The sequence below is a fragment of the Nuphar pumila genome, chromosome 3 (assembly GCF_984573655.1).
Source record: "Nuphar pumila chromosome 3, dmNupPumi1.hap1.1, whole genome shotgun sequence".
NCBI lineage: Eukaryota > Viridiplantae > Streptophyta > Magnoliopsida > Nymphaeales > Nymphaeaceae > Nuphar > Nuphar pumila.
Window position 1 is genome coordinate 157,863 of NC_143251.1, and position 144,179 is coordinate 302,041.

At 37.9% G+C, this 144,179-nt stretch overlaps 1 protein-coding gene across 2 annotated transcripts; it reads left to right on the forward strand.

Annotated features, from left to right (window-relative positions):
- The first annotated feature begins 4,394 nt into the window (after positions 1-4,394).
- LOC149841556 (FAD/NAD(P)-binding oxidoreductase family protein) lies at positions 4,395-119,668 on the forward strand. 2 transcript variants are annotated; one of them, XM_089998525.1, is made up of 17 exons: positions 4,396-4,676; positions 4,757-4,957; positions 5,435-5,596; positions 49,851-50,030; positions 50,191-50,248; positions 57,593-57,643; positions 60,331-60,413; positions 84,335-84,422; positions 84,718-84,762; positions 84,878-84,952; positions 85,094-85,162; positions 85,875-85,990; positions 98,506-98,618; positions 100,730-100,809; positions 118,131-118,251; positions 119,016-119,082; positions 119,171-119,668. In XM_089998525.1, exons 1-17 carry the CDS (start codon positions 4,561-4,563, stop codon positions 119,310-119,312), a joined length of 1,767 nt encoding a protein of 588 aa, XP_089854651.1. In that variant the 5' UTR covers positions 4,396-4,560; the 3' UTR covers positions 119,313-119,668. The 2 variants fall into 2 exon arrangements, 1 of the variants encoding a protein (XP_089854651.1); XR_016430718.1 differs by lacking the exon at positions 100,730-100,809 and having other exon boundaries at positions 4,395-4,676.
- The last annotated feature ends 24,511 nt before the right edge of the window (positions 119,669-144,179 follow it).

Genomic DNA, 144,179 nt, shown 5'->3' on the forward strand with positions numbered 1-144,179 from the left:
TACTGCAACTTACGAATCATCCATCGGATCTCAGATGATAGAAATATCGCCTCTCTAAGTTGCTCTCGAATCTCAATAGCGATTTCACACTTTGAAAAATAAGCTTTGGTTTTCTATTTTTTTGACAGGGTTCCCGTAGCCAAAATAATTTGATTTTTTTACAAGGAGTCACTAACAAATCCACGAGCCAACTTAAAAAAAAAACAGTTTTTTTTTATGAAGATTTATCTATGAAATAATATAACTTTTGAGTATTCAGGGTTGAAACACATGGATATTCGATAAAACATCAAAATCCTTAATTTATACATGAAAATAATGAAAAAAACAAGGAAATAACACAACAAAATTGGATACGAAGCCACTGCAACTTATGGATTGTCAATTGGATCTCGGATGACAGAAATATTGCCTCTGCAAGTTGCGCCTGAATCTCAATAACGATTTCACGATTTGAAAAATAAGGTTCGGTTTTCTATTTTTTTGACAGAGTTTCCAAAACCAAAATAATCTGATTTTTTTACAAGGAGTCACCGACAAATCCTTGAGCCAACCCTAAAAAAATCAATTTTTTTTTATGATGATTTACCCATGAAATAATATGATTTTTGAGTGCCCGGGGTTGAAACACATGGATATTCGATCTCATCTTTTATTCATCAAAACATAAAAATTATTATTCTAAACTATTCTAATGGATTAAAAATATTAAATAAACCATGGAGCAACATTAGATTATGTTCTTGAATTCAATTTAGGGTTCTTGAGGGTGGATCATGCTTGAAATCCATAAACAAGACTCGATAATGATGAAATTCATGGTAAAAAGCATAAAAAAAACAATAAAACATGAAAGAAAGTATAAAATCTCACCTTGGATGGTTGCACCTGCAAGGGAGGAAGGAGGGCTGCTGGAGAGAGAGAGAAAGCAAGAAATAATGAGAGGAAAAAGCCTTAGGGTTCGACCTCTCCTTTTGACCCCCTTTTATAGATTTTCAAAATCCAATTTTAGAAAGAAAGAAACTTTCCTAATTGATTTTCGAATAAACACATGGGGGACAAATTTTTGTAAGATTCCTAACCTAAATGGACTCTAACTAATTGTTAATTAACACCTAATTAAACCCTAGAAAGACCAAATGTGGCGCCACCTAGTATGGCCCATATTTGTTTTTTGAAATTTTGATTTTGAAAGCTTTAAATACAAAGTTAAAAATCCAAGTGAGAATATAAATTTTAAAATCAATTTTGAACATCCTAAACTTCTAACCTAGTTAGGACACTGACAAAACCCTAAATGATCTTTGACCTTTTCCAAATGTGGCGCCACCTAGAGTGGACCCCACTTGGTTTTTCAAAAACATTTTTAAAACTTGAAAATGAAAGGTTTTCAAAAGAGGTTCAAAATTGGAATAAAAATTGAAAGTTTTTAAACCAAATAGAGTTCTAACTGGATCGAAACTCTTCCAGACATGGTGCCAACTGAGTGGGCTCCACATCAGAGTTTTGAAAAAGTTGAAATAAAGACTGAAAATGGTTTTAAAATAGAGTTAAAATCGACAGATGAAAATCTGAGGTTTTGAAAATAGAGTCCTGAGCGGAATAAAACTCTGGACCATAGTCCTGAACCAATTAAAACTCTGAGATTTAGTTTTTTTAAAAGCCGACTAAATAAGCTTTTGAAATATTTTATCAAAACTGATGAAAATAAGTCAGAAAATACAGTCAGGGTTAAAGTCCTAACTCAACCGAAACTCTGAAATAGAGTCCTGAATCAACTGGAACTCTGCAAAATGGCTAATTTTTGAAAAACAAGTGAAAAAAATAGAAACAGAGGTAGAAACAATAATCATGATAGAGTTCTGATTGCATTAAGACTCTGAGACAGAGTCCTGATCGAACTAAAATTCTAAATTCTTGGTATTTTTTGGAAAACAGATGAAAGAATTTTTTAAAATCAGTGGAAATGACAACAAGCAGTGAAATTGAAGAGTTTTGGTCCAACTAGAATTCTGGGGACAGAGTCCTAATTTGACTAGAACTCTCCGAATTTTGAACAAACAATAAGATTTTGAAGCTTTTCGCAAAGTAGGTGAGAACAAGATGAAAACTGAAACCAGAATTAGAGTCGTGATTCAACTGGGACTCTGAAACAAAGTCTTAATTTGACTAAAACTTCTAAAGTTTTGGGTTTTCTGAGAAAACAAATAAGAGAGTTTTAGAAAACAGGTGAAAATAAGATAGAAATTGAAGTCTGGTTCAGAGTCGATCTGATTAGGACTCTAAAAAAGAGTCCTAATTCGACTAGAACTTTAAGGAATTTTTTTTTCGGGAAGCAAATGATGAGGTTTTAAAAGGACTTTTGAAAACAAGTAGAAATGAAACAAGAAAATGAAACCAGGATAGAGTCTTGATTCGATTAAGATTCTATGATAGAGTCAAAAAATTTTGAAACTCTGTGATAAAATTGTACCAATTTTGAAATTTGGTTTTTTAAAAGATAAATAAAGAGATTTTTGAAAGATTCTCTCAAAATTGATGTCAGGATCAGAGTCCTGATCCAGTTGGGACTCTTTGATTAGAGTCATGGTTCAACTAAAACTCCGAGTTTTTTACTTCTTTCAAAAGATTTTAGAAGATTTCCTAAAAAATAGGTGAAAACAACAACAAAAGATAGAGTCCTAATCCGACTGAAACTTCGAAGAAGAGTCCTAATCCGATTGAAACTATGAAATTTTGTGTCAAAATAAAAGATTTTAAAAGGTTTTCTAAAAAATATGTAGAAATAGCAATAACACATAGAGTCCTGATTTGACTGGGATTCTGAAAAAGAGTCCTAATTCAGCTAAGAGTCTGAAATTTTGGCTCTTTTGAAAGTCAAATGAGAAGGTTTTCGAAAACAAGTGAGAAACAGGGTAAAGGATAAAATCGAGATAGAGTCCGCCTCAATATCTAATGGATAAAGCTTCACATTATACAATTCAAACGCTTTGTCTCTATCTTTATTATTCTCAATCTTCGTTATATTTTGGTATATTTCATAAACTCATATAGATGAGTCTGGTCGATAACTTTTGTAATAGTCATCCCATTAAACGACAGATGATTTCTTGTTTGACGAGCTTTTATTGATTGCTAACATGCACAACACATAAATTTAACCATATCATTATATGTTACAATCGCCTCCCAAAGTATATAACAATACAAATTATCCCATTCATTAAACAATCACCAACATTACAAATCATCGCAATATTTGGCTTCGTAAGTAAACATCGTTGTAAGATTTAGCAAACTTAAGTACAAATCGCTACTACTTTAAATGTATAAATCGTTGTTGCTTCAAACTTACAAATCGTTGTAGAAATCTCAACCTTTATAAGTACATATCATTGTAACGTTTGTGCTTCATACGTAAACATTGATATACGATTCATCAAACTTAAGTGCAAATCGTAGTAATTTCATTAAATCGTTACTGCTTCAAACATATAAATCATTGTTGCTTCATAAGAAGAAATCGTACTAACTATTTTTCGACACCCAAAAGTTGGATATGTACAAATCGATTTGTTTCAGTATGAAAATAAGTGTTATTTAACATGAATAGTACAACCACTTTTAAGATTTAACATTCAGATTTACAAATCAATTTGTTTGCATAATGAAACCTTACACGGATCTCACAAAAATGATACGAGTTTTGGTAATTCGATAGTGGAGGAGAAACACCCAGAGGTAGATGCAACTGATGGTGGCAACGATGCTGTCACTATGCAGACGATGACAAAGGATGCTCCAAGGACAATAGATGACGACAAATGGTGCTCTCACAGCAGCAAACAATGAGAAATGTTGCTCCGGCAGCAACATACGACTGAAAAGGGTGCTCCGACGGTAGCAGACAACAACAAAAGGTGTTCCGATGACAACATATGACGACAAATGGTGCATCGTCAAAAAGATCTTCTGTTACAACAGATGGTGCAAAAGTTTACAGTTTAGGGTGAAAACAAAATGTTTGAACTTTTAAGAGTTAACATCATCCTCGACATTCTGGAAAGAGGACATTTTTGTCATTTTTTCGAATCATCGTTTCACTTTTCTAGATGAAAGTCATTTTTGTCATTTTTTTTAACTGTCGTTTAGTGGTGGAAAAGAGTACTTAACTTTTTGCAATCACACCGGACTCGCTAAGTGATGCTGACACAATGGGATACGATCCCCACCTGCTTATATAAATGGCGCTCATTCGGACCCGAACACACACACACTGTTTCCGGGGGGTGGGGAACATATAACCTGCACGGGTCTTCGGGGGAGAACACACAACCCCCTCTCCCAAGAGTTGGTTTTGAGTAAAATTAGGCTTCTTAAAAACTCGATTTCACCCCTTCTCATCCACACAAGGTCTAAACATTAAAACGAGATCTTCAACGCTGAGACCCTTGATGTATTATGCAGAATGCGGTAGCCGGTAGGACGAGCGAGTTCGCCGGGAGAAGTAGGGTTGTAATGAAACCCTAAACTCTCTCTCTCTCTCTCTCGTGCTGCGGGATGTGGAAGAAAAGGGCAATCGTGTCGACTGTACCCCATTTAAATGCTAGTCGATCATCGATCTTCACAATACACACCGATGCCAAACTTCAAGGCACTCACTTTCTCACTCAAAGGTTGGCTCCGCAATCTGTATCCGTGGAGCCTTATCTCATTGTTCCCGGGCCCTTCTCATCTCATCCGATGTTCTCAACAGGAAATGGGATGCCCTGGTCATAGGTGGAGGGCACAACGGTCTGACTGCTGCTGCTTACCTCGCCAAATCGGGCCTGAAAGTGGCCGTCCTTGAGAGACGCCATGTCCTTGGAGGAGCTGCCGTAACCGAGGAGCTTATCCCTGGTTTCAAGTTTTCTCGATGCAGTTACCTACAAAGCCTGCTCCGCCCTTGCATCATCCGGTCAGTACAATCTCACGCTTCGCTGCTCTTTTCCGTGCCCAAATAAACCGTGGGCTAACCAGTAATCGGCATCATCTCTCGGTCCTATTTCCTGGCTCTTCATCACTGTTAACGCGTTCACTATATAGCTAATCGTTCTTGCAATTTTTCTAGAGGAACTTGTTATTATCCTTTTACCTGGACAAATTTCTCCATTTTCTCATTCCTAGCGTTGACAGGTGATCCAATCATCCGCCCATTACTCGTTCTTGGACAGTTGTTCTCTTGAGTGTAGGTCCCTAAAGCGTTGCATCGTTTGCTTTGTGTATTTCTACATCTTATCTGTCTGCAGATTAGGTATATCGCGGTCTTTAAGTAGAGCCTTGTACCGTTTTCAATCCTTGGAAGATGTCATGGTTGCTGGTCCAGCACCCTGTGTCTCATGTCTCATAGTATTTCTTGATTGATTTAACTGTTTACCACGTTGATTTTGTCTAGGGAGCTCGAGTTGCCAAGACATGGCTTAAAGCTGTTGAAAAGGAATCCATCATCATTCACTCCTTGTTTGGATGGACGCTATCTTCTTCTAGGACCTGATGAAACATTGAATTATGCAGAAATCTCAAAATTCTCGAGACGTGATGCTATTGCCTACCCAAGGTACCGATTGTAGATCAAATGTAGTACGGTTTTACATTGAGTTCCTTCATCTTCTTTCTCAAGTTACGCTTGGTGCACATCTTGAAAAGCTCAAATTTTAGCCCATCAATGATGATATTTTGGTGACAGATTTGATCAAGTGTTTACATTCTTGTGAACAAAGTTCAGGTAAAATTTGACTCTTTTGATCCACATAAAGAGCACACACTGATTCTCATAGAAACTTTTAGTTAAGCTATCTGTTTGAGAGCAAAATAGAGGATTAATCCTTACGAAAATGCAAAATCTGGTGATATGCCTTCTGATTGTGGGATATTTTGCTCAATCACCATTCAACTTTGGGCTGTCAACGACCATAATCTCACCCTGCCTTGCTTTTCTTATTAACCTAATAACTCAAATTAGATGTTTCAAATGTTTTTTTTTTTAATTTCATGAAGTACATCCAAGTCAACCTACTAAAGTCACTCACAAATAAAGCCCTTAGGAAAGTAAATTGATCATTTGAAAATAAAGTATAAACAAAATACTTTTTAGATTGTTTTAGTTGGAGGGAAACACAACTACCAACAATTGAAGAAGTTTAAAAATCTAATGATCATTCTAAATTGGGCACGATCCATATCTGGCTCCTGATTATGAGACTCGTACTCCTCTTAGTCATGAAGGAGACATGTAACTGTCTTCTTGCTTTGAAGAAAATCAAATAATTTTGCTGAAAGCTTTGACACTAAGTTTTCTTTTTAGCTTTCACTGAGATAAACAGTGATGTGATTGAACCTTATTTGAATCCAAGGGATATTAATCTTTACTGTTTATTGAGGAAATAGGAGTACCATTATTCAGTCTATGAAGATATCCCAACTTCCTCCTTTGATGAGCCTTGTCTTTATGCACATGTCCATACTAAAACATGACGTGAGTAAAAGCATAGAAATGCTTTATTGGTGTGCGAAATATTTAAAAAGAATTATAAGGCTCCTTGTTTGCAACCAAAGTAACTTATGCTAGAGGTATATTTTTGACACTTACCATGGGGTTGTAATTGTAAAATATGCTACTTGACCACACACACACACACACACACACATACGCGCACACACACACACACACAAAAAGAAGCAAAAGGAGTTTACCAACACAATGTGATTTGTCCTTCCTTGTTTAGAAGCCTTTTGAAAAAGGGTTATATTTTGAAAAGGTGTTATATGTTGAAGACTAAAGAGGCATGAGTTATTCATTGATTGTGTGAAGTGGACTTTTGAGACTAATAGTGAGTCATAAGGAAATTACATTTTTCACAAGAATGACAGAATATGGAACCCTTTGCCATTTTTTGGAGTTGTGTGATTTTATGACACTATGTTGGACGAAGCGAACTTTGATCTTCTTGAAGTAATTCGAGTATAAGTTTTCCAAAGTTTTATGGCTTGTATCAAGTAGAAAAGAGGCTTGGCAAGTCAGCATATCGTTTGAAGTTCCCCCCTACTGCGTTGGTTCACCCGGTTGAAACCATTTCGAGGAGATCCCCCTACGAGTGAGTTTGATGCCCTTGATGAGAGCGTGCCCGCATGGAGCGATTCAGGCACAAGTTCTTGATTGCATGGGATGAAAGCGGGCCCAAATAAGCAACTTGGATGTGGGAGGATACATTGCGGAAGTTTTTGCACTTTTCCCCTTGTTGGCAAGTAGATGGGAAGGGTGGTAGAACTGATGCAACCCAAGGAGACTCACCCACGCCCCAGGCATGAACACACCCACACTGAGCTAGGCGCTCGGTGCACAAGTCCTTTAGGCATAACTTTTGGTTTGTTTAGTCTTTTTAATTTATGGCATTTGAATTTGAGTTGATTGTTGGAATAAGATCAGAGGCCCAACTTGTGGTGACCCGGATCTCGTTAGGGCAACTCTCTCTATATAAGCAACTTATGAGAGAGCCCAAGTTTATGAACTTAATTCTTAAGTTTTTTTAGTATCTCTTCTCTCTCTCCTCCTCCCAAGGGGACGCCCCCCTCTCTCTCTTTCCCTTTCTCTCTCTCATTCTTTCTTTTTCCTCTTTCCCCCCTCTTGCCTTTGTCTTCTACCCCTTGTCCTTTCTTTCCCTTCTCTCTCTCTCTCTCTCTCTCTTTCCACCTCTCACCCTTTCTTTCCTTTCCAGTCACTTAAGTCGCTTGCCTTGGGCCTTCCCCCCATTGCATTGACGTGAAGCCCTTTGTTTTGGGCGTGAACCACACACACTCTCTCTCTCTCCCTCTCTTTCACACCCCTTTCTCTCTCACCTCTCTCTCTCATTCCCTCCCAGGGGTGGCGTAGAGGTTGTGGTGCCCTCACGTAGTGGCCGTAAACCTCTAGAAGCTCCACAACCCATATCGAGAGTACTGGAGCCGGTCCTTGGTCACTGCAGCCTTTCTTTATGTTTTGGAAGACCAGATCTGTCCCAACAACATGTTAGAGCCTTCCATACCTTGTAGCAGATGTCCAAGGGCATATTTGAAGGCCTAGTAGACTCCCAAGGGTCTGCTTAGATCGTTGGAGGTCTTGTCACTCTACCAGGGAATCAATAAGCCTCCCGAGGGTTCCTCCACGTCTGTTGAACGTACTTGAAGCATATTCCCCCTTGCTGCTATTCCTTCCATTGTGGGTGACGTTCATAGGTCATCCCCTATGTGTTGAGACCCTCCCTACTACTGTACCAGCCTCCCGTGCACATTTGAGAGGCTTTGAGACCCGAACGTGCGGTGGATGTCCTGCAACCGTCGAGTTCTAGCTCGGGTGACATGATCACGCAAATATATGTCGAATTTTGATGTAGAGAACATGGGCCACACCAAGTGTTGTCCCAAGAAAATCCCTTCAACCTTAAGAGAACCTGACAAACCACCAAACGCCTGCTTTACTTCATCAAGAATGTATCCCACAAGAAAGGGCAAGATAGGGAATCCACATTCAAGATAACCAAACTATAGCTAATAAGTACAACACAACAACATTAGAAAGCTATAAGGACAAAAAGTTCATCCCTAACCCAATCTCTACTAGAATGCATTCCGTTCCTTCTGTAATAAATGCATCAAGACTTATAACATTCTACATTGTCATTAAAGGCAGGGAAAGAAGGTCAAGTTTGGATAAGTTGATCCAATCATCACATAGTTCAGGAAAGAATCAACATCAAAGAGTTCAGTTGGTTGCTTAAAATAATGATCATGTAGTTGGAAAATATGTTGTTCGTCTAGACATGATGTAGCCAACCAAGAGATATGGCTATCAGGGTTACTAGGGAAAGGGTGAGTAGAATAGAGAAGCAAGTAGTAGAATTCTCGTAAGGCTGCCAAGGAATGTGCTTAGAGAAGATTGTCTGTAGATATTTAAAATGAAATGCAGTGAGCTATTAAGTAAAAACCACATTGAAATTGCAATTCAGGATCAGCAAGGACCTGATGAGGTTGAATTTGTATTAGGATATGAATTTTGACCAGGTCATTATAAAGTTCAAGTTTAAACTTTTGGAGTCCAAAACGACATCCTCTAGACTTTTGTTCAAAATATTAATTAAACTAGAGGATCTTAGCTTTTTAACACGCTAAAAATCTGGTCAATATGATATCAGAGTAGGAAGTTATGATGAAAACAATGTAACTTGTTAAATGAAAATCCTTTTTTTAGGTAGGTCCCACTTTGAGTGCATTTTGATCACTAAAACGATTGAATTTGGTTTTGCACTTAAAAGATGAATTAAAGTTGAGGATTTAGCTTTCCAAAACACCAAACAGTGTCTCAATCTGACATCTGGATATAAAGTTATGGCTAAAATAAGTTACTATATCATAATGGATCTGAAGTATGACCCGATTTAAACATAAAGATATGAAATTCCATTATCCAATCCGTAGAAAACCTGTAGAAACCCCATCCACACATGCCATTTGGATAGAAACCACCCAAAAGTTTATCTTTGTCTCCTTAGAGCCTAAAAAAATGAATATTCTTAAATCCTATCCTACCCAAAGTAGTACCCTTCTTGGATGAGTCTTATCTTTCATAAGGATAATAACATATCCATATCGGTTAGATTTAAACCTAAAAATTCTTAGATCCATTTCCCATTATAGAATTCCTATAAATAGGGGTAGCCCCCTATAGTCTTGGGAATTCAAAAATTTGGAAATAACATACCTGAGTGCTGGTCCTGTCGAAGAAGCCTACTCAAGCCCTGTCTGCACTCTATCTTGAAGCCATTGAAAAACCCTCGTACCTACGAAAAGGTATTGACGGACTAAAAAGAGCGAAAAAGAATAAAATGGACCCTCGAGTATGAAAAAAAGTACTTTCCAAATCTTTAGTTTGTTTATTTTGATTTTATTTAATATTTTGATTTGCCATTGCGGTTGAAGGGAAAATTTTATAGGACGACTATTAGACCCGCTTTACTATATGGTACGGAATGTTGGGCTGCCAAGAGACATCATATTCAAAAAATGAGTGTAGCTGAGATGCGGATGCTTAGATGGATGTGTGGAAATACAATAAAAGATAAGATTCGGAATGAAGAGATACGTAAGAAGGTAGGTGTTGCACCCATTGAAAATAAGATGCGAGAGAATCGTTTACGATGGTTTGGACATATTCGGCGAAGGCCTAATGATGCTCCAGTTAGAAGGTTGGAGAAATGGGAAAATATATTAGTTAAAAGAGGTCGGGGTAGGCCTAGGAAGACTTGGATGGAGATGATAGGAAAGGATATGAATGCTTTGAACCTCACCGAGGACATGGCGTTGGATAGAAATGATTGGAGGAAAAGGATTCATGTGGAAGACCCAAAATGAATTTCTTTTTTGGTTCATATCGCTGACCCCAATTGTTTTGGGATGAAGGCGTAGTTGTTGTTGTTGTTGTTGTTTAATATTTTGATTGGTGCTTATACACATTTGATTTTTATTTACATACTTGAATACACGACGGTGCGATTCGAGCTATGGAGATCAGACAACTTGTCTAAACATTTGATTTTTATTTGCATACTTGAATACACGACGGTGTGATTCGAGCTATGGAGATCAGACAACTTGTTTAAACTTTACCTTTCCTCCAAGCAAAGGACGATTAAGACTCGTATACAACATCTCCACATATATCAAAAGGGATTTCACAAAATCTGGGTAAGTGAAACCTTTCCCAACTTACAATTTTTTATCATCAGGAACTTGAGATCACAAAAGGCGATAGGATTGCAATATTGAAAATGATTGAGGATCCACATTGGCCTGTAAAAGAGGACCCTCTATCGTCATCATCATTTACAGTAAATATAAAAATAGACACCAAGGCCAACCTCTGATTCATACACATCCAATGCCCTTAGGGCTGTTTCAGGTTCTTAATGGAAACTCCAGAATAAGTGAATTGAACCCAAGTTCCATTTTATCAAGAGTATGGAGCTTCACCTCAAATTTGTTAAATGGAGTGAAGAATTGATTCAAAGGTTTGAAATTGAAACTTAGATTTTTGAATCTAACTTAGAATTGGAAATAGATCTGGAAGAAGAGACTTGAAATTCCAAGTCTTGGAATAATCAGAGACTTGAAAATAAATCGTGAATTTTGAAGAAATGAAGAAAAGGGGAGATTTGAAACTGGGATAGAATTTTTGAAGTGAAAATGAATTTTCAAAGTTATAATGAACTTTGAATTTGGTTTTGAATCTAGATTTCGAATTTTGAGATGAAATTTTGAAAGGGAATTGAATTTTCAAAGTTAGAATGGACTTTGAATTTGGATTGATTTTCAGGAATCGATTTTGAAAAAGAAAATTTTGAGTTCAGAACCTAAAAATAGGAATTGAATTTGAATTTAGATTTGAGAAATAGATTTGAAATTGGCTTTGGAAATGAGAGTTGGAAATGAAACTGGATTTGAAATCTGGAATGGAATTTTGATCTGAAATCTGGAATACTAAATGAAATTTGATCCAAAGACTGGAATCCAAGATGAAGTTGAATCCGAAATCTAGAATTCTAAATGGAATTGAATCCAAAGTCTGGAATCCAAGATGGAATTGAATCCGGAATCTGGAATCCTAAATGGAATTGGATCCGAAGTCTGGAATCCAAGATGGACTTGAATCTGGAATCCTAAATGGAATTGGATTCGAAGTCTGGAATCCAAGATGGACTTGGATTTGAAAATCTGAATCCAAGGTGGGTTTGGATTCGAAGTCTGGAATCCAAGATGGACTTGGATTTTGAAAATCCTAAATGGGATTTTGAAGATGGACTTGGATTTTGAAAATCCAAATGGGATTTTGAAAATCCAAATGGGATTTTGAAGATGGATCTGAGTTTTAGAAATCCAGATGAAACTCAGAATTGGATCTGAGAAATCCTGAATCGATTTTAAAATAAAAAAAGGAGGAATTTTAAGAAAAATCAATTTTCGGAGTGAATACTAATTTTTAAAGTCCGATTTAGGATTTAAAACTTAGAATTTTGGAATTTTGAGAAATAAAAAATAAATCTTAAATTCAGACTTGAATTCTGAAATCAGAAGATGATCTGGAAGATTTGGGAACCTGAAGTGAAGAATAAAGAATAAAACTTGATTTTAAAACTGGCATTTTTAAAATCAGGTGATGAATCTTGGAATTTCAAAGCTTGAATTGAACTTTGAAATTGGATTTTGAATCGGAATATAGAAGTGAATTCGAATTTTCAAAGTCAAATGGGACTTTGAAATTGAATTTTGAAATAAGATAGAAAGATGAATTGAAATAGAAATTGAATATTGGTTTGAGAAATGAAGAAGATATTTAGAAATATATCTCAAAATTACTTGGATTTTGAAAAAGAATTTTGAAAATATGATGTAATTTTATCCTAAATGATGAAATGAATTAAAGAATTTGAAATTGGATTTGAAAAACATATTTCATTCTTTAAGTGAATTGAAATAAGATTGAAGATATAATACATTTCTGACTATAGTCATAAAATGTATTATATAATAATCATATTTAAATTCAAATGAAGAATAAAACACATTTTTGGTGCCTTTATAGAGTTTAAAATGAAATTAACTTTCAATATATACTGACTATGACCATTGATATATATTTTGAGTTAATTTTAAGTTAAACTCTGATAAAGGAGGAAAATATTTAGAAAAATATGATGATTTTTTGAAAAAGATCCAATGTGGATCTAATATTATTCCATAAAAGATGAAAATCATAAGTTTTGTTCATACCTTGACTCTGGCCATTGATGCAAATCGTCAACTTAGGGTTTAATCACTTCTTATTAGAATGGTGCACGTGCCATTCGTGTTCCCATCCGTGACTTTTTGAAATAAAAGAGAAAATGAAACAAACAATTTATGATATTTGTATGCTCATACATTCTAATCTAAGAGCTGAAAAGTAAAACTTCTCATTTATCTCTAACTATTTCAACTTTGAATGGGATTTGAAATTTAAATTACTAAACTAAGCAGGAGAATAACTTTTTCTACCTAATTCCTGCAAAATTCAAGTTAGTACAAGATGAAAGATATAGATGGAAGGAATTTGGCAAAATATATTATTGAATCCAAAATGTAATTGATAAAAGACTTATACATATATTTTATACTAATGAAAATGTAATGGAAATGGCAAAATATGACATTTTTAAGCTAATGAAGAAGAAATATCAGTGTATAGGTAATATCCCAAGATGATGATGAAGAATGGATGTGGAAATATATAAATGATATCCTAAGCTACTTAGGATATATATGCGATATATTTTCTAAATGAAAATGTGATGCTTGCAGTTGATGAGGGAATGGGTATGACTTATGCTCATATAAGGTTATTATTAAGGGAAAAGATGTAGATGCAGCTTATCCAAGGGCTGGACTGTTACTAGATAATATACATGGGCTATTATGACGGCACCAAGTGATTTCAACTAAATGCTGTGAAGGTGTTGATGCTACCGGGGATTGAAGCTGTATGAGTATGCTGGATTATGCTTGCTGTGTAAGGGTGAGATATGTGAGGATGCTGAGTGCCATGTGAATGAAACTGATAATATACAGCAGTACTGTGGTGTGAGATATATATGGACTGTTGTATGTGAAGATAGGCTAAGTGAATGCCCAGGAGACGAAGCAAGATGTTCTTTGATCCTTTGATCGACCGGGCTTTTGATCTATTGCCATTCAAACTTTTGATGATAAGAAGCATCTCTTTATTAAGCATTATAGTTCCCAGCCAAAATCTGGCACTAGGTGGTTCTCTGTTCAAATGAATCTAGAACGAAATTGAAAATTCACCGAACAAAGTAGTGCTCCCTATAAAGGTTATAGGCGTTGCCAAACCTGATTCTGAAATATATCCATTCGCACAAGAAGCAAGCAAACAGGGATATCATTCTCGACTGGATCATCCACAACTCTACACAAAGCTTTCCATACTGCGACTAACATCCTCAAAGGTGGATGTAGTTCCTGGAAAACTAGTGTTAGTTCTGTATCTTCTCATAAAACCAATGCCAAGCTCCAGTACCAAGCGACTGGTGTCACACATTCATTCAGTACAGGTTTGAGGATCCTGTTGGTAGGAACAAATCTGCACTGAGTCCCTCCATTCTGATAATCCGTTTCAAATTACACTCTAAGGGTTGGCATTATTACCACAGACTCTCTCTTGAGCAATCCTGTAGCTTTTCAAAAATAAAATTTCTAGAGATGCTAATAGCATAGGATATACAGAACAAGGTGACTAATGTAATGAATCTAAAAGGGAAACTAATAGAGAAAAGGAAACTTAAAACAGAAAAAAACCCGATTATGTTCAAAATGGGTTCTATGCTGAAGGCCTGGATCCTTTTCCTTGAATAGCCATTAAGATGTGATTTTGGAGAGTAGTTAGGGACTGAAATACCTTTTCACTTTGCTTTACAGATATCTTGAATTTCTTTTTAAAGTCAGGCTACTGAAGATAAATTCATCATTGTGGATGCCATTCTCATCACAATTCTGGCCATCTTCACCATGCTTATCACAGGCTTCACCTGGAAAAGATAGCTGTCTTCTTTTGACGGTGAGGCATGTTGGAAACAGGGGATATCATCTCCCATTAAGCAATTTCCACGACTTGCGTAACAATTTCTCCTGCTGTCACTATTGTAATTTAATGAAGAAGATGCAAATAGACCCTCAGATTGTGAAATCGCAGGATAAATCTGCAACTAGTGTAGCAGGATAAATCCTCCCTGAGAAATCAATCAATCAATCTGTATGGCTCTGATTGTGAAATCGCAGAAGACGATAAGAAGAATGAAGAAGGCAGATACAGAGAGTGAGTGTAGGGTTGCAGCGAATGGATGCTTGTTGAGGCAGAGTGGTGATGGAGTATAGTGAAATGCTGGAGCAAGTAAAAGAAGTTAAAGCAAATGCAGATGGTATAAGTTGAAGTATGCAGGTGTAAACTGGAGAATGCAGCGAAGGGAGTGTTGACGAATGGGGAACAAGAAATGCAAAATACGATGTTAGGCATTAAAGCATTAACACTCAACAAAATGATATGTCCAGATTGATGAATTGAACAAACAAAAAGAAAACACCCAGATCGTTAAACTGAAGATGATGATACGCCTAACTGCTGAACGATGACACCCAATGGAGAAAGGGATTTCAAATCATCAACAGGTGATGATTTAGAATTCTCCCCATGGCTCCAGAGATATGCTCACGATGAAACAAAAAAGCGTTTTTATAACAGATTAGAAACTAGTAAACCATATGCCGAATGTGGGTAATAAAACCGCAATGCTGAGCGGAAGTGAAAACAGAAGGAATTGATGTGTTTATGCTAGCCGATGAAGGATAAAAAAAAATAAAAAATAAAATAAAAAATAAAATAAAATGAACTCAACCAAAATGCTGGAAACAATACTAAGGTAATGGAAAATGGAAAATATAAGTTGCAACTCGATGAATAAGTGCATTCAAGCAAATTATCAAGGATTTAAACAGAAAATCAACCAAGAAGATGAAAATAATATGCGTGCACTTTGTTGTAGCCCCAAATGCAGTAAACATTAGAGGCAATGTTGTTGTAACAATGTACATCATTGAGGCTACGATAGGCAGATCAACGATACAGGATTGCATCCGAAAATAAAATAAGAAGAGGAGAAAAATCGTGAAGAAACATAGGAGATGTAACAAGGAAAATACAGAAAAACAAAAGAATGAGCTGCTTATTGCAGAGATTGGTCGGCTTCCTTCAGCCAAATGGGGAAAACCAAGGGAATAGGAAGGAGAAGAAGGAGATTGGGCGGCGAGCCAGGAGGGGTGAAGACGGATCCAAAATGGATGTGGTTCACCAAAAAAATGGATGTCTTCCCCTTCCTCGATGCTTTGTTTTTATAAGCCTCAGAAGGATCGAGAAGGGGCAGTTAGGTATCGATGGTTGAGGCTGATGGATGTCGATCGAATGGTGGATTGAGCGAGAGAGAGAGAGAAAGAGCTCGTGATCGGGAGAGGAAGAGGAAGAGGAAGGCAGGCGGTTGGCGATGGGCGGATGGAAGGTAAGAGCAGCCGATCGAAGGTCTTCCGCCCTTCGATCCCTTGCGCTTAGGAAAAATCCGTTGGGCATTTTCTCCACGGGTCCCTCCACTCTAGAAATTTACAAAACGATGTTTTTTTTTTTTAAAAAAAAAGTTGTTTAAAAAGTTGTTTTAGCAAAACAGATTTCAAAGGGTTTAAACTATATATATATATATATTTTGTATTTTCTTCTCCATTTTGATTTTTGTTCTTTTTCTTCATGTTTTCTATATATATATATTTTGTATATAAAATTCTAAAACTATGAGAAAATGAAGGATTTAAAACTATTTTTGCATTTTTTTTTTAAAATATTTACAAAAGAAGGGTTTTCTGAGAGTTTGAGTTTGAATTTTGAAAATTTCTTCAGAAAATGGGTTTTTGATCCAGTTTTTGAGGAAATATTCGAGTTTTGAACCTCGAACTGAGAAACAAAGAGTAAATGGATCCAAATGGATATCGGATGGACTGTCTGAGCCTTTCAAAAATTATTTTGATATTTTTGTAATTCAAATCTTGAAAAATTATCTAACGGGGCTCAGAATCGGATTTTGACACTGGATCTGGATCCTAAATCGAGTCAGACATAGAAAATGGATTTGATTTCAGTAAATTTGAGAAATAAACTGGAATTTTGAGTGAAAATGACTCGATTTACTCAAAAAATGGAGTCCAGAGGCAAAAAGGGAATATTTACACCATTTTGAAAAATTTGGGGTGTTCACACATACTCATGCCATCGTTCCACTCAAACAGGTCGGGTGGATTGCAGGTTCCAACATTGTAGTGCACATCTGTATGGTATTGCTCCATGTTGGAAATTATACAAATAAGATATTGATAGGTTGCACATAATACAATTTACATGGAAAACAATATACTGTATTACATACCTGTTCATGCGAAGAGCTTGGTTGTTTAGGGGTTGGTTGTTTCTTAGACATTTTCTTGCCAACCAATTCCAGTGCACTCTTTGTCCTCCGACGGCTGCGATCAGAGACATGTTTCCTTTTGATACCCTTCGCTAGGTGAATATTTCCATCATAATCTGCAACGTTTACTCCTGACTTGTCGAAGATGATGTTTACGCTTCGGCCAACTTCTCACAAGGGTCAGGAGAAGCGTGATTTTCACCTACGTTGTTCGATCCCATTTTCTTAGATTGGTCTTCACAAGCTGCAATAGGCTCATGGTAAATTAAGTGCACTTTTTTTAAGTAATTCCCTTGACACGTTTCTCATACATACATAGGCTTCTTCGCTTTTTGATGTCAAATCTGCAACATGCATAAGTGACTTAAATAGTTGTTGGTAGCAGGAGGCTATCTGACACTTCTCATCAACGCTAGATGGATTGACATTATTTGTATCTAGCAGTTCAATCTTTGCTTGTCTTGTCCATCTTCGCATTATATATGACTCAAGTATTTCTTGTATCTTGTCTTGATTAAATACCTTTAATGTATGACGACATAAAATACCTTTGAATTCGAACATTTTGCACGTACATTCAACTATTCTGTTGTCAATATTGTACGGAACATGTGCTTCTTGTCTTTTTGGATGCTCTTTGCCCTCCCATATAACATGGTATTTGTGCATATTCTCATATTGCATACGTCCTTCTATGTTGCAATTCATGACCCTTCTTTTTAGTCCATTCAAATACAGTTAGTGTATACAGATCTGCAGGTCGCGTCAATATTTTCATGTCCAAAGTTACAAGGCGGGTATTAAAGTATTTCACATCTTATTCAAGCTCATTCTGTCTAAGACCGTCTACAAATAATTCATACTGTTCCATGAAATGAAACATTGTTAAACATGAATACAAGGTTTTTTTTTTTTCAGTGTGGCATGCATAGATTCAACTCTTTGTGTGCTTATCATACCTGCACAAAAGTATTGTCTTCCAAATGTCAATGCCCACTTCTCTTTGTCTGCATAAAAATGTTGTAACCACACAATCTTCAAGGTCGTATATCTGAATCATTTGCTCCCCATCAGACATAAAGGCGACCTCGTCTATACTCTCAAGTACACACTGTCTAAACTTTTTATCAAACCTGTCTTCTGATTAAAAATGTGTCATATGTTCTTTGCTGCATTTCGAAAGATATGCCACAAACATAGGCGATGTGTATATGGCCATACATGAGACACTGCAGCTGCAATTACATGATCACCATATGTATGTACAACTCCAGGGTGCTTTCCATTCATTGCCTGTGTAAATACTCTGAACAACCACTTAAAGATTTTCTTGGTCTGGTCATACAAAAAAGCATCGCCTAATATGCAACTCCGTGAGTGATGGTTCACTCCGACAAACTGCGCAAATGACCACTGTTCCGTATTAATCTTCACTGTCGTATAAAAAACAAGCATATCATTGAAGCATTCATAATCTACTCTTGACTTTGAAATCTGCCCAAAACATATTCACAACATACCCATCTTCATCCAGTTGCATTGCACTAAAGAAACCAGGGTCAATGTTTGATTTTTTCTGTAGGTAATCAACCAAAGAACATATTCCTCCATTCTTTATATTTTCTGACCTCTTCCTTCTCAAGTGGTTTCTTAGCTTCATAGGTGTGAATGATACATTCTCGCAACCACCATTTACGTGCGCGCAGAAATTTTATGTCTTCTTTGGTGCAATGCTGACGGTATCAACTATTTCAGCAATTGCAACATGCGCTTCGGTTACTTTACGATGTGACCTTAATATAGGAGTCATAAATGAAGCGGCTAATTCATGGTTATGATCATTGATTAAAGTACGAATTACATATTTCCCATTCAGAAGTCTTCTTAACACCATTCTCGCTGGACAACCGCATCTTGAACCTAACTTTCTCTTTGCTGGATTTCCACTTGACTTTTTCCAACCTTGGTTATAACAAACATATGCCTTTCTCACCACGACACCCTGTGCATTTTTGGCCCAAGAATACCTTCTAACACTGAAGCCAAGTTTTAAGGCATAATCATTGTAAAATTTTTATGCAACTTTCTTGTTATTAAACTGCATTCCCTCTACGAGAACAGAGTCAAGTCTACTATCATGTAGACTTGAGGTGCCTGCACCTTTGTCAAGTGCACTGTCATGATCGTCTACCTCATTATCGACTTGTATTTCGTCTGCTGAAATATTCAAGTCAAGAGTGAATCCAATGCCTGCACCCTTATCATGTGCATCATTAGTGCACATATTCAATTCTTTAGGTGCGTCGATAGTACGAATGCCCATTACTCCATGACTTCTCAATGATTGAGATACGTCATCTTCACTCCAATTAGCTGATATGCTCAATACTGTCATGTGCAAAATATCAATTTGCGGTAGCCAACACATACATTTACTATGATTTATTCAAGATGCATATAACAACGACTACTGATTAGTTAAGCATAATAGCTTACAAATCGATATTAACAAACAACACCATATCTAACAAATCGATTCTCGAAAACACATAATATCTTACAAATCGATATACGACAATTCAACATAATATATTACAAATCGATATTAACAATCAAAACAATATCTCACAAATCGACAATTGAAAACGCATAATATCTTACAAATCGATATACGACAATTCAACATAATATATTACAAATCGATATTAACAAACAAAACAATATCTCACAAATCGACAATAGAAAACACATAATACCTTACAAATCGATATACGACAATTCAACATAATATATTACGGATCAATATTAACAAACAAAACAATATTTCACAAATTGTCACTATAAAATACATAATAGCTTACAAATTGATATACGACAATTCAGCATAATATTACAAATCGATATCAACAAACAAAACAATATTTTACAAATCGACACTAAGAAACACATAATATCTTACAAATCGATATACATGTTACTACAACCGCAATTTGTGTTACATTGCATATACTGAGTGAATGGACAATACCAGATGGGGTAGAGGCCCTTGCTCACATCTGTAACCAATCATTCTTGTCAACAGGTATCAACGTCTTACAAATGTCTTCAAGTTTTCAACCATTGAAACGATAAAATCTATCTGGAATAGCAAAACGCCTTAATGACACTCACGACGACATACGTTTTTCAACAATAGCACGATGACATGGAAAGGTACTCACGACGCTTTAATGGCACTTGTTGGAATGTTTGTGCTTCATTGCTTTTTTCCATATTGCCTAACGAAAATGAAGAAGAAGAAAAGACTGTAAAAAGAGATGGCTGGCAAACCTCCCTTTGACCAATGATCGAACCGATTGTTCGATTTATAGTTATCTCCACAAGGTAGGAACAAACCAGGAAAAGTTTTCTAACACAAGGCAGGAACGAGAAGACGACCATGTGTTGTAGCGTAAGCTAAAAACAAAGGTGGAACGTGCAAATCTATTTACGAGGAGCGGGAGGACATTTCCGTCCAACACATATCTATCTTACGAGAGGACATTTTCGTCAAAAGCATATCTACCTTTTTTATATGTTATTTTATTATAAAGTCATCGTGGGCAATATTGGCATATGAATTATCGCGGGTCCCAAGATATTCCTCCGTACACACAGGAACACACGAATTTGTGTTTTGGAGAGAACACACAACACCCTCTCCTCCTCAAGGATATTGGCTTTGTGCCTTGAACTCTCTTGGGAATTGAATCATCATAAGTGGACCCCTCACCAGTTGGTATTGTTAGCTCAATAAGTTTGACATTGAATATTGTCTGACCCATCAGTGGTAATAAAGGGATTTTGTCCAACCCTTGAAGCTTTGATGGGAGTGAGTTGTGGTAGCGCTTGTTTTGGGGGCATTACAAGTTGTGGTAGCGCACCACACTTTTTCTGTATGTTGACATCCAGCTGGTTGAGGTGTCAACCTATTTAACTTGACAACTAGTAGGTTGAGGTGTCAACTTGCTAACTTGCATCACATGCATGTTGACACAACTGGTTGAGGTGTCGACCTGTTTAACTTGCATTACATGCATGTTGACACCCAACTAGTTTAGGTGTCAACCTATTTAACTTGACACCCAGTTGGTGCTAAAATGTATTCAATTTCATCATTTTATGTATATATATAAAGATACATATACCTATATACTATGTATACATCTCTCTCTCTCTCTATATATATATATACTTTTTTCTCTTTATTACCCGAAAAGGGTATTTTTGTAATTTCCTATTTTACGCATATTCCATTTGGAATATGATTGTATTTATTTTATTATTTTATTTTTTCATTTTCTTTTCTTGTTTTTTTTTTCATTTTCGTGGTTTGTGCCACCTAGGTAGGCTCCCCAAAGAGTCGCTGGGGAGCCTCCAATGGTCACAAATGTGACCGTTGGGGGCTCCCAACGACTCCTTTGGGAGCCTTCTAGGTGGCTCCTTTAGTTGTGTATAAATAGGGGTCTTCCCCTTGTATTTTGTATGGCTTGAGAGTCTCAAGCGTCTCTCCTTTTATTCAATATATTCGTATTACATGCATTTATGCATGTTTGCATTATTTTACGCCTTTTGCGTATTTGTTCAAGTTTTCTTTGAGTGCCTTTGTGCACATCTTTTGTGAAGTATTTGTGAAGTATTAGTGCTTGTAGGCGGGTGGCGAGAAATGTGACTAAGGAGGTATTGGGTGAGTCTAAAGACGGTGCACCGCTAGGTAAGGATACATTATGGTGGAACGAGGATACCAAATTAGCTATTAAGGTTAAAAGAGAGTGTTATAGGAATCTAAGAGTCGTGATAATGAGAATTTGGAGAAGTATATGATAGCAAAAAAGGAAGCTAAAAAAGTAGTTCGAAACACGAGGGATAAGGTATATAAGGAGGTTTATGACAAGTTGGATACCAAAGAGGGCGAGAAGGATATTTATAGGCTTGCAAAAATGAGAGATAGGAAATCGAGGGATCTCGGTATGGTTAGATGTATCAAAGATGAAACACAAAGGGTTTTAGTCAAAGATGAAGAGATTAAGGAGAGATGACAAGATTATTTTGATAAGCTATTTAATGAAAGTCATGCTCAGGTTCTTGGAGACTTCTCCATTCCTTTTCATGAGATGAATTGTGACTTCATGCGCAAGATTCAAAAGAAAGAAATTGCAGAGGCTTTGAAGAAAATGAAATCAAGAAAGACAGTTGGCCCAGATGGTATACCTATCGAGGCTTGGAAATGCTTGGGAGAGAAAGGTTTAGAATGGTTGACAAATCTTTTTAATAAGATTTGACCGACAAATAAGATGCCTAATGAGTGGAGGAAGAGTACTTTGATGCCTATAAATAAGAATAAGAGTGATATACAAGATTGCACAAACTATCATGGTATAAAACTGATGAGTCATACTATGAAACTTTGGGAGAGGGTGATTGAGTCTAGGTTGAGGAAGGTTGTCATGATATCGGAGAATCAATTTGGTTTTATGCCTGAAAGATCAACTATGGAAGCTGTACATCTTCTTAGACAACTTATTGAGAGAAATAGAGAGAGGAACAAAGATTTGCATATGGTTTTTATTGATTTGGAGAAGGCATACGATAGAGTACCTAGGGACGTTCTCTGGTGGACAATGATGAAGAAAGGTGTTTCTCTCAAGTACATTAGTATAATTAAAGATATGTATGAAGGAGTAGTAACCAATATCCGCACTTGTGGAGGGGTGACAACCAATTTTCTTATAATGGTTGGGTTACTTCAAGGATCTGCTTTAAGCCCTTTCCTATTTGCTATAGTGATGAATGAGCTTACGAGATCAATTCAAGAAAATGTGCCGTGGTGTATGTTGTTTGCTGATGATATTGTTTTGATTGATGAGTCTAGAGCTGGGGTTAATGCTAAGTTAGAATTATGGAGACAGACATTGGAAGCAAGCGGTTTTAAGTTGAGTAAGAGTAAGACAGAATACATGGAATGTCAGTTTAATAAGCAACGAAGTAGTGATGGGAGTGTAGTGAAGCTTGGTGAGCAAGAAATACCGGTGGATGATTGTTTCAAATATTTGGGATCTATCATTCAAAAGTATGGAGAAATTGATGGAGATGTAAATCATAGGATAAAGGTTGGGTGGATGAAATGGAAAAGTGCAACTGGAGTGTTGTGCGATCGTAGAATGCCATTGCGGTTGAAGGAAAAGTTTTATAGGACGACTATTAGGCCCGCTTTACTATATGGTAATGAATGTTGGGCTGCCAAGAAACATCATATTCAAAAACTGAGTGTAGTTGAGATGCGTATGCTTAGATGGGTATGTGGAAATACAATAAAAGATAAGATTTAGAACGAGGAGATACGTAAGAAGGTAGGCGTTCCACCCATTGAAAATAAGATGAGAGACAATCGTTTACGGTGGTTTGGACATATTCGGCGAAGGCCTAATGATGCTCCAGTTAGAAGGATGGAGAAATGGGAAAATATATTAGTTTAAAAGAGGTCGGGGTAGGCCTAAGAAGACATGGATGGAGGTGATAAAAAAGGATATGAATGCTTTGAACCTCTCCGAGGACATGGCATTGGATAAAAATGATTGGAGGAGAAGGATTCATGTGGAAGACCCAGAATGATTTTCTTTTTTGGTTCATTTCGCCGACCCCAATTGTTTTGGGATGAAGGTGTAGTTGTTGTTGTTGTTGTATTAGTGCTTGTATGTGTATTGTCTCTTCCTAGACATTTTTACATGGTATAAGAGACAAGTTTGGAAAAAGAAGGGCGTGTGATCGAGCGCCTCGAAAAGTGTTCCTTCAAAGTTTTTGGTGATTGGTGTGAAAACTTATCTTCATCCAATATTTTGGGAGTCTTCCACAACAAGTAAGATTTAAAATCTTATTGCGGTAAATGATTTTTTATCTACTCTCTTCTCTCTAATGGGTGAAAAAGACGCATTTCTCTCTTGGCTTCAAGTTAAATGGCTCAAACTATCATGTTTGGGCCGGGAACATGGAAGCTCACATAAAAGGTAAAGGTCTTTGGGGATACGTTCTTGGTTCTATACCGGAACTCGAACCAAAGATTACTTCAGTTGAGAGGCGAAATCAAAATCCTCGAAGGAGAAGAAAGAAATAAAGCTCTTGAAGAATATTTCAAGAGACATGAGGAATGGGAAATGAAAAATTTCAAGATTCTTTATTGGATTTTTTCATCGGTTGAAACTAAAATCAATGCCAATATTATCAAGTTCAAGAAAGCATCAAAAGGTTGTCATTATCTTGAGAAAATGTACATGTCAAGAGACTTATCTCACAAGTACTTTCTCTAAAAAGGGCTTAAACCCTTCAACAAAATGAAATGTTCATAAGAGAATATTTTGCGGAATTGTCATCCATATGGGATGAACTCGCGATGCTTGAGCTTAAGTGGAGTGGAGAAGCTATTGAACTTAGGTACAAACAATTGAAAGATCATTTTTTCAATTTTTTGAATGGTCTTAGACCCGAGTTCGAGTAAATTCAGTCTTCTCTCCTCTCCTCTTTCGTTTTCCCCTCGCTTGGAGATGTCATTACTAAGCTAAGTGGGGAGGAAATTCGTATGAATTCTAGCAAATACAATTCGAGTGTTCTTACAACTTCATCTAATGAAGAAAGTGATGTCGTTAATGCTGTTTCAAGATCGAGAAACCATGTACGAGCTTATAAGCCTCCTCACTTCAAAAATTGAAATCAAGGATCAAGGAGGAAAAAGGGACTACAACAAACTTGTGTGCCATTTTTGTAAGGAACCAGGGCACGTCAAGCCTGTTTTCCCTAAATGGAAGAAGCTGCTTGCCATGGCCACCACTTCTCAAAAAGAAGAAAATATGACTTCCTCAAATGAGCCTCTTTCTCTTCATCAAATCGTGGAAGCACTTCAAACGCTTCTTAAGGGAGCTGTTTCTGGAGCAACTATATCTACCTCTCCTTGTCCTAGTAAGACCTCTTGGCTCTTAGATTTGGGTGCCTCCTTTCATATGTCCCCCAACATATGTTCTTTATCCGATTTTCTAAAACATTCATCACCATCTTTGTTTTATCTGCAGATGACACTTCTCTAGAAATTAAAGGCACTGAAAATTTTCAAGAAAAAAGGTTTTTTATTTCAAAAATCAGATTTATTCCAAAGCTAAATTTAAACTTGCTTTCTGTTTCTCAACTCTCGGACCATGGATGTGATGTAAAATTCTCATCTGATAAATGTTGGATACAGGATCGTCGGTTCGGGAAATTGATTGGGGAAAGCTCTAGAAAAGGAGATCTCTACTATGTGATTTTTCTTCAAATTCTAAAAGATTCTTTTTGTAATATGATGCATCACAAAGTCATTAATGTATGGCACAAACGACTTGGTCGCCCCAATGTCACAAAAGTTTTGTATATTCCTTTTGCCAAACATTTATGTAAGGAAAATTTTGTTTGTAATGATTGCACACTTGGAAAAATGAGAAGTTTGCTATATTATCAAAGATCCATGTTTACTACAAAACCTTTTGATCATTCATTCAGATGTTTGGGAACCGTCACCCCTTATTTCAAAGGGAGGGTTCTCCTATTATGTGATATTTGTAGATGATTTCTCTAGATTTACATGGATATATTTTCTCAAATATAAACATGAAGTTTTTACAACATTTAAGACTTATCATATGATGATTAAGAATCAATTTGATGCAAATCTAAAAATCTTTAGATCTAATTTTGGAGGAGAATATCTCTCAAATGATTTTAAAAGCTATCTTGAGAAATATGGGATAATTCATAAAAAATCATGTGTAAAACCCACGGTAATATATATATATATATACACATATATATATATATATCATTATCGGACCCGGGCCGGGTTCGGACCCGACCCGGGTCTAGACCCGACCCAGGCCCGTCCTCGTTTGGGTTTTAAAAAAACCCAACACAGGAGAAAGGGTTTTGAGAAAACCCTTTCCCCTGTGTGCCGCAACCACCCGCGCCACTCCTTTTCCCCCCTCCTCGACTAGATAAGGGAAACCCCTTGAGGGTTTCCCCGATTATCGCCCCCGCGAGCTCTTTAAGAGCATCGCAAGAAGGTAGGGGGGCATGCCTCCCCCTCGAGTCTCCTCCTCCTCGCGCCGACCATCCTCTCGTTCCCTGTTCACGACACCAACGCCAACGCCGACCGACGACGCCGACCACCGCCGTCGATCCTTCCCCAGGTACGCCTTTTTCTTCCTTCTCCTCCCCCGTCTTCTAATCCCTCTTCCTCTGTGTCCATCAGAGGGCTGATATGTGGCCTACGGGCCCCTGCCGTCTCCCTCTCTCTCTTGAAGTTGCCGGAGAGCCAATGGGGACCAGTGGCCCCTACGACACCCTCTCTTCCCAGTAGGCTATCGGATGACCGACGAGAGGTCGGCCGTCCCCCTGTCTCACCCTCCCGCTCCCTCTGTGCCATGCATTTCTTTTTCCCTTTTTGTCGCCGTGACTCTGTCAGGCAGGGGCCGAGGCCATTGCCATTGCCATTCGTCGTTTCTTCAGGCAGGGGCCGAGGCCCCTGCCATCCCTTGTTTCGTCAGGCAAGGGGCCGAGGCCCCTGCCGTTCTTTGTTCTATCAGGCAGGGGCCGAGGCTCCCTGCCATTTATTATTTTGTTAGGCAGGGGGCGAGACCCCTGCCATTCAGTGTTGACAAGCAGGGGCCGAGGTCCCTGCCACTTGTCGCTTTCGTGAGGCAAGGCCTAAGGCCCTTGCCATACGTTACTTTGTCAGGCAGGGGCTGAGGCCCCTGCCCTTCGCTTCTTTGTCAGGCAGGGGCCGAGGCCCCTGCCATTTGTTGTTTGGTCAGGAAGGGGCCGAGGTCCCCTGTTGCCTAAACCTACCCTTGTGGATCGACTGGGGTCGAGCCCCCGCCATCCTCGGTCCTTTTAAAAGGCCAACAGGGGTGATACCTTTGCTGCCTAGGCTTACTCGTTTGGTAGGGATCCTACCCATGCCTCCGTCGCACCATTAATTATATTAGCATAATTGAATATTTCACTCTTGCAGATTTACGCAACGGGTCTCGTTCGTGCTCCGCGGCCCGACCCTCGTATTATCTACACTCGTAGACGCATGCAGAGATACACAACATCCCAAGGTAGGGGAAAATCACATGAGGATTTTGTATGAATGAAATAAAATATAAGGATTCTGTGATAGAATAATTTATTTGGCATATATGCTTACCTATAGGATTACTTAACTAGTGATTGTCTGTCTTGCGTTTCCTCATTCTTATTCTTTTGAAATTACATGCTTGATGTATGCTGTATGAGTAGACTCATTTATAGAGAGATCCTATTACTGTATTTCTGTCCTTGCTCACTGTTGTAAGTTAATGTAGATGCCTTGCTGGTTGCCACCCTCAGGCAAGCCTTGTAGGGTGTGCAGGTGCACGTACCACATTTTGCCCTTTTTGGAAAGGTGCAAAATTGTGTACAAGCACTAAAAGTTCGAGAGGTGTTTCCTTGTGCAAAGCTGACTCCTCGAGAATGAATTCCTGCTTATAAAGCTTGTGATTTAGTATGCGTTGCTAGATGCAATTATTGGTACCCCGAGGCGGTTACTCGAAAGAAATATTTCGATCCACAGTGATCGCAGGACTTGTCTGAGACGTCCTGTTACTTAGTAATTGAGCATGCCAAGTATATTACTGTTCTATGTAATACTGTGATGGGTTATCCATCGAGAAACCCACGAATTTGCTATCGTAACCGGACCTCAAGACAGGTACGGTACAAATAGTACAAGAGGTCATTGAGTACCTCAAAGTGAACAATCAACACTTTATTGATATAAATAAAATAATGTCGGCCTCCATAAGCCAAATGCTCAAAGAGCAATACATGTCATGTATGGATTAAAAGAATCACATGACCTTATGTGTTGCCCTCTCATCGTAGTCGTGCCTCCAGGTAGGTACGACCGTACTTTTGGACAAGTACGTCTCTGGGTGTTACGATGTTTAAAAAATGAGGTTGTGGCAACCTCGAAGCGTGCATATAGCACAATGCTGAGATAACATAAAAGGTGATAACTCGCCTTCACAGGCAAGATGCTCGAGTGGGCCTAACAGACCAGAGCATGTATAATAAGGCGACGGTTAAGAAACCCCTGTCGTGCCCATTTGACCTTTACGGTTCATCAAGGGAGAGGATGGATGGTACAAAAACTCTGATGGACAGGTTGTTAACAACCACCCCACAGGCAAAAAACTCGGCTTCCTCAGTCATCGGAGTTAGGGGAATTGGGATTACCATAAATTATCCTAGGTGGTAACTCCTAGGTACTTCTGTAGAAGTTGGATGCATCCATGGGCCACAAATGCCTTTGGGGATTTACTTTCTTGGTCACTGACCGTCCCCTTAGGAGCGAACTCAGTCAGTCTTCCGGGTTAATGAAAACACCTCCATAATAAACCCCCGGATCGGACTCGACTGTTTTTACGTTTCACGTCTGTGCGTACCCACAGGCCAGTTAATATCAGAACTTAAGGAATATCTTTTTAAATAGCTGTAGATGATTGAGACTTATACTACTTGAAATGTTGTCGGTATACCTGTTTCAAACAATAACGCTTTGCATATGTTACACTTGCTAGAATAGATTATAATTGTACTTGTTGTTTTGATGTAATAAATTGTTTATCTCATGAATGTCCTGCTTTATTTTATTCTATATTACCTATTCGTACACCTACTGGTTTGTTATGAAACTGACCCATTTCATGGGTAGGTGATGAGTAAGACTTCACAAGCGGCCGATGGCATGGTGCAACATGGCTCAAGATTTCTCTTCTTTCTACTGGTGTCTTGGCTCTGAGTTTTGGAGATTTTCTTTAGATTATTGGACATTGGGAAAATGCTCATTTTGTAATAAACTGCAGAATTTATTAATGATCTATTGCTTTATTTTTTCAACTCCTTTAAGTAGTTGTTCATGTGAAATGATGGTTTTTCAGCTACCGTACCTAGGATTTGTTAACTTGTGCTCCTTTCTAAATGTCTTCCGCTGTCGCTTTTAAAAGTGAAAACTTTAAATCTTTGAAAAGTTTTTCGATAATGTTTTCGAAATCACAAGTTGAAATTTTGGGGCGTTACATCATGTCCCAAAACACACCGACAAAATAGTTTGGCCGAAAGGAAACATAGGCACATTATTGAAACAACCAGAACCCTGCGCATTTCCCAAAACATCCTGAAAAGATTTTGGGCTGAAGCGGCTCTTGTATTTGTTTATCTAATTAACCGCCTTTCATCCCAAAATTTGGATAAAATCTCGCCATTTGAAATTTTGTATAAAAGGAATCTTGATCATAGCAAGTTAAGGGTTTTGGATGCAAATGCTTTATTCTGACGGATAAAAATGATAAACTTTCTCCTAAAGCCATTCCATGTGCCTTCCTTGTGTATTCTGAGACCCAAAAAGGATTTCGATGCTACGGTGTCAAAAATGATAAATTATGTGTCTAGAAATGTAAGTTTTCTAGAAAATGTTAGTGGATTTGAAAATTCTGAATCTCATGAGAAAAATATGGATTATTCTTTTTTATTTGAACTTTTATCAAGAAATGATGTCATTAGTGATGATGAATTCACACCAAGTGAAAATAAAGTAGAAGAGAATAACCATCCTCCTCAGCCTTTCATCTTTCATGAGGCTGATGATCGAACTTCTAGAGAGCCTGTTGTATACAAATATAGAGACCAAAGCAGTTTTAAAAGTGCTATAGAAAAATATAGTGAGCCTAATGAGACAATAAGTTCTCAAAGAATTGAGAGAAATAGGAGACCTCCCTCTAGATCCATATCCTATGATTCCTTTTCTCCCAAACATAGAGTGTGCCTTAGCGCCATTCACTCATATGTTGAGCCCAAATTTTTTGAAGAAGCCCAAAAGATGAATGAATGGGTAGAAGCCATGGAAAATGAACTAAGGGCCCTTAGGAAAGCCAGAACATGGGAATTTCAGGATCTTCTTAAATGTAAGAAAGTATAGGATGTAGGTGAGATTTTAATATCAAAACCAAGAGTGATGGGACTCTTGAGAGATATAAGGCACGTCTAGTTGCTAAGGGATACAATCAAGAATATATGGTACACTATGATGAAACGTTTGCTCTAGTTGCTCGGATGGTTACCGTTAGATGTCTTATTACCATCGCTTTAATTAAAAAATGGAATATTGATCAAATGGACGTTAAAAATGCTTTTTTAAATGAGGATTTAAATGAAGAAGTTTATATGATTGCTCCTCCTACATGGATTGCCCTAATGGTAAGGTTTTCCGTTTACAAAAAACTTTTTATGGTCTAAAACAATCCCCCAAAGCTTGGTATGACCCATTTAACAGTTTAATGATAAAAAATGGATTTGTCTCATGCTATACTGACACTGCCTTATTTGTAAAGAAATCTGATGCAGGAATTGTAATCTTGCTTTTATATGTTGATGACATGTTAATCACAGGTGATGATATCAAGGGAATTAAAAAAATTAAGTCTGCACTAATTGAAAAATTTGAGATGTCAAACTTAGGTTTCTCACATATTTTTTGGGCATTGAAGCTGCTTTTTTCTTATAGAGGATATTTTTTATCCCAAACTAAGCTTGCTTGTGAGATAATTGACAGGTCATGCATTACTAATGACAAAATTTGTGAAACACCCGAGGTTGTGAGGTCCAAGATGAAAATAGATGATGGGGTTATTTTGGATAATCCTACTCCTTACAGACAACTAGACCTAATATATCTCATGCAGTGCACACTGCCAATCAATTCCAACATGCTCCTACGTCAGTGCACATGAGTGTAGTCCTTCGAATCATCAGATATATAAAAGGGACAGTAAATAAGGGAGTATTTCTTTCATCATCCTCTGATTTAAATTTAATTGCATATACTAACTCTGATTGGGGAGGTGACCCTAATAACCGTCACTCCACCACTGGTTTATGTATCTTTTTAGGTGAATCTTTGGTCTCTTGGAGGTGTAAAAAGCAACAGATGGTCTCCTTGTCTTCCACCGAAGCTGAGTATAGAGCCATGGCCTCCATAACCATGGAAATAGTATGGAATATAGATTCAACGTCTGCTAGAAGATATGGGAGTTCACATTCAAGAACCGACAAAGTTATGCTGTGACAATAAGAGTGCGATATACAATCATCGATCTTCCATATGTGACATCGCAATATCAACTAGCGGGTTTCTTCACTAAGGCGCTTTGCTTCCCTCAATTTCATTTTCTTTTGGGCAAACTTGCGGTTATCACACTGTAAGTTTGAGGGGGGGGTGTTAAAATGTATTCAATTTTGTCATATATATATATATTCGTGTGTGTCAGAAAAGAGCCTTCACACTGTCTTCTGCAAGAGAGAGAAAAGAAGAGATGTTGGGAGAAGAATCTGTAGGGAAAAAGACGTCAGATGGGCTGCGTCTCCCATTCAATGATTATATATTTAATGTACAATTCTAGGGTACGAAAATACCCTCTAATAAACTTTTAAAATACACTGTACAGAGATTGGATCTTGACCCGATCCGATACATGAATCGGTTCGGGTTTGGGTCTAAGACCCAACGACGACTTCTTTTCAACCTCCCTCAAGTTGTACATGGTCCTGGACCATAAACAACTTGTCTTTCAGAAACCAAAATTTGTCCTTTGTCAACCCTTTGGTGAAAATGTCAGCAACTTGTTCTTCAGTTCGCACAAACATGGGCTCAATCTCCTTTTCTTCAACCTTTTTCCTAATAAAGTGTTGATCTATCTCAATATGCTTTGCTCGACTATGGTGGATAGGATTGAAGGACATGTTGATGGCACTTTGATTGTCACACAATAACAGTGACCGAGCAATCGGTTCTCCCATTTCTGTTAGAAGATGTCTTATCCATGTAGCCTCAGCAGTGGCAGCAGCCATCAATCTGTATTCAGCCTCGGTGCTCGACCTAGCAACCACCTTTTGTTTTCTACTGCTCCAAGATACCAGGTTCGGTCCAATGAAGCTACAATAACCAGATACTGATCGTCGTTCATCTGGATCACCCGCCCAATCTGCATCAGCATAAATGATGGTCTCATGACCCCCGCCTGGATCTAATTCTCTTTTCTTATATACCAGGCCATCACCAACTGTACCTTTGAGATAACGAAGTATCCTTTTGACTGCCTCCATATGCGACGTATGAGGTTCATGCATAAACTGAGACACCTGATTAACCGAATACACTATGTCAGGTCTAGTAAAAGTCAAATATTGCAGCATGCCGACTATGCTACGATACTTAGTAGGATCTCCATATATATCTCCTTCTCTAGAACTCAGTTTCTGAGGAATGACACTTGGAGTTGCTAATGACTTACAATCTGTCATGCCTGCCTTGCTGAGAATGTCCAACGCTAAGTCACATGGGTGCGGGGATTCGACATTTCCAAAAACACGGGTGCGGGAGTGCGAAAAAATAATATATATATATATAAAGGGTCCGGGTTTCCCCGACGCGGGTCTTGGGCAAGGCCATTCTGTTTCGGGCAAGGCCTAATCAATACGACCACCAGCTATGCTCACGTCACTTTCTAGCAAAATAATTAACTGGCCGGGCAAGGCCTTCCCCTTAGCTGCCCGCCCTTTCCCCTCTAACCCACAAACCTCATTTCACCGCACCATCAATGGTCAAGTGTTCACATCATTTTTTTATTATAATGATTATAAAGAAGATCAAACCAAGACCCATTAATTTAATTTAAGTAGAATATCATTGTATCTCCTTGGTCAGGATGTAATTACTCGGGCTTTAAAATCACCAGTCAATATCTTATTAGTTTTGACTCGTGACCGTACCTCCTCCAGCCATCTTTTCTTCCTTTATATTTTTAGATTTTTTTAAAACATATAATAAGATATTGGGAGATTTTGTGTTTTGCGCTTTTTCCTTCTGGAAGTGGAGGGGAGACTAGTTGGGGGCAATTAGTTAGTGCATCACGTGAAGGAACTTTGGTTAGAGTCCCCAACCCTGGTTGGGTGCAACACTTGAGACATGTAAAGGGTTAGGGATAACGACGGTGGAGGGAAAGCGACTGCCACAGATGGATGTAGACAGGTCAAGACTCAAACCATACAGAGAGAGAGTGAAATATGTACTGGTGTTTAGGGTTAGAGAGAGAGAGAGAGGTTTTTGTTTTGATTTTTTTATTATTGCAATAGAAATTTAACGTGTAGGGTGTGATGTGATTTGAAGTAATAAGGGGCAGCAACGTTAGCTTTACTAATTTGTCCCAAAGGCCGAATGTTGGAAGCATGGGAAGCAACCAAGGATGAAAGGGGGAGATTGGTTGCGCATCAGAGACCAGGGCAGTAGCAGTGCAGGCACAACAGGGAGCTTTACAGGCGCAACAACAACAACCATGGCCGTGAATGATTCCCTTTAGGTTGGTGGCTTCAGAGGGGAGCTGTTTTCCGTTTGTGGTCTGGTTTGCTGACTTTTGATAAAAAGAAAAAGCAAGGTTTTTTGTGTATTTTCCTTAAGAAAAAAGTAATATTTTTCTTCTTTTTTTGGTGGTTTTAATGGAGGTGGGTGGTGGTGTTCTTGAGATGGTAGACAAGAGAAATGTTCGTGTTGGTGTTGATGGTGGTGGTTTTGAGGACGGGGAGAGAGGAGTTGGTGGTGAAGAGAGGGAAGGTATTAGTTCGGTGCCTCAAAAGTTGTCTCGCACCGACACGTTCCCCTTTAAGATGCCTCCCTTCTACCGTTGTGACAACAACCCCACCTTTTATAACAATGAGGGCAGGTCGAGCGATTTAGATGATGTCCCCGGTGGTGCAGTTGCAGCAGGAGCTACTGCAACAACGAATTTGCAACTTTTTCCTATTGCCTTCAAATCCCTGTGTATCAACTCTAAAACAACACCCCTTCCAAAACACACTTTGCACTTTTTTGGCACCTCTGATTTGTCTAAAGAATCACCCTTATACCATTTCATGGGGCAAAATTAAAAAAAAAAACAAAAAAATGGATCAAAATGACCTTGGGTGCGTTGACCACACCTAGGGTCGGGTTGACCGCACCGGGTTCCGCACCCGCTCCCGCACCTGCGCCGCATCGCGTCGACGCGGGTTCGGTAACTGTCTGGCCGAATCCCTATGACATATGTCTAACGTGTATTTATGTTGAGTAAGCGTAAGTGTATCATATCTTTTATCAACTTCCACCCCAAGGAAATACCGCAGCTCTCCCAAATCTTTCATTTTGAATATCTGATTTAGTAACTTCTTCACCTTCTCAATGTGATATTTGCAGTTTCCTGTGATGATGATGTCATCTACATATATCAATAAAAGAGCAGTGATGTCTTGTTCATTGTGAATGCATAACGAGTGATCAAGAAAGGATCGAGAGAAGCCATGCTTTTGTATCTCTAGTGAAAAACTGTCGAACTAGGAACGAGAAGCTTGTTTTAATTCATATTGTAACGACCCCGATTTTTTTTTAACAAGATGTGAAAATATTCCCAGAGATCTGGGGCCTTTACAGTTCCACTCACCGCTGGATAACCACACACCACAATAGAGCTTACACTTATCTTCCATACCAAAATCCAACCATTATTCATTTATTGAAAAATTGATAAACATGTCTAGAGACACTTACATAATGAATTATTTATAGTGCAACATCCATTAAATGAACCAAACAGGAAACAAAAGTAGAATCATGTTGTCCATCTGTGATTTATCTAGCAAGTGCGTGACACCCGTGACATTCCCAGACACCAGCTTCTTCACTGATTTCCTGCTCTTGAGAAAAACCATAAAAGAAGAGGTTCAGAAATCTGAAGAATTCTGCGTACAGATCCCTCTAATGAAAATAAGAGAGCATAAAGAACACATACAATTTTATGCAACTTTTCAGAGGAATGCAATTGTGACAATTTCCTAATCTTATTTATACATTCATACCACATCTATTAAGTATATAAGAACCTTAATCAACAACAGATATATCAATCTAAGTAAGCAAAGTATCCTACATGCATTTAAAAATTAGCCATCACCCATCCAACAACATTTATTATTTAAGAAAAGAAGTAAATTATGCATGTCCTAATGCATAAAAAGATTTTGTATGATTTATATGCAATGTATGAATACCATATTGTCTTCCATTTAAGTTCATATTTCTACATGCATGCCCTATTAAATGCATATAATTTAAGTTTCTTTTTTTAAATTTTTATCTCCCGCGGATACACCCAACGGGTAAAATCCCCGAGGTCAAGTTAGGTTCCAAGCGTAGCTTAGCACACAATTTGTATTTTCTTACTGGGTTCCAACTTAGCCCTTGACCGAATCATCTTCGGAACATTAGACCTCCACATCTAATGCCGAGGACACAAGAGACACCCCACGCCCACAAGTGCTACTTCCTTGGTACCATAACAATCACAGCTGTGACAAACACACCACCCCCAGGTAAAGTGACTGACTCTCCCTAAAACCATGGCCAGGAGAAGGAACCTCAATATCGGGTTCAGGGGACCAAATTTAAGCACACAGAGTTTTTGTATCCTCACATTCTCCCCAAGGTCGGATTTCTAAGATCTCCATTCTCCAGATGGAAGATTCCAGAACATAAGTTACACTGTTCTTATTTCTTAGATTTTTATTAAAGTCAATTATTTAAGTTTGCAACACTATATGAAAAAGTAAAGTGAAAACCTGCATCCTCCCTTGCGGGAACCCTTACGGGACTCCAGCCCGTGAGGACAACGGAAACAGTGTATTAGTGTGCCCTACCAACTTGTGTGGTTAAAGTGATGCAATTAAACATATAAGAAAACAACCAAGTCCACGACTCTCCAGGCCGGTGATGATCCATTAGGCCATCGATGCATCACACAACAAAACCAAAGTGATGTGTTATATAACATCAAACTATTGTGCCAAATGCATGTGCACCCATACAAAACAAGGCCAATCATAAGCATGTAATTTTCCACCTCCCATGCATTTTTGTCATGTGCATTTCCTACATCCATATACACGTATCCATGTCAAAACATACTCACATGCATTAATGTTGGCAGTTCGATTTATATCATCCCATAATCTTTGAGCAAGATTTTTTTTTGTCCTACAACTCAGCCCAGTATATTCATGTAGTCCACTAGAGTTGAATATGGAATCATACTGACTTATTTAGTCATAGGCATGTGGAAATTTCGTTCCAGTAGGTACATAGCTGAAAAACTCTACCATTCGTCCAAGTTTTAAAGTATACACATACGACCCCTACTACCAAACATATTTATTCATTTATTTATAGTTTTAGTTTGTCACATTTCTTTTCTTCATTTCGGCCACGTGGATAGTATTATTCAGATTTTTCCATGCAAGAGGTTCATTTCCAAAACCTCACATATATGATATAGCAACGAACATGATTCCGGAAGGATCAGAAACCGCAAATCCAAATCAGGAATTTACTGGGGTAGGCAGCCAAAAACCTCTAATTTCCATGGCACACACACCCTTAAAATGCAAGCTGGTTCATATACTATGCTAAAGAACTATATAACAGATGCATTATTGCCATTTGAAAATAGTATGAGACATAAAACCACCTGTCTAATTGAAAATAGTGTGGCATTAACGTGAATCCATACATTAGCATATCATATCTGAAGATGAATGGATTTTTTTGTGAATGCGAAGACTAAATTAAATTATTAAGCATGCACAGATGCTACATACGTAATTTGTCATAGAAAGTATAGACAAGTTCAAGCAGAAAGGGGCCGAAGACAACTCCATGCATGCTGGAAAATGAGTAAACATGTACAATCATTTTTACAGAACGGATATCCAAGGTTTATGTAAAATGACGATTACATCACAATGGTTGTCAGCAACTCATTCCAACAATATTCAAAACAATATCATGTGTGTCCATCAATGCCCAAAGGGACTTTTTTAACATGAATGCTATTTTAGGTTTTTGTTAGAGACTATCGGAAGGTTTGCTGTTTTGCATTTTTCAAGTAAATTTTGATTATTTTACCCCTGGAGATGAAAAAAAGAAGAAAGAAACTGTGTGTGTTCTAGTGAAGGTGTAGAGGAATTGGAGAATAGAAATGGTCCATGTAACAATGGCAAAGAAAAATGGTACATATCGTGACTCATGAGTATCAACAGTAAAATATATTTTTGTGCTGCAGTAGGAACTCAGATGAAACTCATATATGCAAAAACCATTAAAAGGGAAAGTAACATTATAACCACGGAAATTAATATGAGAAAGTGACAACAGATTCAAGGTAGCTTGGAAACAAACTCAAGAAATAGACAATTGCTAGTCTCAATCATGCGGACCTCACTAATTGAGTTGTGATCCCATCAGTCAATGTATGACATGGAAAGAAAAAAGACAAATTTTAGGATTGCCAATTTTTTCATTGGAAATAAGTTGCCTATTATTTTTATGTTCCTCCATGACAGGAATTTACTGGGGTAGGCAGAAATCAGGAACTCCATCTGGTTCCCAAGGATTTCATCCAAAGAAAAATAACATAAAATTGAACCAGGGTTCGATTTCTCAATCAGCTTCACAAGAGGGGACCCATACCTCTTACGGTGGTTTTTCGGTGGCCGGAGACAAATGTCGCAGAGGGGTGCAAACTGGTGACGCTCCTCCCAACTGTCGTGAAAGGAGATGCTCGAGGGGCCCTTGACACCTGCGGATGGTCAGAGATTCGCCGGTAATGGGGCTCCTTCCTCCGGCGTGCGCACACAGAGAGAGAGAGAGAGAGAGAGAGAGAGAGAGAGAGAGAGAGAGAGAGAGAGAGAGAGAGAGAGAGAGAGAGAGAGAGAGAGAGAGATTTTTGGGGAAACAAAGAGAGCGAGGGAGGGAACCAACTCGAGAACCCCCCTTTTGAAGGGGATAGCCGACAAGAAAATCGGGGCCGATTTTCTCGTCGTCGGTTGCGCTTCAAGCCCCTCCCTTTTCCCCCATGCGATTTCTGTTAGGTTTCTCTCTCAGAATCCGAACCCCTTCCTTGTTTTCCCCAGTTCAGAAATTATCGGGCAGCCCTTATCGGGTTGCCTTTTATGTGCTCGTTACACAGGCGCGACCCGGGTCTGAACCCGGGACCCGGTAACCGACCCCGAGTTGAGTCCACGCCTTACCCCTCTTATATGGATCCACAAGTTGGATCCAGATGGATCCAACTGTGGATCCTCATATTAAGTTTATATATATTTGTATTTATTTGTTTTAAATATTTATTATTAATATTTCTATTATTATTATTATTATTAGTATAAACGTAGGTAGTATCATTTATAACTAGATATCCCTTTATGGGTCCTAGATCCGAAATGTGGATCTCCGGCCCAAATTTGCATATTTGGTAATATTTCGTAATATAACAAAATTTATGAGCGAAAATTTTCGGTTTTTACACATATAGTGCCCTCTTCAACTTGCATACATACCGCTTGGCGTCTCGTTCCGCATACCCAGTGGGTTGTTCCATGTAGACTTCCTCTTTTAACTCCTCGTGTAAAAATGCATTTTTAACATCCGACTGGCTCAATGTCCATCCATGTTCATTGGCTAGACTCAACACAATGCGAACAGTTCCCATCTTCACTACAGGACTGAAGGTTTCATCAAAGTCTTGTCTTTGTTCTTGTGTGAATCCCTTGGCTACTAATCTGGCTTTGTATCTTTCGATGCTCCCATCTGGTTTATATTTTATCTTATATACCCATTTTGATCCGACGACATTTCTGTTTGGTGGTCTGGGCACAATCTCCCATGTCCCACATTCATGTAAGGCTTCCATTTCTTCATTCATTGCTTCGACCCATCTTCTAGAACTTGCAACTTGATAGGACATGAGAGGCTCATCCTCTTTACTTATGGATGTCAAAAATAACTGAAAATCCAATGAATTTTTTTTATAACTTACCCACCTGTCAAGCGGATGTCGAATCCGTGAGGATCTTCTGATATCCATCATCTGAGAAGCAGGGTCAGGAGGATCCAAACCTGTACAAGGGATGGATGAGGGCTTTTTCTCTCGTCGGGTGTATACAACGCCCTTATACCTTGTTGTCTCCAAGTCTTGAGTAACAATCTCTTCCGTTTGAACTTCACTTGCTGATTCTTCATGTATCTCCTTTTGACTGCAGTTTACTTGGCAGTCTTCCTTAGCACTGGAGAAGAGTTCTGAATTTAACCATGGATGGTATACCTCAATGCTAGGACTTGAATGAGTAACATGGAGGTTTGAATTAGGCGGCTGATCATCGAAGTTCATTTCATCAAAAACTACATCTCTCGATATTTTGACGCGCTTAGTCAAAGGATTATAGCACCTATATCCTTTGTAGTCTTCAGCATATCCCACAAACCTACACTTTAAGGCTTTATCTTGAAACTTATGTCTCAGTGAGCTTTCAATGTGAACATAGCAAATAGACCCAAACACACGTAATTCATGATAATCAGACTGTATGCCAAATAGAGAGAAATATGGTGACTTATTTTCTAAAATGGTCATTGGCAGTCGATTTATCACATGAACTGTGGAATGAAAAGCTTCGGTTCATAATGCTACAGGAAGATTGCTCCCGTGCATCATGCTCATTGCACTCTCAACAATATGACGATGCTTCCTCTAGCAATCCCATTTTGTTGAGGTGTATGTGGATAAGACACTCTTCTCTTTATCCCATTATGCTGAAGAAAATTAACAAAGTCACTCGAGGAGAATTCACCTCCTCCATCACACTGGAAATTGAGAATGTTGGTAGAGAAATGATTCTGAACAAAGGAATGAAATTTCCTAAACAATCCAAAAGCTTCTGATTTGTGTTTCATAAAAAATATCCAAGTATAGTGAGAGTAACTATCAATGAAAATAAGATAATATTTACTGCCAGAAAGAGAAGTAATTGGGGCAGGACCACATACATCAGAACATATGACCTCGAAGGGCCTTGAAGCTCTCTTATTAATAGAATTGAATGGCAAAACACGACTCTTACATAAATGGCAACTAGAACACTTCATATCAATGACTTCCGAACTCAAACTGGACTTAGGAATGAGATTATTTGAGACAAGTTTTTCAATAAAATGACGACCACAATGGCCGAGACGACTATGCCAAAGTCTTGGCTTATTACATTCAGAAATGACAAACACAAACTCAGAAGAAACAGGAAGTCGATGTTGGTGAGGCTTCAAGGATGAATAGTCAGACCGAACAGAGGAAGGATCTTCTTGAAAAATGTACATGTTGCCCCATCTTTTTCCTTTATCGAATGTCCTTGTGCGAAGATCCTTAACATAGACCGAAGAGGGAGTAAATTCAACTGAAGCATTAACATCATCAACAAGTTTTGAGACAGAAACAATGTTCTTCTGAATATTAGGAGCATGAATAACATTTGAAAGATTAAGAGAAGATTTTGACATGGATATAATGGCATTTCCAATATGTGAGATAAAATGATGAGAGCCATCTCCCGTGTAAAACCCGAAAATTTTATAAAATTTTGCAAATTGGGCCTGGATCCAAATTGCAGATTCAGGACCCATAAAGGGGTTTTCCGCATATATTACCTCGTAAATTTGATATGTACGTATAAGTACAATAATTTTAATTAATTAAATAATTCGAAGAATAATCATTCAATAGGGGTGCGTAGATGGGTATGGGATCCATATACCGGATCCATATATATATATTTATATATATCTATATATATATGTGTATAATCATAAATAAATAATATTAATATTGGTAATACTATAGAAATATGATATACATATATATTAAGTGGACTCGGGGATCCACAGTTGGACCCACATGGATCCGACTTGCGGATCCATATTGATGGGGGTTAAAAAAATTTATGTATAATGTTAAATTCGGAATTTTATAAATAATTAATATTAATTATAAGAAAATTTTGGAACAAGGGGGTCAGACCCACAGTTGGATCCAGCTAAGGATCCGTTACTATTGACGAACCGGGTCCATTTTGATAATGGACCCAGCGTCGCGGGTACAGGCTGGGACCCGGACCCGACCCTCTTGATTTTAAAAGGGGGAAGGTAGGTTTTATTAAGGCAACCCGATAAGGGTTGCCCGATACCTTCAGCCAACGTTAGGGTTCTGGGAGAACCCTAACCCCGATCGCAGAAACAGCAGGGGGGTTACGCAGGGCGTAACCGACCTCGCGCCCCTCGGCAAAGGGAGAGGGCTTGGGGCCGATAAAGGGGGGAGTGGAGAGGGGGTCTTGCCCCTCTTCACTCAACCTTTTCTCTCGGGCTCTCTCTCGTTTCCCCCGTCTCTCTCTCTGTCAGTGTGCATCTAAGAGGAGGAGGTCGCCGACGAGCAACCAGCAGCCATCAGCGACTGCAGCGAGCTCCCCGGTCACGGCAGCAGCAAGAAGCGACGCCAGTCGGTCCTGTTTCACGTCCCCAGCCTCCAATCACCGGAAGGATCGCCGGATAAGGTACGGTGCTCCTTGGAATCGGGGTGAGGAATCGAACATAGGTTCGATTCCATGTGGGGGTTTGAGTGTAGGATTTGGGGTTATGTCAACCCAAAACCTAAAACCCCAAATCTATGATTTGGGGGTTTCGGATTTTTCCTGATGAGGGGTTCGAACACGTGTGTGTGTGTGTGGAGGGGTTACCGTGAGTAACAAAACAAAAATTTTGTTTTTGTGGGTTTTATCTTTGTTATTTCGGCTGAATGGTTGCTGGAAATCCACCGTGAGGGGAGGATCTGGGGTTTAGGTGCTTGGGGAGCCCCAAACCGTGAACCTTTGGTAGTAAGGTGGTTGTGCTTTTACATACATATCTATTTCAAGTATGCCTTGTGTGGTTCGAAATTTCTTTTGGGGATTTTCGATTATAATGTAGGATCTGTTGGGATTTCTATGTAACTTTTATTTCCAGCCTGTTGTTATGCAAAAATCTATATCTCTTTAATGATTAATTCTCAATGTTTAGCATTTTTTTTTGTGAGTTTATTACTTTTCTGTATTTCAATATGCTGTATGTCATAGTGTGGAAAGGGCTAAAGATATTTATGCTTTTTTTGGGTTTTTGTATCAGATCCTTTGTTTTTTTTTTTTAGTATAAAACTTATCCTTCATTTTGTGCATACAGATTTGATACATTCTTGTTTAACATATCAAATTTAAAAAAGAAAATATTTGAATCTGTGTAATGTTCATCATTCAAAGATGATTGTTGTGATATTCTCTTTGTTGGAATGATGTAAATGACTGTTGGATGTGGGAGATATTTTCTGGAGGTTGATATTTTATGTAGGTAAGGGCGGGCTAAAAGATGAGATTAAATTTTAGAGTACAATGTAACATTGAGTCATAGACTTTGAAATTGGCAGCAGGTTTGTTGAAGCGTGCAATGTTGGAAGTCTTGATGGGTTAGGGGAACCCAGAACTCTTTTTAAGTGTTAATAGAAATAAGTCCGGTCCAGGTGTCGTGTGTGTGAATAAAGCAACAACTTGTTCTATATGTTTGGCTATCTTGTGGAATCGTCAGTCGCATGGTGTAATAGGTATACTGATATATATACACGAGGATAAATGTAAATGATAACATATGAAGACTGAGATCTGGATTGACATTTTCAAGATTTGGAAACCAAATTTAGTTACTAGGAAACCTCTCTAACTTGGATGCAGCAAGGATGTTGGTTGCCGACTTATGCATTTACAATATCATTAATTAGGGTTATTATAAGATGAGAATTCATTGGTAAATTTGAAGTTAAATCATGCTACAATGAGCAATTGTATTTGATGTTTGGTCTTATTGGACATGCACAGGAATGTTCCAATTCTAGGTATGAGGTATTTATGTGGCTGGTCCTATTTGGGAACTAGCAATGCTGTAATATTCCTTAAGTCGAGGAAATGGATCATACACTATAGAGGTAAGGCTACAACTACAAGGTTGCGACAGAGCTAGCAGCTGGGTTGGGATCAAAACATCTATTAACAGGATGTGTCTATGGCATATTTGTGGTGAGCCCAGAACTAAGGGACAATCACATGAATTAACCGCAACATTGAAGAGTGACTTTGGAGGGCTAGCATCCTTTTATCTGAAATTGGTGATGAATAAGCACATTACTTATGTGATGCAAATTGGTGCATCTAAATGGCAATGTCACTGTTGTGAAGAAGAAAATACCAATCAAGTCCATAGTGTTGATGTGTATATTTTTGTAAAGAAATTATAAGTCACTTTATGTACAGAAATTCTTTTATAAGTGTTCATTTGACTACAGTAGTCTTAATCAATGGCTTTATACTCAGTGTCAATATTAAAGAAAAACTATTATGCTTGCATTGCATTTTTGGCTGCTTGCAGTACTGTTTCCAACCATGCATCTCTTTCATAACAAATTAAGTAGTTGTAAAATACTCTCTTGGAACTTACTTGGAAGCATACCTCTTAGCACACTAAAGTCAAAGTTTTCAGAAATACTAGCTAATCGTGTTAGACCTGGCTCCTTGCATACAAGTGAATGAAAATGCTAATATGCTTAAACTTGATTTGTTATGCTCGATTTGGATATCGTTGTCTAGTTGTTTTCATGGGCATGAGCAATCATGAAACTAATGCTTTATTGCTTGAATCTACATGCATGGGTATTCACATGATATAATAAAATTAATCAAGGGATGACAACATATATTTTGGTATAAACATGTGAATCCTTGCACATGAATCTTTGAAACCATGCTTGTGAGTGTTGTTGTTTCATGTCCATGGTTATATTGGCATATATGGATGTGCATTGGGATACACTTGTCGTGGAGATTTATGTTTTCTCTTGACTGTTATGACTATGGTACGCATGAGTGTGAGCATGATTCAATTATTAGTAAGTCTTCTTGAACATGTACACTTGATTTATATGTGAAATGGTACATGTACACTCACACCCTTAAAGAAACCATGGATTGGTTAAGATCCATATGTGATGTAGGTAACACACACATATTGTAATTGCATATGAATGAATTATGACATGCATATGTTTGGGTTTATATTTGCATGAATATATATGCTTTTGGCATTTTGGCCAAGTGTTGTAAATGAGACACTACTTGGTTTTATTATGTGATGCACCGATGGCCTATGGGACCATCACCGGCCTGGAGAGCCGTGGGTTGGGTTTTCTTTTATATATGTTTTTAGATGCATCACTTAAACCACATAAGATGGTTTGCACTTTACTACACTGTTCTAGTGGTTTATGCGGGCTGGAGTCCCGAATGGGTCCCCGCAAGGGAGGATGCGGGTTTTCACTTTTCTTTTGCATATGGTGTTGCAAACTTAAAGAATGAACTTTAAATAAAAATAAAGAATATGAACAGTGTAATATACATTCTGGGATATCTCATCTGGAGTATGAGAATCTTGGATATCCGGTCTTGGGGAGACTGTGAGAATACAAAAACTCCGTGTGCGTTGTTGCCCCTGAACCCGATATTGAGGTTCTTCTCCTGGCCACGGTTTTAGGGAGAACCCGCCACTTTACCCGGGAGTGGTGTGTTAGTCACAACTGTGAGTTTATGGTACCAAGGAAGTTGCACTTGTGGGCGTGGGGTGTCCCTTGTGTCCCCGACATTAGATGTGGAGGTCTAATGTTCCGATGGATGGTGCTGTTTCCTGATATCGGTCGAGGGCTAAGTTGGAACCCAGTAATAAAATACAAATTGTGTGATAAGCTACCCTGGGAACCTACTTGACCTCAGGGTTTGTACCCGTTTGGTGTATCCGCAGGCCACGGTAATTAAAAAGAGGAACTTAAAGATGTGTGCATTTAATAGGGCATGTATATGGAAAGATGAAACTTAAATGAAAGATAACAGAAGAAATCATGCATTGCACATAATCATGCATTTTTCTGTTATGCATTAGATCCTACATGTTTGAATCATTCTTGATATCATTTGGTGGTAGCATATGACTTACTTTGTGAAATCATGCTGAAAGGTTTGATTTTTTTTAGTTATTGATCTATGACACTGTTTACTGTTCTTGACTGGTAAGTATATGCAATTATTGGTAGTTATGGATATTTAAATGTTGCAAATTTTATATCTGCACTCACTCAAATCACTGCATGAAATCTTATCCATGTTCTTTCTCTCACCTGGTTTCTTTAGAAGTAGCTGTGCTCAGAATTTCGGTTCTGACACCCTACTTTGTTGGTTTTTCACAGGATATGGTGAACAGTGAAGTTGGACATGCATCTGGGGATGGATGAGTTATACTTGGGCTTGTCGGCTTCAGTAGAGGACTTAGTGACTCTATCTTTTGTCTTTTAGTTCTTTTAATTTCTGCAATTGTTACTTTACTTTCAGTTGAAGAAAACCTTGTCTTTGAAATTTCTTACTCATTAATAAAAGAGTTTTGGTTGGTTGATATGGATGATACTTGCAACTTCGTTTGTGGTGGATGGGCTATCCAATGAAAAGTGGAACTGTGAGGACCCCAGATCTCTTGGAAGTTTTCCGCAACTCTTAGAAAAAAAAATTCCGCATTTTAAAAGGGTCTGGATTGGGGTCGTTACATCCCGTGACTATGCTATTCTTACCAACATAAGGAGTAAGAGTCAAGAGTTTACCCGCATCACCTGTGACATGGGTAGCTGCTCCGGAGTCGACGTACCAAATGCCTTTATCATTTTACTTCATGAAGCCTGCCAACGCTGCCAACAACAACTCTTTTACTTCTCCATCCTTCCTAGCTTCTGCTTGTGGACCTTTTCCTTTGTTTTGAGGGTTGAACCAACAGTTTGCTTTAATATGCCCTTTTTTATTGCATAGAAAACATGTGGGAATAGGCCTTTGTCCTTGTATATTGGGCGTTGGAAGTATACCACGTCCTCCAAAAGTATTTCTCGCTTGGCCTCCCTTTCCTCGAAAGGAACTTCCTCGACCTCTACCATAAGTCATTCCCGTGGCGAGCACATCTTGGGTTCCTGGATGTCCATGAAGATCTTCAGAAGATCCTTTCAGAGTCATTTCATATTGCAGCAATTTCGCGCGAAGATCTTCAAACTTCGGAAGCTCTGGTAAACATAATAAAGTTGTCATCATGACATGATACTCTGGTCCCAGCCCACTCAAGGTTTGTTGCACCTTATCCCTTTCACTGACGAGACACCCCACAATAGCTAGTTGATCCGTGATACCTTTTATTTTGTTCAGATATTCCATAATAGACATGGAGTCTTTCTTCATCATTTGAAATTTTCGCTTGAGAAACATGATCTTGCCTCAGATATCTGCGAATATGTTTGAACTAGCTTATCCCACAACTCTTTGGCCGAACAGTCATCAGGAATGGCTACAAGAACCTCCTGTGAGAGGGTTGAAGTGATATATACCACTAATGATTGATCCCTTTTCATCCAAGTGACATATTCGGGATTCTTGAGAAGAACAATAAATTGCGCCCCTTTATTGTCCGTTCTTTCCTGCGAAGTGAATTCTGGAGGAGGTGTGACTGATCCATCTAGATGACCAGAGAGATCCTGACTCTTTATAAATGGAATAATATGTCGCTTTCAGGTTAAAAAGTTTGTATTATTCAATTTTTTAGAGACTAATTGGCCAAGGAAATTGGAAGAAAGTCATGACTGTGGATGATGTGAATCCATTTGAATGCTTGTGAGAAGATTTTGGACAAAGAAAGTAATGTTTGGAATGGGGATATTTTGTTTAACTTTGATCAGAAATAGGAATGAAAACAAAAGATTAAAGGTATGACTTCAAAACTGTGTATAAGAAAAAGATGATATTCAAATAGGTATGAAAACAAAAGATTAAAAGCATGACTTCAGAACTGCGTATAGGAAAAGGTGAATCTGAAACGATGTTCAGATATGGAAGGTGAATGGAGAAAATAGACTTGGTTCGGCCTTGTTTAGATTGACGTGATGCAGATCATGTGAGAAAAAAATAAGACAGAACTCGGCTCAACTTTAGCGTGAAAACACAGAATGTATAAAATAACAACAATAATTTAATCAGAAACAAAGCAAGAAATTAAAAATGACAGTAGGATGAGTTTCAGATTCACGTTAGAATGACTTGACAGAAATAAGAGACTGTGTCGACAGATGGCCACGATGGGAGGTATTAGAAAAACTTGGAAGAGATAAAAAGGAGTAGAGGGACCTGTCGCCGAAGATGAGTCCTGCAGACTTCACGTTGTCGTCGAGGAGAGGGGGGTCGAGCAGACTGTCGACGAGGAGAAGAGGTCGACACTTCACGCTGATGGAGTCACGATGATGGAGCAGATTGTCGACGAGGGCTGGAAACGAGGAGACAAGGGCACACTTCACGCTGATAGAGCATACTGTCGATGGCTGGAAACGAGGAGACGAGGGTTGGAAACGAAGAATAGAGTACGAGATTTCACACCCAGAAATTACTGCTCTGATACCATGTCAGAAAAGAGCCTTCACGCTGTCTTATGCAAGAGAGAGAAAATAAGAGATGTTGGGAGAAGAATCTGTAGGACAAAAGACGTCAGATGGGCTGCGTCTCCCATTCAATGATTATATATTTAATGTATAATTCTAGGGTACAAAAATACCCTCTAATAAACTTTTAAAATACACTGTACAGAGATTGGATCTTGACCCGATCCGATACATGAATCGGGTCGGGTTTGGGTCCAAGACCCAACGACGACTTCTTTTCAGTGTGTGTATATATATATATATATATATATATAGAGAGAGAGAGAGAGAGAGAGAGACCCAACAACGACTTCTCTTTCTCTCTCTCTCTATATATATATATATCTTTTTTTCTCTTTATTACCGAAAAGGGTATTTTTGTAATTTCCTATTTTATGCATATTCCATTTGAAATATGATTGTATTTGTTTTTATTCTTTTATTTTTTCTTTTCTTGTTTCTTTTTTTCATTTTCGTGGTTTGTGCCACCTAGGTAGGCTCCCCAAAGAGTCGTTGGGGAGCCTCCAATGGTCACAAATGTGACCCTTGGGGGCTCCCAACGACTCCTTTGGGAGCCCTCTAGGTGGCTCCTTTAGTTGTGTATAAACAGGGGTCTTCCCCTTGTATTTTGTATGGCTTGAGAGTCTCAAGCTTCTCTCTTTTTATTCAATATATTTGTATTACATGCATTTGTGCATGTTTGCATTATTTTACGCCTTTTGCGTATTTGTTCAAGTGTTCTTTGAGTGCCTTTGTGCACATCTTTTGTGAAATATTAGTGCTTGTATGCGTATTGTCTCTTCGTAGACATTTTTACAACTGGTTGAGGTGTCAACTTTCTAACTTGCATCACATGCATATTGATAAACATCTGCCTGAGTTATCAACCTGTTAACTTGCACTACTTGCATGTTAATAACTTAATACCCAATTGGTTGAGGTGCCAATTTGTTATTTGGCCACTCAGCTAGTTGGGGTGTAAATTTTTTTATATTTGTTAGTAAATTTTTTTATTGTATATATTTTATTTTCGCTTTACAGCCATCTCTTATAATACTTAGACAAACAAGGACCTTAGTTTGACTTCAGAAAAATTAGTGTAACTAAATGAGGTATATTACATAAGTTCATTTTGTTATTCCTCTCTAATTGAAAAATCTTAAGCTAAAGTGGCCTAGATGTTTAATTGCAGTAGTTCACTCTTCGCATCTTTGTTATCTGTTTAGATCTGGTTAGGATGACATTTATGTGAACCTGACGACGTACTAATCATGTTTCATGAAAACCAATTGGTAGAGCCAAGCGGCCCAAGTCGAATAATATCTTGCTTTGGTTCTTTATATGAAAATTCGAAGTACTTGCAAAAGCGGGTGAACAAGATTTACAATCATAATACATACATCAAATTGTGTCTTGTGGAACAGGTTTGACAATGGTCAAACAACGATTGCCTTCAACAATAAGTTTTATGATAGTTTCTGCGGAACTATGTTGAAGTATTGCGAATTATACATAAAAATACACATCCCATGGTGGTGTTGTAATCCACTTTATGAACTGGCTTGCTACATTATGCAGCCAAAATATTTTTCAATGCTCCTGTGATCCAATAAGCAACCACTATGCTCTTTCTGGCTGCTATGTAGCAACTACTTGACCAAGTTTGATTGCAGCCCAATCAACAGAGGTTCCCTACTGTACTCTTGGGAAGGCAACATCTCTTTACTGGTGAGAACTTGTTAAAATTTAGTTTGATTTTTAATTTTAATATGAGGTTCCCATTTCTTTAGTCAATAAACAAATTTTCATGATGATGACAGGATCTCCCAAAAATTAAAAAAGCACTTTCTTAGAGCTATGTATCCTTTGTTCAAAAGAAGAGATATGTAAACAGCCAGAATCTTTTGCGGGGAATTTAGTTAATATATTGAAACAGGTCATGGACCAGAACCTCTGGGCCATGAATTAACAAAATTAAGTGTTTCATGGTCTGCAAATCTGGATATTTCATCATTAAGAAGACAAATATGCCTTTTTGTGCTTACATAATTTGGTTAATCTAAGTTGACTGCTATTACCTGCTTTTTTTTCCTAAATAGTTATTATAGTGCTTCTTGATAACCAGGTATGAGAAACAACTTCAGAAATTCTGTAGATTTATGGACTATCTTTTAGATTCAGCTCCTCCTGAACTGAGGCACGATCCATCATCCTTTGTTGGTCGTATGGTTGATAAGTTAGAAAAGTCATTATTTTGGTGCCGTTTTCTTCAGAAAGCTTTCATGTTGGGCCACAAAGATGCTGTGTAAGTGTTGTATGGCTTGACAAGGAAGCCATGATGCATTGTTACATATACATGACTGTTTTTTGCATTTGCAACTTTCCCTGTTATTGTTACAAAGAATTAGCTTTACACTATTTTCATGATATGTTTTGTTTTCATGATGATATTTTGCATTTGACAGGGACTTTGTGAACCTTCTAGTTTCCCCAGCCTCCAGAGTTCTACATAATTGGTTTGAGGTCACCACAATTCCGTTTAAAAAATAGTCTACTTGTTCTTGCAATATTCATGTAATATGTTATCCATTAATTGTTATTGTTGATAGATGTGGATTTCTACACAGAATTATCATCTTTCTTTATATCAGGGAAAATAATTGGGTAAAAATGAGCACACAAATATCAGGACGATCTCACCAATCAAAAAAGGTAAAACAACTAAAGAAGATTAAAAGAACTTTTGGATATTTAATACTCCTTTTCCAGTTCATTGTGTCTTTTCACCATTTTACAGTTTTGCATATATTCTTGCATCCAGTTTGTCAAGGGGAAGGGTTGGGGGTTGCTTCTCTTGAGGTCCTTCATTACTTTGGAAAGTATGTATAAAACTGTTCAATCTTTTCCTGAATAATGTGACAGTTGTATCTACTTGGTTCTTTTGTAACAAATGACATTCACAATAGTAGATGGTATTTGCAATATTTTCAGCAGCGGCACAGATACCAAGAATGAGAAGGGAAAATGGGAGGAGAAGAAGAAAGGGAGAAAGAAACAAATACATAACAAGAAAATTCTCAAGAAGGTTAAAAAACACTACTTAAAAACACACCTAAACTTATGCTCTGTTAATCATATCCATATTTCTGTTCATTCAATTTGGGTTAACACTAATCCAAGGTGAGGTTTGAGGATAAATTTCCTATTTTGCCCTTAAAGTTCCTTTTTCTTTTGTTAAGCTTCCCCAATTTACTATTCTTTCCCAGTGACCTAAAGAAAGACCTTTCTTCCTTAAGTTTTGTTCCTCTCTCATGATGCCCACAATACCTGATGTAAAAGGGAAGGAAGATCTCTCTCTCTCTCTCATGGTTTTCATTTCTAGTCTTTTTAAACCCTAAATTCATTATTCTTAGACACTGCACCTCATAGGCATGGAAACTGAGTTAGTCGTCCAACAGTTTGAGATCCAACAATGTGTCAAACCCTAACCTTGTCTCATGAAAAAGATGGTTTAATATCCTAGATTTGAATCTTCATATTTCAAAATATAGTTGGGTCTTGAATTGTAAGTTTTCCAAGTATGGATTTGTTTGGTCTCATATGAATAATAATAATGATTTATACTTTGATACAGCCCTTGAAGCCACAAAACACAGACCAGCCTTGCACCACCGAACATGACACCACCATCAATCTTTAGAGGAATGAATGATGAAGATTTTTGGAAAAGAGACAATGGATTAGTAGAAGATTGAAGAGTAAGGTCAGACTGAAGCAAAAGGAGATTTTGGTTAGTCAAAAAGCAGGTAGAAATAGATGCATCAAAGCAGAAGATTACAAAGGAGGAGATGACACTAGTATGCTGAATCTCATAACAATAGTTAATGAGTTTAAGACAAGTGATGGCAGTTGGGTATGCCAAAAGTGTGGAACATGGGACCCTTTATGGATGATACCATTTTTCAGATGTATTTTATTGAATATTGTAAGCTTGACAGTAACATAGGAAGGAAATGAAAACATAACATGAAACACACAATTAGCAGCACGATCTTAACCTGGGTTTTTTCAATCAACCACAAAATCTAGTAATTTAAGTGCATTTTTGAAATTTTACTAAAAAATGAGGTGCTTTTTTGAAGACATTCTTTTGAGGTTAAACAGTAATTATAGCACACATTTAACAGCAAAATTGATGGCAGTTAACTCCTGGGTGTTGTTAACTAACCATGACAAAGTTTAGGTGTGTTTTTTATTATCATCAATAAGTTAGGTGTGCTTTTGAAAATTTCCCAATATGAATAAAATCTAAGAAACTATGGAAAATGTTGTTGAAGGAGAAAGATGATCACGAAAGTCAAGGTCAAAGTTTTATGATTAAAATCGAAGTAGATAGATGTGTCAAACAAAAAGGAAAAGAAAAGAAGGAAAGGGAGATTCAACGAAGAAAAGACTTGGTCAAATAAAATATGAGTCAAATCGAGGTATGAGAGAAGATGATAGGAAATTAAGAATAGTGAACCAAAGCTTTTAAATGGTGAGAAACTGGCTGTGATATCATGAAAATCCGGCTGTCGAAGCTTGAAAAGAGGGAAAAGGCCCAAGCAACAACAAAGGCATATTACAAACATATTAAAAGTATTTAAATTGTAGTATGCCACTTGTAAGTGGTGTAACGCTCTGAAATCTTAACCCAAATTTTGAGGATTTTTTTTTTGAAACAGCGGAAACAAGCAATACTATAAGGTTAAGTATTTCAGAATATTACAGTGGGAGCAAGACCAAAATATTTATTTCATTTCATTATCAATGAATAATAACATCAGAGTTTCTCAAACTATCTCTGGAACAGTAAATCCAAAATCTTGATCCGAAACCGCATCCCTCAGTCACTCATAAGTTCTACCCTTCACCTGAAAAATGATAATTTATAGGAATTAGACTACAACTGTCTAAGTAGGAATTACTGTAATTTTTCTTGCAGGTATATTATGTGTCATGTATGTGGTGCGGGTGTCGAGTGTGATTTTCAGCATATACAAGAATAAGTAAGATTTACGCTACGACAGTCAATAATTTATCAAAACCTAACTGGCAGGTAACATCAATAGCAACATTTAAATGTCTCATAACTACAGATATGAATTCATGCAATAATTCTGAGGAATGCGATTATGAGAATTACATAATTCAGGTAAGCATTCATGCAACATAAAACAATTATTAAGCATGCAGAACATACATCAATAACATGAATCATAATGTAAGTAAGCAGTATATTTAACATGCATTAGAACTTAAACAACATGCATTCCCCAACATGTAACAATTAAAGAAATAGATAAAAGATGCATGTCCTAATGCATAGCAAAAATATGCATCATTTATGTGCAATGCATGAACACTTTATTATCTTTCTTTAAGGTTTTCCTTTTCCATATGCATGCCCTATTAAATGCGTACAATTTAAGTTTCTCTTTTTAATTACCGTTGCCCGCGGATACACCAAACGGATAGAATCTCAGAGGTCAAGTTAAGTTCATAGGATAGCTTAACACACAATTTGTATTTTATTACTGGGTTCCAAACCTAGCCCTCGACCGATATCAGGAAATAACACCATCCATTGGAATATTAGACCTCCACATCTAATGTCGGGGACACCAGGGATACCTCACACCCACAAGTGCCACTTTCTTGGTACCAAAACAACTTCTGTGTCAAACACACGACCCCTAGGTAAAGTGGCAGACTCTCCCTAAAACCGTGGCCGGGAGAAGGAACCTCAATATCGGGTTCAGGGGACAAAATAAAGCACACAGAGTTTTTGTATCCTCACAGTCTCTCCAAGATCGGATCTCTAAGATTCCCATTCTCTAGATGGGAGATCCCAGAACGTATATTACACTGTTCTTTACTTTTTTTTTTATTATTAATTCATTTCTTTTACATTTGCAAATCAACATGCAAAACTAATAACATAAGCTTGCACATCAGCATGCAACCATAAGCTCGCAAATCAGCATACACAGTTCTTCACGGTCTACCACCCGTGGCAATAAGAGAACAATTCAATAAGACAATAATATCAATTTCATAAATTTGCAAATCAACATGCAAACTTAAGCTTGCAAAACAACATGCCAAGCTCTTCACGGGACCACAACCCGTGACAACATATAGAACAATGCAATAAAAATAAATGTGATTTTTGTGATGCATTTAAACAATTAAAGAAAAAACAAACCAAAGCTCAAGGCTCTCCATGCCTGTGATGATTCATTTAGACCATCGATGCATCATACACAAAAATCATAACAATATGCAATTTATGCAATGATACCAACATGATTTCAAATGCACATTCATTCATACCAATTTAACAATGTGCATGAGCTACCACGGTCATGATGTGTTCACCATCCATGTGAAATTGCTTTCGTGAAATCACTTAACACACATGCATTCATTCATGATTCATAAGTACATGAGAACGTTTATGCAAGATTGTACATGCCAATACACCTCGATTCCATGTATGCACATGCACTTGAAACCAAATCATAAATGCACGATAATTAAACATGTCCTATAAATGTAGGCAGATGAAACTTTTCATTCATAACATGTGTTAACATCTACGCACATGAACATAACCCGGATCTAGAAATTGAAATTTTAGGGCTGCACACATTCATATCATGTATGCACCTGTACCAAACAAACTTTGTAATAACATATTAACAGAAATCAAATATCTCACATGTTACAAACTATAAAGCATGCTAAGACGTTTCATTAAATATTCAAAAACTCAATTTTATGTATATAATAACAGATAGAATTATCAACATAAATTTGTTAACATTGAATTAACTCATGTATGTCCTCATGCTTAGACACTGGCCTATGCCAAAACCCAAAGTTTCTCAACATACATTGTCATCTGACTATTAACTTGTCAGAACATATGGTAGTGTGACCATGGAACCATACTCCGAAAATCATCTAACACTATCAACCTAATAATATCACCTAATGATGTAACCATACAAACACTTTCAACCATATATATATATGTTTTCAAGGATGATACATAATTGGCCATATGTCCTGTTTTGATACAACCAAACCATCATCTTTATGCTATTTACAATACAATAGCTATTTAACAAAAAAGAAGACATGCAACATACCGATTGCAGGCATATGTAGGAAATATCATACCAAAATATCAGGAGCATTCTAAACACGAATAGCATGTGCGATATCCAACATAACCAAGCAAACAAGCACCATGACTGGTAGTCGTGGATGAAACAGTTAGCATAAATCAAGCATTGTGTGTATATTTTCTTTGTGGTTGTAAAGGAAAACATAGATCTAAATGTCACTACCTATGTGTAAACATGACATGAGATAAGAAAAGTACAACAATGCATAGACAACCATTACGCGTAAGTTTCTTAAATGTAATGTTATGCCCAACCAGTGATACTCGCAGGGAGTTGATAACATTAAAAAATTTCTCAAAACACATTTCGAAATGAGTGATTTGGGTTTCTTAAAATTTTTTCTTGGTATAGAAGTTACTTAATTCTTCTAGAGGCTATTTATTAACTCGGTCTAAACTTGTCCTGAACATTATTGACAGGTCTGGTATCTCCGATGAAAAACAGGTTGACACTCCTGAAGTGGTGAACATCAAAATGAAGATTGATGATGGAGAGCCACTGGAAAATCCTACACCTTATAGACAACTTGTCGGGGCACTGTCTTATCTTTCTATTACCAGACCTGACATTGCAGATGCTGTCCACATAGCAAGTCAATTTCAGCATGCTCCCACCACTGTTCATATGAGAGTTGTTTTACACATTATTAGATACATTAAAACTTCTATCTTAAGAGGATTTTTTTATCTGCTTCTTCCTCGTTAGAATTAACCGCTTATACTGATGCAAATTGGGGAGGTGATCTCAATGATCGACACTCAACAACTGGTTTTTGTGTGTTTTTAGGTAAATCATTGATTTCATGGAGGTGCAAGAAACAACAAAAGTCTCTCTTTCGCCAACTGAAGCCGAGTACAGAGCCATGACTACAATCACCATGGAAGTAGTCTGGCTAAGGCGACTGCTTCAAGACATGGTGTTATGAGTACAAGAGCATCACAACTGTGCTGCGACAACAAAAGTTCTATTTACATTGCCAGCAACCGCACATTCCACGAACGGACTAAGCATATCAAAATGGATTGTCACTACGTACGAGAGGAATTCCTACATGGCACCATTGATCTTCTATATGTCTCAGAATATCAATTGGCAGATTTCTTTACCAAACCTTTCGCTGCTCCTCGATTTCACTTTCTCTTGGACAAACTTTCGATTATTCAACCGTAAGTTTGAGGGGGAGTGTTAAAATAAAAATAAAAATATAATCTCATATCTAATCTCATATGTAATATACCATCATATGTAATTTTTTTCGTTTAGTTTAGTTACATAGTTTAGTTAGGATTAAGGTAGTTATTTTTATTTTTAGTTCACTTTTTCGACACTTTTTTGGACGTACTAGACTTTATGCTTTTTTGCATAAAGTGTTTTTTGACCAAAGTCAAAAAGCATAAAAGGAGAGAGTCGTTGGACTTCCAACGACTCTAAATAGAGCCGTTGGGAGCCCAACGACTCCCTCCCCCCCTCATTTTCATGTATTATATATATGGGGTTTTCCCCCTTGTTTTGTATCAATTTTAGTGTGGGTGTTCTCCCCCTTGAATGAAATATATTTTTTCCTCTTTGCTTTGCATACTCTTTGGGTATTTTGTGTGAACCCTAGTGGTTCTTGTATGTACTATTTGTGAACCTTCGTGGTTCTTGCGAGAGATCTTTTGTGAGTATCATTTAAAGATCGAATTGTGGATTTCATCTTCTTTCATGGCATTCACTCCCTATAATAAGTTACAAGTAGCTTTTGACAAATGCTTATTTTACTCTCAACAACCTTTTTCTTATTGTCTTCATCTTTGGATTCCATTAAATAAACAAATGGTCATCCTAAAATAATCATCAACAAAAGATACATAATACTTGTAACCATTTACACACCAATTTGGGGTAGGCCCTCATAAATTAAAGTGAAAAACCTGAAAAGGTCTACTACTCCTAGATGGAGTACTAGTGTCAAACGGAAGGCATGATGGTGTTTTTCCCTCTGACATATATCACACTGCAAAATAACTCCATTCTTCATCTTGACATCCGCAAGGAGATTCTATATTTTAGATAAAGGGGAATGTCCTAACCTAAAATACCACAAATATGCATGAGATTGCAAAGTGCTATAACATTATGCAATACCACCTGCGGTTGACCTGTATTAGATAGCTACATATTCTTATGCGTACAAATCTAGTGTTCATGAAATTGCAAGATAACATGTAAAGCCTATGTTACAGGGACACCATTTTGGTGGTGTGTCCCCCATGACACAAGCAGACACATGGACATGGACACCGACATGTATGGTCAATATTTTAATATTATTTTATGATTTTTAATATTTTAAGTATTATTTCAATACAAATGCACTTTTAATATTAAAATATCAAAAAATAGTTTTTGTTGATTAAAAAAATTTAAAAATTCCATGTCCTCATGTTCTATTTTTCATTTTTTTTTTGAACTTGCGAGTTGAATCTGCATCACACGTCCTTGTGTCCACGTGTCTTTGTGACAGTGTAAAGCATGTTTATTCACATTAGTTATTGTCAAATATTTATCACTTTCTAATTTGTGTATTTTATAGTAACCATTCTACTTTATCAGTGTTTTTGTTAATAACTTTTGGTGGTGATATTTTTAGGGGGATGTTCTCAAAGCAACATTGGCAACAGATGCTGTAATTGGTAGCACGGTATTCATCTTAATTGAAATACGAGCTTTATGTTCAGTATGGATTGAGTTTATGTGACAAAGTTGCCTTGCTTTTTTGCCTGTTTCAAAGATATGATATTTCACTTGGATTGTTGGAGATTGTTGTAGATTAAAACCAAGAACCATTTTTTGAGCAGTTTCCTTTCCAAAGGAAACATGAAAGTAAGTTATGTCTAATGTAGCTATTGTAAATATATAGGCAATCCTTTCTGGTGCCAATCAATGTAGGGTAGTACCTTTGTTTTTTTAAAACTTTAGGTAAAAAAATATTTGGACTCTTCATGTTACCAAACTGCTTAGCAACTAATGCTTTGAACCTTATTCTAAAATGACACAAATAGCCTTGGTGATGACCATTATTGTAATGCATCAACTTGGATTGAAGAATTGTGAGGGTGAAAAGCTTTTGTTGAATTTATTAACTTTATCTCCACTAAAAGCCATGCATGTAACCATCACAAAGTTGAGCATGATGAGTCACTATGCACCTCGAGTCTTTTGTTCTGTGGGATATGTGAGAAATACTTTTTTTTTTCTGTTGGAAAATGACTTCCTGCTTGATTGATGGTCCACTATCCCTATATTTGGCCCATACATTTATGGGTTGTTTTGTCCTCTCCACACCAAACTAAAATACATATGCACAGAAAGATGCACACAGACATGCCGATGCATACACACATTATTCACATATAATATGTAACATAAAGGATAGTTGACCCAGATGGTATACCTATCGAGGCTTGAAAATGCTTGAGAGAGAAAGGTTTAGAATGGTTGACAAATCTTTTTAACAAGATTTGACGGACAAATAAGATGCCTAATGAGTGGAGGAAGAGTACTTTGGTGCCTCTATATAAGAATAAGGGTGATATACAAGATTGCACAAACTATCGTGGTATAAATCTCATGAGTCATACTATGAAACTTTGGGAGAGGGCGATTGAGTCTACGTTGAGGAAGGTTGTCATGATATCGGAGAATCAATTTGGTTTTATGCCTGAAAGATCAACTATGGAAGCTATACATCTTCTTAGACAACTTATTGAGAGAAATAGAGAGAGGAACAAAGATTTGCATATGTTTTTTATTGATTTGGAGAAGGCATACGATAGAGTACCTAGGGACGTTCTCTGGTGGACAATGATGAAGAAAGGTGTTTCTCTCAAGTACATTAGTATAATTAAAGATATGTATGAAGGAGTAGTAACCAATATCCGCACTTGTGGAGGGGTGACAACCAATTTTCTTATAATGGTTGGGTTACTTCAAGGATCTGCTTTAAGCCCTTTCCTATTTGCTATAGTGATGAATGAGCTTACGAGATCAATTCAAGAAAATGTGCCGTGGTGTATGTTGTTTGCTGATGATATTGTTTTGATTGATGAGTCTAGAGCTGGGGTTAATGCTAAGTTAGAATTATGGAGACAGACATTGGAAGCAAGCGGTTTTAAGTTGAGTAAGAGTAAGACAAAATACATGGAATGTCAGTTTAATAAGCAACGAAGTAGTGATGGGAGTGTAGTGAAGCTTGGTGAGCAAGAAATACCGGTGGATGATTGTTTCAAATATTTGGGATCTATCATTCAAAAGTATGGAGAAATTGATGGAGATGTAAATCATAGGATACAGGTTGGGTAGATGAAATGAAAAAGTGCAACTGAAGTGTTGTGCGATCGTAGAATGCCATTGCGGTTGAAGGAAAAGTTTTATAGGACAACTATTAGGCCCACTTTACTATATGGTAGAGAATGTTTGGCTGCCAAGAGACATCATATTAAAAAAATGAGTGTAGTTGAGATGCGTATGCTGAGATGGATGTGTGGAAATACAATAAAAGATAAGATTCAGAACGAGATACGTAAGAAGGTAGGCGTTGCACCCATTGAAAATAAGATGAGAGACAATCGTTTACGGTGGTTTGGACATATTCGGCGAAGGCCTAATGATGCTCCAGTTAGAAGGATGGAGAAATGGGAAAATATATTAGTTAAAAGAGGTCGGGGTAGGCCTAGGAAGACATGGATGGAGGTGATAAAAAAGGATATGAATGCTTTGAACCTCTCCGAGGACATGGCATTGGATAGAAATGATTGGAGGAGAAGGATTCATGTGGAAGACCCAGAATGATTTTCTTTTTTGGTTCATATCGCCGACCCCAATTGTTTTGGGATGAAGGCGTAGTTGTTGTTGTTGTTGTAATATGTAACATAAAGGGTAAATTGCAAAAAGTGCCTAGTTTTTTCTTGTTTATGTATAACTAATTAGCATTTGTTACATTTAACTGCCTGTTTTTTTAATAATCTGCCTCAACAGCCACCTGGGTTATGATATTGTTTTTTTAGTAAATATTCCTTTGCTGATAAAATAGTTAAGGCCTTTTGGTCATTTATTTGACTAAATTGTTGTCAAACAGAATGATTACCGGGCCAGATGTATTCTTGTTGCACAAGTAGTTTACTCAGGTAGTGAAGTGTTAAAGTGGTTCTGTTTAAATAGGTGATACAGAGATCTTTTGTAATTTGCTAATATACGACATATTGATATGGATGTTGGTATGCACAGTCATGTGTGTAATGCGTGCAATGCCTTTGGATGCATGCATGTGTGCATTCTCAATATACTTGTGCATTTTATGAGAGTAGCTCTGATTTTGTACTTGTGCAGTCAAGTGTTCGCACGCCAGGTAGTGGATATGTTTTGCTGCATCATGTACTGGGAGAAACTGATGGTGATTCTGGAGTGTGGTCGTATGTTGCTTCCCCTCTTCTTTTCTTATTCTTTTCTGCTGTACCATATCTGTCAATGCCAATATGTAGCCATTAGTGTCTATTAGGTTAATAAACATGCCTATGTTTTTCTAGTTGCTTGAGGTTCTTTAGCAACTTTAAATATAAAATTTTTCAGCATAATTGTGGTTTTAATGGGCAATTTGCTTTATGAATTATAACTACATATAGCCATTTCTTTTGCATATGTTTGTATAAATTTTAATGGTTTGGATCACTATCTGCATGTCAAGAGTAATAAATTCGTTGAGTTTTAGTTCATCTTACAGCATATGCGGTGGAAAGTAGAGGTCTTGAGGTTATACATATTCAGAGTTTCACAAAAGCACTCAAGAATTACGAAAGAGGAAGTAGTAGTATCTTCATTACTTAGCAAAAGAGGAAAGATACATCTCAAAAGGTGACGTCCTCTTTTGGCTACACTACAAGACAAAAACAGTTGGCTTTCTACCTTCTTGCTAAAATACAAAAATGCCCCTCATAAATAATCTTATGTACAAGCATTAATGAGGATAGCACAAAAGAACTAAAAGATACATATGGTACAACCTCGTATTACAAATACATACACTTCTCAACACTCCCTCTCAAACTTGCGATGATGCTAGAGGAATCATCCCAAGTTTGAAAGTAAATGATTAAAAGTGTAAAGGAGCTAAACTCTTTGTAAACACATCTGCAACCTGCTCTTTCGAGCTCACATGCTCTAATATTATGATCTCATTTTTATAGGCTTTTCTGGTAAAGTGACAATCAATCTCATTCTATGTTACCGCGACACGACACCTTGGGTGCTATACTTGTGTCCACACGTGTCGACACAGGCACTGGTACCTGGACACAACATTTGTTATGTCCTATATTATATTATATTATATTATATTATATTATATTATGTATTATATTTTAAACATATAATATATATTTTCATTATATTTTAGATATATAATGTAAGATTGCGTATTTTTGGTACTTAGACAAAAGTTTGGGGGAAAAATCGTTTGAGGCTCGATTTTTAGATAGATGTCTTTAAGTCTGGGCTTGGTCCAGGTCTCGTCGACAAGGTCGAGGCGAGCCAATCAAAACGTGGTAGAGAGTTTTATTTTCGACCTTTAAATTCAAGCGAAATTCAGGTTAATTTCGGACAGAATTCGGAATTTTATATGCGTGTTATATGTCGTTGGATGCGTCTCAAAATTTTGAGCGCAACGATACTTTATTTTTCTCGATTTGGGCTATGTTTTGCCTGAAAATCACATTTTTCTGAAAAAGGAGGGGTTTGTCGAAATGTATCCGGGATTGGATTGGACTGGATCCAAGGCCTACGATCTGAATTTTCATGGGTTTGGATCCTATGTAGGTCCTACTTAAATTTTGGTTTGATCCAAATCCTGATCCATTTTCGTTTTGAGTATGAGTTTGGATCTTGGATTCGGATCCAAATCCATGCCCCATGTCTTTCCTAGCTTTAAATTCAATTTAAAGTTTTATTTTGGGGTTAATCAGTGTTGTGACAAGCTGAGCATGATTGATATCTATGCTCCAGCTTGAGGGGGAGTGTTGAGAATAGGTGGTTCTTTGCTTAAGTTATTTTATATTAGAGGTTTTCTGAATTTTTGTCCTCATAAGGACTTACATGTAATTTCTCTTTTTGCCTCTCTCTATTTAATATAGAGAGAAGCCCTAATTAAAAAAGTTAACGAGTTCTAATCTCTCAGCCGTCTCTCTCTCTCTCTACCTAGGGTTCGGGTCATCATTTCTCTTCTTCAACACATACTACCTAGATGCTAACAGTGAAGTATACTAAATATATGGTGTATGAAGGGTACATAGTAAGGAACATCTAAGGCATAGGTAAGCACATAATGGAAGCAGACTGTTTACACATATTCCACAGTGAAATGAGAGCTCCAGCATACGTTTGGGGATGAAGTGTAGATATACGAGGAGGTGTTGTACACTTAGAATGGATATAGGGGAAGATGCTGATGCATAGGTGAGTGTTGGGGATTTGTAATGGAGTTGAGTATGAAGGAAGTGGGTGCATATGCTGTGTATTTGTGAACCTAAAGGAGTGTGTAGCTGACAGGGAAGGGGCCTAGCAGATGCTAAGTAGTGAGGGAAGTGAAGGGATAATATTGTATGAATATGCACAGCAGTGAGGTGATATAGTGTGTGCAAGGGTGTTATGAGAGGTAGCGAACACTCTGTAAATTACAGCAAAGGGTGCTGTAATGTTGTGGGGAAGAAGGGACAGCTATGGACGTTGCTGCAACAGCAGCAGGATATGGGAGGCTAGAGCTGGCAAGGTAATAAAGTATGCAGTGATGTGGTGGATGGTTGCTGCAGTGGACATTTAGTGAAAATATGTGGTATAGATGCAGCCGACACTAACAGGGGATGTGGAGCTGGAGAGGTAATATAGGTGGAACTACAACCTACCGAAATGGAAGATACAGGGGAAGATGGAGTGTTACAGCAGTGAGTAATTGTAGCAGCAGGTGGAAATAGGATTCTGTGCTGCTGGAATGGGACGGCTACATGGGAAGGGTTGTGAAGGCGTGGGTGTATTGCATGTGGGAGTCTGTAGGTGTTGAAGATGGCTGAAATGAAGGCCACAGGTGGAGTGAAGAATGGAGTGGTGTGGCTGTGAAATCTTCATTGTGAAGTGGACGTAGCAGGTGCAACACAATGTGCATGTGATGAATGTTACACCGGGTATAGATATGTGCAGGGACATGCAGGAAATATTTGTAGGAGACAGATGATTATTGCAGCGGGTGCATTCCAAACGAGGCTGAGGAGACCTTGTCAGACTTCCAGCAGCTAAGGTGAATCTGATCACACACCCTAAAAGGGGGAAGGGCACACCATATGCATTTATTTAACACAATTATCTTCTACAAGGTTGCCAGAGCACTCTTTTCGGATGATCAAAATGCAAAACCGATGCTAGAAGGCAAGTTTGGGTAACCCTGTCACCCAGACCAAACATCATGAACTCCATCATACTATTGTCAGATGACTCCACCCCATCCTATTCTTGAATTTTAAACAGCCCAGGAACTAGCAAATGAGATATCATGGATGAATATATGATAACATTGACTGATCTCACAAAATATTTAAACCTAACTCTACAACAAGATCAGAGTATTTTCATGATAGCCATTTGGCAAGCTTTTACAATAAATGGAATGAGGTTTCATAGCAGTTCATGATAAATTCTGATAGCAAGAAATAAGAATTCATGGCAAATGAGAGAGAAACATATAGTAGAACAAATACAGATACAGATAGGGATGGCAGTGGGGCGGGGCGGGGGACAAGGTTTCCACCCCCGCCCCGCCTCAAAATTTTATCCTCCACCCCCGCCCCGCCTCCGCGGCGGGGATGGATTTTATCCTCCACCCCCGCCTCCATCCCCGTTTCATACCCTTCATCCCCGGTCCAAACGGGGATGAGGCGGGGCGGGGCGGGGATATTGCGGGGAAAAGTGGTCGGGGCGGGGATTAGGCGGGGATCGTGGCGGGGACGGGGCGGGGCGGGGAAAAGTGCACGTCCACCCCCGCCCCGCCTTCGCAGCGGGGATGGATTTTATCCTCCACCCCCGCCTCCATCCCCGTTTCATACCCTTCATCCCCGGTCCAAACGAGGCGAGGCGGGGTGGGGCCCCGCTTTCCCCCGGTTCACTGCCATCCCTAGATACAGATCCTTCACACTTAATACAATAAACTGATTATCAACTCAATTTTAGGTATGAGATTCGAGATTCAAAGTAATAAATTCATCTCTGCTACCTGGGTGTACAATGAGTCGATTTCTTGTTCGGTACATGGCGAATTCAACCTGCTGGACTGTGGTTTGAAAGGGGAATACAGATCAGCATAGAGCTCACCTCTGCAGGGAATCTTGGTCACACGTTGGATGCTACTCCAACCCTGATTTGGATTTAAAAGCAAATGACGGTGGGTGCTACTCCAACATCCATCGTGGCAAATTCAAAAATCCATTTACCATCAAATGCCTTGTCGAGAAACTCAATAAGAGCTTCAATCAATGCAGGCCCGTCTTTCCTTGAGAGCAAAACATCAAACAAAGAGGGCAAAAGTGCAGTATCCCCCCCCCCCATTAGTAAGCACGTCAAGTCTTTGACACCGTTGTAGCTTTTTTTTTTCTTCTTTTCCTCTTTATATATATATTACTGGCAATGCAACGATTCAACAGTTGTGAATCTTGTTAAAACAAAGGACCAATAAACTCTCACCGGTGGGATTAATCTTTTGTATACACTACACTGAAACATAAGACACAACTAATTTCACAAACACAAGACACAGAACTACTGACGAAAACAGGAATAAGCATATTGCTTTGACAATAGCAATGCAATAACAAATGGCAAAAGAACAGGGACTTTAACAAAAAGAACAATCCTAATGTTGTATTAAACCCAATGCAGATACAATACTGAACTAAATATAATGCTATAAAATCGACGTTAAAAGATCAATCAAATGAAATACATTACAAAATTTAAAAGAAAAGGAAAACTGACGATGATAGCATTACATCAAAACAAGATGTTAATTATGCAGAGACTAAAAAACAAGTGATAAAAGGAATTATCCATCAAATGAAATGCGTTACAGAATTTAAAGAAAAAGAAAAAATGACGATGATAGAATTACATCAAGAATACCCCTATCGGGTATTTCACTAAAAAGGAAACTGTACATATATACATATATTTATATATATACTTATATATATACGAATGTATATATATATATATATATATATATATATATATATATATATATATATATATTAACACGCCTCCTCAAACTTTACGGGGAGATGACCGAAAGTTTGCTAAGAAGAAACATAAATCGTGGAGTTGGGAGCGCCTTGGTGAAGAAGTCAGCTAGTTGATACTCTGAAGTAACATATGGTAATGAGATAGTCCCTCTGAGATATTCGTCTCGAACATAATGACAATCCATTTCGATATGCTTGGTTTGCTCATGAAACGTGTGATTGCTGACAATGTATATCGCACTTTTGTTATCACAGCAGAGCTTGGTGTGAGTGGAAATGTGGATGCCCATGTCACCAAGGAGACTCTTGAGCCATACGATTTCCATAGTTGTCATTGCCATGACCCGATATTCAGCTTCAGTGGATGACAATGAAATATTCTGCTGCTTCTTGCATCTCCACGAAATGAGGGATTCACCTAAAAAAATACAAAGACCCGTTATTGAGATACGATCATTGGGATTTCCTCCCTAGTCAGCATCAGTAAAAGCAGTTAAGTCAAGAGATGAGGAAGAGGATAAGAAGAGTCGCTTGGATATAGTATTTTTGATATATCGCACAATTCTCATTACGGCCGCCATATGAACTGAAGTAGGTGTATGCTGAAACTGGCTTGCTGCATGAACCACATGAGCTATATCTGGACGTGTGATGGATAGATAAGTGAGATCCGATTAATTGACGGTAGGGGGTTGGATCCTCAAGAAGAACACCATCTCCAAGTCTTAGTTTCGCATTAATAACTTCGGGAGTCTCAACTTTCTTTTCATCAGATATTCCTGATTTGGTACAAATTTCTGCAGCTAATTTTATTTGAGATAGGATGTATCCTCGCGGGGAATAAGCCACTTCAATCCCTAAAAAATATCTCAAATATCCAAGATCAGACATATCAAAAGTTTCTTTTAGCATAGACTTTACATCATTTACTTTCTTTTTGTCATTCCCAGTGATGATCATATCATCAACATACAATAGAAGCATAATAATGGAGTCACCTGTCCTTTTAACAAAAAGTGCAGTGTCAGTATAGCATGAGAAAAATCCTAAATTTATTAATAGATTACTAAACCTATCATACCAAGCTTTAGGAGCTTGCTTAAGTCCATATAAAGCCTTTTTTAATTTCAAATTTTTTCCATTTAAATTCATACCTGAAGGAGGTTCCATATAAACTTCTTCATTTAAATTACCATTCAAAAAGGCATTTTTGACATCAAGTTGATAGATTGACCATTTTTTAATAGAGGCTATAGCAATAAGAGCTCGAACACTAGTCATTCGAGTAACTGGGGCAAAAGTTTCATCATAATCTACCCCATACTTTTGGGCATATCCTTTGGCTACCAACCTAGCCTTATATCTTTCCAATGAACCATCACTCTTAGTTTTAACTTTAAAAACCCATCTACATCCAATGGGTTTCTTGCCATTGGGAGGATCAACAATTTCCCAAGTTTGCGCTATTTTAAGAGCATTAAGTTCTAGGTCCATAGCTTCATTCCAATGAGCATATTGTTTAGCATCATTGTAATGAGATGATTCATGAAAGGAGTGAAGAGCAAGTAGGCATGCTCTAAAGTTAGGAGAAAAAGAATCATAAGAAACAAATCTATTGGGTATTTTGGAAATCCGATTTGATTTTCTTTGAGAGGTTTCTTCGATTGACTCACTTTGAGATAATTTTTCAAGGGCACAAGGAGGATTTCTTTTATTCCTTCTGAAGTATACTTGTATTTGTCTTGAAACATTTTCTTCTAAGTTTTGATCATCATTTGGATGTTCAAAATGATTTTCACCAAGGGGTTCACTAGGATCAACATGATCATCTATGATGTTTTCTTGAGGCAATAAGTCAAATAAAAAAGAATAATCAATATTTTCATTTGGTTCGTGCGAAAAACCATTTTGTTCTTCTAGGAATGTGACATCTTTTGAGATATAAAGTTTGTTTTTGAGTATGTCAAAACATCTATAACCTTTTTGTTTTTCGCCATACCCAAGAAAATACATTCAATAGCCCTAGGAGAAAGTTTATCATTTTTGTGAGTTAGAACAAAACATTTACATCCAAAAATCCTTAGTCTTTTATAATCGGGAGACATATTGTAAAGTTTTTCAAATGGAGAAAGTTTTTTCAAAGAGGATGAAGGGGTTCTATTGATAAGATACGTTGAGGTTATAACCGCTTCGGCCCAAGAGGATTTCGGGATATTTTTTGAAATTAATAACGTTCTTGTCGTTTCTATTATGTGTCTATGCTTTCTTTCCGCAAGACCATTTTGTTGCGGAGTGTTGGGACAAGAACGTTGATGACAAATTCCATTTTCTTTTAAATAGTTTTGAAAATCATTGGACATATATTCGTCTCCTGAATCGGACCTAAGAATAGATAGATTTCCCAAAAATTGATTTTTAACCATTGCATGAATTCTTTAAAGAAGGAGAAAACTTTGGATTTGCGACTTAGGAAGTAAATCCACGTGAATCGAGTGAAGTCATCAATAAAGACCACATAATACGAAAATCCTCCTTTAGACAAAATAGGGGAAGGTCCCCACACATCGGAATGAACAAGTTCAAATGGCCGAGTGGTAAAGTAACTTCTTTGAGGAAATGGAGTAGCTTTAGATTTCCCAAAAATGCAATCTTTACAAGTATTGTTCAAAAACGGAAAAAAAGACATTTTTACAAAATTTGGATGACCAAGTCTCTCATGCCAAATTCCAATACTTTTGTCTTTTACAAGATTGCAAGATGATTTAGATGAAAGAGTCAAAAAGTCCATAAAATAGAGATCACCCCTTCTATGGCCTTGCCCAATCAGCTTCCCTGACTGGAGATCCTTCACGGTGCAATCTTTAGGTGAGAAAGAGACTTAACATCCATGATCGGTGATTTGGGAAACGGAAAAAAGATTTAAATTAATTTTTGGAACGATTCTTACTTTAGGAACAAATTTTTTTTGAGAATTTTTAAAATTAAGCGTTCCAATACTTTCAATTTTCAATGATGTTCCATCGGTCGTTGAAACATAAGAGGACATGGGTTCGGAAAAAACATTTGAAAGAGAGTTTTTATGAGATGTCATATGAAAAGAAGCACCGGAGTCTAGTATCCACGTACCTGGAGGTGATGAAGAATAGGCGATGGCGGCTCCAGATGTTGAGGAAGAAGTCTTGAGAAGATGTTGGAGAACTTCGGAGATATGATTAAGAGTCTCTTTGATATCTCCCTCTTTGGCATTTTCTTCTTTCTTCTTTGGAGAATTTTCTCCAACCGCGGCTACTTTTCCTTTAAGTTTGGGACAAACCGGTCTAATGTGTCCCGGTTCATTACAATAATGGCATATTATTCCCTTTCTAGGCCCATTACTATTTTTGTTCTGGGCCTAGAAAGTGAGGAGGTCTATAGACTTTAACATTTGATCTGGGCCTAGTAACGGCCAAAACTTCATCATTCTTAATGCTTAAGCCAAGTCGAGTTTCCTCTTGGCATATTTCGGCGATGACATCTTCAATAGCTAGGGCTTTGCTTCTATGGAGAAGAGATGCCCTAACTTGTTCAAATTTCGGGCGAAGACCATAAAGAAATTGAAAGAAGTGCTCCTTTTCAATTTGTTCCCTTCTTAATTCAATATCTTCCGGAGCCACCCATTTAGGCTCAAGAAGAGCAAGTTCATCCCAAAGAGGGGTTAGAGAGCTAAAATAGTCCCGGACACTCATATCCATTTGTTTGGTGGAACGGATTTTTTCTTGACAAAAAAATTGTCGAGCAAGATCCTTTTGGGTATACATACCCTTAAGGAAAAACCATGCCTCATTGGCCCTTCTAAATTTGGCAATATTAGCACAATTTTTAAGGTCAACATTGTTCATAAACCCTGCCAAAATTTTGGCATGGTTACTTTCCCAATCCTCAATTTTGGATTGATGGTCATTGATATCTTTGATGCGCTCATCGCCATCTAAAGCTTTTTCAATCTCATTTTCGATTTTTGTGAGAACAAGAGAGGGTTCAGGAGTAGTTCCCATAACAAAACCCCAAAGTTTCTTACCTCTTAGATGATTTTCCATCGCGGAGGCCCACGTGAGATAGTTGGACCCATTTAGCTTAAAAGAAAGCTCCACTTTAGAATCACGTTCCATCGGCACTAAATCCTTCTTTTCTTCTTAAAATTTGAGAGGCACACGTTCCAAGATAATAAAGAGAAGCTCAATCACCAACCGAGCTCTGATACCATGTAATGAAAAGAGGCGGAAGCTCCAATGGAGTAAAAAGCACTATTTAAGAGTGACCTCAAGAGTCAAGAACACAAACACTAAAAGTGCACACACAAAACTCTCAAAAGTAGAAAATGACTTAAAGTCATAAGTTGAATTGATTGAAGAAAGGAAGAGAAGGGTGAAAACCCAATGCTTACAAGAGGAGAATACCTCCTCTATTTATAGAGGAGGGAGACTCAAAGAAGGGACCACAAGGGGCTCCCTTGTAGTCGTTGGGAGCCCCAACGGTCAGAAATCTGACCGTTGGGGCCCCAACGACTACAAGTGTGGGGCCCTTGTGGTCTTACAAAAAGGGGAAAAAAGAAAAAGAAAAAAGTAAAAAGAAAAAAGTAAAAAGAAAAAGAGAAAAAGTAAAAAAGTAAAAAAGAAAAAATACATTGTGGTTTTACAAGAATACCCCTATCGGGTATTTCACTAAAAAGGAAACTGTATATATATACATATATGTATATATATACTTATATATATACGAATGTGTATATATATATATATAAGTATATATATATATATATATATATATATATATATATATATATATATATATATATATATATATATATATATATATATACAGGAATTAGGCTCGTGACAAGTGGTACTAGAGCTCGTTCTCGTGCGGGGAAAGGTATTTCAGAGTCAATGGGTTCACCAAAGGCAAGACAACTGTCGAAGCTGAGGAGATGGGTTCACCTCAGGGCCAAGAGCAAATGACTGCAACTGTCAACAGGATGGTGGAAGATGTGACACTACGATTTGTGAGCAAGACATCGTGGCCCCCTATCAAAACTTGCGTAACACCAAAGGCAAGACAGTTGTCGAAGTTGAGGAGATGGGTTCACCTCGGGGTCAAGAGCGGATGACTGCAACTGTCAACAGGCTGGTGGAAGATGTGGCTTCACACGAAGAAGCGATTTCACGTGCAATCGAATCATTCGGTGGATTGAATGATGTGGTGGCGAGCCTGCAAGAGCAGATGATCTTGCTGATGGAACAGGTCACTTCGTTGACGACTACAGTGGCCGACTTGCAGACTGAAGTAGGGGAGCTTCAGTTGAAGAACCACACATTGCAGCAGACACTGATCCTAAATGAGGGAAATGGTGAGAGGCCATCAAGGATTAATGTGCCAAGACCAACAAAGTTTAATGGTTCTCGCGACAACAAGGCCATTGAGAACTTCTTGTTCCAAGTAGAAGACTACTTGGACATTCAGAATATGACGCTTGAATATCTCAGGATCAAGGCTGCAACAACCCTACTGGATGGAGATGCTATCGCTTGGTGGACGCGGAAGCGCAGTGACATGGAGAGGGGTCAATGCGTGATAGACACCTTTGACGATTTCAAAATGGAACTGCGTAACTACTTCATGCCGAGGAATGCCCAAAGACAGGCTTACAGATTAGTGGCAGATCTTAAATATACTGTTTCGTTGCAAGACTATGTCAGAACGTTTCAGAAGCTTATGCTTGAGGTGCCTAACATGCCAGATGAGAACAAGCTCAACTGGTTTATTATGGGACTTCAGCCATGGCCACAATCCGAAGTGGAAAGGAGCAACCCCAATACTTTGGAAGGTGCATACGTGACGGTCGAGCGCGTAGTTGACACTCAACGCAAGCCCTTCACCCCATCAACCAAGGTCGGGAAGAAGCCTGACCACAATGGCAAAAAGGATGAGCGACACGACAATAAAGGTGAGGCGTCAACATGCCACCAATCCAACAAGAAACAAAACTACACAAAGTATAACAACAACAACAAGGGTGCGGTTGTGACATGCTGGTTCTGTGGCGATAGACATATCGCTAGGCAGTGTCCAAAGCGCCTTGTGAAGGACGACGAACAAGCCAATGCAGCGCAGACAAAATGCAGTGATATTGAGACCATGCAACTGCGGATGAGAGTCATGCGATCGATCAATGCAGCGAGAAGTTGCGCAGTTGAGAACATGCAGATTAGCAAAGAACTGATGTATCTCGAAGTCATTACGAATGGAAGGTCTATTTCAGCGATGGTAGACTCTAGGGCCACACACAACTTCGTCTCCGGGAAGAGGCAGAGTAGTTGGGCTTGAAGGCCAGGCCAAAGCAGAGGACCATTAAAACAGTAAACTCTGAGGCCAAGCCCATTCTTGGTGAAGCAAGAGATGTGTCTATTCAAGTGGGGAGTTGGGCCGACAAAGCCAACTTCTCTGTGGTGCCCCTGGACGATTTTAAGATGATTTTGGGTATTAAGTTTCTGCGGAGCCAGAATGTTATGATGCTGCCAAAGTTTAACATGTTGACGATCATTGGGTCAAACCTGTCCCACAAGGTGTAGTGCCTTACGCAGAAAGGCAAGTCTTTAGTGTTATCGACAATGCAACTGAAGAAGGGTGTCAAACATGGGGAGCAGACATTCTTAGTTGACATGGGCGCAAAAGAAGAGAAGGTGCAAGCAGCAGTGCTGCCGACCCTAGCCTCATTGTTGAAGGAGTTTTGGGGGGTGATGCCTCCGGAATTGTTGAAGCATCTTCTACCAAGATGCGAGGTTGACCATAAGATTGAGTTGACCCCGGGAGCGAAGCCTCCCGCAATGGTTCCATACTGCATGGGGCCAACTGAGTTGAAAGAGCTGCGCAGGCAGCTGAACGAGATGTTGGATACATGCATCATTCGTCCATCGAAAGCCCCATTTGGCGTCCTAGTCCTATTTCAGATGAAGCATGATGGCTCCAAGCGATTGGGTGTGGATTACCGTGCTTTGAACAAGGTCACGGTAAAGAACAAGTACTTGTTGCCACTAATAGCAGACTTGTTCGATCAGTTGGACAGTGCTAAAGTCATTTCAAAGCTAGACTTGAGATCGAATTACTGGCAGACGAGGATTGTAGATGGCGATGGGCCGAAGACAACTTGCGTCACCTGCTATGGTGCTTACGAATTCTTAGTAATGCCATTCAGGTTGACGAAGGCTCCAGCAGCGTTCACGACTTTAATGAACTAGATCTTCTACCCTTACTTAGACAAGTTCGTGGTAGTCTACCTGGATGATATCATGATCTACAACAACAATATGGAGGAACATGTCGGGCACTTGCGAACAATGTTTCAGGTGTCGAAGGAGAAGTGCCTCTTCGGGCAGGAGGAAATCAACTTCCTTGGCCATGTTGTGGGGCTTGGTGTGCTGCGTATAGATGAGCAAAAGATAAGGGCCATCTAGGAATGGGTTCTGCCAAGCAAAGTGCCTAAGTTGCAGTCTTTCCTTGGTTTGACAAATTACTATTGTCGTTTCATCGAAGGCTATTCCCTCATTGTTGCGCCTCTCACAGATTTGTTAAAGAAGAATCGGGTATGACTCTGGACAAGAGCGTGCCAAGATGCTTCAATGGCTTGAAGAAAGCCTTAGTGAGGGAGCTAGTGTTGCGACTGCCTCATCACTCGAGACCCTTTGAGGTCCACACAAACGCATCAAACTTTACCATCGACGAAGTTATTATGCAGGAGGGTCATCCGATTGCATATGAGAGTCGTAAGGTAAAGGATGCAGAGAGGTGTTACACGGTGCATGAACGTGAGATGACAACCTTCGTGTATTGCCTCAGGACTTGGCAGCACTACCTTCCGGGTGCCCAGCTCGTCGTCAAGACAGACAATGTTGTCACGAGCTATTTTTAGACACAAAAGAAGCTGACGCCTAAGCAAACTCGGTGGCAAATGCTTTTGGCTGAGTTCGACTTTGCCTAAGCAAGCTCCAATGGGTGAAAAGACTCCCATTTTTTTCTTGGCTTTAAACTCAATGGGTTCAAGTATCATGTTTGGGCCAAAAACATGGAAGCTCACATCAAAGAAAAAGGGTTTTGGGGCTATGTCCAAGGCTTGATTCCCGAACCGGAACCCAAGATAACCTTGCTAGAGAAGGGAGGGATAAAAATTCTTGAAGGTGATGAAAGAACCAAGGCTCTTGAAGAATATACGAAAAAGCATGAAGAATGGGAAATGAGGAATTTTAAAATCCTCTCTTGGATTTTTTCATCCGTAGAAACGAGAATTAATGCAAATATCATCAAGTTCAAGAATGCTTCTCAAGCATGGGAATATCTTGAGTAGGGGTGACAATCGGGTCGGGTCGGCAGGTCAGAATACCGTTTATTAAACGGGTCGGATGTGGCAAACACGAACACGACCCATTTATTAAACGGGTAACCCGACCCGACACGGTTAACCCGTTTAATAAACGGGTCGGGTCGACACGACACGATCATACGACATGGCGACCCGTTTATTAAACGGGTCGACTCGATAACATAGACACGATAACACGGTTACATGGGTTGCGGGTTGACGGGTTCGTGTAAATGGGTTGCGGGTTGCGAGTTCGTTGAAACGGGTTGACCCGCCCGCCTAACCCGTTTATTAAACAGGTCAAACGGGTTGGCGGGTTGGCATACCCCTAACACGAACATGACCCGTTTAATAAACGGGTTAGGCGGGTCGACCCTTTTGCGACACGAACCCGTTTAAGCCAAACCCGAACCTGGCTAAGAAGCAGGTTGGCGGGTCGGGTCAGATTTTGCCATCCCTAATCTTGAGAAGATGTACACCTCTAGGGACTTGTCCCATAAGTACTATCTCCAAAAAAGGGCGTTAACACTTCAACAAGGGGAGATGACTATAAGAGAGTACTTTGCCGAGCTCTCTTATATTTGGGACGAGCTTACTATGCTTGAACCTAAGTGGAGTGGAGAAGTCATAGAGCTTCACCATAAACAATTGGAAGAAGATAGATTTTTCAATTTTTTGAATGAGCTTAGGCGTGAATTTGAACAAATCCGGTCTTCCCTTTTATCCACCTTAACTTCCCTCTCTCTTGAAGATGTAATTACTAAATTTAGTGGGGAAGAGACTCGGATGGGTATAAGCAAGAACAACCCAAGTGTTCTAGCTACACCTTCCAACATGAAGAAAATGAAGGTGTTAATGCCGTCTCAAGACAGGCGCAATTTAATGACCTACAAGCCTCCTCACTTCAAGAATCAAAACTCAAGTGGTCAAGGAGCAAAGATGGACTATAGCAAGCTTACATGCCACTTTTGTAAAGAGCCAGGGCACATTAAACCTATTTGCCCTAAATGGAAGAAATTACTTGTAATGACTATGACATCTCAACCGGAGGAACGACCATCATCATCATATGGGTCTCTTTCTCTTCAACAAATCGTAGAAGCTTTACAACCTCTTCTCAAGGGAGGCATTTCTTGAGCCGCTATGTCTACATCCTCACCTCTCGGTAAGACATCTTGGCTTCTAGATTCCGGTGCATCTTTTCACATGACTCCAAGTGTTTGTTTTCTTTCCGATTTTTCTAAAAATTCTCTTCCATCTTTTGTCTCAACGACGGATGGAACACCTCTTGAAATTAAGGAATAGGCAATTTTGAAAAACACGATTTCTTTCTTCCAAAAATTCATCTTATACAAAAACTAAATTTAAATTTACTTTCGGTCTCTCAACTCTCGGACCATGGTTGCGATATAAAATTCTCTTCTAACAAATGTTGGATATATGATCGCCGGTCTAGGCTTTAGGAGAGAAGACCTCTACTATGTTGATTTTTCAAGTTCCCAAGAACTAATTTTGTAATGTTGCTCAAAACAAAGATATTCATGTATGGCATAAGAGACTGGGACATCCCAATATTATTAAAATCTCTTATTTGCCTTTTATTAAACATCTTTGTAAAGAAGATTTTTTATGTAATGAATGTATTCTTGGGAAGATGAAAAGTCTACCTTTTACTCAAAGATCCATGTTTATGACAAAACCCTTTGAAATTGTTTATTCCAATGTATGGGGTCCGACTCCTATGATATCTAAAGGAGGATTCTCGTACTATGTAATTTTTGTGGACGATTACACTAGATTTTGTTGGATATATTTTCTTAAATATAAACATGAAGTTTTTTCAACATTTAAAACTTTTCATACGATGGTTTTAAATCAATTTAATGGAAGTTTAAAAATTCTTAGATCCGACTCTGGTGGCGAATACCTTTCAAACGAATTCAAGAGTTATCTTGAAAGTTATGGTGTTCTCCATAAAAAATCTTGTCCAAAAACCCCACAACAAAATAGGTTAGCTGAACGAAAGCATAAGCATATCATTGAAACAACTAGAACCTTGCTCATTTCGCAAAATATTTCAAAGAAACTCTGGGCTGAGGCAACTCTTACATCAGTCTGTCTCATAAATAGACTTCCATCAAAAAATTTGAACAAGATTTCCCCATTTGAAAAATTGTATGAGAAAGAACCTAATTATAGCGGGTTAAGGGTTTTTGGATATAAATGTTTTGTCCTTACTGATAAAAACGACAAACTTTTCCCAAAGGCCATTCCTTGCGCCTTTCTTGGTTATTCCGAAACCCAAAAGGGTTTTCAATGTTATGATGTTAAAAATGACAAATTGTATGTTTCCGGAAATGTAAGTTTTTTGGAAAATCTTAGTGGTTTCGAAAACCTTGAATCTAATGACGAGAACGTAGATTATTCTTTTCTATTTGATCTATTAACTGAAAGTGATGATACTAGTGATGATGAGTCAAATCAGAATGGCTCAAGTGATAATGAAACCAGGGAAACCATTCTCTTGTCCTCTCCATTTCATCATCTATACTCGTAGAGATAGAAACACCTTCAGAAGTGCCCTTGAAAGATATGATGATGCTAGTAGGACTGCTCCTCAAAGTGAGGAGAACCTTCCTAGGACCGAAAGACAGAAAAACGCCTTTTAGGTTAATCTCATATGAATCCTTTTCACCTAAACATAGAGCCTGTCTGAGCGTCATTCATTCTTATATAGAACGTAGAAACTTCGAGGAAGCACAAAAATGTCCTGAATGGATAACTGTCATGGATAATGAACTCGGAGGTCTGAGAAGAACCAAGACATGAGAATTTCAAGTCCTTCCTAAAGTAAGAAAACAATAGGGTGTAGATGGGTATTTAAGGTTAAGACTAAGAGTGATAGATCCCTCGAGAGATATAAGGCCCGATTGGTTGCAAAGAGGTATAGTCAAGAATATGAGATTGATTATGAGGAGACCCTTGCCCCGGTGGCTCGAATGGTTACTGTCCGATGTCTTATAACCGTTGCCTCAATCAACAAGTGAAACATCTATCAAATGGATGTTAAGAATGCCTTTCTAAACGGAGATCTAACTGAAGAAGTGTATATGGATGTTCTTTCTGGAATGGAGACTTCTAAAGGAAAGGTGCTTCGCCTTCGAAAAACACTTTATGGTTTGAAACAAGCCGTCAAGGCTTGGTATGATAGGTTTAATTTCGTAATGATAGAAAATGTTTGTTCATCCTGTTTTACTGATACTGCTTTGTTTGTTAGAAAATCCAATGCAGGAATTGTCATCTTACTGTTGGATGTGGATGACATACTCATAACTGGTAGTGATTCTAAAGGGGTTAAGAGCATAAAATCAATTTTGAAAGATAAGTCTGAAATGACTGAACTGAGTTTTCTGACTTATTTTTTGGTTTTGAAGTAGCATACTCTCATAGAGGGTATTTCTTATCTCAAACTAAGCTTGCTTCTGAGATCATTGACAGGTCAGGTATTACAGATGAAAAGATTTGTGAAACTCCTGCTATAATATGAGCTAAAATAAAGATTGGTGATGGTGTTTCCCTTTCGGACCCTACTCCTCATTGATGTATCTGATCACCAGACTAGATATCTCTCATGCAGTCCATACTGTAAGCTAGTTTCAGCATTGTAACGCCTCAAAAATCCAGGACTTGTAACTTTTAGAATAGTTTAGAAATCTTTGAAATCATATAATTATCAGTCTAAATAGTACTTCAGCGGAAAATGATATTTTTAAAACAACAAGTCAATGGACCTTGAGCGCATTATAGCGTAAACTTTACTTTGTCAAATCCCGCACAACCATTGAAATCAAATGGTTTAGAAACGGAGTTTTAATAATTGAGAATTCGTTTGTTGAAACCAAGAAGAAGCTTACTAAGACAGTTTTATTAACTCACGGTTTAATAAAAGAGAAATTTTGAAACACACTTTATACCAAATTTATCAACATGTCCTCAGGAGCGAAACGTGAGGGAAAGAGCTCTATCTTGAACTCATCGCGCCATCGTGTCATCGCAGAGTGTATCACCTATACATCACCTGCTCATAAAATGGGTCAGTTTCGTTAAAAACTGGTAGGTGCACAGACATGACAATATTGAACATGATTAAGCAGAATAATTTAATATGTCAAGCAGACAGACAATTATATAGCAATTTAATTTCAACAGATTCAGAGAGCAACTATCATGAGCACAATGCTAAAATTATTACAAGCATTTTACTGGCACAAGAAAGTTAACTAGCACAATACAGTATTTCATCAACCACACACACTATTCCATAAGTATTGAACCTGTGGTACCCTACAACTTTCATACGTGCATAACTGAACACATTGTGTGATCGGATTTAAATTATGTTTCGATATTAACTGGCCAAGCGGGTACGCACAAGGCACGACTCTAGAAACAACCTAGACCGATCCAGGGGTTTATTATGCTATGTATTTTATGATAACCCGGATAGCTGACTGAGTCCGCACCTAAGGGGACGGTCGGTGACCAAGAGAGAAATCCCCAAAGCAGCATAAACAATGAATGCATCCCAAACATTGAGAGCTACCACCTAGGATGATTATGGTAGTCCCATTCCCCTAACTACGATGACTGGGGAAGCCGAGTCTTTTGCTCGTAACTGCCATTAATGGCCTGTCCATCGAAGTTTTGTACCTTCCTGTCCTCTCTTCTGACAGGAGTCAGCGGTTCGAATGAGTACATCAGGGGTAGTTAACTGAAGACTCATTCTACATACTCTGGTCTTTCGACCAACTCGAGTATCTTGCCGGTGAAGGCGAAAACATCACTTATTTAGGTGATCACAACATTTTGTTATTTGCACCCATCGAGGTTGCCACAACCTACTCATCCAATCATCGCAACGTAAGAAGACGTACTTGTCAAAAAGTACGGTCGTACATGTCATAAGTACGACTACGATGAAAGAGATATGGTTCCACAAAAGAAACCCCAACATATATTATCTGCAAAAGAATTAATACAACACAACCTAGCAAGATAAGTCTTGAATTCACTTCAACAACATTTTTCATATTTCATGATGCAAGGTCATCTCGGATCTCTCGTCCGATCAACAAAGTACTTAACATGTTGTGCATGTCTAAAAGTACGCTATACTGAACCAGGGAGGTGTGTGGGCTTCTCAAAAGGAACACCCAACACACAACTTCATAACAATTCAAAGAATATAGGAGTGCTCATTTGACACGATTCATCCTTAAAAGCATAAGGCCACATTAAGTCATTCACGCAAGGCACAACACTATCAAACTCGCATCCAAAATTTATCTTAGTATCGACATGTGACACTAGATTGATAAATAAAGAATGGGTCCTTCAATAGAACCCCACTCATTCATATGCTCATGCCCTGATCGAGGTTATAAAAATATTTCTCCCAAGTGTGCGGACTTGGGAGGACTCAAATGCAACTTCGAAATCCTGCGAGGATTAAAACTTAACTTTGCAAAAGTTATGCCATTTGAAGAGAACTGGATTCGCAGGAGGAAACCCTCTTTTAAAGAACTGCAATGCTAAAAGTACAACTTCTAGTGTTTTGAAAACAAGTGATAACAGGATCGGCACAATACTACATTTATGTAGGTACATATTTACCATAAGTGTCAACATATGCAAGTTATAACATGATGACAAACAACTCTCGACTTGCGATGCCGCACATCGAGCGAAAAAACACATAAGTAACACACGAGGTACCAAAACCATACCTTGACCACTTAGATAGGCAAACACATAAGGTCATAAGTAATACACGAGACACGAAGTCGTACCTCTCTCAAAAGAAATATGCAAGCAAACAAGGGCATATGTATTTCAAGAAATACGAAACCACACCTTAATTTCACAAACAACTACACAAAATAATAATCGAAGAATGAAATTGAACCTCAACCCATGAGCATGCAAAACAAGAAAATACGCATTTCAGAAGCCATATAACTCTAAGCATGTCTAGCATGGGCATATTAATTATTTCAACTTAAATAGATTCATTTATTGCCCTTTGTGCGACTTTACCCTACCTTGGGATGTCGTGCAGCTGCGTACACCTACGCGAGAGGATAATACGAGGGTTGAGCCGTGGAGCACGATCGGGACCTGTTGCGTAAATATGCAAGAGTGTTAAATATTCAATTTTGTTAATATAATTAATGGTGCGACTGGGGCATTGGTAGCATTAGGCGACAGGGGACGAGCCACTGCCGAAAACAACAAGGTGGCAAAGAAAGAGCCATTGCCAAACATAGCGAGGCGGCAGGGGGCGAGCCCCTGCAGACAACACTGAAGCTGCAGGGGTCGCACCTCTGTCGACAGCAGCGAAGTGGCAGGGGTCTAGCCCCTGCCGACAGCAACGAATCGGCAGGGGGCTAGCCCCTACCGACAACACTAAAGCGGCAGGGGTCGCACCCCTGTCGACGGCAGCGAAGCGGCAGGGGCTAGCCTCTGCCGACAACACTGAAGCGACAGGGGTCACACCCCTGCCGATGGCAGCGAAGCGGCAGGGGGCTAGCCCCTGCCGACAGCAACGAATCGGCAGGGGTCGCTCCCCTGCCGACAACACTGAAACGGCAGGGGGTCGCACCCCTGCCGACGACAGCGAATCGGCAGGGGGCTAGCCTCTGCCGACAGCAAGGAATCGGCAGGGGTCGCTCCTTTGCCGACAACACTGAAACGGCAGGGGGTCGCACCCCTGCCGATGACAGCGAATCGGCAGGGGGCTAGCCCCTGCCGACAACAATGAATGGGCAGGGGTCACTCCCCTGTCGACAACATTGAAACGGCAGGGGGTCGCACCCCTGCCGACGACAGCGAATCGGCACGGGCCGAGCCCCTGCCGTCCGACGAAAGGACGATGGCAGGGGGACAAACCCCTGCCGAAGAGAGAGAGAGAGAGAGAGAGAGAGAGAGAGAGAGAGAGAGAGAGAGAGAGAGAGAGGCGAGGGGGTGTCGCAGGGGCCATTGGCCCCCTGCCGGCACTCCGACGAACCCCCAAAAGAGAGAAGGGGACGACAGGGGCCCTGTAGGCCCTCTGTCGGGTCTCCAATGGGCAAGGAGGGAGGGCGTGGCAGAGGTCGTGTGCTGCTTGCTGGTGTCCTGGCGAGGTGACAGAGAGAGATGGGAGGGGGAGGAGGAGAAGAAGGTGGAGACAGCGTACCTGGAAGGAGAGGAGGCGAGGTGGCTGGCGGTCGGCGGCGTGCGCAGGGAAGGAGGAGGCGTTGGTCGAGGTTGCCGGCGAGGTTGTCGCCCGCAGGGAACGAGAAGGGGGGCGGGGCATCGATCCTCCCCTCCCGCAACGCTCTTAAAGAGCTCGGGGAGGGGCGACAAAAGGGGAAACCCCGATGGGTTTCCCTTATCGGGTCGAATGCGCGGTGGGGGGTGCGGCGCACAGGAGAAAGACCTCCTGTGTCGGGTTTTAAAACCGTAACGGCGATGGGCTCGGGTCGGGTCCGGTCCCGACCCGGCCCGGGTCCGATTTTTTTTTTTAAATGCGGGTTTTACAAGCATGCACCAACTTTAGTCCACATGAGTGCCATCTTGCAAGTCTTAAAATATATAAAGAGTACTCTCTATAAGGGAGTTAATCTGTCCTATTCTTTTGATTTAAAATTAATTGCTTATACTGACTCTGATTGGGGAGGTGACCCAAATAACCGTCACTCCACCACTGGTTTTTGTGTGTTCTTAGGAGACTCACTGATTTCGTGGAGATGTAAGAATCAACAAAAAGTTTCTCTATCTTCGACTGAAGCTGAATATCATGCCATGACGACTACTACCATGAAAATTGTATGGATTCATTAGTTGTTAGAAGACATGGGGATCACAATAGAAGGTCCCACCAAGCTTTGCTGTGACAACAAAAGTGCAATTTATATTGTGAAAAATCACACTTTTCATGAGCGGACTAAACACATCGAGATGGACTGTCACTATGTTCGTGAGGCGTATTTCAAAGGAGTCATTGACCTTTCATATGTCACGTCAGAATATCAGTTGGCAGATTTCTTCACTAAAGCTTTGTGTGCTCCGTGCTTCAACTTCCTCCTTAGCAAACTCTCGGTCATCCTGCCCTAAGTTTGAGGGGTGGTGGTGTTAAATTATGTAATCAACCATGTAATCTATTATATATATTTTATATATATAAGGTAATACATATACATATATTAATATATATGTATATGTATCTACTTATTATATATATATATATATAATATATATTTTCCTATTGTTTAGCTGTAGGGGTAGTTTAGTCTTTTTACACATTCTTTTTGGAATATGTTTTGTAATTATTTTTTTCCTTTTTCTTTTTCTTTTCGTTTTATTATTTCATTTTGTAAAAGGTAGTGTGTACCTTGGAGGGGCCCACCATCTAGTCGTTGGGCCCCTTCCAACGGTCACATTTGTGACCGTTGGAGGGGCTCCAACGACTAAAAGTGGAGCCCCTCCAAGACCTCCACTTCCTCTATTTAAAGGGGCGCTCCCCTTGTGTATTCTTATGGCTTTGGGTCAAAGCCCAAGTTCCTAATAAAGTTTGATTGTTCATGCTTTTTGTGCATTTGTGAGAGTTTGTGAATTTGTGCTTTTATGCACAAGTGTTCTAAGTGTTCTTATTGTGCATGTGTGCCGTTCTTTATCAAGAATATTGAAGTCTTGATCGTAGTATCTTGTTGAAGATACTTTCACAACAATCCCATATTTTTTTCATCTTCCTGGAGTCTTGATGAGGTCTTTTTTTACTTGCCCATGTATCCAGTGCCAATCAATCTCAAATACAAAAGCTATACCTAGATTTGAAGGAACTAATGACCATGAAAACTACTTTGGTTTATAAAGTGAATATGCTTAATCACAAGTAAGCTGATCAGGAACATTTTTGTCACTTTTCGAGGCACAAAAGCATGTGTCATGGTGAAACTGTGAATTTGATGGGGCCTTTCTTTTATTTGGAGGAGGGGAGGGTTGGGATTGGGTTTTGTGGGAACTCCTTGGTTTATTCATGCTATTCACAGATATGTCACCACATCCTAAAAGGGAAGTTAAAGCTGTGGATAGGAACAAAACTTGTCAGATTGGATCAAATTTAATTCTTGTCTTATCCATGTATGACTATCTCTTTGCCCCTGTAAGATATGAATGTACATGTAATCCAGTTTAATCGGGTTCTAACTTAATTTTAGCAATATTCAAATTTGAAGGTATGACTATCTCTTTACCCCTGTAAGATATGAATGCACATGTAATCCAGTTTAATCAGATTCTGACTTAATTTTATCAATATTCAGATTTGAAAACCCAACATTGTATTCAACAATTTATCTAATTAGATAGATTAGGGATTTGTCAGATTTAATTGAAAAGAGTTTGATACATTGGGTGTTTGTCTCAAATACATAATTTAGAAAAAGTGCAAATTTTCCAACATGAAAGGTCCATCTTTGACATCAAGGACATCCAATTTCATATTGGAAAAAGAAGCTCTCTATTTTCGAAAGGCGACCTTCTCATAAAGTTCTGAAATCATAGAGGGTGTGGTTTCACACTTCAAGGTTTTCAGAAGGTTTTGGCAACTACAGTCTGGAATGGCAGAATTGGATCCCTGAATTGGCTCAGGGACATTAGATTCCGTAGAGGCCACAATCAAAGTGGATTAATAGTGATTCCTCGGTAGTTGATAGAATAAGGGGACTTTGGTGAAGTATGGTACAGTCCTCCACCATGCTTTATTAGAGCCTTGAGTTACAAGTGCTTCTGGGAAGGCCCTTGTTGTTTTGGTGAATCTCTACAAGCACGCATTTAGCACATGACTAGCTTGAATATGAAATGTGACTAGATGGTGAATATTTTGTCTGTTTGGACATGAGGTGGTCTTTTAGTTGGTGTGGCATCATAGAAGAGGATCAAAATAATGAGGAGTTTGGAAATGGCAGTAGTGATCAGTCTGGTTGTTGGTTTGGCAGAAAAAGGATACGGTCCCTCCTTATCTGGCCGTGAAAAGAGATAACTCTACTCACAGTAGACTGGCTGATATGGATGTAGATTGGATGGGAGCTTGTGACCCTCCACCCTGTTGCCTCTCATTGCCTTCCCTTTTCAGCTCACATACTTTTCTTCGGTCTTTCATAAATAACAATAATAAGATTCAAACTTTAATATCTTAGAGTGGAAATAAAAGATGGGAGATGATTCACAACTCAACAAAGTCAATGAGAGGAAAGTTCTAAAACAGTGGGTTTGGAACCAAGCGACTGGTGAATGTCATCTTTGTTTACCTTCCAAGTCTTTTTTCTCCTTTTTTCAGTGAAAATGTCTTATTGATAGATTTATGCGTGCATTAATTTACTTAGTTTTCCTTTGCAAACAGTCCTCATTTACTGTCAATATCTTCTCTGGCATTTCTTTGAGAGAACTCATTTTTTATGGAAAATAAAGCATCATGTTTTGTTGATTAGCTGTTTGGTTATAGAGCTCAGTATCTTGAGAGAACTGCCTCAATTTATGTTTATCTGTATTTTGCATTTCATTAATTTTATAAACATGATGTCAAGCTATTACTGAACCTAGACATGAGAAAAGATGTTTCAATGTTTAGGTATGTTGAAGGTGGGATGGGTTCAATATCAATGGCCATATGTCATGCAGCTTATGAAGCAGGTGCTAATATAGTAACTAATGCAGAGGTAAGCACCTTCATTTTATGGAAAATGAAGTTCAAGTGGTTAACCCTAAAGAAATAGAAAAAAATTTGTCAAGAAAAAGGCTTTCACAAGCGCAAATATGGAAAATAAAATGGATATGATCAGTCAGTTAACCTCCAAAAATTCACTGAGAAAATGATGGCTGCTCCAATAAATTGATATATAGGGGAACATTTTATAGTATTTATATGTTATCTCAGACTTTATTGAGTATTCTGCTGCATGTTTTGCTTCATATGACTGCTCATTGCCTTTATTTCTTCTTTTGTTTAACTAGGTTGGAAGATTGTCAATAGATGAGAACTCTGGTGCAATAAATGGTGTAAGTTACACACAAATCTTTATAAATGCATGATATGTACTTAAGCAATTTTATTTGCAAACTGATATTCGTAGAGTTTGATTATTATTTAAATCATTGTGATGCTGTTCTCTAGGTTATTCTAATGGATGGTACACATGTTTATGCATCAACTGTTTTGTCTAATGCTACTCCACATGTGACATTTATGGTATGAATTCTGTCTGTTGGCATTTTTGTTTTGGGTTTTTTGGTTAATTTTTTTGGCTGGCTACTTTCTTTGACAATAAGCACAATAGAGAGCCTAGCTACATAATAACATATTTCTTCCTTCTGTGACTACTTCTTGCAGAAACTAGTGCCTGATGGTATTCTTCCTGAAGAATTTGTACAGGCTGTCAAAAGTGTTGATTATAGCTCAGTAAGTTTCTCTAAATTGTTTTTCTCGTAAATGGTTTTTGTTCTTCTCTCTCTCATATATGCTAAATTATATGTTGTTGTACATATATATATATATATATATATATATATATATTTCTGTTCTATGTAAACTGAAATACCCATCTGGGGTATTTCAGTCATTTCAATCATGTAATAAATACCAGCCTAGTAGATGCTTTTTCCTTTTATTGTTTTTTCTGTTTTCTTTTTATTATTTTTGTGAGATATGGCTGTTGTGGCAGCCCAACTAGTCGCTGGGTTGCTCCCATATGACCGTTGGGGGCAAGCCCAATGACTAGTTGGGCTACCCCCTTTCCCTCTCTCTTATATTATAAATAGAGTTTCTACCCCTTGTATCTCTCAATGCTTTCCTAAGCATTTTATCAATATAAAGAGTTATATTTTCTATTTGTGTACTCTCTTGTATTAGCCATTGTTGGCTCTTTGTATTGTCCTATAGTGGACTTGTGCTTGTGCACTTTGTATTTGTTCTATTGTATGTCTTTAGTGGCTCTTGTTTTGTATTTCTGATTGTTTCATTACAATATACACAAGGTTTTAGGGTCTGGATTTCTAGCAGTCAATAACCTTGCAATCTGCATCACTTATGATGACCACAACATTGGTGGCCATGAAAAACTCGTATGCTTTTCCCATACTCTTGTTTTACGTTTATTTAATTTGATGAGCAGGGAACTACAAAAATAAACTTAGCTGTGGATAGACTTCCTCAATTTCGATGCTGTAGGACAAATGTGCTTGAGTTCGGTCCTCAACATATTGGTACCATACACATTGCCTCTGAAAGGTAAGTTGTAAGTTCTTGTTGGTCCTTCTTAATATTTCTTGATTACATCTTGATATGTTCATGATTTTTTTTGTTGGTCTTGCTTAATATTTCTTGATTACATCTTGATATGTTCATGATTTTTTTTGCAATTAATATATTTCAACAATTTTAATTCAAATGGAGCTTATTCCTTGAATCAATTTTCTCACTAGCATGAAGGTCCATGCAATTAATTATGACATGGATTTGCGGTTGTAATTTTCAGTTAAAAGTACTTCACACTTACATGTGGAGAAGCATAAAAGGGTAAAAAGATAGAAATACTCTTAGAGATAAAAAAATGAAAGAACAACAAACATATGTTAAAATCAAACTCTATGTACATATTATAGCAAACTATAATAGTATTCAACTTTCAACTCATTGATTGTTTGGAGGTGAAGCCATAAGAGAGTAAGGTAACTAACTTGGCTAACACGATCACAAATCAAACCTTTATAGAAGCATATGGAAGTGATAGGCCTTTCAAGTACTAGTCTTTAAGGTAACGATAGCAGGCCTCTTAGGTATGCTCATGATTCACAAATAATGAAATACTCACAATGATTTGATTTTTCTAAGAATGTCTTCATTGTTACAGACTTCAGATTCAATTTTGTTTCAGCATCTCGATAGATGATTATAATATTTCTTGTGTTTTTGCTTTTGAATGCTTTTCTTGAGGGCGGCATATGTTAGATGTGAGACCCCAAATTTTTTTCTTTTAGTAACACATTTTGAAATTCCCTCTTTCGAAAACAAACACAATGGAAGGCTTTACCTTTTAAAACCTTTTTTGAAATACGGGTTCCAAATTCATAGAACCATTTTTCATACTTATGCAAAAACATGAAGATCATTCATTTCACAAAGTATGAGTTTACAACATACATCATATATGCACATGACAAAGTTCAATAATTCAAAACAATACTTAGAAGCAGTCCCAGGTCCGTCATCCAAAAGTCCGCCGAGCTCAGTGCTCCTCGCCAATCCGTTCAACAAGAGTGTCACGAGGTAGTAGCACGAGATCAAGTTAATTTAAAAAGTCACTTAGCCAAAAATCCATTTTCCAATCAGGAAGAGTTGACCCTAAACTCATTAGGTGTCGACCTTTAGGAGAACTTACACTGTGAAAGAGACTCGGGAGGAGTCGATCCTCAACTGGGGTTAAAATATCTCTAAAAGAACAAGGAGTCGACTCTCCCAACCTAGGAGTCGACTCTCAGCACAGGCATAACCCAAAGTTGGAGGAGTCGACTCTCCCAATCCAAGAGTCGGCTCTCGACTCCACAAAACCACCAAACAAATGCAATGGAGTCGACCCACCGAAACACAAGGGTCGACCCTTATTGCAAAATGTAACACCAAACCAAAAACCAAGAGGAGTCGACCCACCCAAATACAACGGTCGACTCTAAGAGCACAACATAATGCCAAATCGAAGAGGTGTCGATTCTCCCAACTTGGGAGTCGACCCTTAGAATATATCATAATATATCACAAAAGTGGAAATCATAACTGAGTTGAAATGAATTTGAGATTTTGAAAAGAAAACTTAAAATTCTGAAGTTGAAATCATAACTAAGATCAAAGATTGAAATAGATTAAAATTTGAATTGAAGAAGGAAGATTTGAAATCGGAAATGAAATTTGGAAAAGAGTGAGATTTGAAAAATAAAGACTGGATTTGGAGTTTTGGAAATGGAATTTGAAATTGAGAGATTTTGAAATTGAGATTTTGGGATTGAAGTTTAACTTAGAAATTGGAAATGAATTTAGAATTTAAATTTAAAATTGGAATTGAAATTCAAAGAATGAATTTACAAATTGAAAATTCAGAAAAATAAACTTTGGATTTTGAAATTGAGAATAGAATTTGAATTCAGACTTGGAATTTGAAATCAGGATTGAATTTGAAAACTGAATTGAATTGGGAAATCTTGAATTTGATTTTGAAATTTGTCTTGAAATCAAAATTGATTTTGAAAAATCGATTTAGAAACTCAGAGTCAATCTCAAAATTTGATCTTGAATTTCAAAGTGAATTTAATTTAGAGTTGAATTGAAAATTAAACTCAGAATTTGAAATTGGATAGAATTTAAAGATTTCGGATTTTGAAATGGAAATAAAGAATTTGAACTTTAATATTTGAATTTGGGATGAATTTCAAAGTTAAACTGTGAAATTCAGAAGTTTGGAAATAAGAATTGAAAGTTGGAAAATAAGAATTTGGAATAAGATTATAAAATCGAGTGGAAAAGATGAATTTGATTTTGTAAATGAAAGTTGAAAATGATTTTGAATTTAGAAATGAGAACTATATTTGAAAATTTATCTCAAAAATCACTTGGAGTTTGGAAGTTGATTTGAAATAATTTGAGAAAGGATGCAATTCTATCCTAAATGATGAATGCTTTGAAATTTATTTAAAAGATTGGAATTTAAAAGGATATTTTATTCTTTAATAGAATTGAAATAAGATTAAATCATAATACATTCATGACTATGGTCACAAACATATTATAATCTAATCTATATTTAAATTCTAATAAGGAATAAAATAAATTTTTGTACCTTTATAGGATTTAAAATAAAATTAACTTTTGATATATCCATGACTATGGCTACAAATATATCTTAAGTTAATTCACATCTTAAATTCTGATAAAAGAAGAAAAGAATATTTCAAAAAAATATGATGGAAATCAAATGTTATTCTATAAAAGATAAAAATCCTAAGTATTGTTCACATTTTGACTATGACCATAAATGTGAGTAATTTACTTAGGGTTATTTACCTCTTATTAGAAAGGTGCATGTGTCATTCGTGTTTTACCATTCATAAATTTTTGAAATAAAGGTGAAAATAAAATAAGATGTCACTAGCAATTTATGAAAACTATATGCTCATACATTCTATTCTAAGCTGAAAAGTAGAAATTCTCATTAATATCAAATTATTACAATCTTAAATTGAAATTGAAATTATAGAATTCCTAATCTAGGAAGGGAAATCAACATTTTCTACATTTTTTCTGCAAAAACTGAGTTAGCACAAAGCAAAATGCAAAATATAGGAGATAATGGAAAATGCTATGTTGAAAACAAAAATGCATATGATTATGCTTATTCTAATGAAGAATGCATATGCTATGCCTCAGTGCTAATGAGAAAATGTATATGAATATATGTGTATTATTCCTTAGGCTAATGAAGATCTACATGAGAAGGCATATGCAATGCCTTTAGACTTAATGAAGATATATGCAATGCCTTAAGCTAATAATAGAAAAACGTACATTAGAATGCATATGTAATGAGAAAATGTATATTAGAATGCATATGATGGGATGCACATGGCAATATGTGTATAAGATGCAGGAAACGAGAAAAAAATAGTGAATAGCAATGTATAGGCAATATGCAATGTGCAGGAAATAAGACTACAGTGAATGCATATGATGCTATGATGAAACTACAATAGTGCTATGCATCATGAAGTGTAGGAAATATGTAACAGGGTGCAGGTGATGAAGGGAATGAAAGGAAATACCAGGGTGCTATGCTTGTGTGAAGATGTAGCAGTGGACAGGAGATGCATTGAAGGGATGCTTGCTGTGACAATGAGGATGTGCAAGTGACTGGGTGATTAATGCAGTGTGCTACATTGATGTGCAGAGGGGGTAACAAGCAGCAATGTAAGTGATGCTGTAAGTGTTGAGTGACAGGGCGCATCAGGTGGCAATGTGAGTGTGCAAGTGACAGGGTGATTAATGCAGTGTGCTACATTGATGTGCAGAGGGGGTAACAGGTGATGGTGCTGTGAAAAGTGTAGTGGAGATGTGCAGGGGATGAAGTGCATTAAGGAGTGTAGTGCAGTGAAATGTAGTTGACACAGGAAGTGGATTGTTTGCAAAATGCGATGCTGTGTAGTGAAGTATACTGTGAATGAAGATGAAGTGTGGTGTATGTGATAAGATGATGTGCAGATGGTACTGATGAAGGCAACAGGTAATGCTGCTAGTGTGTAAGGTAGGTGCAGCAATGAAAGAAGGTGTGCTGGGCAAGTGATGCTGCCAGCACAGTGAGTGCAGGTAATGCTGCTAGTGTGTAGGGTAGGTGCAGCAATGAAAGAAGGTGTTGCGCAGGAAAGCAGTGGAATGACTACAGTAAGTACACAGGTGATGTGTTGATAGGCAGTGAAGTGAGTAAGTGAAGATGCTGAATGCGAGTTGTAAAGGGGCACAGGTGCTGTGTGCGGAAGTGCAGCAGTTTGCAGGAGATGAAGTGCGTTGAGGAGTATAGTGCTGTGGTATGATTGACGTGCAAGTGCTGGGTGACAGTGTGCTAGTTTTAACCGATCAAATTGTAATAGAGGCTTGTCCCTACAGAAATTTAATTAGATACAAATGGTATTCCTTAATCATGCAGAAACTTGGCATGCTCAATTAGGTGAACCAACAATGGCAGCGGGACATCATGGTTGAGCTACGAATCTCCACCTTTTGGGGAATCATCTGCAACATTTTCCAAAACTCTCATAGATAGGATCAAGGCAAAATAGAGCATTCAGCACACTAGCTTTACCAGTCCCTCCCACAAATCCAACCTGATTTCCTGTAGACAGAAAATGACACATTTTGCAGTTGCCAGAGGCAAAAGATGGCATATATCTCAGTGTAGTCACAATGCCACGAAGCTGATTAAGCCTTCTGGTAGCATCCCAAGGATCAAATTTCTTGCTGGCTTGCTTGTACTGTTTACAGCTTGCTCATCGATGATAACATGGTCATCCTCACAACAACTTTTAGCAAATACACAGACGGCAAAATATAGGTTTCCATTACACCTAAATGTCAAAAGGTTGCCAATCTCTGAACTATGATGTTCAAAGAAGATCTCTCCAGCTGTTCCAACCCATTTCTAACAGCAGTTAAGTCCATTGACTAACTTTTAACAGCAAGGCCTTCCAATATGGCGTGCGATCTTTCTTTCTATGTGAGATGGATAAATGCAACAGATACAGTATACAGAGGGCAGTGTGATGAATGCAAGAAACATAGGTAAGTGATGGTGGAGATGAAGATGAGTGCCATTACTAGAATGCAGAGCAGAGATCCAGAGTGGATCAAAATAACTACAGGAAATACAATTCAATAAAAAAAGAAATTAACATGATGCAACATTACTGGAACCCATGATGCATGATGCTGAGTGTTTGTAAAGTAGAATGGGAAATGAAGAACAACATTGTGGAGCATGAATGAAGAAATCCCAGAAAGGCAGGCACCAAGCATACACGTCAGTTTTAGAGAATATTGCATCTTAGAACATTTTTGGCTTGTATCTTTACATTTCAGCAGAGAGCATGAGACTGATGTGTTCCGTGTGAAAATCCACACAACATGCAATATACAGAGATGGTGTAATTCGCACACAACCCATACCTGATAAAGAAGAGAAACTTCACATCTGGAGCTCACTATGGATCCAGTGAGACAGATGCTGAATCGGGGGTGATTTCCTTTTACTGGATTGCTGAATCCAGTGAATACAATATTGTGCATGCCGTGATGCTAATCAACAAAGGATTATGCAAATGATGTTAACATTCAGGTTGCTGCACTAATCAGAAGAACACGATGCATATCAAACAACGAGTCTGCTGAACGAAAATCACAGATGTAAAAGGGAATGCAGTTCGTTGCTGTAGGTGTTAACAGATACACAACGTCAGATGCAGGTAATGCAAAATATGCAACATATACTGAAATTGAATCAGACTCTGCTTTGAAGACAACGCAGATGCACAGAAGATGGACCAGATCCAATGCTGAAAAAAAATGATGCGATACGGGGTGAAGAAATGAAAGGGATTGAAGCAATGCAGCATGCGATAGATAAAATGCTAGAAGAATGATGCAATTGACAATGCTAAACAGGGAATATGTTGCGAAAGATGCAAAACAAAAAGGGAATGATGCCAATGATATACGAATGAAAATCAGTAAGATCTACACATAGAATAGAAATCAAATCAAAGTGTAAAATCAAAATGATGAAGATGTAGGATTATAGAAACGATGAACAAGGAGATGAAACACATATATTCAGATGAATGTGTTGCTAAATATTGGTCTAATGCAAATGATACACTGAAATCACATACAAGATCTAGATCTAGGATGATGAAATGTTGAATCCACATGAGATGTAAAACCCGTGTTTTAAAGAAAAAAAAAATTTGCACCAAGTATATAGAGATGGATTATCATTATGTTCGAGAGGAATTCTTGCGCGACACCATTAATCTTCCCTATATTGCTTCAGAATATCAGTTGGCCGACTTCTTCACCAAGCCTCTCGCTGCTCTTAGATTTCACTTTTTCTTAGGCAAACTTTCGGTTATCCAACCGTAAGTTTGAGAGGGAGTGTTAAAATATGTAATCTCATATATGTGTACTCTCATATGTAATCTCATAGGCACATGGCCTCATGTATTTTTCTTTTCTTTTAGTTAGTATTTAGTTTAGTTCTTTCTAGTTGAAATATAACTAGAAAGAACTAAATCAGTCTCCTTTTAGGACATTTAGAGCCTCCCGTTTTTGACTAGTCAAAAAGGTGCAGTCCCATGGGAGCCGTTGGGAGTCCAATGACTCCCTTGAGGCTCCTCTCCTCTTCCCTATATATCCCTCCTATTTCCCCTTGTATTGCATTATTCTTGTATGGGATTTTATCCCACTATTAAACTTATTTATTTTATGTTTCTATACCCTTTTTGGGTTGTATTTGTTTGTGAGTTTTCTTTGTGAACCATAGAGGTTCTTGTGGTGTATTTGTGAGAACTTGTTGAGAGATATCTTTTGTGGTGTATTTTCACTTTCTTACACCCATGAGATCAGATCTTCTGCCAGCTTTCATCCTGCGTACATAAGGTTAACAAAATTTTTGGAGGTCTTTCGGCTAAGGGCATCTGCTACTACATTCGCCTTTCCTCGGTGGTAGGAGAGAGTAAAGTCGTAATCCTTAAAATTTTTCAGCCAACGCTGTTGTCTCATATTCAATTCTTTTTGAGAGAACAAATACTTGAGGCTCTTGTGATCGTTGAAGGCTTCGAAATATTCTCTATACAAGTAGTGTCGCCAGATCTTTCGGCTGAGGGCGTTGGCTACTACATTCACCTTTACTTTATATTATTATTATTCTTGTTCCTGAAAGTTGGTGAATTCATGCTCATTGATATATGTCTTGTTCTCATCTTGAGTTTGATGTTAGCATGCTTAAGATTGTTATTCCATACTTGCTTATGAATTTTGAATTCATAAATAATATGGAGAAATTTTATATCTGCCTTGTTGATAGTTGATGCAAATTCTGAGATATTTATATCATGCAAGCTTTAGGTGTTGTACTTTACATTAGCTGTGTGAATTTTACTGGAACTTTTCAAGGTCTCATTCTTTCAAAATAGAATGTTTTTCAGGAAATATGTGATGGTCTGAGCAAGTACAGGAAGCTGGAGGGGGTTGTGCACACTGATGTTTTCGATGATCCCAAAGGCTTCTTTTTTTATTTAAATTTTAACACTTTCTTAATTGCTAAGGGACTATTTAATAGAACATTTGATTATTAGTTTAAATTCTGAATTTCAATTACTTGGTGCATAGTCAACTTCTATTCGGATATGTGATGTTAGCAATTCTCTTAATGTAATTTGTTCAGAGATTTAACCAAGAAACCAATTTATAAAATTGATTTCAAAAATCAATATTTTTTTCCGCTGTGTTTACTCACCTAATAATAACATAAATATTTTATCATTTGGATGCTTTATCTTCGAACCTTGTTTTGCGAAACTACTAAATGCTAGTGCATGCGCAGACTGACTCCTTAGAGCTTGATTCGATTAAGGTGAAGCCAATGATGAAAAAATTGGTATATTAATAAATTTTTTTATACAATGGTTCATCCTATGATATGATCTTAGCAAACACTTGGTTTAGGAAGAGGGAGTCTCACCTAGTAACATTTAAAAGTGGGGTTAATACGAGTCAGATAGATTTTTTTCTACTTAGAAAGAGAGATAGAGGTTGTTGCATCGATTGTAAGGTTATACCAGGAGAAAGTGTAGCTACACAACATAGTCTTAATTTTAGATCTTAGAATTAGATAATGTCACAAAAGGGATAGACATAGGATAGATCCTATAATTAAGTGGTGGGCACTGAAAGGAGCTAAACAAGGAATGTTTGTAGAGCAGGTAGTTAAGGAAGTTGATTGGTGTCTCGAGGAGGATTCAGAATCAATGTGGATTAAGATAGCGGGTGGCATGAGAAAGGTGGCTAAGGAGGTATTGGGTGAGTCTAAAGGCAGTGCACCGCTAGGTAAGGATACATTATGGTGGAACGAGGATGTCAAATTAGCTATTAAGGTTAAAAGAGAGTGTTATAGAAATCTAAGAGTCGTGATAATGAGAATTTGAAGAAGTATATGATAGCAAAGAAGGAAACTAAAAAAGTAGTTCAAAATGCGAGAGATAAGGTATATAAGGAGGTTTATGACAAGTTGGATAACAAAGAGTGCGAGAAAGATATTTATAGGCTTACAAAGATGAGAGATAGGAAATCGAGGGATCTGGGTATGGTTAGATGTATCAAAGATGAAACACAAAGGGTTTTAGTCAAAGATGAGGAGATTAAGGAGAGATGGAAAGATTATTTTGATAAGCTATTTAATGGAAGTCATGCTCAGGATCTTGGAGACTTCTCCATTTCTTTTCATGAGATGAATCGTGACTTCATGCGCAAGATTCAAAAGAAAGAAATTGCAGAGGCTTTGAAGAAAATGAAATCAAGAAGGGCAGTTGGCCCAGATGATATACCTATCGAGGCTTGAAAATGCTTGGGAGAGAAAGGTTTAGAATGGTTGACAAATCTTTTTAATAAAATTTGACGGACAAATAAGATGCCTAATGAGTGAAGGAAAAATACTTTGGTGCCTCTATATAAGAATAAGGGGGATATACAAGATTGCACAAACTATCGTGGTATAAAACTCATGAGTTATACTATGAAGCTTTGGGAGAGGGTGATTGAGTCTAGGTTGAGGAAGGTTGTCATGATATCGGAGAATCAATTTGGTTTTATGTCTGAAAGATCAATTATGGAAGCTATACATCTTCTTAGACAACTTATTGAGAGAAATAGAGAGAGGAACAAAGATTGCATATGGTTTTTATTGATTTGGAGACGACATACGATAGAGTACCTAGGGACGTTCTCTGGTGGACAATGATGAAGAAAGGTGTTTCTCTCAAGTACATTAGTATAATTAAAGATATGTATGAAGGAGTAGTAACCAATGTCCGCATTTGTGGAGGGGTGACAACCAATTTTGCTATAACGGTTGGGTTACATCAAGGATCTGCTTTAAGCCCTTTCCTATTTGTTATAGTGATGGATGAGCTTACGAGATCAATTCAAGAAAATGTGCCGTGGTGTTTGTTGTTTGTTGATGATATTGTTTTGATTGATGAGTCTAGAGCTATGGTTAATGCTAAGTTAGAATTATGGAGGCAAACATTGGAAGCAAGATGTTTTAAGTTGAGTAAGAGTAAGACAAAATATATGAAATGTCGGTTTAGTAAGCAACGAAGTGGTGATGGGAGTGTAGTGAAGCTTGGTGAGCAAGAAATATCGGTGGATGATTGTTTCAAATATTTGGGATCTATCATTCAAAAGTATGGAGAAATTGATGGAGATGTAAATCATAGGATAAAGGTTGGGTGGATGAAATGGAAAAGTGCAACTGGAGTGTTGTGCGATCGTAGAATGCCATTGCGGTTGAAGGAAAAGTTTTATAGGACGACTATTAGGCCCACTTTACTATATGGTACATAATGTTGGGCTGCCAAGAGATATCATAATAAAAAAATGAGTGTAGCTGAGATGCGTATGCTTAGATGGATGTGTGGAAATACAATAAAAGATAAGATTCGGAACGAGGAGATACGTAAGAAGGTAGGTGTTGCACCCATTGAAAATAAGATGAGAGAGAATCGTTTACGGTGGTTTGGACATATTCGGCGAAGGCCTAATGATGCTCCAGTTAGAAGGATGGAGAAATGGGAAAATATATTAGTTAAAAGAGGTCGGGGTAGGCCTAGGAAGACATGGATGGAGATAATAGGAAAGGATATGAGTGCTTTGAACCTCACCGAGGACATGGCATTGGATAGAAATGATTGAAGATGGATTCATGTGGAAGACCCAGAATGATTTTCTTTTTTGGTTTATATCACCGACCCCAATTGTTTTGGGATGAAGGCGTAGTTGTTGTTGTTGTTGTATAGTGGTTCAATCAGATTCGTTAATGGATGGTTTCATACTTGATCTGGTACTAGGTGGCTAAGACACGATCGCGCTAAGGCGGGCCGTCTAGTACTTGGTACGGTTGAAACGAGGCCGTTAATGAGACTGTTGCATTATTACATTTTAGAAAGAAAAAAACGAAGAAAAGAAAAGAATAAATTCAACCTTATAAAAAAAAATTCTGGTATTTTTGGTTGGAAATCGTTCGGGCCATTACACAACGCCCCACTAGGGATAGGATGGTCAATTGACATGGCTCAACGCCCCATTGAGGGCAATGGCGTCAGTTGTCTGGGGAGACAATCTCTCTCGGAATTGATTTTCCAAGAGGGAACTACCAGGGTGATGAGACTCTATAAATACCTGTATGGTAATATGTATTTGCATTTCATTCTCAATACAAAATTCAGTTGAGTCTTTCTCAATTTGTCCTACTACCTAATTAGTATGATTGGCTCTTCCATTTTGGAAGAGGTTGGCTTCCTTTGATCTTTCCATAGGAGAATTCCCTTCTTACCCCACTTATCAAAGTGTGAGAGCCCCCCTTTCCTAAATCCCTATTCCTCTCACTCTCTTTCCCCATTCATGCCTCCATCTCTCTCTTCACGCCTTCCCTAAGCTCCCTTTCTCCTTTTCACGCCCCACACAAGAACTCTCTCTCTCTCTCACACACACACGCCCTCACAAGTTCTCAACCTCTCTTTGTCTCTCACGCCTCCCTAGTCTCTCTCTCTCTCTCTATTCCACGCCATCTTCCACCTCACTCGCATCTTCCCCAATCTGGGCTGCTATCACATTGAGAGGCTTTATGCATATAGCGTCAAAAGAGAGATGCTAATTGTTTACAAACTCAATCTCTCATTCAGCACTCCCTTCTCCTACTTGGAGGAAGGTGATTCTAATAAGGGTTGGATGAAGTCAAGACAAAGGAATAATATTGATCTTTGAAAGTTGGTAGCTTTCCAACAAGGTCTGGGAACTGGTGGTGTGAGTGATATGGGCATAGACATGACTTTTGGCATTGTTTATTCAAGAGAAAATTAAACAACCATAATTTTTTTGTCTACAACCAAGTGAGGGTTGGGTTCTCATGGCGTGGAAATTTTCAAAAACAGGAAGGGAACCATTTTGTACAAGGCATATCTGAGTTGAGAGGAGAATAAGGGACAGAGTGTGGGGTCTAGCTGAAGGGCTTGTTTGTAGATTGAGAGGCTCTAAGAACCTCATCGACAACATGTGTTTCCCCAAAGATTTCATAAACCTTCAAAGGGGTAGGAGACCCCAAGGAGTTTATCAATCAGGTTAGAGTCTAGGTCCTTGGTGTAGGTGACACTGGACCTTACTCATATCCAACCTACTATGGGGATCTACATTATGGTTTATTTATTCAACCATGCTTTTTCATGGGGTGATTTTGGCTCATCTGTGATCCCACGTTTATCATTCAGTAGTCATGGGGCACCCCCTTTTCTCGTTTAGGTTAGGTAGTAGAGAGCTTTGGAGTCCTTGAATGCTAGCGAGGTAGGAGGAAGTGCTAGGTAAGATGCATATGGCTCAACTGGAGTTATTACGAATATCAATGACCAGGGTGACATCCCAGTTGTATAGGGCTGATGTAATCGGGGGCAGGTATTGCCACTTTGCTCCAACATTACAACTTTTGTGTGAATACATTGGGAGAGATAGAGAAAGGGCATTATACTCACGAAAGGGATTTCCACTTGGGCCACCAGGCTGCCAAAAATAGGAGATGGCCAAGCTGCAAAGGAAACAATCTGGAAATTGTTTTTTTAGGTGAGGTACTCTCTAGCTGGTAGATAATTGTGGGCTAGGGATAGAGGCTTGAGTTTTAACTGGTCATTCACAAATTATTTTTCTTTTGAAAGACTTTTTATGTTAGATTTCGGGAATTAATCTTTCTTCTATATAACTGGATAAAACCTTCATTCATGCTTTATATATATATATGCATTAGCTACTTGTCTCATTTTAAAGTTTTGTGCTTATTGCTCATGCTTCCACCTTTATCGTCCTTATTTTCCTTCTGGAGTATAGGTATAACTCTGAAGTTCACTGATATCTCAACCAAATAACTCAATTTTGCTTGTTGTTATGCTCAGTATGGAGGCTATCGACAAAGCTTGTAGAGATGCTTGGAGTGGTTTACCTTCACAGCGGCCTCTCATTGAGATGACTATTCCTTCTGTACTGGATAAAACTATATCTCCACCTGGTATAGAAATGTGTTATTCTGTTGTGATACAAGCACTAACTTTACTTGTATAGGGATCCTATATGTTTTATATATTTGCCATGTTTTTGTGATTAAAATTGTATTAAAAAATTTAAGTAATTGCCTACCTATTCAACTCCCAGACCTGCTATGGGAGTGCCACTGTTAAAATCTGTTTGTTGTTTATGCTCTTCTAAACAATCTGTTTCATGCATCTAAACTACTACTTTTTTCCCTGCAACAATTCTTGCTTATACTTCAAAAATTTCTCTTTACTGGAGTGCTATGTCACATAGGTGCGGGTACGGATGCGGCGATGCGGCACTTTAAAAAAACTTGGGTGTGGGGGTGCGGGAAGGGTATATATATATTTTTTTACAGTTTTAAGTTAACACTACGTGTATGTGTGTGCATTTATGTATTTATATATATAATATAGATAAAGATAGACTTGATTAGGGTTAACTGAATCTACTTTTGGATAGAAATGGACCTTGTTGTGGTGGACTTCACCTAATACAAAGGAAGTTGTGTCCAAGTGTCGCACCCGCCTGGGTGAGGGTGCGATGCAGGTGCGGTGCCCTGTTAGAAGAGTTCGTGTGACATAGCTGGAGTGTGTGTGATACATTGCTGGGTTAGTCAATGTGTAGATACATCTCTTTCTCAGCTAGTATTAATGGTTGATTTGGGGAGTACTATATGTTTTATGAGGCCTTAGGCAAGGTTGGCCTCTCTCACAAATTATTCTTTAGGGTCATGTGCCATGTTATTGAACAAGGTAGTTGTGATGCCCCAAAAATTTACTGAAAATTTTGCTTTTTAAATATTGATGGCGGAAAACGATTTAATATTGAATCCAGATTTGATAATTTTGAGCCAGCCAAAGGGGTGAAATAACACAAATCTATCATCAAGGTGAATCAAATTATTATTTACATCATTTTTGACAAAAAGTACAGAAAGTACTTGGGAACAAAATATCAAGAACCAAAAAGTCCCAAGCTGGGCCCTGGATCCTTCGGAGAGTGCTAGTCCTCGATGCCGCTCCTACCTCGTTGCATTCACTCCTGTACCTGAACAAAACCCATTAAAGGGTCAGACTTCTGAGAATTTGGCAAGTCTATACCAATTTCGATAATTCAAAATATTAAACATATGCAATCACTTCAGATAGAGCATTTTTATAAAAGACAATACATAACAAAATTGTTTGCATAATTAGGGTATATTTTCATTTCAAACTATGATTCAAAAGGGTCTTTGTTTCGATAATTAACTATCCACCCTGGTACATGGGGAAAGACCATCGCAGACAATCGAGGTATTACAGGGGTGTGTTTTTCTCAAACGTTTTAAACCCAGGTACCTGACTGTAGCAGACCCAAAGGGGTGAAATAACACAAATCTATCATCAAGGTGAATCAAATTATTATTTACATCATTTTTGACAAAAAGTACAGAAAGTACTTGGGAACAAAATATCAAGAACCAAAAAGTCCCAAGCTGGGCCCTGGATCTTTCGGAGAGTGCTAGTCCTCGATGCCGCTCCTACCCCGTTGCATTCACTCCTGTACCTGAACAAAACCCATTAAAGGGTCCCAAGCTGGGTTAGTCAATGTGCAGATACATCGCTTCTCACTTCTGCTTCCTGCTTCTGCTTCGCAACCTTGCTTAAACCATCATGCAATGATATTTTGATAATGACAATATGAGAGAGAGAGAGAGAGAGAGAGAGAGAGAGAGAGAGAGAGAGAGAGAGAGAGAGAGAGAGAGAGAGAGAGATAACCAAATGTGGTTAAATATTATTGCTGCTGCAAAATAGTGTTCACAAATAAACGTACAAGCATATACACAGTCATCTTTGTATACACAAGTTGCACATACCATTCAGAAACACAGCCACCATGGTTTGGCTGAGTATGCTCTTTAGCATGGTAAAACCATTTCGTGTAATCAGTTGTAATTTAGTTTTAGTTTTTATTTCTTCAGAAGGTTTTTCTTTATCTTACAATGCTTTGAGGAGCACATGCAAATGTGAAGGCATTTTTTCTGCACCAATAATTTAGTGAGCACCTCATAGGCATTTTTTCTGCATGGGTTTCTGTTTCTAGGGAAGCATGTTGTGAACTTGTTCATCCAATACACCCCTTACAAACTATCTGAAGGTTGCTGGCAGGATTCATCATTCAGGGTATGCATTTTTTTTTCTTTATTAACTTTTGTGGAAATGAAGCACTGTTTTTGCAATGTCACTTTCATAAACTGTAATTTTCTGCGAAACTAAATTGAGCAAAAAGTAACTTGCATTAAATATCACTCATAACAATGTAGGTTTGTCATTGTTTGGGATGCTTGTGTGTTCATATTCTTGTTGGCTGTGTTTGTGCTAGACGAGACATTGCTGCTTTTTTTTTTGTTAGTGTTCAACTATTTTGCAAAAAACATGGATAAGAACTATCTTTCTAGTCTTGAAGGTAGGACTATTTTCATTTGAGGTTTAAGTCTTGTTTTTTATCCCTAATCCTGGAAGCGATCTCGGCTTCTCCATCTAGTTTCTTTACTTCTGAGAATTGACTGAATAGAAACTCTCTAGTACTTCCTGCAGTTTGTTAGATTACCAAATAAGTGCTACAACAAGAATATTATTTTTCTTTTCTAAACATAAATGATTTCCATGAAAAGTATAGTTGTTTGAACAAAGTTCAGAAAAAATAAATTCTCTCAGGAGCAAATCTTGGAGGTTAGGTTCTTTTCTGGACTTTGAGAAGGGTTATCTTCTTTTGCTTCCTATGAAAGCAATGTGGTATATCTCTTGTATTCCCAATATACAGAGGGAATAAGATGATTTCTCGTAATTGGGATGCATAGGATATTTCCCTCAATGGAAAACAACAATCACGTGTCTTCATTGAATCTCAAGGTAATTTTTGGACAAAATTATGCTTTTCACTCCTATGATTACAATAGCTCTCAGTCTGCAATTTACAAAACTATCCGCACCTCAAATTTATCCATTGCTGAAACATCATTGACTATGGTTGCCTAGTTGCAAGCAAGACAAATACTGGTGATGCCAATTAAATTCAGAGATAAAATCGTGTTTAAATCTTAACAATTGTAGTTTGCTTTTTACCTATATAATTTGCAAAAGATTAATGGAGCAACACTGTTAAAATTTACTAATGTGGTTGCATAGTTATAAGCAAAACAATAAAGAATTTGAGTTCTCTTTGTGTTGCCAATTTTGCTCAGTAATTGCCTCCACTTTCTTTTTTCTGGTTTGGTTATGGTTTTTCTTGTTTGTAAGGGCCTATTCAGTCTATCCTTGTGTATGTCCAGAAAAAAAGTGTGGTTTTGTTTTTCCAATGCTTTTTCTACAATACCTGTCTATTCCCACAAGTGACATTACGGTGGCTTGATCTCCATAGTTAACAAGCTAAATGCTTAATATCTATGTCAAATGGGTAACATGTGCGGGTTCGGATACGGGTACGAGGGTATGACACAGCATATGTTTGGTGCTATTGAGTGTAAATCACCTTCTTTTCATATTTTCCAATTTTTTTTTTGTAGATTGGACCTTGTGTGATCTACAAGGTTTGGTTAGTAGAAAATCAGTTTTGAATCATGTGATTGTGACACATAAGCACATTTTTAAGGGCTTCAAAAATCAATGGCCCACAATGCACTAAATTGTGCCACTGAAAATGTAATAACTACGAAAAATAGGGAGATTTGGGGTCTTGGATCCCTTCACTGGATCCAAATGGAGTAGGCAATAGGGTACAAACTATATAGGTTGGGTCGAATCCCCGTGGACCCAAATGGATCCATTTAAGGATTTGCCCAAGTGGTGTCATTTCGAACCCACACCATGGAGGATCCAATGGGTCGAGTGGGTTAATAATTTGTTATAGATCCGGATCCACGGTAAAATGGATCCGGCACTGTAGGTTATCGGGTTCGAACCCGGACCCGTTTTGAGTTTTATTAAAACTCGAGTTTCAGAATCGTGCTTAGGGCACGATTATTACTCAAGAAGTGGAAATGGCAAATCGGGGAAGGGGAGGGGTTACAGGAGGTAACCAACTCTCCCGGTCCATCGGAGATGGGGGATCGCCACGATAAAAGGGGGGAACATAGAGGAGGTTGTGCCCTCACGTTTCTCTCCTCTCAAATTCCTTCTCTCGCCTCTCATCCCTCTTCTCTTGACGATTTCAGAGTCGGCAGCAAGAAGCACAGTGTTGGGGGGGTACCTTAGCTCGGTCGTCAGCCTCGTCCTTCTTCGTCTGTCGCCGAAAAAGAAAAGGTGGGATTCTGCTTTGATATTGTAGGGTATCGATTGATTCGCAGTGAGGTCGGGTCGGCAAAGGGACACCTGATGGTTGTCCATATTTCAGGGTTTATTTTTACCCTGCTTGCCGGAAAAGCCATCCCAAGGGCTGGAGATTTCCGGCAAGGGTCGCGATGGTCATGAAGAAAAAGGGATTGGGATTCTGAGCGGATGATTTCTAAAACGATCCAACCCGGGGTCTGGCTGGCCAAGCTCTAAATCTTCAAATCTAAACGGTTTGGGGGTCATTTCTTTTCCTGATTTGATTCATTCTCTGGAACACATTGATTTTCTTGATCATATATGCTTTTAATCAGATGGCTTTTCAAATTTTAACCCAAATTTAAGCGGATTTTTTTTTATAACAGCAGAAACAAGAAATAATATAGGGTTAAGTATTTTGAGACATTACGGTGGAGAGAAAACCCAACACATTTATTTAATTCCATTTATCAATGAAAATCATCAGAGTTAAAATCATAAAATGAACTCAAACTATCCCTGGAACAATAAATCCAAAATTCTCGATTTGATGCCTCATCCCGCAGTCGCTCATAAACCTTATTCTTTACTTGAAAAATAGTAAATTGATTGGAATTAGACTACCACGTCTAAGTAGGAAAAACTGTAATTTTTCTTGCAGGTATATCATGTGTCAAGTATGTGATGTGGGTGTCGTGTGTGAGTTTTCAGCGTATTAAGACTCACACAAAGAAGGTTATGTAACAGCAGTAACAGACATGTATCTAAGCAGGCATACAGATTATGCAACAATTATAATTAAGCAATTACAACATTTTATGCAAAGACAACAATTAAGCAAGACATTAAGCAATTAAATCATATTCTGCAACAACAATAACAGTCATGCATAACATTCATGTAGCAATCCCAATATGAATTTGATTATCTCATATCTACACATTTCAGGATGTCATTTCATCACAAGCTCAGCACATGCTGGAAGAATATAAACATGTCTCCCTAGTACACCATTCACTGTGATACCTAAAATGTTCTAATTGATGTTTATCTTTTCTTATCTCGCGGGTATACACGGGCCGAGATAACCATCACAAAAGAGAACGTTCGAGGGTGTATTATTCAAAGTTGTTTTATTAACCCGAACATTCTAATTGAGACTGAAATCCCAAGGGAGCGGCCAGTGACCGAGATAACCTCTTAAAGGCCAAAACCAAAACAGGATGCATCCCTAACTTCTGCAGAAGAGCAAAGAGCTACCACCTAGGACATATTGGTAGTCCGGGTCCCCCAACTCCGAGGACTGGGGACCAACGAGTCACTTTAGCTCGAAACAAATAAACATGTCCCTAGAGTTTTGTACCACCTACCCTCTCTAAGGTAAGCCCGAATCTCAGTGAGTTAATCTTTTCATTTAATTATTTTTCCGAAGTATGGGGTATTTCCCCAACTTCCTTCTACTATCATAGCAGTAGAATTTCCAACCTTAGTCATTTTACCAAGGTGTATGAATCATCCAAATCTTTTCTCCATATTGATTGCTTAAACCCACTCAGAGTGCTCCGATGCCTTTAAACCAGTCAAGCACACAAGCCTCGGTACCTTTAAACCAGTCAGGCCATAGAAATTAAATTTAAGTTTCTCATCAATGTTATGGTTATTACCCAAAGTGCTTCGGTACCTTTAAACCAATCAGACACAAATGCCCTGATATCTTTAAACCAATCAGGCCCTCAGAAATAAACCTTGAATTTTCTCACTAATGTTATTAACATTGAGTGCAAGCTCATTAACCAAAGTACCTGCATTAGGTACCCAATTCATATTGCCCAATTAGGCAAGATTCCCAAACTCCCTATCATTCATTTTGACTTCACAGTGGACAAGGAAAAACAATTCACATAACTTGACTGCATGCAACAAACATTGACATTTCTTTAATATGTCTCACAACTCTCTTACAGAAAACAGTCAAACTCAGACATTTCCAGATCTGAATGTCAGCAACTTACATGCCATAATTTCATATATAAACAAATTGCACATCATACCATTTGTATATCAAGTTACAAATAAAACATAGTGTTTCACAAATAGGTAGCATCATATATCTCCAACTACTAGTAGAATGCTCATATGCCATTTTCAAAGTGAATCACAATTCTTAATGACAGTAAAGATCTAGACACAATTTTTCACTGGTGTATAATATCACTCGATTTTTGCTATAAGCATAATGCCCGAACACGACAACCAAGGACTCACTCATGTTATGCCAGGGTCGGCTCTCTGGTCTTCCAAGTATGACATGATGCACTAGGGGTCAACTTCCTGAGAAAGGGTTTGGCTCCCTTGTGTAGGGTATGGGCACATGTATAGTCATGACAGCAATGGGAATCACACATTAAATTTTCTATGTGTGTGCAGCAGAACATATCCAAGGCGGAGTTCATTCTTCACTAATGTCACAACAGAAAATGTATACATATTTCTGTGGGTGCACAGTAATGTGTGCAGCAACATGCATACCAACTGAGAGTGCACTGCACAAATACAATATGGATACAATTGAAGATTGGACACAAATTTTGATGCATTCTAGAGCAAGTAACTATTGTTATCAACGTTCTACTTTCTACCATCCAATTGGATACAATGTCAATTGCTAACCAGATTAATAAATAGAATACAACGGTTTCTAGTGCACATCAAATAATAGCAAAACATTTTGAAAGCAGTAAACATATTCCTGACTTCAGTGTATGACCACCAGGGTTAACAAAACAGAACGACTGTTATAATTCTAAAGGAAATTAAATGAGAGTTAGCCACCGTATTACAAGCGGTGTTAACACCAATATCATTAAGACTAATCGTCATTCAAATTTGGTTGCAACTGAAGCCCTAGAGGCTCTGCTTGGTAGGATTAGCTCAGCCAAACCCCCTTTTTTTTGTAAAAGATACCATCAGTGGTTCATGACATCCAAGAGATCCGTTAAATAAATGCCATAGACAGTAAATGCAAGTGGGGCATCTTTGCAGACACAACTCATGAAACATACTTGGAAAACAATCTCCACAGATCTTGTCAAAAAGTTGGTCAGCAACACAAAATTTCATGTTATTAAAGAAAACATCTGGCACGTGGACATGGAGATACACACCAGTATGAGTTATGCATGGAAACTTTGTTCAACTAGAGCATGTTGACATAACTGAACTTGTTAATGTAAAAGAGCAGTGTAAAGAAATATTTATGAACAAAGTTCATATCTCAAAGCTCATAAATATAATCATGTATTGCCACCTGAAAAGTATGAACTAGTGATTGACAATCCTATGATTTTAATATAACATAAGTAGTTGATTTGCACTCTGCACCCTATGTGCATGTATCCATTTGGTTGCTGTCTTTAAAAAATTTCTCCATGGTACCACCCAGATCTGTACCCATGTCAACATGGGAGGCAATATGGTTCTTTGTGTATCCAGGCACAAAAGCTATGAGAAAATCTATTTAACAAATGCCTACTAGGTGCCTCGTATTTTGCCCTGCCATTTCTGACACCATAAGTGTCTAGTAAGTTTTTTTTTTTTCAAACATCATTATCGCCAGCTATTTCACAAGTTAACCCTAACATACATATTTTTTTTTCAGTTTTCAGAATTGACACATTAAGTAGCTGCATTACCACAGCACTCGGCAAGGTCAATTGATTTTTGGAATCGAATAGAACTGCTACGTCCAATAACAACGCAAAACTTAATTGGGTCCATATTTTTGGATACCCAGGCTAAACCTGAAGAATATGGTTGTGTCCTAGATAGGCCAGTTCAGCTGATTTGTCCTCCCTACATCCAAGTAAACAACATAAGAAACGAACGAATCCCAAAGCAATAAAAAAGGGAGAAGGAAAAGTTGGACAGAGTGCATACTGCAAGCTTCACACAAGGTACCCTGCAAACTGTAAAAACCCTACTAATCAAAGTCTGAAATCCCCAAATTTTGAAGGTCTGGGATTTTCGACAAACCCACATCGACTGCTCGAACACACCCAATACCCAAAACAAGTAAAAATATCAGTAAGACCTACATTTTTCCAGCGTGATGGTGGTTGATGCTGCGAGAGGGAGGTTTCGCCGGCGTTCACGGCTCCACTATCGAGCACGATCGAGAGGAACAGGGAGACGAGAGGAGAGGCAGGTTCGGCTATCGTGCAAGGTCGCCGGCAGCATTGACCGGCGTCGGCGATGGTCGAGGTTGCTGCACGCAGGTAGACAGAGAGAAAAGAAAGAAATAGGGAGGTAGAGAGTGCAGGAGGAGAAGGAAGAGATGAGTGGGTGGTAGAGCGAGAGAAGAGGGATTTATAAGAGGGTGGCCTGCGAAATGGAAGGGCTATTACCCCCCACACCGGCGGCTGCGCACCATCTCAGCCCCCTCCTCTACATGATACAACCTGCGTTAGGGTTCTGAGAGAACCCTAACGCCCCTTCTTATCGGGTAGGGCTTGTAGCAGCCCCAACCATTTTTAACTTAAAGCCCTTTTTTCTTGTTTACCTTTTTGACGCACTACTGTTGCGGGTTTGCTTTGACCGAACCCGTGACCCGCGACCCATCACAACGAGGTCCAGGTTTGGGCATGTTCGGGTCCACCAGAGGATCCAAACCCGTTTTAAAATGTTTAACTTATTAGATATTTAAGTTTTTAAAATGTAACCCTAATAAAATTCAGTGGATTCAGTTACATTATTATGGATCCCTACCAACTTATTATGGATCCAAAGTCCATTCGGCTTCGCAAGTCCCCTTACTAAATCTGGATCCATGGATCCAAAATTTTGATCATATGATTTGGAACTATGGATCCAAATTACACTATCGTGGTTTCCACGTGACTTATAACAGATCCAAGTAAATTTTAATTGGTTCCTTACCCTTTTTACCTCTCCGATGTCCAGGATCCAAAAGAAATATTGTGGGTCTAAACTTCGCATAAGCTACTACGGATCCCATGAAAGTGTTATAGATCCGATATTGAAATTTTCCTCACTAAAATCCGGTTTTAACATCGTGGATCAACTCCATTTGTCCTGGATCCAATATCCAATATGACCCTGATATGAAGAATCCAATATCAAAGATTTAATCCATTTGCTTAAAATTCCTTATTGGTTATCCACTTAAAATGTTTGTGATCCGTTAACTAAGATTCAAATGGAAAATCGAAGTTCTGAACAAGGTATAAAGGTTCTGAACATTGAAGATCCAAATAGAATATCCGATATTTAAATACAATTAGCACATACAATAATAAAATTTATCTGATATTCCGTTCAAGAACATAAATTTCAAGTTTATTTATAGTATAAAATTCACGGGTATTACATCCTTTCCCCCTAAAAGAATTTCGTCGAAATTTCATTGTAGTATTCTCGTAGAGATCGTCGTCTGAGAGGATTGGTATCGTCAAGGACATACGTATGTGTGCGAGCTCCCTACATATAACCCACATATAAGTATCAGGACAACACACGAATGAGTTTCTAAGAGAAGTTTGAAGCTAAAATTTGGTTTCGACAAAAATTCATATATGATTCATTTGATGGCAAAAATGTAATGAATCACGAGAAAGTCTTAACCTAAGACAATTAGAGTGTATTTTCACTAATTCCTAGTGAGGATAGACACGACCTGATATTCTTTTAGCTTGTTCTTGAATATTGGATAGATTTTTCCTTTATTTTATCATAACCATGTCGTTGTTTTTGTCTTTGCTATTTCTAATGGACTTTTTATCCTGAATAACCTCCACTTATTCCTACTTCTCAAGGCTTTGCACGGTTAGTTATCTCCAATCGAGATCTCGCCCAAGGCATAATTCTCTCACAGAATGACTCATCTATCCACGAAGGGAACCCCCCACCCCCTTCTATATATATATATATATTACATTTTTGCCCCTGCCACACCCCCGCACCCGGGTTTTTTGGAAGTGCTGAATCCCCGCACCCGCACCCATATGACATGTTTCCTACTACTCTAGGAAACAAGATTTAAACCAATGAAAACACGGTATCTTGAGACTGACCTGCACTCATCTGGATCTCCTGCCCAGTCTGCATCTGTGTAAGTAAGAAGTTCATGCATGTGATGCCCATTCATAGTCTTTCTATACAGAAGACCATCTCCTGTAGTTCCTTTCAAGTATCGAAGAATGCGTTTAACTACTTTCATATGCCCAATATGTGGTTCATGCATGAACTGAGATACCTGATTAACTGAGTAGACAATATCAGGTCGAGTGAATGTGAGATATTGAAGCATCCCTACTATCTTGCGATATCTTGTAGGGTTCTCATATAAATCTCCATCTTGGGAACTGAGTTTCTGATGAAGTACACCGAGTGTGCTTAGAGGCTTGCAATCTTTCACACCTTCCTTGTTGAGAACATCAATGGTATACTTAGTTGGGTAAGTGTCATGACTTCAGTAGTCCTGTCAACTTCTACTCCAAGAAAATACCACAGTTTACCAAGGTCCTGCATATTGAATCTGTGGTTCAGGAGTTCTTTAACTTTCTCAATATGTTCATTAGAGTTATCTATAATAATAATGTCATCTACATATATCAATAGCAGGGTAACTATATCTTTGCATTTGAATATGAAAAGAGAATTATCAAGAAGAGATCGACTAAAGCTATATTTCTCTACTTCAATAGAAAAACTGTCAAACCAAGATCGAGATGCCTGCTTCAAACCATATATAGCTCTCTTTAACCTACACACGTATTCTTTGGAGTTACCTTCTGCTTATCCAGTGGGTTGCTCCATGTACACTTCCTCTTTCAGAGTTCCATGTAGAAATGCATTTTTCACATCCAGTTGCCCATTTTCAAGGTCTCATCATAGTCTTGTCTTTGCTCATGTGTGAAGCCCTTGGCAACCAGTCTAGCATTGTATCGCTCAATAGTACCATCTGGCTTATACTTTATTTTATGCACCCATTTGACCCAACCACATTTCTATCATGTGGTCTGGGAACAATATCCAAGTGCCACATTCATGAAGAGCCTATATTTCTTCATTCATAGCTTCAATCCATGCTCATTCTTTTTTAAATTCAATTCAGCCAAGGCAGATAATAACAATTCTTTGACTTCTCTATTGTTCTTCAATTTATTTGTTCCCTTTCTTGTCTCTGATTGCTTTTCTCTATTTTTAGGGTTAAACCAACAATTAGCTTTGATGTGCCCCTTTTTGTTGCATAGAAAGCAAGTGGGTATTGTCCTTTGTCTTTGCAAATTAGGAGGAATATTGGGTGTAGGTAGTATTCCACGAGCTCCTTGTCTATTCCTCTTTTGATCTCCCCTTTCCCAAGATTCATACCTGATAAAACTGCTTTGGGTTGGCAGTTTAGTCGTGAAAACCGAGTGGAAGAAGAGAGGAGAGAGGATTTTCCTTGGAATCGGTAGCCACACAAACTTTTTTTTTTTGTTGCTGCACTAAACTTCATTAAGGTAAAATAGGTTTGCAAATCTTTTACAATGGCAAGACTACCCCTAGTTAGTAATGTATATTACATTATAATATAGCATACACGTGGTCTATATGGATCCTCTACTGGATCCATATCTGATCTGTATTCTAATACCCTCCCTCAAGTTGTGCATGGGATTGAACCATGTGCAACTTGTTCTTCATATACCAAAAGCGGTTATTTGTGAGACCTTTTGTGAACATATCAGCAACTTGGTCTTCTGAAGACACATAAACCGGTTCAATCTCTTTTTCTGCTACCTTTTGTCTGATAAAATGTTGGTCAATCTCAATATGTTTGGTCCGACTGTGATGAACAGGATTGAACGCAATTTGTATAGCACTTTTATTATCACACATGAGGGTTGAACTTGAAATACTCTCTCCCATCTCTGTAAGGAGATGCCTAATCCAGGTTACTTCTGTTGTGGTAGCTGCCATAGATCTATATTTTGCCTCTGTGCTAGATCTTGCCACAACTTTCTGTTTTCTGCTACTCCATGAGATAAGATTGCTTCCAATGAAAACACAGTGAAACAGACCTCCTTTCATCTGGGTCCCCTGCCCAGTCTGCATTTGTATAGGCCAATATGTCATGTTTCGGTGTTACCCATGAAGATTGAGCATATATGAGTCCATCACCCACCGTGTCTTTTAGATATCGGAGAATACGTTTGACAACATCCATATGACCAGTCTTTGGTTCATGCATAAACTGAGATACTTGATTTACAGAATATACAATGTTTGGTCTAGTAAAAGTAAGATATTATAACATGCCCACTAAACTGCGATACTTGCTTGCATTAGAATACAACTCGTCGTCACAAATGCTGAGTTTTTTATTGACAACACTGGGTGTAGGCACAAGTTTTCAATCTGTCATTTATGCTTTGGCCAAAAGATCAAGAGTGTATTTGTGTTGAGTTAATGACATTTTTCCACCCTGTCTGTCCACCTCTACACCAAGAAAATATCTTAGCTCTCCAAGATCTTTCATCTTGAATCGCATACTCAGCAAAACTTTAATTTGTTGAATATGCTCTGGAGCATTACCTGTGACCACTATATCATCAACATATATAAGTAAGAAAACCACAGCGGTTCCATCCCTGTATATGAATAAAGAATGATCTAGTTGGGAACGAATAAAATCGTGGTTCTGAATTTCTGAGGAGAAGCTTTCAAACCATGACCTGGAGGCTTGCTTTAAACTATACAATGCTCTGGTTAATCTACATACATATTCTTTTGGGTCTCTCTCTGCATAACCTTGAGGTTGCTCCATGTAAACCTCTTCTTTTAAATCCCCATGAAGAAACACATTTTTAACATCAAGCTGACTAAGGCTCCACCCATGTTCAATAGCCAGGCCAAGGATAATACGAATGGTTCCCATTTTTACTACTGGGCTGAAGGTTTCATCATAATCTTCACCATATTCTTGGGTGAAACCTTTGGCAACAAGACGTGTCTTGTATCGTTCAATGCTCCCATCTGGTTTATATTTAATCTTATACACCCATTTCGAGCCAACAACATTTTTATCTGGAGGACGACCAACTATCTCCCATGTTCGACACTCATGAAGTGCCTCTATCTCCTCATTCATCGCCTCAATCCATTTGTTAGATTGAACAGATTGACAAAACCCAAGTGGTTCCTCATGTTTTTCAATCTTGGATAGAAAGATTTGAAAATCCATAGAGAAGTTATCGTAACTTACCCATTTTTCAATTAGATGCCTTATCCTGCCTGATCTTTTTGGTGCCTCTCTATTACTGGGTAATATCATGTGTTTTTCAACAGGGGCATCTGATTGCTCTTTGGGTCTTCTGGTGTAGACATTCCCTTTGTATCTCTGACATTCTGTTTCCAATACCTTATCTGAGGCCGTCTCATCATGTATGTTTTCAGGAGCCAAAGTGGTACATTCAACAGCATGTGAAATAAGTTCAGCACTGAGCCATGGATCATACCAATTATCGTCCATATCACCATGTTCACGATCATAGTTGGCTTTATTTTCCATAAAGCTATTTTCATCAAAAACAACATTTCTGAAAATTCTGATCTTCTTATTGATAGGGTCATTAGCACATGTACCTCTTGTCTGCATAGCCTACAAATTGGCATATAGAGGCTTTGTCTTGAAATTTATTTCTCATAGATTTGTCAACTTGTACATAACATGTGCATCCAAAAACTCGTAACTCATCATAATTAGGGTGTATACCAAAGAGAACATAATAGGGAGACTGATTTTCAAGGATAGGCATAGGAAGACGATTTATCACATGAGTGGCAGTGTGAAAGACTTTTGTCCAAAGGCTGATGGGCAAATTACAACCATGCATCATACTCATTGCACTTTCCACAATATGTCTGTGTTTACGTTCAGCAATTCCATTTTGTTGTGGAGTATACGGGCAAGAAACTCTACGATGTATCCCATTATCTTGTAGGAAATCTAAAAACTCTTTGGAGGAATACTCACCACCTCCATCACATTGGAGAATTTGAATATTTTGAGAGAATTGATTTTTAACACAGGCATGAAAGTGACGGAAAATAAGAAAGACCTCTGATTTGTGTTTCATAAAGAATATCTAGGTAAAACGAGAGAAACTGTCAATAAAAAATACATAATATTTATTTCCAGAAGAAGAAGGATTGGGAGTTGGACCCCAAACATCAGAACATTTTATCTCAAAAGGAATAGAGGCTCTTTTATTTATTTGATGAAAAGGAAGTACATGACTCTTGCAAAATTGACAACTGAAACACATTTTATTCTTTAATGAAAGTGAAACAGACTCTGAAAGAAAACCATTGGACACTAACTTTTCAATAAAGACTTGACTACAATGACCAAGACGAGAATGCCAGAGATCTGGCTTATTACATTTGGATAAACTTAGGACATTTTCAGAGACATGATCAGACTTGGGCTTCAAGACACTGGAGGCTGGATCTTCATTGAAGACACATGTTTCGGCGTCGTTCTCCTTTAGCGAACATCTCCTTCGTTTGAAGATCCTTGACAAAGACAGAACTAGGAGTAAATTTCACAGATGAATTGGTAGAGTCAACACGTTTAGATACAGAGACAATATTTTTCTTTATATTTGGTGCATGAACAACATCAGATAAAGAAATAGATGACTCAGACAAAGGAATAAGGACATTGCCTATGTTTGAAATAGGGTGGTGAGTCTCATCTCCAGTTACAATATTAGATTTTCCAAAATAGGGAACCAAAGTAGAGAATTTACCTGCATTGCCAGTGACATGAGCTGCTGCCCCAGAATCAACATACCATATTCCATCATCATTCTGTTTCAGGTTTAAGTTGGCCATCGCAGATAGGAGGAGATCCTTAGCATCATCACTGACCCGAAAAGTACCTGCAATTCCTGGTGTAGCAACATTTCTATTATTTTGCGCTCTGTTTCAATTTTGTGTGTTGAACCAACAGTTGGCTTTAATGTGACCCCGTTTATTACACTGATAGCATGTGGGAACATTCCTTGAAAAACTGACTGTGGAATTTGGTGTAGGTAGTAATCCACGTCCACCCTGGATGGCAGTTCCCCTGCCTCTGCCACGTCCTCCTCGTGCACGATCAACTATCATCCCTATGTTAAGAACCTCATGCGTAGATGATTGTCCAGCTGAAGCATCAGACATGCTCTTCAGAGTCATTTCGTACTGAAGGAGTTTGACACGTAATTCCTCAAAACTGAGTAATGTAGGTAAGCATAATAAAGAGGTCACAAGGACATGATATTCTGATCCCAGGGCATTCAGTGTCTGCTGCACCTTTTCTTTATCTGATACTGGATATCCAACCATGGCTAACTGGTTTGTAATGCTTTTAACTTGATTTAAGAATTCAATAATGCTCATTGCCCTCTTTCTTAACATCTGAAATTCGCGTTTGAGAAACAACACTTTAACCTCTGATATCTGAGAATATGTCTGAGCTAAAACCTCCCACAAAACTTTAGATGTGCAATCATCATGAATGGAAATCAATACTTCTTGTGATAATGTGGAAGTGATGTATGCGACAAGAGCCTGATCACGCTTTATCCAAGAAACGAATGCAGGATTGCGAATAGTATTCGGCAATCCTCCATCCTCTTTGGCCTCGGTTATGATAAATTTTGTAGGTATTGGAGTGGAGTCATCCAAGTGGCCTGAAAGGTCTTGACTTCGAATAAAAGGAGCAATCTGTCTTTTCCAAGTGAGATAGTTGTTGGTAGTTAACTTTTTCCGAAACTAGTTGTCCAAGGAAGTTGGAAGAAAGACCTGAATTGCCTGAAGTATCCATTGGTAGCTAGTTGACAACGGGAAGACACTAGTGGCCGAAGCTGAAATGAAAACACTTGTGGCTGAAACTAAAAAAAAAAACTGACAAAGGAGTGTAAGATAAAAGGGTTAAAGTAAAAGAGAATAAAGCAGACGTGACAAGACAGTTTTCAGACCAGCAGTAACGTGATGTTCAGAACCGATAAAGAAGAAGATCAGAAAACAACGTGGAAAAGAAACAATTTGCATGATATGGGAATGAAACTGGAAGGGAACTCAACTCTAAAAAGGAACAATAACAGATCTGAAACTACTTCAGATCTGTAACAGAGAAACTCAGCGAAAGGAAATAGAAGAAACAGATGATGATGACGTTGAAAGGAAAGAAAAATTTCAGCAGAAGGGAGAAAGGAACAAAAGAAAACAAAAGAAGAAGACAGACGAGAGAGACGTGACCTGTCTCTGAACTCGACTGAAGGGGAGAAAGAGAAAAATGCTCGGTTGTCTGTGAACTCGTCTGAAGGGGAGAAAGAGCACGCTCAGCTGAAGGTGGAGCAGGCTCGGCAGATCGTGGCCTGTTGTGAACTCGACTGAAGGGGAGAAAGAGCAGGCTCGGCTCGGCTGAAGGTGGAGCAGGCTTGGCAGGTCGTGGCCAATGAAGCAGGCCCTTTCATGTTCCCTGATGAAGAAGCAGGCTCGGCTGAAGGTGGAGCAGACTCGGTAGATCGTGGCCAATGGAGCAGGCCCTTTCACGTTCCCTGATGAAGGCACTTTTACGCCTAGTGCAATCGCTGCTCTGATACCATGATAAAACTGCTTTGGATTGGCAGTTTAATCGTGAAAACCGAGAAGGAGTGGAAGAAGAGAGGAGAGAGGATTTTCCTTGGAATCGGCAGCCACACAGACTTTTTTTTTGTTGTTGCACTAAACTTCATTAAGGTAAAATAGGTTTACAAATCTTTTACAATGGCAAGACTACCCCTAGTTAGTAATGTATATTACATTATAATATAGCATACACGTGGTCTATATGGATCCTGTACTGGATCCATATCCGATCTGTATTCTAATAATACCTGCCACGTTCTCGACCATAGGTAACTCTTGTGGCAAGAACGTCTTGTGATCCAATGTGAGTGAGTATCTTCAAAAAATCCCTTCAAAGTCTTCTCATATTGTAATAGCTTAGCACAAAGATCTTCAAATGTAGGTAAATCTAGTAAATACAATAAGTCACCATCATATGATAATTGGGTCCCAACCGGATCAAAGTTTGTTGCACCATATCTTTGTCACTGACCGCGCAACTCACGATGGCCAACTGATCTGTGATAATCTTTATTTTGTTTAAGTACTCTATGATAGCCATGGAGTCCTAAGCATTTGAAACTCTTTCGTTAAAAATAAAACTCTAGCCTGAGAAACTTGAGAATACGTCTGAATAAGTCGATGTCATAACTGCATAGCTGAGCAGTCATCTGAGATTGCTACAAGCACCTCCTGTGACAGAGTGGAAATGATGTAGGCAACCAAAGCCTGATCTTGCTTCATCCAGAATATGTACTCTGGATTTCTAACAAAAGTAATAGAAGTGTCACCCTCCCCCAATGTTGTGAAAAGCCTTGAGGCGTAGCGAGGCGTAAAGCGTAAGCCTCAGAAAAAAAATTAAACTTAAAAAAATTTATAAAAAAAATCTAAAATTATAAATAAATAAAAAATGCTTTATTGATGAAGCAACAACCAACAAAAAATAAAAAAATTCAAATAAATATTGAAGGCACGACATATAATCCAAAGGTTGGCGGGATTGTTGATTGGAGTTACTACAATATGGATAGCAATCTGCAGATGTTAGCTGAGATTTGTGCAATTTGCAATGACTCAGGTATTTCTTGCAATGGTCACTTATTTCGTGCTACTGGAACGCTTACTGAAGCAGCACTCAAGGTCTCTTGTTTTCCATTATTTTAATCTCTTAAATGTGAATTGGGTTACTTATAAGTCTCCTTTATGCCATTTCTATCAACAATAACAATGATTTTATTTTTTCATTTTGCACAAATATCAAAATTAACAATCTATTGGTAACAATCTATGAAAGATGGATAGACACATAAGAAAAATATTGTGCATTTGTCTTGATAAGCATGGGAAGAATGCAATCGACCTATGTCACAGGGATTCGGCCAACCAGGTGCCGCACCCGCATCGACGCAACGCGGATGTGACACCCGGTGCGGTCAACCCAACCTGGGTGCGGTCAACATACCTAGGGTCATTTATGTCCAACTTTTGGACTTGAAAAAAAAAAGAGGCCCGTTGAAATGGGCATGACAGCCAGAAAACTTAGGAACTGTCAACATGGCGAGTTTCAAGACACAGCTCTTCAACTTTCTTTCTGGCAACCACATGTCGTAGCCAACTACCAAGGAGTCTCTTCTCCGAATCGTTTCTCAGGGTCAAGCACAGGCTAAACCTGCAAAGGTGCCTGGTTCAACAAGAATCGATTGACAACGGTGAAGAGATCGGTTCCTTTTAGAGGCGAGTGCGACTCACTGAGCTTCTTCTGTCTCTTGAGTTGCTTCGTGGTCGAAGGGAAATGATCCTCATCGAATTATGTGGAGGGGATTGCGGTCGGGAGATACCTCCATCTCTTGGACAGGATGTTGGTCCTCACCGCAACTTTGATGGGTAGTGAATGAGGCAATGCATTGATACTGCACCTGGTGGCTTTCTTCATCATTCTCACCTTTTACTGAAGATCTGACACCTCTCGTAGTTGATGAGAGCTTAACTTTTCATGAAAATCTGGATGGTCTCAGAGAACAACCATACTGTACCTTGAAAATTAAAGAGAGCACAGATGGTTTTGTTAAAATAGAGGGTTCAGGAAGGCGAAAGGGTAATGATGCCCATGTTGGCCCGTACAGATTGCAGTCCACTGTACCTACCTGCAAATATTAAATCAGATTTTGATTTCCTTCCGAGATATGCGCTAGGCTGGAGGTTGGAGTTCAAATAGGACACAATGTCCTCTATCCTGCAAAATGATGTTTAATTTTGGATTTCATCCTAAAATGTATGTGTGTGTGCATCCCTAATCTTTCTCCTTGTGAACTGTAGGTAGTGCTAGTGCCAGTTGTGTTCGATTATTTTGAGCTCAATCTTTTCCTATGTTCATGTTGCTTCATGCAGTAATTCGTGACGTCGTATGTGATCTACTGTCTTGTGCATCAAGTCCATAATATTCTTTAATTATTTAGGTCGAGCGTATTGATTTTTATGTTGTATTCTGCTCTATAACCCAAAAGGAATACAATGTCAAATTTGTGTTGCTCTTGTAGGAATCATTTGCCCAAAGATGCTTCTCTTTAATTGATGAATATGCCCCTGGCTTTAGCTCATCAATCATTGGTTATGATATGCTGGCACCTCCTGATCTTGAAAAGCAATTTTATTTGACAGGTACTTGCTATATGGTTTTAAAATGTCTTTTAACTTTTAACCTCAAGTCAGTTTTCTCAATTTTACTAAATGTAGAACAAATTTGTTTGGGCCCTCACAGGGCTCGTCATATGAGCTTTGTACTTTGAACTTTGGGGCCCACAAAGGCTTCAAACACCTGGCTTAGGTGGGTTGGCTTAAGACATTCAAGTTCAAGGGCATTGCGAGTTCGATACCTGAGGTGTGCATCTCTTGCTACAAGGCTGAAGCAGCATGCTCCCTAATGGGCAAGGGGTGCAGCCTCCACGTTTTATGCGGTCAAGCTTGGGAACCATGGCTTGGCTGGAGTTACAGTATGGCAAATATCCCAACCTGATGCCAGTTTTCCTGTATTTAAAAAAAAAATGGGGCGTCATGTTTTATTAGAAATGTTCACTGCATTGCTATTCTTACATAGTTGCTGCTAAGGATGCATGTCAATAGGGAGGAAATGTGGACTGGAAATAGATTTTTGTTTCTGTATCGTACATATCAATTGGCAATTCTGTTTCAGTTTCAGTGCATGAATTAAAATGGCAGCTTATGGGCAGTACTTTTGTGTGTTCGGGGCATTATTAGGTTAATAGTCTCTAGTGTGACTGATCAATCTTCAAGATTTTATATGTGCCGCATAGCTGCCAATATCTTATTTAATCACGGTTTGAATGGGTCAATCGCTATCTGTTTTGTTTTTTCATGGAAAAGAAAAAATAGAAGCTACTAACAAAAAATAATAATTATAACAGGGGGTAACATCTTTCATGGTGCGATGACCTTGGATTCTTTATTCCTTTTAAGACCTATCAAAGCATGGTAAAACTTTTGTTCCTGAATCTTTTCGATTGATCTTGGTGTTAAAGTTAATTTTCTGTTTCTAACAAATTCAAAATTACCAATACAGGTCTAACTACAGAACACCTGTGACGGGGCTTTATTTGTGTGGAAGTGGTGCACACCCAGGAGGTGGGGTAATGGGTGCGCCTGGCCGTAATGCTGCATATGCTGTTCTTCAAGATGTTAAATGGACGCTGGGAACTTCCTAAAAGGGCTGGATGATGGAGTGCGCTCACCTGACTAGTGTGATATGTTGCTTGTCATTTTATTGATTTACATCATGGAATGCAAATACCATCATGCTGAATAGAAGCTCTGTATGTGTAATGTGCTTTCTGATGGTGAACTACCATGTTTGCTTTGGTTGCTGCTGAAAATCTTCCTCGGGCCTGGGAAGGCAAACGGCTGTGGAATATACTGTTAGTCAAGGATAAGCTGTTCTATCTAGTTGCATTCATGGACGTGCATGCCATAAAATGAGTGATTTGATATGTTGTAGAGCTGTGAGCTATCTTTAACATAAATTGTATTGGCTATCAATTTCATCAACAATGTTACATGGGCATTAAATCGGGTCAAGCGGACATAGCACACTCTGGCACCAACATTGTCAGATCTCAGGCTGGGTCTCCTCCAGGCTGAGAAATCCTAATATGAATACTTCAATCGTTGAACTGATCTGAATTTTTGGATGGAGGGACCTGCAGAGCCTCCTTGTTCCTTCTTTGGCTTCCACGGGATTGATGGGGTTCTTTCTTGAACCCTTAAGTTAAATATTAGAGAACCCTTTGTCCTACTAATAAAATAAAAGGCCCTCGGATTCATAACTTTCACTCGAGCTTGTCTTCACTTGAACGGTTTCTCATCCATAGCTCTTAGGATAGAGGATAGGATACATCCTGGTTTTTCAGCAATAACATGAGAAGTGCATCCCTTTCAAAATAAAACCTGCCCTCACCTATCCTACCACTTCAGAACCTTGTGATCTCAAAGATCACTATGAGCCCTCTCAACGAATTGGATGGCTACTCAAAAAAATGTGGATCAGGACGAGTATGTTCAGGATTCTCTGCTCTTCTTTGGGGAGGGGTTTTCTATTGGATAAACTACTACCTACCGGGGATAACCACTACAACGGGTAGCTTTCTCTACCTATGGACACGTTAGCAACCTACAGAAGAGCATGGATAGAGTAGTCATTATCTCAATCATTTTTTGGGGGTGCCAAAAGTGTTTCAAACCTGAATTGAATTTTTAAATCATTCAGAGAATCTGCCTATTCAGGCTTGGATCAAATCAAGTAGAGTCAGTCCATTCTATTTTTAAATTTAAAAAATTGAGAAACAAAAGGTTTGATTCTGTCATATTTGAGCTGAATCATGGTTGAATCAGCTGATTTTTCTAGGTGGGGTATGATAGGCCTGAAGCAAATTGACTTTTTTCCAATTCAAATTTGAATCAGCGTGTTCAGTTAGACTGGATAACACTGCCTTGCACTACAGCGCCATGAAACATGACACTATGACCCGCGGCGGATGTTTCTCTAATCATTTTCTTTTTCAATGAGGATTACATTTTTATATGATAATTTATTAGACATTATTGTTTAATGTATGAACCAGCTTACTTTTGTTTTAAGCCACCGTGAAGAATTGAGCTAAGCTCAAGGTTTTGTATTCACCCCTTGGTCTAGGAGCAAACCAAATATGGCGGACCTTGGGTTCGTATCTCGCTCTATATATGTTATCAATTTATGGATATTGTTTATTCAAATTCATGCTTTGATCATTAGGTCATAGTTTACAAAAGCCATAACCGTGACCTCTACCAATAAATCTCCATTATTGAACACCTTCATGTCTAAAATCAATCGCACCATACACAAGACCAATAATATGCCCATATGCATCACATCGTCATTTCTATACGTTTTGTACTTGCCGCAAAATTGTGCGTCAGCATAACCATAATTTATTTTGCACTAGTGTGACTCGGTAAACTATACATTTCGTACTTGCCACAAATATTATCTTCTAGGGGTGTTGGGACCCAAGTGAGACCAAACCCAAATCTGATTTGAGATGCTGGTACCGGGTTGGGACCTAAGTAGTCCAATCAAATACACCATAGAAAAAATCATACCCGGATCTTATAAGGATTACGTAAACCAGACCTGGAACATATCCAATAAAATAATATTTTTTATCTTTTTTACGTTGAAAATTTGCAGACCTTAATTGGCACTCAGGTCGGGCCCAGGTTTGGTGTAAAATTTTACAAACCATACCTAGCTTTATATATTAATCGGACCCTTTGATTCTGACACGGAATCTAATGAGACCTTTCTTGTCACCAGATCCTGACCCTATAAGGTTTGGTAAAGGTAAGGTCCAGGTCAAACCCAAACCATTGACACCGCAAATCTCTTCTTTTTTTCTTCTGTTTGTGCAACACCCAGCAGTTCAGCGATAACTTCGCACTATCCTTTTGCCATGGATGGGAACTGTACCTGCGCATTTTTTTTGGCGCTGCTTTCTCTTTCTACACTTGCAGCGATTAACATACCGTGACTAAGGAAGAAAAGAGTTTTCTCTTTTCGAAAGGGCTGCAGGATCGCACTCGCCAGAGACCACAACATCAACAGAAGGAAAACATTGGAACTTAGACATTTACGTAATCAATCATACAAAAAACTATAGATTATGATGAAATAGACTACAGGCGACCAAATTTAATCAGCCCCTTTATACGAAAGAGCCAAACATGCAAACCATAGCATCCTTCATTGCCCTTGATTTTAATGAATGCGAGTGCATGGGAAGCTGATGGCATCCATCTAGAACCCAACCCTGCATCTCTGAGCCCTTTATTTTCCCTTTTGTTGACAACTTCATCAAAAGGTAAATGATACTTAACAAATAGAATTAGAGTAAAACAAAAAAAAACATCATATCAAGCAGGCACCCGAATGGGGAGCCCGCATATATTTATTGTCAAAGAATCGCAATCTTAATCATCCACTCTCTCTATGTCATGCATTGAAGCTGGCTCGGGAAATGTCTTTGGAAAACCTCTTATGAGATGACACTTCTCCTTGACCGCTTGTGAAACTGCTGTTCCAGCTTGTTTCATGGTAGTTCCTTCTCTGGGGAGGGGCCAGGGATGGCAATAATCTCGGACAAGCTGTGCCTCCTACTACCAAATAGCGCTGCATTCCAAGAGCCCCTTAACGAAGCTGTCTGTAGCTTTGCAGATGCACTAGCATTGGTGTTCTCTCTAACAACTTTGAGAGGATTCTCCAGTGCTTTAAGGATGTACCTCATCAGTGGCCGTTTTGCAGGCTTGGGATTTAAGCATGATCTGGCCACAATTGCCATAGCACACACCTCCTCTAACAAATCTTCATCCACAATAAGTTGAGGATCAACAATCTTAGTCACTAGCTCTTTTTCGTTTATGTTGATGTGAGGCAACACCCAGTCTAGCAACTCGCTCGTGTTTGTATCATTGGAACCACTGACCCCAAGCTTACCTGTGACCAATTCAGGCAGCACCTTGCCAAAGCAATAAACATTAAATGCACAAGCTGCTGAGGGAAAACCTGAAAGTTTTGATGCATAATAACATCAGAGTTCTGTTTCAAGTATTTAAATTCAAGAAGGCAACGAAAAGGAAGAACATAAAAGAGAAGAAAATTAAACATGAGACAGTCAGAGAGCCACTAATCCAATCTATCCCATGAAGTTCTAAAATTCCTAGCTGTTTCAACTTTTTTCTTCTCAAATTTCCTTCACTATTAATCATGTTGAATTCCTGACCGAAGCCCCCAGATTCAGTGGCAAAAAATGTAAAAATAACAGGCTTGCTATTGATATATACTGTGGGCGGACTAGAAGTGCTTCGCTCAGAACTCTTGCACATCATCAACCAGAATTAAGAATATCATTAAATCAGAATATACACATAACCTGTAATATCGCATTTCTTTTACTTAGTTAAATTTGAGATTTTCGAAAAATTGGCCAAGTATAGAAGAAAAATTGATAGATTCTCGATTGTTAACCGATGCTTTTGAGTTTGGGCTTAGCCCAGGTCTCATTGTCAAGGCCTAAACAAGTTACTTAAAATGTGAGAAAGAATTTTATTTTCGACTTTTAAATTCAAGTAAAATTCGGGTTATTTTCGGACGAATTTCAGAGGCGAAATTCGAGTTATATATCGTTGGATGCATCTCGAAATTCTGAACGTAACGATATTTTATTTTCCTTGATTTGGGTTACGATTAGCCCAAAAATCGTGTTTTTTTTAAATGAGCAGTTTATCGGTTTGGATCTAATAGATTTGATCCAAATTAATATAGATCTGAACTTTATCCAAGACCCATATTAATCTGGTATTGATCGAGTTCAAGACCCATTTGGAATTTTAGAAATGGATTTGGATCATGGATCTAGATCCAAATCCAAATCCAAATCCATGCCCAATGATTTTTCCAACTTTAAATTCATTAGATATCTTTAAATTGGAGTCAATTAATGTTAAGAAGCCTCCCAAGTTAATTTGGCAATTTTTGAAGCTTCTAGATAATTATTAATCATTTAATACTTAATAATTATTAATTAATTAATTAATTTTAATTAATTCCGAAAATTTATTTTGATGTTTGTTTAGGACTCTTAGTAAAGCCCTTAAACACTTATGGAAGCATCTAAGAGACTTAGAGTCCATTTGAAATAAAATTTTAAAAGAACTTAAGAGTCCAAATTTTTTGGAAAACCCAAGAGAGAAGAGAGCCCATATTGGGCTGAACTCTCTTCTCCAACCCATCTAGAAGGGGCTGGAGAAGGGGAGGGAGGGGGTGTAACCCCCTAGAGTTCTATAAATAGATCCAAAAAAAAAAGAGGAAAAAAAGAAAGAGAGTGAATGAGAAGAAAAGAGAGGAAGAAGAAGAAGGCTTCCTTCTTCAATCATCCATCATTTCCACCATTAAATCCATATTTTTTTTAATCTACGGTGAAGGTACGGGTTTCTCTCTTGATTTAGATGAGAAAAAAAGCATGAATTTGTATACTATGCAATGTTTTAGTGAAATCCATGCGAAAGGAGTAATTCTGAATATTTACTCCAAGATTCATGGTTGAAATTAATGTTCTTCCCCTTTTCAAAATCTATTTTGGAATATAAATACGTATAAATACATGTATATTATATATATATATATTTTTTTTAATGTGCAAGGGTTCATGAAGCTGGACCGATCTGCCATGTTTGCAACATGCACAGATCTGGTCCCGATCTCGTGCCCTAAGGTTTTAAAACAAAAAGAGGGAAAGAATACAGGCCAATTTGCATATAGCTAGAAGATTTTCTGTTTATGCTTACTGCCATGTGAAACAGAAATTTTGTGTTTAAATATCATTCATGATTTGAATAACAAGTATTGTTGTATAACTAAAACTACCTATTCTCTTTATAGACTTGCGTGACTTTGTGAATGCCTAAAAGAAATTAGCATATATTTGTTTTTTGAGGATGAATATGTCTGGTAAGTGCATGATTTGGGTTGGTTGTGCATGAATATGAATACTTGAGTTTTAAAAATTTGTACATGCATGTACATTAGTCAAAAAGGTTCCATATGCTTAGTCCTGATAATCATGTCGGTTGCAGCTGGGTGCTCGGCAGCCAGCTGAGTGCTCAGCTGGGCAGGCCTGACATCCCCTGCCAGACCTATCAGGCCCCACCTGGTTTCGGCTGGGGTCTGGTCGTACCTGATCAGACCCGGCCTGGTTCTAGTTGGACAGTCGGCAGCCAGCCGAGTGACTCGGCTGAGCTTGCCTGGCCCTGTCAGGCCAGTCCAGCCACTCAGCTGGACTGTGCTAGCCGGCCAGACCTCGACAGCACCCAAACAGGTGCTGGCAGGCCTGTCGGGCCTTATAGGCCCAGCCGAGTGGGCTCGGTTGGGTAGGTGGGTGCCCTTCAAAAAAAAAACTAAAACTAAAAAGTTTTAAACATTCTTGATGGTTGTGACATGAGGGTTGTTTGGGGTTCAGCTGGGTTGGTTTTGAACCCTCAGCCGACAGGGTCGGCAAGGCTATTGACCTACTTCAAAAAAATGTACTATTAACACTTTGTGTTTGTTTAAATCTGGAATTCGAATTCAATATGCATGTTAAATCCCAAATTTCGTTAAGTGTAGGTATTTTGATTTTAATACATGCTAAGAATGGAATTTTCCACATGGTGTGACTTGATATGACATGCTTACGCAATATGTTATTTCAAGTTTGTTTCAAGTGCAAGTGCATGCATAAAGTAAATGTGTTCAGTTATGTAATTTAATTTTCCGATTTGTTATTTGCATTAGACTTGACTTATGTATGCAAAATAGTGGAAGTTTCGTATGTTGGCACTTGGTATTTCATGCTCTATAGCATGTTTGCTTTCGCGTGCATGAGCATACATGAAATTGGTGTGCTATTGCATGAACCTACTTGCATAAGTATCCACATGTTTTAAGTGAAGTGATTCATGAATAAAAGCATGCATTTGACATGAATATGTGAACAGAATAGATGCATGCACTTGGTGTGATTGTGTAAGTTCATGCACATGCATATGAATATTATTGTTTCATGCACATCTCTAAATTGGCATATATGATTGTGCATTGAAAGACATGTGGAATGAATGCATAATGGCATGTGATTCATGATTTTTTCATATGAATGCATTGATGATCAAAAGGGGGTCATCGTAGGTCGTGCGAGCCTTGAGCATGTATTGTTTTTTGTTTGAGATATTGTTATGCATTGCAAAAATCAAATATTATATTATTGTTTTTATTGCACTGTTCCATGTTGTCACGGGTTGTGATCCCGTAAAGAGCTTCACATGTTGATTTGCAAGCTTGTGTTATTAATTCTATATGTTGAATTGCAAATTAAAAGAAATGAATTAATAACAAGATAAAATAAATTAAAGAACAGTGTAATCTGCGTTTCCTTGATGTCCCTTCTATAGTATGGGAATCTTGAATATTGCGATTTTAGGTTATCATGAGGATACTAAAACTTCGTGTGCGTTGTTATTGCCCCTGAACCCGATATTGAAGTTCTTCTCCTGACTACGGTTTTAGGAAGAACCTGTCACTTTGCCTGAGGTGGTGTATAGACACAACTGTTGTTTTGGTATACTAAGAAAGTGACATTATGATTGTTGATTTTCATAGTGTCCCGACATTAGTTGTTGATTTCCAATGTTTTGATGGATGGTTTTGATTTCTGATATCGATCGAGGGCTAAGTTTGGAACCTAGTAATAAAATACAACTTGTGTGCTAAGTTACCCTGAGAACCTAACTTGACCTCGAAAACTTTTATCCGTTTGGACTATCCGCGGGCAGCAGTAATTAAAAAGAAGAACTTAAATTGTGTGCTCCTCTTCTTCTTCTAATCTGCCCAAGAGAGAGACAGAGAGGGAGGGCATACCAGTAAGTATCTACCTCATCTTCTTCTTATTTTTCTTCTTCCAATGCCAGAGAGAGAGGGGATACCCTCTCGGTCGAAACCCACCTGAGAGAGAGAAGGGGGGTTTCGTTCTCATTCCGTGCCCCCACCTTTTTATTAAAAAAGGTGGATCTGGATCAAGTGTGGGCCCGGTCCACACTTGATCCAAACCCAAACTGTGAGAGAGAGAAAAAAAGGGGGGGGGGGGGTGTGCCCACACTTGATCTAGACCCAGACTCTCTCTCTCTCTCTCTCTCTCTATATATATATATATATATATATATATATATATACCCTCTCGCACCAATTTTTTTTAAAGTGTCGCAGCGCCGCACCCTCACCCGCACCTATGTGACATAGCTCCATAATGTAAAAAATATCAGTTTATAACAGGAAACCATACATCGACTGCACTAGGCCCTTAACACTAGCATACACACTCCATATTGTGGTTTATTATAGTTCACTTTTTATTGAGCGCTAATCCAGATAGACCAGCATTTGTATACATGCTCTATCTTTTATATAACAAGGTATTATTGCTGATTGTAAGTGGATAATCATGGGAGAAACCTCCCATCCAACTAGAAGCATGCCACAACATGAATCCTGTTCTGAATTTGTCAAAGCATGAACCAAAAGCCAAAACACGTAGTCTTTATACTATTAAAAGATTTTATCATTCCAATTGTGACGCTGGCTTTCCATTTACTGCTTGCCATATAGAGTTACATGCAAGTCTCAAAGTCTGTCCAAAGTGTCTCCACTTCAAGAAACAAAAATGCCTTCCAGAGAGATGAACATTAATTTTCAAGAGAATATCCTACTGACCAGTATCATTTATATCATGGTTCAGTTTCTAATTGATGTTGTATCGTCCTATTATACAGAAGCAATCAACTACCAGTTAGAGCAGTTGAACATTCGACATTAATGGTGGATATGGCACACTTCACCTTTGTTGAAAGAAGCACCAAACCCTAGGTAGAGAGAGAGAGATAGAGGGAAAGATAGAAGAGAGAGAGAGAGAGTGAGAGGGAGAGACGGCTGCATAGAGAAAACACTTCTTACTTTCATTAGGGTTTCTCTCTATGTTAAATAGAGAGAGGCTAAAAAGACTAATTACATCTAAGCCCTTTATGACAAAATAATTTCAAATAGCCTCTAATATAAAAAAGACTTAACTTAAAACCACCTATTCTCAACACTCCCCCTCAAGCTGGAGCATAGATATCAATCATGCTCAGCTTGTCACAACATTTTTGAGAAATTAGGTCTCGCCAGAGCTTTGGTAAAAACATCCGCTACTTGATCTTCGGAAGATACATGATCGGTGCAGATAAACCCAACTTGAACCAGGTCACGAACATAGTGACAGTCAACTTCAATATGTTTAGTCCTTTCATGAAACACTGGGTTGTTGGCAATATATGTAGCAGCCCTATTGTCACACATCATCAACATAGGCAGGGATACTTTCTCCTGAAGCTCGGTCAAGACTGGTTTTACCCACATAATCTCAGCTGTTGTCTGGGCCATTGCCCGGTATTCAGATTCAGCACTCGACCTGGCTACAAATTTATGTGTTGTGCAGGTTAGCAACGACTACAATTCGTAAGACAAGAAAGCCTTTGACGTTTGAGAGGATGACTCTTGGAGAAATCATCCGCCAATCCGATATATATGAGGGTTATGTAAAGAACATTGAGAATGAAAAAGACAGGAACAAATTGTTGGATATTTATTATATGGAGCTTGATCCATCAGATATTGAAAATGAAAAGAAAACGAAGAAAGATGAGGAAGAACTAAAGATAAAGAAGAAGAAGAAGAAGGATGACAAAGAGAAGGAAGAACAAAGGAAGAAGAAAGAGGAGAATGAAAACTGTGTGCACTTATAAGGCAAAAGGATTTCTTCCTGCCGACCATGCAAAATTAAATCTGGATGCACATCATTCTTCATGTTATTTGTCATGATCGTCAGTTGCATCGCATTATACTATGCATCGAGTTGCCAATAAAAGAAACGACTTATTGTATATGTGTGTTGACAATAGCAATTTAAGAGGCAGCAATTTAATGACATCTACGACGTTGTGAAGTGATTTCAATTTTAATCGCTAAATGAACAACAATTTGAATACACACATCGTCACCGCAATCGTGCAACAACGTAAATATTGCACACACATATTCTAATATCATAATATAAATATCATACAAATCGACACTAGCAAACACATAATATATTACAAATCGATATACATATCGTATAATATATTACAAATCGATACAGAAATTCAGCATAATAGCTTACAAATCGATATTAATAAATAAAACAATATCTCGCAAATCGATAGTATGTTACTATAACCATGATTTGTGTTATACTATTCCAATATTTTCTATACAAAGGCAAATCCTTGTTGCTTACATAGACGTCATTGCTTAAATCACAAACATCACAACCGAAATCTGGGTCTCACAAGGCATATCGATTTTTGACAATGAGCAGGATGTAAAACGACGTTTCTTTTACAAATGAATGACACATATTTTCGTAACAAAGGCAAATCGTTGTAGTGATTTATGATTTACATATTTAAAGCAGCAATGATTTATATATTTAATGTAGTAGAGATTTATGATTTATAAAGTTACCAAGATTTGTAATCAAGTTTGTTAAATTGTACAACAATGTTTAATGTTGAAGTCTAAATGTTACAACTATATGTACTCGTGAAGGGTGCGATTTCTACATGGATTTATACGTTTGAAGTAGTGATTTGTAGGTTTAAAGCAGGAACCCTAAAACCCATAATGCTTAAACCCTAACCCTAAAACCTAAAACATAAACCTAAATCCTATACCCTAAACCTAAACCCTAAACCCTTAATATCTTACTAAACCCTAACCCTAAACCTTTAATATCTTACTAAACCCTAACCCCTAAACCCTAACCCTAAACTCTTAATATCTTACTAAACCCTAACCCTAAACCCTGAACCCTAACCCTAAACTCTTAATATCTTACTAAATCGTAATGTTAAACCATAAACCCTTAATACATTACTAAACCCTAAACCCTAAACCCTTAATATCTTACTAAACCCTAAACCCTAACCTTAAACCCTTAATATCTTACTAAACTGTAATGTTAAATCATAAACCCTTACTAAACCCTAAACCTTAAACCCTAAACCCTAAACCCTAAACCCTAAACCCTTAACATAAACCCTAAACCCTTAATATCTTACTAAATCATAACCCTAGACCCTAAACCTAAACCCTTAATATCTTACTAAACCCTAACCTTAACCTAAATCCTAAACCCTTAATATCTTACTAAACCCTAACCCTAAACCCTAACCCTAAACCCTTAATATCTTACTAAACCATAATGTTAAACCATAAACCCTTAATATATTACTAAACCCTAAACCTTAAACCCTAAACCCTTAATATATTACTAAACCCTAAACCTTAAACCCTAAAACCTATAAACTAAACCCTATACCTAAATCCTCATACTTGTATCATGATTTGTACTCATGCAAATTGCGATTTTCATCCAGTTGTGGCCGACATAGATGTCATTGTGTAGATCACGATAGAATAATACATGGTAAAACATCTTACAAATCGATACTAGAAAATACCTAATATCTTACACATCGCATAATATATTAATCATCGATACGACAATTCAGCATAATATTCTTAATATTGATTTAAGATATTATTTAGATTCTAAATATCTATCTTTAAGATATCAATACGAATTTTCACATCGATTTAAGATATTGTTCTGAATCTTAGTATCGATTTTATGTTGATTCTTAATATCGATTTACGATATTGTTTTGATTATGTATATCGATTTAAGATATTGTTTTGATTCTAAATATTGATTTCTATGTTGATTCTTGATATCGATTTAAGATATTGTTTTGATTCATAATATTGATTTCTATCATGATTTTGTATATCAATTTATAAGCTATCAACAAGAATTTCTATATCGCTTTGTGGCCGACAAAGACATCATTGCGTAAACCACCGAAAATATGAACCGCTAAAAGGTATATGTTATTTTATTATAAAATCTTTAGCGGGTCCCATAAGCATTGAACTCCTCTGTTATAAAAGGAGATCCTCGCAATACAAAAAAATCTAACGCTTTGTCTTCTTCCCCAGAGCACCCTTTGCCGTCTCGATGGTTTTTTGTGTTGTGCAAGTTACCAATGGCTTATATTCGTAAGAGAAGAAACACTTCATTGTTAGAGGGAAAATCTGCAACCAAAATCGTCAAACAGTATGCTTTGTATGAGCAATTAGAAGCATACTACAAAATATTAATGATTGAGAATGATAAAAAAAAGGGAGAAATTGTTGATAAAGTATAGAGCGGAGCCTAATCCATCAGATATTGAAGATGATGATCCAACGAAGAATGATGAGGAAGAAGTACAAATGAAAAAGAAAAAGAATGATGACAAAGAGAAGCAAAAGGAAAGGAAGGAGGAGGATAAAGCAAAAAAGCAAAGGAAATCGAGGCGAAGGAAGGCGGAGGTGGATGATAGGGAAAAGCAAAGGAAGAATAATAAGGAGGAAGAAAAGCAAAGGCAAAAGGGGGAGGAGGAGGAGAGGGAAAGACAAAGGAAGAATAAAGAGAAGGAGGAAGAGAAGTGAAGGCAGAAGGAGGAGGAGGAGAGGAAAAAGCAACAGAAGAATAAGGAGGAGGAAGAAAAGCGAAGGCAGAAGGAGGAAGAGGAGAGGGGAAAACAAAGAAAGAATAAGGAGGAGGAAGAAAAGCAAAGGCAATTGAAGAAGAGGAAGGAGGAGGAAGATAAGCAAAGACAATTTAAAAAGAAGGAGGAGGAGGAAGATAAGCAAAGACAATTGAAGAAGAAGGAAGAGGAATGGCAAAGGAAGCAGATTCAGGATAAGGAAGAGAAGGAAAGGCAAAGGAAGGAGAATGAGGACGAGGAATAGAAGGAAAGGCAAAGGAAGGAGAAGGAGGATGAGGAAGAGAAGAAAAGACAAATGAAGGAGATGAAGGACGAGGAAGAGAAGGAAAGAGAAAGGAATAAGAAGGAGGATGAGGAAGAGAAAGAAAGACAAAGGAAGGATAAGGAGGACGAGAAAGAGAAGGAAAGAGAAAGGAAGAAGTAGGAGGAGGAAGAGAAGGAAAGGAAAAAGAAAAATAAGAGGATGGACACGAAAGAACGAAAGAAGGAAGAAGTACAAAAGCTATGGAAGGGAGGGGATAAAGAGGAGACAAGTGTGACCAAGGTATGTTAATCGCTACTGGATGTAGCAATGTACTATTCTAGGTATTATTATGTATAGTGATGACTCTGTATAGCGATTACTATAAATAATGATTGTTTTGTATATCGATTACTGTTATAGTGATTACTATATATAGAAATTACTATGATAGTGTGAACACCCCAAATTTTTCAAAATTTTTAAATATTCCCTTTTTGCCCATAAATTCATTTTTTGAGTAAATGAGTCATTTTAAATCTAAATTCCAGTTCATTTCTCTAGTTTTATTGAAATTAAATTCATTTTATATGTATAAATTGATTTTGGATCTGGATCCATCATCCAGATCCAAATTTGAGTCTCATTGTCCAAATTTTAAATTAAAATTACAGAAAATACAAAAATTAGTTTTTAATAAGCTCGGACAGTCCATCCGACGTCCGTTTGGATCTATCATGTTATATTTCTCGTTTCGAGTGTAAAAACTTGAATATTTTCTCAAAACTTGGATCCAAACTCACTTTCTGAAGAAATTTCTCCAAAATGGTCTGAAACTCTCAGAAAAATCCTCTTTGTAAATATTTCTCAGAAAAATACAAAAAAATTAGTGATTAATCTTTGTTTTCGTATAAAAACTTAGATTTTTGTTCCAAAAATACAAAAAAATGGAAAAATCATGCAAAAAACCAAAAAATTAGGAAAAACTATAAGGAAAGTAAGTGGTTTTTGAAGATTTTTCCGAAAAACTCACCTTGAACCATTTTACAAAAAAAACTTTAGAAAAGGAGCCCCCTCTCTGTAAATTTTTGAAATAACAAGGGGCTCCTTTTGCAAATAGGTTTTTTTTTTTAGGGTTTTCTTTTTACCTTTCGTAAGGAAGGAGATGGCGAGGACAGCGCCGCCTCACCCTCAGCCTCCTCTCTTCATCCCTATCTTCGGCTCTCATCCAAACCCCCTCTGAAAACCCTCCATTTCCAACCCCTCATCACCAACAACCCCCATCTTCACCCTTCATCTCCCAACCGAGGCTTCTTTCTTCCCCTTTAAAATCGGCCAACGAAAACCCTTCTCCTCATCCGTTATCACCTCCCCATTTCCCTTCTTCAGCAATATCGCTTCTTCACCTCCGCATTGCATCCTTTTTCACTTCTCATTTGATCTTCATTCCATCGAATCCCTCTTCTTTCTTTCCCTTCGTTTTTCCCCCATCAATGGAAGGAGCTTCAATCCCGAAGCAATAGCCATGGCAGAACCCATTCCCCTTCTCCATTACGATTCGCTTCCACTCTTTCCCTTACGAACAACCTCTATCGGAGCTTCAAGCAGCTTTTCTTCTTCTCCAATGAGCAGAGAATGATCGATCATTTTCCTCCTTCCATCCTCTGTTTCTTCCTCTCTAACTCCCTCTTGGCCGACGAAAGGAAGATGATCTACCTATTAACCTTCGGAGGAAGTATTATCACTCGGCCAAGCATACAAGCATCGGGGTTTTCCTTTTCTTTTTCCTTTGAGTCGAGATCCAGCCAAGCAGGTAAGAGTCTTCTCCTCCTTTTCAGAATTTATTTATTTTTTTTATTTTTTTGTTCCATTAACGCACCTTTTTGTAATCTCGATTTGCACATAGCAAGCCGATTTACAAATGTGCAAAATCAATGGAATCTGCGTATTCCAACAAATTTGGTTTCTGAATGGCTAATCTGATCCAGATGGGTTTTGCTGCAGAAGCAAATTTGAGTAATTAATTTGAGTATCTGCGAAATAAAATCTGTTTTATCATTGCAGAAGTGGCGAAATCCCTTCATCTTACCCTTGCTCATTATCGAATGTGTGTTGTTATCACCCATTAACCTTCACATTAAACCCATCATTAACGTCTGGATTTACCCTTAGCATTTTTTCTTTTCCTTCTTCTTCTTAATACCTCATGTCCTCCATCGTGTACCTAAGCATTCGTTATATCTTTTCTACGTATTTCCCAGCTCACAGGTACTTCTGCATCTGCATTTCATGATCTATGGCAGCAATTTATTTCATTTTGTCTTTCACGCCTTATTAACTTATTATAATCACCCTCCTCCCCCCCTTTATCGTGTGCATCTGTGGGTGTATTACAAGATATTCATGTTCAGCATCTACACCCATGCTATGGCATCCCTTAGCAGCATTCATCACCTAATAGTTGAATCTCATCTATAGGTTCTCCTGTGCACTGTATATACCCTATACATTAGATTAAAATAAATATTAAAAATCACATCCCTTAGTTCACTGTGTAAGCATGTCGTGCATCTTTTGTGTTTTGTTTTGTTATTATTTTATCGCTGCTAGCATTTCCAGCTCTCTTCTGTTTAGTTCAGAGGATTAAATGAGGGGATAAAAGCCTCCTTATGTGTTTCTTTGCTACTTTCATGATTTTGTTTAGAAAGGCTACTGGCCTCACCTTTTTTTTTTGGGGGGGGGGGGGGTTAGTTATCTCTAAAAGGAGGTTATCATAACAGACCAGACAAGGTTTCAAAAGTGTTTCAGGGGTCAGGATCAGGAGAGAAGATCATCTTGCTAAGGTCTTTGTACCTGTATTTTTGAGGTGGACATACGAGAGGATGAATAAAGGGGCTACTAAATGATATAATCCGGCCCAGGCAAAACCTACACACCCTACGGATCTATGGATCAGTTGGGGATTTAAAATATTTAAGCTCCCATTATCATTTTCATTAAAATTTTCTGCTGGATTCAATATCAGAGAATATGCATAGGTGAAATATTTTCAGAATGGTGAAGACCATCACCACAGTGATACATTATGGCACGGTTTGGTTGCTCTTTACATATTATGCCACTGATTATGTGCCAAATCGATTTGTATGATTCGAATGTATATTAAAGTTCTGCTCAATCTGGGTTCATACTCTTGAATTCTCAGGGCTAAAAATAAAGTCGGCCTTGTAAAGCACTAATTCAAGCGCCAGGGTCATATTGATAAATATCATCAAGACTGTAGATAAAAGCCCGCCGGTCTTGTTCCAAAAATGATGCTGTGAGTTGGTGTTCATAGAGCAGAGGCAACACTAAGAGGCTGTGTGAAATGTTTTATTATCCTGATTACCTATACCTAATGTTTTGATAATTGTCTTGATGATCATAAAACTGAAAGTCCATCAGTCTTATTTCCTGTAAATCTTTGATCAGATTCACTATCTGAAGTTTTTTTATCATTGTCCTAATCCGTCTGATTTTGGTATAATTCTTGAGAAACCTGAGATTCGCAAGGCCACTTAGAGGCTGTTACCGGCAGCCAATACTGGACTTAGCTGTGGAGTATAGTTGGTTGTTGTGTCTTATAGCAGCTATAACTGTTGGTTGATTCCTCTTTTGCCCTCTGGTCTGACGCTTGGATTTTTTTTCAAGACAATTTCATATGTCGTATCAATGTGAGGTTGACCCTGTTCGTACCTGCGCGCACCAATTGCTAAAAGGAGGAATTGACGGTGCCTAACATCCAACCCCTGAAGGTTCCAGGTATTCTTTATCTTTTATCATTCTTTGTGATATTTCTTTTATTTATTTATTATTATTTTTTTTTGTGCATATTGGTGATTGACATGTGGCATGCTGTATTAGAGATAATTAGAAGTGTTAAGAATTTATAGCTATTACATTCTTCTGTTTAACCCACGCATTTTACTAGATTTCTTTCATTTTTTTTATCTTCTCAAATCACTTCACCAACCTACATAGTAACATCCTCTCACCTGTAACATTCATCCTGCTGTATGTACATTACTGCATCCCCTGTCATAGCTGCTATGCCCATCATTTACCACTCTTCCCACCTCACCTAGCTGCTACCCGAATTTATCTCAGAACAATGTTCCAGCCACACCATCATTATACATCATATGTCCTGTTAATATTTTTTTGCAGAACCTACAGTCTTTATACTTCCAGCCTATCATTGCACCCCACCTTCCTGCATGTGTATATGTATTAGTGGCAGGTCAGATCAACTGGGTTGGATAAAAGTAAGGTCAGTAGCAAAAGGGTCGAACGAATGGTAATTGGCAGCAATATATGGGTGTTAACAGTTAGCAAGGATTATGTCTGAAGGTAAGCATATATCATTGGTTTGGGTAAGAATACTACCTGGTCAGATTAGGTTAACAACATATCAGATGGTGTAGGTCCATATAGTCAAAATTGAGTTAATATGCCAGGTGAAGTGATATAATTAGTGTTTCAAAAGTTGGGTTTTACAGTTGAATTGATTGCTTGGTATATCTGAGTATTACTGTGTTACTCACTGTGGAATGATGACTTTAATTCCTTTCTTTTTCTTTTGATTGCTGATCATCCCAGTGGATATTTTACCCATCATTAATGTTTACTTATCAAACATACATATTAATAGTTTCAGTACGTCGTGGTATATGTTAGCCTCAGCCTTGGTATACATTTAGCCCATTTTTATGTGTTTAAGCATTGCCATATATATCATTATACCCTCTTACCTGTATATCAACACCACCCCACATTTTTTTTAGTCTAGTCAACATCTGTATCATATATAATATGATTTTCCCATTCATATCCATATAGTGCATCAATATCTTCATCATCCACTCATGATTAGCCTCATATAGACATAATTATCTGTGTTCTTTGAATATATGTATCAAATCATATAGGCAGTGTAGCATATAGGTATATATACAAACCTTTTTTTTATTTTTATTATTATTATTATTATTATTATTATTATTTTTTCCATTCACATCTTTGGATTCAACATAAGTTTTGCAGATTTTTCTTCCATGAGTTTCTTTTGCCTTGTGCTGGACTCTCATTTTTGCAGGACTCCTCCCCTGGCTTAGAAACTTTGAAATTTTCAAATTCAAATTCAAATAATGTAATAGATAGAGCATAATGAGAATTTACATTTCCTGTTTTAGATAGAATGGATGAGCATTGTAAACACCATGAATTGTTTGTTTTCATGCATTTTTGCCTTTATTTCTCAAAATTCTCACAATGGTGAAACATGAATGACACATGCACCATTTCGTGAGAGATAATAAATACTAAGTTGATGATCCACATCAATGGCCATAGTTAGGGTGTGGACAAAACTTAGGATTTTTATCTTTTACGAAATAACATCAGATCCACACTGGATCCATTTTCAAAATCCATCATTATTTTCCTTAAATATTTTCTTCTTTTATCAGAATTTAACTTAAAATTAATTCAAAATATATACCAATGGCCATAGTCAGGGTATATTGAGAGTTAATTTCATTTTAAAAGCACCAAATGTATTTCATTCTTCATCTGAATTTAAATATAGATTATTATATAATACATTCAATGACCATAGTCAAGGATGTATTATATCTTCAATCATATTTTAATTCATTTAAAGAATGGAATAGCTTTTCAAAATTTAATTTCATATTCTTCAAATTCATTCATCAATTAGGATAGAACTGCATCATATTTTCAAAATTCCTTTTTCAAAAACTCCAAGTAAATGTAAATATCTTCCTCAATCTATCCTTATCAAATCCGATTCATCCTTTCATTTTTCAAAATTCTATTTTATCTTTCTCAAAGTTTAATTTAACTTTGAGATTTCAAAAGTCATTTTTTTTTTTATAATCACATCAGATTTCAAAGTTCAATTTGACTTTGAAATTCTAATTCATTTTTATATTCAAAATTCCAATCAAACTCAAAGTTCAATCTAACTTTGAGATTCTTGATTTGTCTCTCCAAATTCAAACTTCAAAAATTCAAGGTCTAATTTGACTTTGAAATTCGTTTGTATATTCAAATTCTAAATTTTATTTTTCCAGGTTCAATTTAAAACTTGGAAGTTCTTGATTCATCTTCTGAATTTAACTCCAAATCCATTTTAAGATCCAAATTTCAACACTCACATTGGATCTCAGACTTCAGATCCAATTCTATTTTAGGATCCAAGACCCAATTCCACATTTGGATCTCAGATTTCATATCCAATTTCCCTTTAGGATACAGAATCTAAATTCACATTGGATCTCAGACTTCAGATCCAAATCCTTCTTAGGATCCAGAACCCAATTCTACATTTGGATCTCAGACTTCAGATCAAAATCCATCTTAGGATCCAGAGTCTAACTCTACTTTAGATCCGAATCCATCTTAGGATCCAGAGCCCAATTCTATATTTGGATCTCAGACTTTAGATCCAATTTTCCATTCAAGGATCCAGAACTAATTTCACTTTGGATCTTAGACTGTAGATCCAATTTTCCATCTTAGGATCCAGAGTCCAACTCCACATTGGATCTCAGACTCCAGAGTTAAATCTGATTTATTTCAAAGACTTAGAACTTCTCTGATCTATCTCAAGTTCTAAAGTTAAATTCAATCATTTCTTCACTCCCTTATCAAGTTCATCTCAGAATACTTGGAAATTTCTAAAAACATTCTTTTCGAAAGAGCATACATCCTTGCATTGCACAAGTATGATTCTTTGTGCATTTAGAGTTAGAATAAATTCTTAGATTATATTTTAGGCAAAGCAAAAGGCATAGATTCGATCCTTGGTTCGATTACCCCTGGTAAAGGCGCCAGGAACAGTCGAATCTCGTACCGACGAGCGAATCCCGTCTCTCCATTTTTCCCGCAAAATTTTCAAAACGGAGGCGAGTTAAATTTCTAAATATTTTCAAATAAAGGTCAAGTGAAAACCCGCAAAATAGTTCCTCTTCTCTCTCTTTCTTTCTTTCTTTTCTCTTCTCTCTTTCTTTTCTTTCTTTTATCCTTCTCCCTTTAAAAAGGAGGAGAATAGATGTTAGAAAAGGAAAAGAGAAGGAAGAGAGAGAAACCAACGAGAGAGGAAAAATTTCGCGATGATCACAGATAGTGATTACTATGTATAGCGATTAATTGTGATTTGATATTTTATGTTACAAGTTGGTCACAAGAGAAGCAGAGCAGCATGTGAAAAACATAAAGGGTGGTGTGAGTGCCCTGTAGTTCTGTCGTGGTACAGAAAGCTGAGTGAATATCAGAAGGACCGATTACAAATGATGCACTTCGACGGCCTTCTAGACCAACATTATTTTGAAAATTGTTGTAATACCATGACCCACCTTGTCAATAAGTAGAACCATAAGACGAACACGTTTCAGTTTGGGGTTTTTGAGATGACCATGACCCTAGAAGATGTGGCACGGATTACGGGTCTCAAGTACCATGAAAGTGTTGTCCTAACAAGAGATTCAAACTAGTACAAATCGCTTTAGAATTTTATCTTCTTTAGTACAAATTGTTATCATATTCAACATTTTGCATGAATAATTATGTCTATATCTAAACCACAATCTCAATTGCATAGGTTGTTTAGAAACCCTATGTAGATGTAGAGGATGAGGACAAAGAGGTTGTTGTTGTGGCTGCGAGACTGCTTGTCTGCGATATTTGGCTCTTTAGCAAATGTGAAGCCGAGTTGCAGTATGGCAGTCGAGTACTTCTACAAGCTGGCTTGGGACAATCAGTACCAAAAGATATTGTGCTATATAGAAGGAAAATGAATAGTGGTGGGGCCAGAAACGTGAATTGGCATAAACGCTTCAGGAAATAATTAGATAACTTGAACAAAGGAGGTGTTCGTGTCATACCATATGATTATAAAGAACGACAATATGACCCCAACTATTTTAAACAATATTGTCAACCCATGCGTCCAAATTGACAGATTGAGGAGAAGCAACCTGAAAGTAAGGATGCTCTTATCTCCGATCATGTCATTTTTCAGCATAGACGTAACATCCCTCGTGTCCCTTTGACACTTCTTGTGATTCTCTCTATTGCAGTACACAATGTTGGAGAGGGTATCGTCCTACAGAAAGTATCGTCTGACAGAAGGTTTGCGATGCTGGAGAGGAAGAATAAGGAGTTACGGAAGGACGTGCAGAATTTGGGGAGACAAATTGGGTCGATGGTTGAGATGATTACTAGTGGTTTAATGAGATCAAGGAAACGAAGAGGCCACTGAATAAAGAGACTCCACGAAGGCAAACAAAGAGACAATTTGTAGGTCCATCTGAGTCATCAAGTTCCAGTTAATAAACATATTATGTGATTTGTGTATCCTTATAATTCTATATTGTAATTCATTCATTCTTTGTTGTAATTATATAAGTCTTTCCTTAATAAGTCTGACACAGATAGTGATTAATAAGTGTAATTATTTAATTCTTTTCTTATGTTTGCTATGATAGCGGTTACTCTGCATAGCGATTATGAAGTTACCATGATTCGTACTTAGGTTTGGTCAATCGTATAATGATTACTAGTTTTGAGTTTATTATGTATAGTGAATCTTGTAATAGCGATTACTCAGTACAGCGATTATGAAGTTAGCAATTACTACTTACAAGAAGCTAATTCGTATAGTGATTATTGGTTTAGAGTTTATTATTTATAGTGATTCTTGTAATAACGATAAGTTAGTATAGTGATTATGAAGTTAGCATGATTTGTACTTACGTTTGCTAAATCGTATAGCGATTATTGGTTTACGATTTATTATTTATAGTGTTTCCTGTGATAGCGATTACTTAGTATAGCGATTAATAAGTATAGAGATTATGAAGTTACCACTAATTATACTTACGTTTGCTAAATAGTATATCGATTACTAGTTTTGAGTTTATTATGTATAGCGATTTTTGTAATAGTGATTACTAGGTAGAGCGATTATGAAGTTACCATGATTTGTACGTAGGTTTGCTCAATCGTTAAGCGATTTCTTGTTTAGGGTTTATTATTTGTAGTGTTTTCTATAAGTGCAAGGAACATCACATAAGATTAGTTTTGGGTTTAGGGTCTAGAGTTTAGGTAAATGTCATCTGACATACTACTGATATTAAGCGACGTGTCATTCATTTACACGTACTAACGTTGTTGCGATGATACTAGCAAATTAAATGATGTCTTTTATTTAATGCAAAATTTAATTAATTTATTTTTTATAATCTTTGGAGGTGGTATTTTTGAAAATGGGCGGGACGTGAAACGACGTTAAATGATTAACTTCGGCAGTGTGTTTCGCAAGGAACACAAGACGTTTCCTTTAAGAGCAAGGAACAAGCGACATTTCATTTTCCTGCTTCGTGAACAACGAACAGAAAACCCGACATTTTAGTTAACCACCGTCGTCGCAAAACTTTATCGGTGTCAAAGAAGGAAGCTGCGATTCAGTCGACTATCCACAAAAAGGGTACCTTCGATGGCTTTAACCTGTTTTGTCTTTTTTATGTAGTTTACATTTCGCTTACTGAATACAATGCAACAGTTCCTTTACTGAATATTCAGCTAATTTCAGTGCAACATCCATAAAACAAGGTGCCAAAAAACTCAATAAAATGCTCGAAGAGAACATCGACCGGATGCGAGATGAATTTGTAGAAGGACACACTATCACTAATTTTGTATGTATGAAAGCACTATCCATTATACATTTATGTATGTCGTGGTCATGTATATTAAGAAGTGCATATTTGTTGTAAACAGACTATATACGATTTGGTCATGTATATTCAAAGCAAGGGATTATCCACACTGGTACACGTCATCACCTCTTATTTTATGGTATATTGGTTATCTTATATGTTCATTTTCTTTTTTGAATTACTAATGTACCTGTGTGTTTTAAACTTATTATTATCACTATTTCGTTCAACAGAGTATCGTCCGCTGAATGTCATACGTGGCTGGATTTCTAGATGGACTACAATATTGAGGTGACAATGACCAAATGGTAGACTTCTCGTCAAGTGAAAAGATTTATGACCATATCGATTTGCAAGATGTTAAATCGATTTAAGATATTATTTTGATTCATAATATTGATTTCTATGTTGATTCTTAATATCTATTTTAAGTTATCAATAAGAATTTATATATCCATTTAAGATATTATTCTGATTCTTAATATTGATTTATATGTTGAATCCTAATATCAATTTAAGATATTGTTTTGATTATTAATATTGATTTATATGTTGATTCTTAATATCTATTTTAAGCTATCAATAGGAATTTATATATCGATTTAAGATATTTTTCTAATTCTTAATATCGATTTATATATTGAATCCTAACATTGATTGAAGATATTGTTTTGATTCTTAATATCGATTTCTATGTTGATTCTTAACATTGATTTTCAAATATTGATTTCTACATTGTGGCAATCGGAAAAGCATTGGGTCTTATACGTGTTGGATATACAAAAATAAAAAATATGGTTATACAACTCATTGGACTATAACATTGGTGTAGACCGTGACATTGTGCATTTGAAAATTTTCTATCTATAAGATTACTATATCTTCTACCGTGGCCCAAAATTTACTTGCTTTTGCATAAACCACAGGTTGAAATTTTCAGAGACATGTTGGGTGTCGACATTGGCCTATGGAGGATTCACGTCGCCGATGATGCTCCTTTACAAAATAATGGTGTTGCTTGTGGCGTCTTTGTAATGAAGTATATCGAAGCAATATACTAAAGACAAATACCAGAATTCACTATTGTATGTTGTACACTTAAACATGTTTTATTATCCTATATTATTGCTGACTACATTTCTATATTGGTCTGACTATCGGTTTTTATTTTTTCAGGATGATATTCCTGGATTTCGCATGAAACTATTCGAAAAATTGATGGATTTTCTAATTATGATGGATACAAAACCCTAGACTGCAGGATTACCTAGAAAGCAACGAAGAATGCAAGGCCCCTAGGAGTAAGAGGAAGTTGTTTTAAACATCTATCTATTCTCAAGGATAACATGAAGAGGGTTACGTTCTACTGCTGAGAGAGAGATAGCAATTTTTGGTTCAACATTCAATTTCTCGAATAGGGGAAATTTTTTGTGTACAGACATTTGTAACAAATTTTGTAGACTGTGTATACAAATTTTGTAAGACTGTACAAAATTCACATTGATCCATAAACCAATATTACGCACTGGCACATGTTTGTTGAATATGCAAATTGCCACTTCAAGCGCGCAAATCACAACAATGTCAATTGCGAGGCACACATTTCAAAATCATAATACAAATATCTTAAAAATCAAAACATCTTACAAAATTACGCAACTGGCACTTAATATCGATTAGTAAGTTATTATGCTGATATAGTGTCGATTAGTGAGATATTGTTTTGTTTGTCAATATCGATTAGTAAGCTATTATGGTGAATTGTCGTATATCGATTTATAAGATATTATATATTTTCTAGTGTCGATTTGTGAGATATTGTTTTGTTTGTTAATATCAATTTGTAAGCTATTACGTTGAATTGCGGTATATCGATTTGTAAGATATTATGTGTTTTCTAATGTCGATTTGGTGATATTGTTTTGTTTGTTAATATTGATTTGTAATATATTATGTTGATTTATCGTATATCGATTTGGAAGATATTATGCTGAATTACCGTAAATTGATTTATAAGATATCAAGCCAAAGAAAAATGAATATTCTTATGAGCTTTCTTAGAAATGGTCACTTTAAGGTCATTAATTGATGAAATAGGGAAAGGTTCATCAACGGGTTCAATCTTTCTCTTCTTAATGTCAGCCTGATTACTGTTTTTGTCAGCACACCCTCTCTTCTCTCGAGAAAATTAATGAGGCAAAACCACATCCGCAACCCGCCTTTTTTTAGAATAAAGTTTCCCGATATAATGTCAATTTATGAGATATTGTTTTGTTTGTTAATATCGATTTGTAATATATTATGTTGAATTATCATATTTCGATTTGTAAGATGTTATGTATTTTCTAGTGTCGATTGGTGAGATACTATTTTGTTTGTTAATATCGATTAGTAAGCTATTATACTGAATTGTCGTATATCGATTTGTAAGATATCATGCATAATTGATGTATATCAATTTGTGAGATATTATGTATTTTCTAGGGATGAGTTTTATAATATTTGTAATATGATTTCTATTGTAGAATTACAACAAAGAATTATAACATTACAACAAAGAATTATAGATTTACAACAATGAATTATAGAATTACAAGAAAGAATTATCGATTTACAATCAAGAATTATAGAATTACAACAAAGAATTACAGAATGCTAAACATTATAATGATTTACACTAATGAAAGTTAAATGTTACAAGTATTTTGTAGCTAAAGAATCCACACATGATTCCTGTATTGTGTTGCTCACTTTTGAATTGAACTGAGCCTGTCATTAAACAGAACAATATCATG

What these genes read in the sequence shown, in the direction of transcription:
- LOC149841556 (XM_089998525.1), top strand. Translation starts at nt 4,561, where the DNA reads ATGTGGAAGAAAAGGGCAATCGTGTCGACTGTACCCCATTTAAATGCT. An exon ending in GATGCTATTGCCTACCCAAG is followed by an intron (nt 5,597 to 49,850) that starts GTACCGATTGTA and finishes CTTGATAACCAG; the next exon opens with GTATGAGAAACAACTTCAGA. An exon ending in TTCTACATAATTGGTTTGAG is followed by an intron (nt 50,249 to 57,592) that starts GTCACCACAATT and finishes TGATATTTTTAG; the next exon opens with GGGGATGTTCTCAAAGCAAC.